At 40.2% G+C, this 144,179-nt stretch overlaps 1 protein-coding gene and 2 long non-coding RNA genes across 4 annotated transcripts; 1 reads left to right on the forward strand and 2 right to left on the reverse strand.

The window, feature by feature from the left end:
• Positions 1-40,348: 40,348 nt before the first annotated feature.
• LOC148126340 (uncharacterized) lies at positions 40,349-97,196 on the reverse strand. Of its 2 annotated transcripts, none has more exons than XR_015743121.1 (3): positions 97,122-97,196; positions 77,648-77,768; positions 40,349-40,422 (listed from the first exon to the last, which is right to left on the reverse strand). It is a non-coding gene; the product is annotated as an uncharacterized LOC148126340 (long non-coding RNA). The 2 variants fall into 2 exon arrangements; XR_015743120.1 differs by lacking the exon at positions 40,349-40,422 and adding an exon at positions 59,550-60,771.
• LOC148126341 (uncharacterized) lies at positions 81,321-97,078 on the reverse strand. The gene is made up of 3 exons (XR_015743119.1): positions 96,973-97,078; positions 83,167-83,377; positions 81,321-81,666 (listed from the first exon to the last, which is right to left on the reverse strand). It is a non-coding gene; the product is annotated as an uncharacterized LOC148126341 (long non-coding RNA).
• Positions 95,890-101,527, forward strand: ID4 (inhibitor of DNA binding 4). The gene is made up of 4 exons (XM_026699528.2): positions 95,890-95,965; positions 96,092-96,744; positions 98,650-98,708; positions 100,026-101,527. Exons 2-3 carry the CDS (start codon positions 96,292-96,294, stop codon positions 98,692-98,694), a joined length of 498 nt encoding a protein of 165 aa, XP_026555313.1. The 5' UTR covers positions 95,890-95,965; positions 96,092-96,291; the 3' UTR covers positions 98,695-98,708; positions 100,026-101,527.
• Positions 101,528-144,179: the final 42,652 nt, after the last annotated feature.

Here is a 144,179-nt window from a genome sequence, read left to right on the forward strand (position 1 = left end):
GAGCAAGGTGTATACCAAATCAAGATTTTTTTTTAAAGTGCTTTTTTTGTACAAGTGTTTTTATACTACATATATATATATATATATATATATATATGTGGATCTTTAGTTGTTCGGGTTTTCTCCCGCGTAAGATTCGAAGTATCTAGGCAACGTTTGATGAAGTCTCATTCATCATCTTCAGGCTTCTGTCTCCGGCTCTGTGCTTCTCAGAGTAATGGAGATTGCAGCTGCTTCCTCCTTTTAACTGCCAGTGGGGGTGGGACTTGATTGGGTGGGGGCTTGGCTGTGTTCTGATTGGGTGGGGGTGTGTTCTCATTGGTAGGGGTTTGGCTGTGTTCTGATTGGTTGGGGGTTAGCCATGTTCTGATTGGTTGGAGGCGTGTTCTGTTCAGGTGGGGGCTTGGTTGTGCTCAGGTTAGTCTTAGTTGCTGGGGGATTTGAGCTGGAGAGTTGTGATCTTGCTGTTTGGCTTCGAGTTCGTGGTCGTGATGCATCTTCATAGTGGGTGTCGCTTTGCTTCATGTATGGCTCGGAGGGGTTTGAAGTGGGTAGTGATGCAGCTGCAGTGCAGCTTCTGGTCCATGGTCGTTTCTCATTTTCTGAATGGGTGGGAGTCTGTTTTCTACATGGAAGTGTGGTGGTGGCATCTTGTGTGGCTCTCATGGGTGTGGGTCCGGTGTCCTTCTTCATGTTAGGTACTCGTCTGTTCATGAGGCGGGTTTCCAAATGGCTGGAAGGGGGAGGTGTCATCTCGTTTGTTCATGCTGTGTGGGCGTTTTTCTATCTCTATGGCTTCTCTGATTATTCTGCTGTTGAAGTGTTCGGTTTTGGCGATAGTTCTGGTATTTTTAAAATCAATTTCATGTCCTGTGGCTTTGAGGTGTTGGACCAGGGAAGAGGTCGTTTCTTCTTTTTTGATTGAGTTCTTATGTTCTTCAATGCGTGCACTTATTCTTCTGTTAGTTTGTCCAATGTATGTGGTAGGGCAGGCAGTGCAGGGGATTTCGTATACTCCTTGGTTTTCTAATTCGATTTTGTCTTTGGGGTTTCTTAGGATGGTGGATATTTTTCTGTTTGTGCAGAATGCTGTTTTGATGTTGTGTTTTTGGAGGATCTTGCTAATTTTGTCTGTAGTGCCTTTTATATATGGGAGGAGGGCTTTGCCGTTTTCTTGTTCTCTGTCTTGGATTTTGGTTGGGGTTTCTTTTTGGATTAGGTGGGTAATCTTCTTTCTTTGGAATCCATTGGCTGTAAGTACGTTGGTGAGAGTGTGTAGTTCGGTTTTTTGGTGTTGTTCATCAGCTAAGCATTTTGTTCTGGAGATGAGTGTCTTGGCTACGGAATTGATCTGTGCTGGGTGGTGGTGTGAGAGTGCATGTAGATAGCGGTTAGTATGTGTTTTCTTCTGGTAGATGGTGTGTCCTAGGGAGCCATTGGATCTTTTGTATACCAAGACATCTAGGAAGGGAAGTTGATTGTTGGCTTCTGTTTCCATGGTGAATTGTATTTTGGGGTGTAGGCTGTTGAGGTATGTGAGGAAATTGTTCAGTTTTTCTTTCCCGTGTGGCCAGATTATGAAGGTGTCATCTACGTATCTGAGCCAGAGTTTGGGTTTGTGGTCATATTTTTCTATGACATCGAAGCTTACTAGTAGGTCGCTAGGTTGTAAGTTTTGTTTCTTTATGATCTCGATGAACTGGAATGAGTTTCTTACGTGTGAGTTGATGGATTCTGCATAGGGTTGTAGTTGTTTGGCAAGAAATTTGGCCAGGTTTTGTAGAGGTGAGCCTACGGAGCTGACTATTGGTCTGAGTGGGGTTCCTTCTTTGTGTATTTTGGGCAAACCACCCAAAAGCAACTTATCCAAAGAAGAACAAACTGCACTACTTAACCTGAAAGAAGACACCAGCATAATAATCCTACCAGCAGACAAGGGCAACGCGACAGTGGTAATGAACACATCTGACTACCAAACCAAGTTAACCAACCTACTCCAAGACCCCACATACAAACCCCTAAAGACAGACCCCACCACCTACCTAGGAAAAACTACCAAATCCAAAATAAAAGCCTCCCCCATCAGTGAAGAAATCCAGCAAGGAATCATACCCAGAGAAAAATCATCCAGATGCCCCAAGCTTTATGGTCTCCCCAAAATACACAAAGAAGGAACCCCACTCAGACCAATAGTCAGCTCCGTAGGCTCACCTCTACAAAACCTGGCCAAATTTCTTGCCAAACAACTACAACCCTATGCAGAATCCATCAACTCACACGTAAGAAACTCATTCCAGTTCATCGAGATCATAAAGAAACAAAACTTACAACCTAGCGACCTACTAGTAAGCTTGATGTCATATCCCTCTTCACCCAAGTGCCAATAAAAGAAGCCTTGACAGCCATCCAAAACAAATACAACCCCCAAGCACATCCTAGATCTAACCAACCACTGCCTATCCAATACTTACTTCACCTACAATGGACAAAAATACAAACAAATAGAAGGAGCACCCATGGGATCACCCCTCTCACCTGTCATCGCAAACCTCTACATGGAACACTTTGAAACACAAGCTCTAGAAAAATACGACCACAAACCCAAACTCTGGCTCAGATACGTAGATGACACCTTCATAATCTGGCCACACGGGAAAGAAAAACTGAACAACTTCCTCACATACCTCAACAGCCTACACCCCCAAAATACAATTCACCATGGAAACAGAAGCCAACAATCAACTTCCCTTCCTAGATGTCTTGGTATACAAAAGATCCAATGGCTCCCTAGGACACACCATCTACCAGAAGAAAACACATACTAACCGCTATCTACATGCACTCTCACACCACCACCCAGCACAGATCAATTCCGTAGCCAAGACACTCATCTCCAGAACAAAATGCTTAGCTGATGAACAACACCAAAAAAACCGAACTACACACTCTCACCAACGTACTTACAGCCAATGGATTCCAAAGAAAGAAGATTACCCACCTAATCCAAAAAGAAACCCCAACCAAAATCCAAGACAGAGAACAAGAAAACGGCAAAGCCCTCCTCCCATATATAAAAGGCACTACAGACAAAATTAGCAAGATCCTCCAAAAACACAACATCAAAACAGCATTCTGCACAAACAGAAAAATATCCACCATCCTAAGAAACCCCAAAGACAAAATCGAATTAGAAAACCAAGGAGTATACGAAATCCCCTGCACTGCCTGCCCTACCACATACATTGGACAAACTAACAGAAGAATAAGTGCACGCATTGAAGAACATAAGAACTCAATCAAAAAAGAAGAAACGACCTCTTCCTGGTCCAACACCTCAAAGCCACAGGACATGAAATTGATTTTAAAAATACCAGAACTATCGCCAAAACCGAACACTTCAACAGCAGAATAATCAGAGAAGCCATAGAGATAGAAAAACGCCCACACAGCATGAACAAACGAGATGACACCTCCTGCCTTCCAGCCATTTGGAAACCCGCCCTCATGAACAGACGAGTACCTAACATGAAGAAGGACACCGGACCCACACCCATGAGAGCCACACAAGATGCCACCACCACACTTCCATGTAGAAAACAGACTCCCACCCATTCAGAAAATGAGAAACGACCATGGACCAGAAGCTGCACTGCAGCTGCATCACTACCCACTTCAAACCCCTCCGAGCCATACATGAAGCAAAGCGACACCCACTATGAAGATGCAGCACGACCACGAACTCGAAGCCAAACAGCAAGATCACAACTCTCCAGCTCAAATCCCCCAGCAACTAAGACTAACCTGAGCACAACCAAGCCCCCACCTGAACAGAACACGCCTCCAACCAATCAGAACACGGCTAACCCCCCAATCAATCAGAACACAGCCAAACCCCCTACCAATGAGAACACACCCCCACCCAATCAGAACACAGCCAAGCCCCCACCCAATCAAGTCCCACCCCCACTGGCAGTTAAAAGGAGGAAGCAGCTGCATATATATATATGTTTTCTGAGGTTCTCGCGGGTATTTGTATGTGGATCTTTGGTTGTTCGGGTTTTCTCCCGTGTAAGATTCGAAGTATCTAGGCAACGTTTTGATGAAGTCTCATTCATCATCTTCAGGCTTCTGTCTCCGGCTCTGTGCTTCTCAGAGTGATGTGAGATTGCAGCTGCTTCTTCCTTTTAATCAATCAGAACACAGCCAAACCCCTACCAATGAGAACACACCCCCACCCAATCAGAACACAGCCAAGCCCCCACCCAATCAAGTCCCACCCCTACTAAAAGGAAGAAGCAGCTGCAATCTCACATCACTCTGAGAAGCACAGAGCTGGAGACAGAAGCCTGAAGATGATGAATGAGACTTCATCGAAACGTTACCTAGATACTTGAATCTTACGCGGGAGAAAACCCGAACAACCAAAGATCCATATATATATATATATATATATATATATATATATATATATATATATATATATATATATATTCTTAAGTTTTCACATGTATTTATATGTATGGTATTCAGCTTTGTTCAGGTATTTTCCCACATCATTATAGGAATGCTATAATGCTTTTAAAGTTGTAGCAGCGGTTCGGCAGAATCTCATCTGCCATCATCAGGCTTCTGTATAGTGTTCGTCACATTATACAGAAGCCTGATGATGGCAGATGAGATTATGCCGAAACGTTGCTACAACTTTAAAAGCACAACTATAATGACGTGGGAAAATACCCGAACAAAGCTGAATACCATACATGTAAGTACCCATGAAAACTTAAGAAAACATATCTATATCTATATCTATATCTATATCTATATCTATATCTATATCTATATCCATATCCATATCCATATCCATATCCATATCTATCTATCTATCTATCTATCTATCTATCTATCTATCTCCCTCCCTCTTCCTTCCTCTCTCTCTCACTGTTGCATGCACACACACACACACACACACACACACACTAAACAGCTTATGGAAGCAGGATTCAATAAATGCTACAATCTATATAATAGGAATAAATAACATTGCAAAATCATGGTATAATGACAACCTCATTAGCAGGATCCAGGCAAACATCCTCAGTCAATACTTCTTCCATCCCTCCATCCCTCAATGCTGACTTAAATAGCCAAGTATTCCCTAATCTTCTTAGTGCCAAAAATAAGGATGCCAGTTATATTTCATGAGGCCCGAGGAGCAGATTGCATAGGAGGAGAACTTTAGCACAGGATGCTTGTTTCCAAGTCTTTTCTCATCACACCTCAATAAAAAGTCCTTTATACACGCTAAATAAAGCCTGCTGTCTGTTGGATGCCTTATGCCTGTCCATCAAATTGTTTCTTTAATACAAGGATCCTACTTTGGTGTCCTACTTTCCACCTCTATTCTGTTACTGATATGTGTATAAAGGGGCCTCTTATTCCCTTTCTCCTGTTTATTTATTTTATTTGATTTATTTGATTTGTCAATCACTTACAAGATAATAGGTATAAGAATAAACATAGTAAGAATACAGGAAATAGGTACAAATAAATGGGGACAATAGGACAGCGACGGGAGGCACGATGGTATACTTATGCACACCCCTTACAGACCTCTTAGGAATGAGGTGAGGTCAATAGTAGATAGTTTAAGGTTAAAGAAGTAGGGGTTTGAGGTATAACAACGGAGTCACGTAGTGCATTCCAGGCATTGACTACTCTGTTACCCGCCTCTTTTTTTGTTTCCCCTTTGGTTTATGATAAATAAATAATAAATAAACAAATAAACATCCAGCTACTGTATATTCTTGCTGGCTGAGCTCAGTGGTGTGTGTGTTTGTTCTGATCTGGATAAGAGGATTGACAAGGAGTGAGCTGGGTGCAAACCAAACTGGAAATTATCCACAGTAATTTTCCAGTTCTCTCAGATTTAATGTTAAGCCAAACTGGGAAAACAAAATACGTGCTTATCCAAGATACCCATGTTCCCTATTCAGGCCACCAAGAACAGAACATTAAAAAGCCAGAGGTAACAATCCAAAACACTTGTCACTCTGTTTTTCTGCTGTGAGAACTGAACATTTAATACAGGATCCCAATTTCTGGGGACAATGTGATGAGGTTTCAGGGGTTAAAAACCTTCTCTGGTTTGCAGATTTTCACATAAAGCATATGGAAAGCCTTGAGGTTTCAATCACCTAACTGTGGAAAGGCAAGATGGATAAGATCCATCCATCTAGGGTAAGGGCTATAAGAATTTAGCTCTTGAGCCTCCAGAGTATAATCTAGTCTAGAGTCCAGCACAGATGCAAGGCTCCACAGTGGGGATAGTTTTACAGAACAAAATCGCTCCACTTTACGGATAAAATTGCTTATATCCACTCTCAGCGGGACACAAGGTGGGCAGGATCTCACCCAAAGGGTGAAGTCATGATTTGCAATCTCATCTGCGATGTTTTCAAGCCTGTGATACCTGAAGGAGCTGACAGGATACTCTGTTGAATTAATGAAGCCACTTGTAAATTGGAGCCTTCCCCTTTTGGGTAGTACTAGTGGCTACAGAAGGTTCGATAGTATGGGTACAAGAGATTGTAAATCGATTCTTAGGGGAGGGAATAATGGCACCTTTGAGAGGAGGGGGGATGGCATGCCCCTCATTCCTCCAAAAGCCGTTTCTTGATCCAGCTAACTTAGATAACTATTGACCTAATGTTCTTTTGTATGGTTGTTTAGGTAAAGGGAAAAAGCTTCCCATTGCACATATGTGCTAGTCATTTCCGGCTCTAGGGGGCGGTGCTCATCTCCGTTACAAAGCTGAAGAGCCAGCGCTGTCCGAAGATGTCTCCGTGGTCATGTGGCCGGCGTGACTAAATGCCAAAGCCACATGGAACCAAAGTGATCCCCATTTTTCTACTTGCATTTTTACATGCTTTCGAACTGCTAGGTTGGCAGAAGCTGGGACAAGTAATGTGAGCTCACTCTGTTATGTGGTGCTAGGGATTCGAACTGCCGAACTGCCGACCTTTCTGATCGACAAACTGAGCATCTTAGCCACTGAGCCACCACATCCCCTGTATGGTTGTTTAGTAGGTTGTTAAACTTAGCTGCAGAGGATCAGCTGCCTACCCACCCTTTCTGTAAGGATTCAGGCTAGAGCAGGGGACTGAAACGCCAGAGTCACTCTTGTGGAGAACCTGTGGCTAATCTTGGAAGAAAGTAGCATGCTCCTCTCCTCCTCATTTAGATCTCTCAGCATTATTTGACACCCCCAACAGTAGCATCTTTTTGGGGGGCAGGGTGGAAATCTCTGAGATATGGGGAATTGTAAGCACTGTAATGCAGAGGTGCCACTTCTTCCTGAGTGAGTCTTTCCAATCAGTATTCCAGACCAGGGCTTAAAGTTGCCAAGGTTGGAGACCCCTGTTCTGATTTGCACATTCCAATGTGGAGTCTCCCAGAACCCAGTCCTGCTTCCCACCATATTTACAATCTACACGAAACCCCTGAGAGAGGCCCTCTATTAGTTCAGGGCCTAAGATATTGTTGATACCCATTTCTATATTTCAACACCAGTCATCAAAGCTGTGAGGGACAGCGTGGGGCAAAAGAGACTTAGAAATTGAATCCCAGCAAAATAAAGTTATTGTTGAGACACAATTCGTGACACCATGAAGCTTCCATCCAGTCCTGTTGACAGGGTTGCACTTCCTCTGAAAGTGTGGAAGCAATGAACAAGAGGACCTTTGGCCAACTCCAGCAGGTCTCCTAGTATTGCCCATTCCTGGACTGAGAGATCTTGAAGAAAGCAACCTCTGTCATGTGGCAGTTAGACTGCTGCAATTTCCTCTCAATGAGGCTTGAAGATGAACAGAATGCAACTGCTGGCCTACCAATTGGTGCTTGTTGGATTGACAGAACAGCACCTCTCTTGTATGAGCTTCATTGGTTATCAGTAGGCTTCAGGTTCAATTCAAGTGCCAGTTGGTACCTATAAAGCTTATTACCTGCTCAGCTTCCATGATCTGGCTGGGAGAAGATGCTGAAGTTCCTACCACTAAAAACATCAGAGAGGATACACGCTCTGCAAATGCCATTCTTCAAAGCAAATCTCTTGTTCTCTAGAAGTGTTTACACTCCTGTAGTTAGGATAAACCCATCCTTATATTCATTTAGAAGAAATGTTGAAGCTCCCTTTCCCCATGGCATGACTTTTTAGTGTCATATTTTAAAAACCAATAAATAAGGTGTGTTTATAAGGTTTATATTTTTTAAAAAAATTGTTTAATGTTTTACTGATTTTATTGATATTTAAATTAAGTAGTTCATAGATGATCTAGGCTTGGCCCCATACAAGCAATTATAATACATGATAATAAACAAACAATAAAACTGCAGGGTCCTAGGCTGTAAAAAGAGGATTTTGTATTCCCTCCGCTGGGAATTTATTTTTGGAAGATGCCAGAAAAACTTGACCTTATATTTCTTTCCCCCCCCTATGACAACAATGAAACCATCTCCAACACCAGTAAACAGTTAACCAGTTAAGTTGTTTCACACCTGGCAAAATAGCTAATGAAATTATCATCTGATCAAGAATGAAATAAAATTGAGTTGCTGGAATTTATGTTTTCAGCTATGCTGTTCCTGCTTCCTAGCATGCATTGGCAGAATCTCTGACATATCTTGATTTTACTGACTTTCTCCTTCACTTTTAGAATACAATCTGGTATGGGGCTTGAACACATCAAGTGAAAGTCAGGGACAATGTTTCCATCCCCTTTATTTAATTTGAATTAAATTTAAATATTAATTAAACTAGATTTTCTTTTTGTACAGGCTCCCATGCACAGTAATACACAGTAATACTTTTTTTCCCCTCGCATACCATTTCAAGACCGAATACCATCTTTGACCGATAATACTGTACATGCCTCATCACAATCCTGTTCACCTAACGTAACAGATTATCCCAGTCTTAAATAATCACATCTGTCACTGTGCAACTCTGTCTAGTATGTCTATGGACAATTGTATAAAGTGAACAGAAATGCAAAACCTTCTTCTGATCTGATAAAGTCTTTGTAGGAGTTTACCATTAGGTAATCAATCATCTGCAAATTCTGTTCAACATTGATCTGCCAGCAATTGATAAAGATACCATAAGCCTCCACTGTGATATATATTGACATCTGTCACCAATATGCTTATCCACAAATACACAAAAATGAGACTCAGAAGAGAGATCTATGTACCATCCATCAAAATAGAATAGAACAGAATAGAATTCTTTATTGGCCAAGAATGATTGGACACATAAGGAACTTGTCTTGGTGCAAATGCTCTCAGTGTACATAAAAGAAGCATTCGTCAAGAGTCAAGAATCATCAGGTACAACATTTAATAATAGTCACAGAGTACAATAAGCAATCAAATCATACTAGGAAACAGTCAATATAAATCATAAGGATACAAGTGACAAAGTTACAGTCATACAGTCACAAGTGGGAAGGGATGGGTCTAAGGAGTGATGAGATTAATAGTAATAGTAGTGCAGATTTTGTAAATAGTTGGACAGTATTGAGGGAATTATTTGTTTAGCAGAGTGATGGCATTCGGGAAAAAACTGTCCTTGTGTCTAGTTGTTCTGGTGTACAGTGCTCTATAGCATTGTTTTGAGGGTAGGAGTTGAAACAGTTTATGTCCGGGATGTGAGGGGTCTGTAAATATTTTCACAGCCCTCTTTTTGACTCGTGCAGTATACAGGTCCTCAATTGAAGGCAGGTGGATAGTAATTGTTTTTTCTACAGTACTAATTATCCTCTGAAGTCTGTGTCTGTCCTGTTGGGTTGCAGAACCAAACCAGATAGTAATAGAGGTGCAGATGACAGTCTCAATAATTCCTCTGTAGAACTGGATCAGCAGCTCTAATAGCCAATGCCAGTTAACTTCTTAGTATTTACTGCATGGGAAAAAAAAATCACTTTTTCCCTATATGGTGAAGAGACTCTTTTTAGTATATTATTGTTGTGAATCCCACCCACCCCCCCTTTTTTTTTGCAAATTTAGTTAAAATGACTGGGCTGGAGGCATGATAAAAATAATAAAAATAAAAATCTAGCATATCCATGATCTTTTACTAGATGATAAAACAAAAATGTAAACCGGTACAGCATAAGAGACATTACTTTGTTCTCATCTCCTCTCCATTAATTTAGAATTTAGAATTTATCATTTCTTTTGCCCACACAACATAACGTGATCTGCTCAAGGCTTCTAATTTTGACTCCTTATTGTCAAAGCCTTCAACATGTACTACGGACTTTAGCCTTGAAGCCAAGCACAAATTAGCTTTAAATCAGTGAAGCTGATTAAAGCCTCATTGTATCTGAGTCCTAATAGGAAGCATATAGACAAAAGAGAGAGTGAGAAAGGAAAGACCCACTTAAACGCAGCAAGAGTTGCCTCTTGTAACTAGGAATGTGTGCAATGCTTCTCAGCTTCATTTTTCTTGGATAAAACCATGCATGAAAGGCTTCAGTCTATTTACCTGCTGAGGGAATGGAGCCAAATTTCTCGTTTGATGAAAATAGCCAAGGAACAATCAAAGGCATTACTGTGCTTTGTTTGTCCTAAACAATGTGTGTGTGTGTGTGTAATATTAATATTGCTATAAAAATAAAATATATAAAATATATACTGTATATAAATTCTAAAATGAAAGAAAAGAGGAATGGAATGGAATCCTTTCAAAGTTACCTCACCTTAATATGACATTTTTATATTGACTTAAATGCATGCCCAGGACAAATATAAAATACAATATTTGGGAAATAGTAAACATTTTGTAAGAATTTGTTGTTGGGCTTTTTCCTTTTTGTTTATTTTAAGAAAAGATCAAAGGTCCTTTGAGCTAAGTTTGAGTCCGGGTGACTACATGAACATTGCCATGCAGTTTTCATAGCAACAGGACCAGTGGCTTTTCCCAATATTTCTTTTAAACTTTCATCACATTGAACTGCTGTCTAAGGTTTTGTTGGTCATCTCTAACACAAGGAAGAATCAAACCTGACTCTGCTCTTAAGCAGGGCACTTTTAAGATCTTTTCCAGAAATCAACCATCATCAGTTAACTGTGTTTGTGCTGCATCCCTTTTAAAAATACCTCTTCTAGCAAACCAGCATCAAAATTTCTTCTCTTCAAACAATGCAAGATTTTCAGCATAAGCCTGGGGTCGTTAGGAGGAAGCGATGTGGTAGCTCTTCCACTATAGTTGAAGTCCTCCTATCTCCCCAAGATGGAAGGAAGGCTGACAGTTTTCCTAGGCTTTCTAGCCTACCAACCTTTACACTTTCATGGAAAGTTTTTTTTTTTAAATAGGAAAGTAAAACTAAACTGCAGATATTCTAGGTTAGCATGCTGTACATAAGGAAGGGGGCTATACTGAGATCTGTTTGGATTCTTCCTCTTGAGCGAAATAAGTAGATTTATATCTTCCTGTTTCAGGACTTAGGTCTCCATGTTTGATACTGCTAATGGGACCTCGAGTAGTCTGAGCAATCAATAGGTAGATAGAAGGAAATTACTGTGAAAGATCTTGACCTCCTTAGCAAACCATGGATAAATACCTCTGTCGTTTTTTCTTACCTCCCCGCACAACAGAGCTGGTTTTTCTCTCTTTAAAAATATAACTAATTAGTTAACATCAAAGATTTCAGAGACTACACTGGGATCTTTGGAATTTATTTCAGAGTCACATATAACTAACTAGACCTCCAGTGGTATTCAGCAGGTTCTGACCAGTTCTGGAGAACCAGTAGTGGAAATTTTGAGTAGTTCAGAGAACCAGCAAATACCACCTCTGACTGGTCCTGCCCCCATCTATTTTCTGCCTCCTGAGTCCCAGCTGATTGGTTGGGTCTTCTTTTGTTGCCCTGCACAGGAGAACGGAGCTGGAAAGCAGATTAGTGGAGCGGGGAAGGAATAGGATTTTGCAGTAAACTTTCCCCAGGAGTGGGATGGGAATGGAGATTTTATGGTATCCTTCCCATGCCATGCCCACCAAGCCATGCCCACAGAACCGGTAGTAAAAATATTTGAATCCTACCACTGTTACCTCCCATATTTAGACTGCAAAAATCTGATGAATCAACAGGTGGCAGCAAAGAGGCATCAATTTGCTGCCATCTAGTGGTCATCCAAGTTGTTGAAGCTCAGAATGGATTAATATGATCTCAGGAATCTATGTGCCAGTAAAGAACACTTGTAGATAGCGGGCATAGCACACTAAGCTATGCTTAGCAATATATCTTCAAAGGATACCCAGACAGGACAATGCTATAATGGCCCAGTTTAACCTATGTAGAGAAGATAGACACATGATAGGTTACAATAATTCAAGCTGACAGGAGGGGGAAAAAATCAATACAGGCTAACAGTATCCTTCATGTTTTTGCGACATATGCGAGGGCACTTTTAAGAAAGAACTCTCACAGCTGCCTAGGATCACAAGAGAAATTCTGTGGTCGCCAAGCATATGAATAGAAAGCGCCGAGCTCCAAATTTTAATTTTTCGAAGAGGTGAATTTATTCTGGGTAGGCTCACCAAACCTTTAGTAATGCCTGCAATTACATGACAGAAAACAAGATAATCTAGTCCCATTGAACTTTTCAAAATAACTATTGATTGGGAGGCAGCAATTTTAGCAGCCCTTTATCCTGCCACTACTTTTTTTTCCATGAAAATCTCAAAAGAGCGTTTTGTAAGTGATTGTTCACACATACACAAATGCACACACCCATACAGAGAGAGAGAGAGAGAGAGAAACAGGCCTGAACAAACTACGAGTAATCCTGAATTTACAATCATTTTTTTACCAATATCAGTACAGATATTATTACCTTTTTATATACCTTAAGTTCTATTCTTGCAGTTACGCTTCTACTATCAGTGAATTCCCAACATCATGAAATCTATGAGAAGATCACAATACAGTCTAGATATTTTAATCTGTTAACTGTTCCTAATGAGTGTTGTTTTCCCTCATCTATATGTTACTAGTCTACTTTATTGTTCATAGCGTATTGTACTATCCTATATAAGATCTAATACACTGCTCAAAAAAATAAAGGGAACACTTAAACAACACAATGTAACTCCAAGTCAATCACACTTCTGTGAAATCAAACTGTCCACTTAGGTAGCAACACTGACTGACAATCAATTTCACATGCTGTTGTGCAAATGGAATAGACAACACAGGTGGAAAGCAGAGGCAGTTAGCAAGACATCCCCAATAAAGGAGTGGTTCTGCAGGTGGTGACCACAGACCACTTCTCAGTTCCTATGCTTTCTGGCTGATGGTTTGGTCACTTTTGAATGCTGGTGGTGCTTTCACTCTAGTGGTAGCATGAGACGGAGTCTACAACCCATACAAGTGGCTCAGGTAGTGCAGCTCATCCAGGATGGCACATCAATGTGAGCTGTGGCAAGAAGGTTTGCTGTGTCTGTCAGCATAGTGTCCAGAGCATGGAGGCGCTACCAGGAGACAGGCCAGTACATCAGGAGACATGGAGGAGGCTGTAGGAGGGCAACAACCCAGCATCAGGACCGCTACCTCCGCCTTTGTGCAAGGAGGGACAGGAGGAGCACTGCGAGAGTCCTGCAAAATGACCTCCAGCGAGTCACAAATGTGCATGTGGCTGCTCAGCCGGTCAGAAACAGACTCCATGAGGGTGGTATGAGGGCTCGATGTCCACAGGTGGGGGTTGTGCTTACAGCCCAACACCATGGAGGATGTTTGGCATTTGCCAAAGAACACCAAGATTGGCAAATTTGCTACTGGTGCCCTGTGCTCTTCACAGATGAAAGCAGGTTCACACTGAGCACATGTGACAGACGTGACAGGGTCTGGAGACGCCGTGGAGAACGTTCTGCTGCCTGCAACATCCTCCAGCATGACCGGTTTGGTAGTGGGCAGTAATGGTGTGGGGTGGCATTTCTTTAGGGGGCCCACAGCTTTCCATGTGCTCACCAGAGGTAGTCTGACTGCCATTAGGTACCAAGATGAGATCCTCAGACCCCTTGTGAGACCATATGCTGGTGTGGTTGGCCCTGGATTCCTCCTAATGCATGACAATGCTAGACCTCATGTGGCTGGAGTGTGTCAGCAGTTCCTGCAAGACGAAAGCATTGATGCTATGGACTGGCCCGCCCGTTCCCCAGACCTGAATCCAATTGAGCACATCTGGGACATCATGTCTCGCTCCATCCACCAACGCCACATTGCACCACAGACTGTCCAGGAGTTGGGGGATGCTTTAGTCCAGGTGTTGGAGGAGATCCCTCAGGAGACCATCTGCCACCTCATCAGGAGCATGCCCAGGCGTTGTAGGAAGGTCATACAGGCACATGGAGGCCACACACACTACTGAGCCTCATTTTGACTTGTTTTAAGGACATTACATCAAAGGTGGATTAGCCTGTAGCATTTTTTTCCACTTTAATTTTGAGTGTAACTCCAAATCCAGCTAAATTTGATTTCCATTAATAATTTTTGTGTGATTTTGTTGTCAGCACATTCAACTATATAATGAACAAAGTGTGTAAGAAGAATATTTCATTCATTCAGATCTAGAATGTCTTATTTTTGTGTTCCCTTTATTTTTTTGAACAGTGTATATAAACTAATCAAGAGAGAAGTAACCTAGAACTAAGGAGAAATTTCCTGACAGTTAGAACAATTAATCAGCGGAACAACTTGCCTCCAGATGTTGTGAATTCTCTGTCAGAGTATATTCATGAACTGGAATAGAGCTTGGTAACAAGGTCAGCCAATGAATAGGCATAGCAACTAAGTCAGCCAATGAGAACTGTTTGGAAACTGAAACTAGAAGTAGCTTAGGAAACTGAAACTAGAAGTAGCCTAGGCATGCAGCTATGTTAATCTCTGCAGCTAAATTGAGCTCAGAGTCTGTCTGTTGAAAATGAAACTGCTTCTCTCCTCTGCTGTGTATAATGCTTGCTACTGAAGTTACTTGCAATATGTTTCTGTCTGAATTTGCTCATGTTGGAGAAATCTACAACTGGTTTGTAAAATCTACCTATTATGTTTATAAAGATGTTAAATGAACCATCAGCCATCAGTGTTTATTTTTCTGGCACTGAACTAATGCTCCAAAACTCTGAATATTCTCCAACACTGGAAGTTTTTAAGAAGAGATTAGATAACGATTTGTCTGAAGCGATGTAGGGTTTCCTGCCTAAGCAGGGGGTTGGACTAGAAGACCTCTAAGGTCACTTCCAACTCTGTTATTCTATTCTATTCTATTCTATTCTATTCTATTCTATTCTATTCTATTCTATTCTATTCTACCTAATCCCTATAATTAGATCTAAATGGTATAATATTTTCTATTTTTTAGTAATCTTTATATTTAGATTATTAGTATATTATTCTATATATTAATTTTTATTCCTACTATGATTGTAATTCTATGTATTTGATATTGTTCTATGCCTGAAACAAAGACTGAGCAATTGCCTGGATTATAGACAGGAGACCCTGCTAACAATGACCACACAAACTGTTACTATCAAATCCCAGTTTTAGGCCTTACTTGGGCAGTTTGGCACTATCTGGAGGTGCTCTATGTGTTCAAAGCTCTTCTTTTTTCTTTAGTCCTATAAATCACACAAAAGAAAGAGGAAGAAGTACGTGTGGATTTGAATGCTGAAGCAGCAATTTTAGCAAATGCTAAAGGGTATCTCAGATGCTGACTTCTATAAAGTCAGAAATCTAATTATTTTTATGTGTTATAATGCCTTGAGCTCCTGGAGGCAAGGGGGGGGGGGATGTGAAAATGTGGCACCAAATAAAAACAGTAATACACTGTCAAGCACAAGCCCACAGATGACACAGCAAAATCCAATTGAGTTGTATCCTTTATTTGGTTATAGCTGATGGACGGAATCTTGCCAACTAAAGCTATAACTTGCTAACCTACTAGGGATATCCTGAGAGTTCTACGATATACTTTTTTCTTCCTCCCTCCCCAGTACAACTTGGGACTACACAGTCTCTTAGTCCAGATCTCTGTGAGAAAGCTCCATGTTGTCACAACTCTCCCTCCCTCCTCCAGATGCACATTCCACCACATACAGATAGTCCTTGAGTTGCGGGCACAACTGAGCCCAAAATGTCTATTGCTAAGTGAGACAGCTGTTAAGCAGGTTTTGCCCTATTTCTTTCTTGCCCACCATTGTTAAATGAATCACTGCAGTTGATAATTTAGGAACACGGTTGTTAAGTAACTCTGGCTTTCCCATTCACTTTGCTTGTTGGAAGATCGCAAAAAGGGGATTAACCCCCAGGACACTGCAACCGTCATAAATATGAGTCACTTGCCAAGTGTCTGAATTTTGATCACATGACTATGGGAATGAAAAATGGTCATACTTTTTTCAGTGCTGCTGTATTCCTCCTTTCAGTCACCCTAGGACTATTTATGCTATGAGTCAGAACAGTGAGTGCCATTCCACAGAACACGGCTTAAAGACTTAAACTGAGGAAGGAATTTGGAAGTCCAGGCCCAGCTGGGATTGCTAGATGTGGGGAAAGCGGGGAATACTTTTAAATTGTTTCCTCCTCCACTACGCCCAGATCTTCACAGTACAGATGGTCAAATACCAAAAATGGAGAATATTTATAGCTCAGGATTGACATGAAGGGACCTTGGTGCTTGTTTTATTATCCAAACTAGGTAACATCATCAGTGCTTGTCTAACACTGATGATGTTACCTAGTTTGGGTAATGAAATGTCTGTAAGAAAACAACCAAACTCAGAGAGCACACAGGACCTCTCAGATAGCCAAATATACAGGGCAGTTTGGCACGAGGTTTCAGCACATGCTCACTTCCAGGGGTGGGCTGCTGGCGGTTCACAGGAGAGCCCCTAGCTAAGATTCCATGCAGTTTGGAGATTCCCCAAATCCCAGTCCTGGCTGCCCCCGCCTGTCCCGCCCCTCCCAGGAGTCCCCACACGGCCCATTTTGGATGCAGGCAAGTGCAGGGCACGCACGGAAGCTTGGGGAGGGCAAAAAACGGGCCACCCGGAAGTTCAGGAAGTCTGGGTATGGGCCTGTTTCTGGCTTCCAGAGAGCATCCGGAGCCCCTGGAGGCTGTTTTCACCCTCCCTAGTCTTGAGCAAAGTCTCTGGAGCCCGAGAGGGCAAAAACACCCACACACACACACTGTGGTACAGTAGGCCAACTGGGCCACGTCCATCATGGCCACACCCACCCAGCAACCAAACAGAGAACCCTTTGCTTAAAAAATTTGAAGCTCATCCCTGTTCACTTCCCCTTCCTGGTATAATTCTGTAGGTTATTTTTACCTGAATTTGTAATTGCGGATAACGACACAGTTTTGACACTCTGCTAGAGAGAAGTTCCGTGAGGATGGACTCCAGCAGGAGTCCAAAAGCTCAGAAGATTAAACCTCTGGTCCTGGTAACTGACCCAGATTGGATCCTACCACATTATCCTGGCACATACATGTTCACCTTTGTTTGTGATAAGGTTTCTCTGCTAAAAACGGTAACGATTAAAAACAAAACTGGGAAAAGTAGGTGTTCCTTTTGTCTTTCAGGAAGCCTTTAATTAGAGCCCATACTTATTTATTCAAGACTTTCCAAAGACAGACTGTGGTGAAGAAGAAGCACTTGTTTTGTTTAATGTCCTATTTCAGTATGTGCACATTGCAGTAACTTCTAGCCTAGAGATAATAGTTGACCATCTTCTACAGATAGCAGTGTGGTTATCTATGAGAAGCACATACATCCTGGGTTTTTTTTTCTGTCCAAAGGTTTTTGCACCCTTTCAAAACCTGCAAACTGGGGTACAAATGAGGTGAGGTTTTATTATCATGGGAAATATTGCTTCCGTTGTGTCTATTGTTCTCTTAAAACTGTTTAAAATTTATTAAGATTTACGTGCCACCAATTCAGTTGGCAGGGTGGCAGCCTTAACCCATTCTGCATTTGTCTGATGCTTCCTCTCTCTAACCAGAGGTCTCAACCAGACTATCCATTTATAGTGTACGTATATTCATTAGATTCAAGGAAACTCTTTTCTGAAGGAAGCACTTCTATTACCACATTGTCTTAATCCTAAAACTGCATTTTCTGATCACTTAAAACATATTCCTTGCATATGTTAATTCTGTCCCTTTCCCCCTCACACACACACATCATCCACTTTACCAATAAATATCCATCAAGGAATAAATATCAATTGTCACAATCGTTGGCTCAGGCTTCCCCCAAGCTGGACTTTCCAGATGTGTGGAATTATAAATCCCAATGCCATTTTGCAGGGCCAATGTGTTATCCCAACATATCAAACATTTGCAATACTAGCTGGTAACTAGTCCCTGGTAACTAGCTTTTGCATAGGAAATGACATCATGTTGGTAATGAGATCATTAAACATTGTCATGATGGACAAGATGTCACAGAGCCTTTTATTGAGCACCTCAAATGAGTGGATTCACATAAGATGATAAACTATAATCTGCTAGGTTTGGCTTGGTACATTGTGTGATCTATTCCTAACCATTGTTGGAAGAAATATTCAGGTCCAGGTCCAAGCTGGAAGAAAGGCACTGGAGACAAAATGGAGGCTGACTGGAAAGAGGGTCCTTTTTTTGATGAAGCAGAACCAACAAGCACATGTGATTCTGGGCAGCTGACCATGTGGAGTTGAGTGGGGGGATACCTTCTCTTGGGCTTTGCACTGAACTTCCTGTTCCTGTGCGAGATCATGTATTCTATTGGCTGTTGTCAGACTCCCATGAGGCCATGTACAAATCCTTGCAGTTTGTCTGAGCTATGTTTGGTTGAAGTTTGAACTGTGGGGGTGGTGCAACTGAGATGATGCAATGAAGGGTAATTCCTGAGGGCTAAACCTACCTTTGTTGAATCTTGGGTGAGGGTATTTGCTTATGAATGGAGTTAGGTATCTCTTAAGTGCTGACATCTTCTGAGGGCTATTAAGAAAGGCGGAGGCTGCTTTCCAAGAGCATTTCTCATCCAGGGAAATATAATATTCTGCCTTTTTAATATCCTCAAAATATTTCATTCTTCTAGGAGAAGGGTGGTTGCTAACTTTCTACACCAGTATGGCTTGTAAGCTATGGGTTATGTATCAGCATGGTGCATGAACTTGGTTGCCAAACACCTAGTTTGCTCCCCTGTCCTCTTGCCAAAAACTTCTAGTACTCCATGAAACTCAAAAACAAAACCAAGCCTTTGACTCACCATAGTGGTATTCTGGCAAGCCCTGTGTTGTGTTTTACGTCCAACACGTCCTGATAGCCTATCAAACAAGCTCAAGGACTTTTCCCCAAGTCCGGCTAGGTGAAAAGGAATGGGGAGGCAAGCCATTGCAGACAATCTGTCTGATGAGAAAGAAAACAAACAAGAGATGATCTCACAGGAACATAAATTCCATCTGTGGCATAAGTGTGGGAGGGAATCCTTCATTTTCAGGGAGGGGAGGAAGGCAATGCTGCCAGTTTTGCGATCAACCTCATACAATAAGCAGAATCTTGTACAGCACCAGCGTGATGGTAAAATGGTTGTGTATCAAGATCTGTTTGCATTTATTTTTTGTTATTCAAACTGCCCAGGAACTTTGAGAAAACTTCTTGGTGATTAGTCCAAACTGTGGAATACTTCTCTTTAAAGACTTGCCAAAAACTTATGAAATGCTGCATATTTGGGGGTGGGGGGATTTGCTGTGAAGTTTGGCCGCTGTGGAAAGCTGAGTGGATCTAAATCAGACTGAGGATTTACCTGAGCATTTGTGGTATATCCATCAAATTCCAATAAACTCAAGGCCACAGATTACTTGTGTGGATGCAACCCCTCAAGAACAAAGTCATCGCTTAGAAGAGAATTAGGGGGGAAAGAATTTGTTTGTTCTTCTGGTTATTATCATACTTTAAAAGATAAATTGGCCCAATATCTTTTGAGGCTGGTTTATATCTCTAGAATGTGTTACACATTTGCATTGCAATGTTACGAGTGGAATTGTATCTTCATTTAATATAATTGCCAGACCTAAAACAATCCTAGCTCTCTGTTTTGGCTATCTGCATTCAAATTTTGCATATAGAGATTATCTGATTCCTCTTTGAACTAGCTGATGATGCATTCTCTCTATCTAAGCAGCCGTTATATTATTTCCCAATAAATGAAGATGCTACTAAAGACATTTTGTTCATGTTGGATCTCTGAAGGTTGTATGTATCCCACAGAAATTTGTTTCCAGAAACAAATATGCTTAATAGAGTTGTGCACGCTCCACAAGTTATTTATAAATAAGTCTTCCAGTCCCATGAAATGGTGGTATCCTCCTGCTATTCATTATTTTTCAGGCTTCCATGACAATCTGAAAAAGTGGCTGCTGTTTTAATAAGTCAAACTATTAAACCAATATTTCTTAAATACAACTCTTAAATATTTTTCTTAGGCTCACAATAGCCCAGGAAAAAAAATGTGGCTGGTACAGATATTTTGCATTTGTGTGGAAAAAAAAAATCTATGTAAAATTGCAGTAAGGAAAAACAAAATATGTGAACTAAAATTTCCCCTGCCTCTAAAATAAAATTAGCTTCCAGATGTTCAGCAAAGTTTTGTCATGCAAGGTTCAGAAGCGCATGTTTTCCCAATCTCAACTCAATGCAAGACAGAGGATGACAGTAGTTGTGGAGTCAGTTCAGAAGGATTCAAGAAGCCATAGTCAATTACCAAATGCTGATATAATGGGATGACGTGCATACATCCACCCCACTTATCAAAATCTGAGATACTAGAAATCAGATATATTAATACCTCAATTTAACCTACGTTAAAAATCTAGCCATCTTCCAGAAGATCTCAGTTGCTTTCTGCTCATCATTGATCTTCTTTATAAGGAGAACAAGGTGAAAACATGCCTTGAATAGAGGGTTTTCAGGTCCACTACCCAACTTCCTGAGCAAGTATCTCTGCAAACCATAGTCAGGGGAGAGGCAAGGGAAGGGCAAAACATCCAACACTCCAGGAGATACAAAAGAACTGTATTAATTAGTATCTGGGAAAGGAAAACATCATGCAATCAACTGGGATGCAAGATAAGAGGTATGGATGAATGAAGAGCAGGTTGTCAAAGTGAAAATTGTGAGATTATAGAAAGGACTCAGTATGGAAATGACATAGGCCTTCTTCTTACAACTCTCACAATTCTTTGTTCAATGGATGCATAAGGTGTAGGACCATGCTAACTAGACATGCCTAGGTTTACCAAACCTGGACAACAAACTTAGTCGCACAGACATACAGAAAAGACTCTAGTGTTTTCCCATCCAGTGAGCATTCAGAATTTTGCAACCCAGATGTGCTGCCCCTCAATGGCCACACATTTTTGTGCTTTTCCTCAATGATAAGATCCTGTAAGGCAACAGAGAAACTCTAAATAGTTTTTACTTGGGAAATGGGGTGGGGAAATCCTAATAGTACAAATGATTGAGCAATAAACAGACTGTTCTTGGGAGAGAAGGACATTCCTTTGATGAATAGCTCTCACTCAAGATCCAAACCAGAACAAAGCCATTAAGCCATAATAGGAATTGGCCAACACCCTTTCAGAACACAACCCTTTTCATTACATCATCACCCAGCAAGATTCAACCAAGCCTGGGACTCAAGACAACCTACAAAGTTACCCCTGCATGGCCCCATGGGAGTCCCACAATCAGAATACACGCCCTTGCCACAAGAACAGGAAGCAAGTTCAAAGCCCAAGAGGGTATAAATCTCTCTCTCTTTCTCACCCATATGCTCAATTGCCCAGGACCTCAAACCCTGTAGTTCTGTCCACCATTAAACCAACTTTCCAAACAGCGTCCGTGTTTCCAGTGTCTTTCTCCCCACTTGGAACCGAACCCAGAGGGATATTTCTTCTAACACCTACATTAACTCTCTTTGGTATAAGAGGAGGGCAGGGAAATATAACAGGCTTCTAAAATTCTTTATTGATATGAAGGCCCATAGCAACAAAGTAGGATTTTAATATTTCTTGTGTGTCTTTCTCCTGACCTGGCCTACCTCAAAGAACTGAGATCTTAGATATGTTGGAGTTGAATTCTGATTAGCTCCAGCTAGTGTGGACTGTTAGCATGCATTAAATCCTGTTTGAACCCCATTCCTGGTTTACACTGCTGTGTGTCCTGGACCGAATGGCGTTATACTTTCTAGCAAAAGGTTTACGATCCCTACACTTTCAGAAAATCGAATGATCTTCAACCATCAGGAAAGTTACCTACAAAATGCTGCATTTGTGGATAATAATAACTGCATAATTCAAGGTTGAGACCACACAGCACAAACCTCTATAGGGACATTTCCCATCCCCAGTGAATTTCCCTGACATAGATATAAGATTTATTATAGCCCATTTCACCATTACAGTGTTCACTAAAAGGGCTTTTTTTAAAAAAAAATATTAATTAACACACATAAAAAATGAGGAGGCAGCAAGTGAAGCAGAACATTGTATGGGGGCAGGGAATGAGGAAAGGTTTTTATAGAAATGCTTCTGAATTTGGATTCCCTCTTCGCGCTGCAATAATAATCCCATATATACCGAAACGTAAAGACCTTATTGAACATTCAGGAGACTCATTAAAACTAAAAATGCCATCTGAAAAAAAAAAGGAAAGAAAGAAAAAAAGAAATTAATACTTTTCTTCAGCAGCAGACACCTAAAAACATAAAAGAAAAACCTCATTTCTAATGTGGAAGTTCCTTCAAAAATTAGCTTCCTCCGTGATATAAATTAGTTTTCTTTGTGAACTAAAATTGACTTGCCTTTAACTACTTAGTCAAAAAAGAAAAAAAAGGCTGGTGAAAAGGCCCAGCCTTGGAGCTTTGGACTGTGGGTTCTTTTCATGCTGTAAACAAATGCTTCAGATTTAAAGCTTTCCCATAATTGTTATGCTAACGTTGGAGTGAAACCTCTCCATTTGCATTTGAAGGAGCTAAATATTAGGCAGGAAAGAAAAGTGCTCTTTTTAAAAGCATGAGAAAATGTTCCTTCTTTTTGGTCCTCAACCATCTGGGCCGGCTCTGTTTTTCTCTCTCTGGCAGAGGAAGGAGCGGAGGGAAAGGGACAGCAGTGGCGGTAATCTCACTTGCCTTCCCCCCTCCAGAAGAGAGGAGGAGAAAGTAATTTCTTCTGTACATGAATGGGAGCATGAATGAGCTTTACTATAGGGAAAAGCCAAGAAAATGCATTCCTGGAGGATATTAAGAAAAAGTAGATGAGAAAGGGGTGGGAATAGAAAGAAGAAGCCTTGACTGAAATCCTCAGTAGTTTAGCAACATAAAATACATTGCAAGAACTGAGAGATATGTGGGTGCGGGTGGGTGTCTGTATTCTTGATATATAACAGTTCATTTAGTCCAAAGTTACAACGGTACTGAAAAAAAAGTGACTTGTGACCATTTTTCACACTTAACAACTGTTGCAGCATCCCTATGGTCACGTGATCAAAATCCAGACACTTGGCAACTGACTTATATTTATGACAGTTGCAATGTCCCAGGGTCGTGTGATCATCTTTCTTGAGTTTCTGACAAGCAAAGTCAATGGGGAAGCCAGATTCACTTAACAACTGCGTTACTAGTTTAACAACTGCAGTTACTCACTGAACAACTGCATTAACAAAGGTTGTAAAATGGGGCAAAATATATTTGTTGTCTTGGTTAGCAACATAAATTTTGAGCTCAATTGTGGTTGTAAATTGAGAATTACCTGTATAGATAGATGGATAAATAGATGAAAAAGAGAGAGAGAGATAATAATGAATCTTTGAAACTTTAATCATAAAATTTTATCTTATGCTTTGTTTTCACTTGCTTGGGACAAAAATATCCAGTAGGATTTATTAAACAGCAAATTTGAAGAGAAAATTAAATGTGATGACCCAGGGTGAGCAAAAGCAACAAAGTCACAAAAATGGGTAAAGTCCCTTTAATTCCTTCAACTTGGTTTTAAAGGTCCAATTATCATTTACTGGAGAAAAAACTCCCCAACGAACAGTTGCGAAAAGGAAGAACTTCCGTTCAAATTCAAAATACACATAAATTATAAATAGGAAAAAAACAACAATACAAACCACACTGAAGATTTAATGAGACAAGGCAGGATAAGGCCTTGAAGATGTCCACAGATATCAAAATACATACATTGGGAAAGACAACAAACTTCAGATAAGAACTGACACCACAGACTAGAAATATTTTCACACTTTGCTTCCAGCACTGGCCCATGCGCAGTTTGTCCTTTTAAACAGTCCTCACAGCTGCAGCCCATGAAGGGGATCAAGGCCCTTTCCTCCCCCGTAGACCATGCCATTCACATTTCTCCCTTATCGGCTCCTTCCTGTGTGCCCTAAGATGAAGAGGGGATGGGCCTGGGTCTTCCTCTGAATGCCCAGCTAGCCTGTGCCCTTCCCCAGTTTCCTCCACAACCTCTGGAGCCACACTCCCACTCCCTGTCGGCTGCTCCTCTTCGCCCTCACAGTCAAATTCTAACAGGAGCATGATATTAAATGTGTTTGTGATCCTATACATCAGGGGTGTCAAACAGGCAGCCTGCAAGCCAGATGTGTCGTGCATTGGCCATGCCCACCCCAGCTCTGTGAAGAGAAAAAACACCGCAATATATCACGTGACGGCAATGTGATGCAGCGAGTTTTACACATGTGCTATACATGTATGGTCAAACATATTATAGAATGGCATAGTGTGTATCCTGAATATAGTTATAGAAAGCATGAAAAGAAAATTTGATTTGAAGGAGATTTGAGTGAGTCATCCCTTTGAATTGCATCTTCACATCTTCAAATCACTTTGTGCCATCGAATCATATCAGGGTCCTATAAACAGCTTCAAAGGAGTTGGGAAATGATTGGCTTTGCAAAGCTTTGCAGACAAAACATGGTAGAAGTTTTTCTCATATGAGTAGCTGGTCAATGAATTGTATGACTTCTACAAATTTTGCCTATGTTTCTGCTGTTTGGAGGGCTGCTTTGTTCTGTATGTCTCACCCTTCTGAAAGAATTTGCTTAGGCAGGTTCATTTGGAGGTAGAAAGAAACAAGATATATTATGCTGCTGTTTTTGCTCTGATTGTTCTTTCTTGGGTGGTTCTCTACCATTCCTCCAATCCATAGGGTTTTGTTTTTTTTGTCCTCCTTATCTCTCAAACCATTTGTCTGATGTCTAGCATACTCTCTGCTACTTTTTTGTGCCCAGTAATTGCAATTCTTCACTCTGTCATTTCATTCCTTCTCTTTCATTTCATTGTCATTCTCCATGCTTCCTGTTAAAAAGACTAAAATAGAAAGCACGCAGACATAAACACAGAAAAAATCCTGTTTACTTGTCTTATATTTTTAAAAATAAGTTATCCTCATTTCTGTTGGAAGGGAGCTGAGGTTTTGGCAAAGAGAAGATGGCTTCCTCAAATGCCTATAGATTGAATAGACTACTTCAGGTGAGTCAATTGGGTTGACAAGGCAAAACTTCTTCCTCCCTGATCAAATATACAACCAGCTGCTTCTTCTGCACAGCTGACAACTCCAGAAAATGTGGCCTGACAGCCATGTCATAAGAGAAAAGGGGGAAAGGGGGAAGATCCAAACAGTCAAGAAAGAATGAGGAAAAGGGAACTCAGCAATGGTAAATATATAAACACACACACACACACACACACACACACACACAATTCAAGGAGAAGACATCTGTCAGCCTTACAACGTGCACACAAATTCCAGTTTGTTCCTATGTGATGTCAGTCAGTTACACATTTTGTTAGGTTAAGACATATTAGAAGAGTTTCAGAATCTACAGGTATGTTTAAAAAAGGGTCACAAAATCACAGATGTAAAAAAATAATAATCTGCCATAATAACTCTGATTTCTCTTTTCCTGGTTTTCAGGGGGAAAAAATTGAAGATTACTTCAGGGAAATGGAAAACCTTCCTTTAAAAGAAATCCTTCATGCTCCTTCGGTGCAAATGGCAATAACAGATAATCTGGTAATTGACTGACCTGTCATAATTTTATTACTTGTCTTTCACATGGTGCAACTACATATTGCCTCTATAAAAATGGAATTTAGCCTCCATGCTACCATTTCTGTACTGTGCAACTCCTGGTCCTTACTCTGTAGTAAGTAACATCAGAAAATGCAAAGCAGAAAAACAGTGGGACCATCATATATGTGGTAGCCCTTCTAAATCTACATAAATTTACAAATTTCTCAAAATAGGCAGTTCTGCCCCATATATTTTTTAGACAAGCATCATTGGGCATGTGTTCCCCATTACCAGGTATTTTCACATGCCACTGACTTACCTCCCATAAACCCTGTCTGGTAAACTGTGAATGCTATTTGACTGAGATGGGTTTAGTTAGGTGGATTTTTCCCCCCTAAGTTGAAGAGCTGTGATGGTCCTCAGTAGATCATCCCTCAGTGAAAATCTTCAAGACAAAGCATCATGTCTCAGCAGTAGGTGTCCACTTCTAATCAAATGGTGTGTAAATTCAATATATAGCTATTAAGCAGAAGCTGGGGATTGCAGAAAAAAGAGATTAAATTGTAAATTGGGCTGTTAAAGAAGATGGGTTTAGAGCTAATTTCCATCACATTGTTTTCCATTTTTCTTCACTCTGAACCGATGCCGATTTATGCAGTTAGAATAAGAATCCTTAACACCTCAATGCTGAGGAACTGAGAGTTACTTAATTTATTTATTAAATTTATATGCTGCCCACCTGACCGTTAAGCGGCTCTGGGCAGCTTCCCTATACCTCTATACTAAGGAACAAACTGAAATCCTGAACTCAGAGAATGAGATTTTTTTCCCCAAACTGAACATATTCTACTATTTCTCAGGGCCTCTTACAGTAAGTCAGCCATGCCATTGTTTTCATTTAAGAGATGTGCACTTAACAACAAAATTCAAAACAAGCTAGTTCTCCTCTAGGAAGTATATTTTCATCTTTCCATAAAGGGAAACAGGATGCTGCCTAGATTCCAGAATTTCCTCACAGCAATAGCTTATATACTGCCCCATAGTGCTTTACAGAATTCTCTGGGCAGTTTACAATGTCAGTATTATTTGCATATTGCTCCTAGGTCTTCATTTTTCTCAACCTTGGAAGGATGGAAGGCTGAGTCAACCTTGAGCACCACCAGGATCGAACTCTAGGCTATGGGCAGAGTTTGCCTGCAATAGTGCAATTTAACAACTGCCACTACCAGGACAGTAGTGGGATTCAATCTTTTTTACTACCAGTTCTGTGGGTGTGGCTCGGTGGGCGTGGCAGGGGAAGAATACTGTAAAATCCAGTCAGAGGTGGTATTTGCCGGTTTTCTGAACCACTCAAAATTTCTGCTACCAGTTCTCCAGAACTGGTCAGAACCTGCTGAATACCACCTCTGCACCAGGGTTATTATTATAGTGATAGCATATTATGTAGCATAGATTTTTAATCTTCCATTATAAACAGATATCCATACATGAAGAAAAGCTTGAAACAGTTCAGTGGCCTTTTTTCTTTTTTAAAGGCATGGCATTTCTCCTCCTCAACAATGTGGCGAGAGAGAGAAATTGTTAGGCAAGACAAGTTAATGAAGAAGACTGCCATTGAACTAGAAAACAGGATATATTTTTTTCAGTGCATTCCAAGGTAAATATAAACATTTTCTCAAGTCAAGTGTGATTACTGACTTCATGGATGTTGACAGAGGTGGGAGGGGAATAAAAATATAGAATTGATCTTTCATTGGCTTCTTTCAGGACGTTCACTTCTCAATTTAGCCCACAGGCCTGGAATTTGCTAAGGGTCTCCCATCCTAATATTTACCAAGCCTAACCCTGCTTTTTTTTTTTTCCAAATCATCAAAATCAGGTAGGTGCATATTGTATCAGCAACTTCAAAATAGATTTTGATGCCTAACCTGTCCATGGTTGCCACTGCTGAGAATCAACAGCTAAATCTTATATAAGTTTACTGGGGGTTGAAAACCAGTCCTACTTACTATAGGATGAGATCAAATCACTGTCCTGGAATAAACAGGTCTTTATCCCACCCCCACCAGTGAGGCTGACACTGTGTTTACCTCCTGCAACACTCTTCACTGTGCCAAAAAGTGAATCTAAGCAATTCAATCCAATCCAGCACTGGGGGACAGAGACAGCCATCGTTTTTTTAAACCCCTACAGAAAAACAAAGAACTCCCTCTTAATTGCTGTTACTTCGGCAGCCAAGCCATTAACGCATGGGAGAAAAGTGACAGAAACTTTGGAAGAAAGTTGGGAAATTCCAGCAATTACAAGTGAAAGTGATTGTAATCAAAAAAACCACTGAGAACTGGAAGGGGATGTCAAAATAGGAATTGGGGGGGAATAGAATGTGCTGGAAGAGGATGGGGCTTGCTAGACTCCCGAACAGCCATTCTGCACGTTGCAACGATATATTCCAGGCTTGACTTGAAAGCTATAAGGCTGTTTTCATTTGTTTTGCACTCTGTATAAGAAATATGGGTCTTAGTCATTTGGGCCAGAGAAGCATTCAGGAGAGAGATCCTTTCAAGCCATTCCAAAAATTAAGAAGACAAAAGGCTGCTTGAGCAACAGGCTAAGAGAACAGACAAATGAAAGTTGATGGGAAGAATGCAGCAGGATCATGAGAATGTGCATTAAACTTGAGCATTCCCTAGTTTGAAGCCATCTGGATATTTGTAGGACACAGTTCTCAGAAATTCCCAGCCAGATCCTTTTTCTAATATTTTTAAGGCAGTGCTAATAGATACCAGTTCACCACTGTTGCTGAACTGGGACAAATATCAGGAATGGGCCAGAACAGGTCAAACAGCCAGCAAGCAAGAAACATGCAAGCAAATTCTTCCACCTTATACATGCAGAAAATAATAATAATAATAATCTGCACCTTTCAATTGTTCTACTAGCAAAATGCCTTTTACCACTGTAGCGCAGGCCAAGGCACAAATGCCTCATAGCAGATCATTTTATTTATCAAGGACTGATTTCTGCATCTAGGAAGAAACTGAGAGATCTATCTACCTCATCTTATGCTTGTTTGGGATGTGGGATGTTTGATACTGCACAATTGGGTCTATTTTAAACCACCGATTTTTCAGCAATGTGCAAATAAGATGAGAAGGCCTTGTTCTCTCCGAGGTGGGAAGCCCATACCTGAGGTGTGTTCTTTCACAACTTTGCCATTAAGGCTAGGGCAGAGATACTGCTAGGTTAAAAGGAGGTATGATAAAACAGGGATGAATTCAGGGAGCGGGTAAAAAGAAAAATCAAAATGGTGGCCATAATCATGAATGTAAAAAAAGGGTGGAGCTTAGATTGCGTGGTGGAGGCCCACATGTTGTCTTTTTGATCTTCCTTCCTATGGACATTCCTGCTTGCGGCAAAATACTGCCTAGAACAGGGTGTCCAAATTGGCAACTTTTAAAACTCGTGGCATGGCTGGCTGGGAAATGCTGGGAGCTGAAGTCCACAAATCTTAAAGTTGCGTTAAAGTTGGATATCCCTGCTCTAGAACTTTCTCAGGAAGCTTAACATGAGAGTCAGATTGCCCTTGTCCTTCCCTGAAGTCTCTGTGATGGCATTTCTGATAGTTAGGTTGCTATACCTGGCTCTGGGAAGGGAAGTAGGAGCAGGTTGATCCATCCCTGATCCCTGCTGCTTTAGGCACCTGCCAGAGGCAGAGGAGGCCAAATACTAGTACCTCTATGTGAAGCTGTTATCACACAAAGGCTGCCCCTGATGTCCTTGGGTCAGCATCAGAATGCAAGTGCATCTTCACAATGCTGGCCTAAGGACATCGCCCATGTGTCATGTGTCATCTTTCTGATTATGGTGTGATTTGTTACAGGGGCTGATCTGTGCTATGTCAATATGCAAAGACACTGGGAAGAATTTAGATAGCAGCAGCAAGGACTCTTATCTTGTGCTATGTTTCTCTAACCATGCCAGGTAAACTAAGCCATGACTTAAAAATAAAAGATGTCCCTTAGCAGCAGACATCACTAGAAGGAATCCTCTGATACAGGTTGCCTGGCATTTGCTTCTGTCATCCTGGGCTGGGTATCAGAATGAAATCCATCACTCTGCATGCATTTTAAAACAACCCCCAAATTTTCACAAACAGAAGAACAGGTAGTCCTCAACTTAACAATAGTTCATTTATTTCCCACAGTACTGTCTTAGGCCTAAAGATATTTACCCATGTAGTAAGGCTGTATTACTATTATCCTTTTTATCTTACTTATCTTCTCATCTTCCCTACTACCTTCTCCTATTGTTGTCTATGATTATCACTTCTTGTCACTTGTGATGAATGATTGCAATGATGATCTATGACCTATCACTTTGTTGTTTGCATGTACACTGAGAGCTTATGCACTGGAGACAAATTCCTTGTGTGTCCAATCACACTCGGCTCATAAAGAGTTCTATCTATCTTTGAAATTAGAGAACAAGAGGATAAACAATTTTATAAAATTTGGGACCTTTTCTATCAATGGTTAGATAATAAAATAGAGTAATGAAATACGTAGATTTTTAGAAAATAATAAATATATAAAGATGTACTTCTTTTTTATTATATCTACAAAATGTTTTTAGGATAGATTTGGGAGGATAATATGAATTGTTATAAAATAAACCAAGTAAATTGTGGTTATCTCGTAAAATATGAATGAATAAAACTATAGTCAAATGATTGATTATTAATGATACTAGGGTATTTAATTTTTGATAATATGAGCTTTTATGTAATGTAACTGTAATTGAAGACTACGAAATGGATGCACAAAATAATTTGTAAACCAACTGGCACACTGTTTGTATACCTATGGAAGAAAGTTTGATGTTTTTATGTTTTGTTTGTTTATGTTTGTTTTTAAAAACCAATAAAATTTACAAAAAAAAAAAAGAGTTCTATCTATCTGCTATCTTCTGTTTAGTGACCGTTCAAATTTGCAACAGTACTGAAAAAAGTGACATGACCAATTTTTCAGTTACAACTTTTGGAGCATCCCCAAGGTCTTGTGATCGAAATTCAAATGCTTGGCAACTGGTTCATATTTATGATGGTTGCAATGTCCCAGGGTCTTTTGTGACCTTCTGACAAGCAGAGTCAATGGGGAAAACTAACTGTTGTTTAGTTTCGTTTACTTTATTGTCATTGCACCTCGTACAACGAAATCAAACACCATCTTCAGTGCACATCATGACCATGAAAATAAACACAAACACACATCCTTCACCCTCCACACATTGAACCGAAAACTCCAGACACCGCACCAACACTGCACTATACAGCAGAATTCAAAAGAGCTACCGCCCTGGGATAGAAGCTGTTTTTCCTCCTATTTCTCCTTGTTTTTATTATTCTGTACTGTCTGCCAGATGGTAATAGTTTAAAAAAAAGGGTTCTCAGGATGAGATGGATCTTTGAGAATGTTTTGAACTTTCTTAAGGCAGCGGGAGCTATAAAGCTCTTCCAAAGAGGGGAGAGGGCAACCAATGATCTTCTGGGCAATGACATTAATTCTCTGGAGTGCTTTCCTATCTGCCACTGTGCAATTGGCAAACCATACAGAAGTGCAGTACATTAAGATACTCTCTATGGTGCAGTGGTAGAAGATCACTGTTAGTTGTTACTAACTGCAATGGTTCATTTAACAACTGTGGCAAGAAATGGACAAAAAAAATCACTTAACTAATGTCTCACTTAACAAGAAATTTTGGGGCTCAGTTGTGATTGTCAGTTGAGGACTACCTATACTTGAGTTATTCATTTGGAAAGCTGCCATATGGGCAAGTAATATTTCAAGGTATATTAATCTGAAGACAAACATAGCAATGTATTCAAAAATCATGCTACAAGGAAGCTAAAAAAACAGCTTTTTTTTCTTCCTAACACACACGCAAGCAATTTTTGATGAACCTAGTGTTAAAATCAAAATAATCTCACCATTGTTTTGCATCCTTTTGTTGAAGAGGATGAAAAGTCCACAAGCATAAAATAATTGATTGTAGATCTGGGCACATCTAGGCTTGTGGATTAATGTGCCAGTTTGAAAAGTATTTGTTTTATAGCAGGGAATTTTTATATTGTGAGTGGTTGCACTAAGCATATATTTACACGTATCATACAATTTATAGCTGGTTTTGCATCATCATCATATATTCTAGAGTGACCCAAACTTTTGTGATGTTATGGCTTGCTGTCTTTGTAATTACATTAGTTATATTTATGGTACCATAAAGCAAATTATAGTTTGCATTCTACATACAAGGCCAGCCCAGTAATACAGTAAAATATGTTTAATAACCAGATGGAAATGGATTAATACAATAGGAAGGTTGTTTGTTCAATGTGATGAATGCCTTCTATCACAGTGTGGAGATACTTGGCAAGCACCAGATGAAGGGGAAAATATATATTAACAATAGCAAGAATCCATCAAAAAAATGTCCCTCTACATTTAGGGAATGTGCATGATCTTTGAAGAAATACACTGATTCTTCAATGTCTGTGTTAATTCTTTGACAAGCCAATCTACTTGCTTGAGAAATATATCTGTATTAACAGTCCTTTGAAATGGGTTATAAAAAGTGCATAACCCAGGGAGGACAATATTTCAGACAACAATGCCAAGAACTTTTGGCATCCTACAATTTTCATATCATCGAAACTTTTCCACACTTTTTGGATGTACAGCCCTGGTCTCTAATGAAGTAACAGCATTAGCTATTTACACAAGGAGAGAACTAAAAAGCATGGGATAGGGGAAAAAATATCCAGTAACAAAAATAAGTAATAATTCAACAGCAAGCACTGTTGACAGAACACACACAAAATTAGCTCTCTTGCATTTCTCCATTGTGGCTTCTTGCCTGGGGAACTTTGTTCCAATTGATATCTGCCAGGTCCTATGATTAGAGGCCTTCAGGGAACCCTGAAAACTGGTCTCTTTGCCTTGGCCTAGAATTCCAGTTGACACAATGGTAGACATGGCCCTGTCTGAATGTTAACTATTGGCTTCACATGCAGATAGACATAGATACAGACATAAAATTGCTATTTTTCTGGTTTTTAATTTTGAGCGATAATCATGCTCTCTTGGACCAGATAATGCCAGTAAAAAGGAGTGGGGGGGCTTCAATTGCCTGGCTGTAGCCACCATCAGGTTTCCCAGGCAGGAAACAGATCAGATGAGTTAATTCTATTTTACGGTAAGGCTTCCATTAACAGAATCTTGTAAATCAGAGAGTACAAAACTCCTGCTGTCTCTTTTACATTCCGATAGCTTAGAACAAGGGTGCCTAGATCTGGCCCATGGGTAGGGGTGGGATTCAAATTTTTTAACAACCGGTTCTGTGGGCATGGCTTAGTTGGTGGGCGTGGCTTGGTGGTCATGTTATTGGATGGGTGTGGCCAACTCAATATCACTCACATCGAGGCACGTATCTCCTCACCTGGCTTCTCATGACTGTGGGGATGCTGCAACAGTCGTAAATGTAAAAAATGGTCATAGGACACTTTTTTTCAGTGCCATTGTAACTTTGAATGGTCACTCCACACGAGCAAAGTACCAGCAAAGGAGGGGGAAAAAACTCCAGAGAAGTTCCTGAGACAGGAAGTCTAGTCTTGACAAGAATGTAATAAGGGTTAATGGAGATGCAGTTTCTGTAAGCAACACTAGAATGTTTCCTTCCTGCCTTCCTTACAGGATTAGGCCAGTAATTTCTTCTAACAACCGGTTCTCCGAACTGCTTAGATATTAACAACCGGTTTTAGCGAATAGATGCGAATTGGTAGAATCCCACCCCTGCCCGCGGGGCCACCCTGGAAACAGTGAAGGACTGGGTGCAGTGCCTCTGCCAGCAGAAAACTGAACTCGGGAGGGCTGTGTGTGGCCCTCCCAGGCTCCATTTCAGCCAGACCACATGCAGCTGCCCCCCCATTCCATTTTTGCTGGCAAAGGGCTGCAGGAGATCATTGGGGCTGAAAACGGGGCCCCGGATTTGTTTTGCCTGCGCCCCCCTAGGCTCCATTTTCTCTGGCAGAGGATTAGCAAAACAAACTAAAAGCAAAACGAAACAAAAAGAGGAATGTTTCCCCTGTTTTATTTGAGCATCCAAGACGGGACAGGAAAAGAGAGAGGGAAAGAAAAAGATGGGAAGATGGGAAGAGAGCAAGGAAGGAAAAAGAAGGAAAGAGGGTAAGGAAGAAGAAGAGTGAAGAGGGAAGAAGAAAAGGAAGGAAGGAAGGAAGGAAGGAAGGAAGGAAGGAAGGAAGGAAGGAAGGAAGGAAGGAAGGAAGGAAGGAAGGAAGTCCTGCCTTTGTACTTAGCCACCAGCAGCCCTGCTGCCCTTTCGCCATCACCTTGTCTCCACATCCTGACTTCTTCTGGTGCCCACAAGTGCCCCCGATACGAGTGATGTCAAGCTAGCCACGCCTACCCCAGCCACACCCATTTTGGCCATGCCCACTCGGCCTCTTGAGGTCAAACACAGCCCTGATGCAGCCCCCAGTGAAACTGACACTTACGGAGATTCCTTTCTAAGCTTCTTTCTCTATTCATTATGTAGTTGTGGGCTTCTTACCACTTATCTAATTGTTCCTAGCTGCAACATGCTCCAGCTGATTCCCACCTACCATTACACATATTGGCAGCTTTGACCTCCCCCCACCCTCCAGACACCCATTTCTAGGCCCCCAAGCTAAAGTGAAGCTTTTACAAATTATTTGGCCAGCGTCGCCTTTTGCATTTTTAACCAAGGATCTAGCATTGGATATCCTATTCTGCTATATGAGATGGCAACAGATGATTTAGGTATCTCTGGAAGAATGGTTGAGCAGTTACAGCAGGGATCACCTCAGCCATGGCTGAGGGATTCTGGGAGTTGAAGTCCACTACTCTTAAAGTTGCCAAGTTTGGAGACCCCAAGGAAAGCTGGTATCCCATACAGCCACAATTACAGCCTACATTTATTTAATAGATGCCCTAATAGTTTATTTTGTAAATGAAGCCAACAGTATATGAGCTGTGGAACAATCAGCTGGACAGATTGCAGTATTAATGAGAATGTGAGGATTCATTTAAATAACCATGAGCAGAGATGCCAATCAAGAAATATACCATAGAAAAAGATATCTTAGTCTAAGAGTTCACCCATATTTTGCATATAAAGGGTGGTAGCAATGCTCGATATCTTCATTTAAGAAGGTAGAACCTGATGTTGAGGTTGCTACCTGAGATTGGTGAAGCTACTGATATTTAAATAGTGAGTAAGTAGTTCCAGGGTAGATCAAGGATGCCATACGTAACAGAACCACATCATCCATAGACCTTTCCCATGTAACAAGGAAATGCTTTGCCAAGGAAGCTCAGGAGAAGACATGTTCCCTGTTGTCTTCTTTACATGCAATCCTAAACAAAATTTTAGTCTTTGGGATCTTCACATGAAGAATCGCTTGTGAGATTATAATCCTTACATTGAGTCATAAAATAGTGTGGATGAGCTCAATATATGGGACTCCCCAGTTCAGATTGCTGAATACAAGAGTCAAAAAAAGCCATTTATGGGCATATCTTGCTCCTGTTAAGACTGCATACTTAAGTGAGTCAGGGTAGAAGAAAGTCATTATTTTCTGAGCACATAAGCCAATACCAAACAGATTTAATGTAGCAGATGGTGGTGAGACTGGCAGTCAACATATTTAATAAAATAAAAACATAAATGAATGTACCTTCAAAAAGAGCCAATCATGAACAGGTTAAATGAATTCCATCCAGGCTTTTGGGCTGTGGGAACACTTATAGCCAACCAACTGATTCATTTTGCATCAGTTGTCCTCCCAGAAACTGCGCCCAAGAGATGGAGCAACCAAAATCGCAAACCCTTCTGTTATAAAAAGAACTCTGGCAGCATAGAATAGCATTGCAAATACTAATTGACTTTACTGGCCAAGCCATGGTCTCTTCTGCTTGACCAACCAAAGGGGAAAATATAAATAATGTTCTGAAGCTTTGAGGCCCTGGGATACTAAGTACTTTCTGAACAAAATGGGGGGGAGGAATCTCTGTTTCAGAACCATATTGTTTGTTTATTCATTAAATTAAGATTAATGGCCCTGGTTAGGCTGCAATTATAAAAGGTGAGAAAAAGAAAAAACAAAGGAAGGAAATCACAAGTATCCAGAAGGCAAACATATAAACAAAAATAAAACCATCCCACAAGCACTCAACCATTTACCCTGTCCCAAAGCTTGAGAACAGAGGTCCCAATAGCTTCCTGAACATCTCCAGGTGGGAAACATCTGAATCTCTGAGCCAATTAGTGTGACCGCATTATTAGAACCACCATCATTGAGTTTTGATTTTTAGCGACTAACCAGGTTGAGCATATTAGTTAAGTAATATGTTCAGAGCTTGTGTTCACTAATTAGTTCTTTTTAATTATGCACCAGAGACAAATTCCTTGTGTGTCCAATCACACTTGGCCCATAAAGAATATCCTACCCTACCCTACCCTAGTCTAACTTACACTTTGCTCTGCTCTGCTCTATTCTACTCTGAGCAAGGCTGCCATCTCCCACATATTAATGTCTATGGAGATTCTGAATTATCCTGGTCACGGTTGTCCCAAAAGTGTTTGTTTTTTTTTCAAAAGATAATTGGACTTTCTTGATTTTTTTTTTCCTTTGAAAACATTCAATTTTTCATCCAAGAACTTAACCGAAGAAGCTTCTTGGATGAGAAGCTAAATGTTTTCAAAGGAAAAACCCAAGAAGTCCAGCTGCCTTTTGGAAAAAGCACCTTTGGGGCTCACTTCTTAAAGACACCACTGCATATAACTTCTTAATATCTGTATATTTCATCCCTTCAAAAAGCCGTCTTATGTAAAAGCAAAAACAAAATATTCATCTCAGAATCCCCACACACAAACAGAAATTGAACTGGGTGTTCATTTAAGTTTATTTGCACGTAAAGATCAAAATAATAGGCACATTCAATGCAATCTAGCTCAATAAAGCTAGATTGCAAGAAGAGGAAAAAAACAGGAAATTAAAGAATGATTAAAATTACAATTGTTTTGAAAAGAGGAAAAAAGAGGAAAGAGAGAAATAATGAACAATGTAAATGCTTAAAGAGACTTGATGTTTCTTTAGACATTCTGAAAAAAGAACATATGGAGGGAGATGGAAATCTCTGGTTTCGTTGTGACCCTCTTTCCACCCCCATATCACACTAAATTAATAGGGAGAGTGTGAAAAGAGGTTAAAAATATAATTGGCAGAGCAGAGTTACATGATCAATAGGCATTTGCATCACCAAAATGATATTTGTATCCATATATAACAGAGGAGTTCAATTCCAACCATGATGATGAAAAAGCTGGTGCCTTTAATCCAGTCCCTGTCATCTCATACTTGTTTCCCAATTCCAAAGGCAAGCAAGTAAACCCAGAGGATTATAAGATGACATCATAATGTACAAAGAGATACAATCAAGATCAAGTGAGGTACTAACTCCACTCTATAAAGCCTTAGTAAGACCACACCTAGAGTACCGCATCCTGTTCTGGTCACCACACTACAAAAAAGATGTTGAGACTCTAGAAAGAGTGCAGAGAAGAGCAACCAGGATGATTAGGGAACAGGAGACCAAAACATATGAGGGCATGGCTAGTCTAGTGAAGAGAAGGACCAGGGGAGACCATGAGAGCAGTCTTCCAATATTTGAGGGGATGCCACAGAGAGGAGGGGGAAGGTCAATCTATTTTCCAAAGCACCCAAAGGCCAGACAAGGAAAAATGGATGAAAACTTGATCAAGGAGAGATTCAACCTAGAAATAAGGATAAATTTTCTGACAGTGAGACCAATCAACCAGTGGAACAGAAGTCGCTTTCAGAAGTTGTGGGAGCTTCATTACTGGAAGCTTTCAAGAAGAGACTGGACTGCCATCTGTCAGAAATGGTGCAGGGTCTCCTGCTTTGCGGGGGGGCGGGGGGCGGGTTTGGACTAGATGACCTACAAGATTCCTTCCAACTCTGTTAATCTGTGTACCTTGTCATCCATTCCTTTCCCTCCTATGGATGCCTACAGTCATATCATCGCTAGTGGCAACACAGGGACTTTAAGGGGAATGGAAGGAACATACCACAGCTCGTTCCATGTCTTGAGAGGCTAAAGTAATTCATACATTCATTGGCTGAAATGGAAAGAATGCAGTGTGCATCCCTATTATCAATTTAGAGTGATGTGCCAGCCAAACCAAATCTAGACAAGTTGGATACCCAGCATAGCTGGCTGGAGAATTCTGGGAGTTGAAGTCCACAAGCCTTAAAGTTGCCAAGTTTGGAGAGCTCTGCATTAGACAAACATAATGCTTTATCACAGTTAGATAGCCAGCTGCTGTCAAGGATTCCCCCCCCGCCCCCGCGTCCCCTCAAATCTAAGCAGCTAATATCAGGAGGAGTTTCTAGGCTGGAAAGACACCATTCCTCTTGCATTCAAAACCCTGTCAGGAGCTGTGGTGCTAACACAATGCAATTGCACAACTGCGTTTTGCAATCAGACATTTCCCTCAGGGGTGGCTGCATGGATGGCATGTTGCGGCAGCCGATTGCAGATGCTGTAATGGAGGGGGCCAGGAGGCAGAGAGAAAATGTTTAGAGGAACAGTGAGACAGGGTGAAAAAAAAAGTGACTTACAACTGGTCCATGGGGAACTGGATTCACTTAACAACTGCAAGATTCACTTAACCTGCAGTGATTTGCTTAACAACTATGACTATCAAGGTTATAAAATCGGACATGACTCACTAAAGCTTGCTTAGCAATGGAAGTTCTGATACCCAATTGTGGTTGCAGTGAGAACTACTTATATCAGGGGCGGGATGCTGGAAATATTTTATTGTGGCTTATAGTGTGTTTGTGGGTGTGTTTGTGTATAGTAGATAGCGTGCCATTTCTCTTTTCCTTCTTCTTAACTCCCACCTTGTCTCTTATCTTGCTTTCTAGTGACTTTTGAATTTCCAGCAGCTGGAAAAATAATTTCCACAAATAATGTAAATGCGCCATTTTGGTACTGCTGGGATGGACAAACAAAATAAAAGCAAAAGATGTATTTGCAATGCACCTATCTTCCTAGTGGGCAGATATATAAAAGAATAGATTTTGAACTCCTGGGCAAAGAATAAGGCCAAAACAAGGATATTGCATTTTTGCTTGCTTGCTTGATTCATATTCTGCTTTTCATTCAAGAATGGTTTCCTCTCAACATTTTCTTTATGACAACAATCTTATTGTCATGTTGCTATCAATTATCCACTGATAGTCCATAACTGTGGATAGATTTGAATCTTGAGCTCATCAATGCTAGTCTAATACCTTCACCACAAATTCCTTTTGTCAGTACAAAGCTGCAACTCTTTGTACTGAGATAACCCTATTATCTCTTGATTAATTAATCCTTGCTAAGGATTAGTAGTTGAAGTTAGTTGTTTGAATTTCAAGTTTAGTTTTATATTTTGCATTGGTTTTAATTTTAACCAATAAAAACACCTTTTAATGATGATAATAGTATGTTAGTAACTTACTTATACTGTTTTTTTTTCTTTGTTGAATGGCATCACTGACTTTATATATACATGAAATGTCTCATTTAATAGTGTTCTGATAATTGTGGAAATCTCCTTTTTTTTAGGAAATCACTTATATCGTGTAATTTTTTGTGCTGTTTTAATTGGACTATGTTTGCAAGGGGAAATATGATATCTTAATTATATTGAGCTGAGAGGTGTTTTTTTAAATTCCACCTTTATTATTTTATAAATAACTCCAGGCAGCAAAGATATTTAAGGCTCTTCCCCTCCTCCTATTTTCTCCACAACAACCACCCTGTGAGGTGGCTGGGCTGCCAGAGAGCAACTGGCTCACAGTCCCCACATCTCGCACAGCCCGTTTTTCAGGCTGATAAAAGAACTCAGTATACTAGTTTCTAGCCTGGTGCTCTAACCATTAGACCAAACCTACTAGAGTGTCTGCTTGACGGGCAGCTTTAAACAGGAAAGATGCTTTCAAAGTTTATTTTTGCATTTTTCTTTAGTTTTAATTTTAATCAATAAAAACACCTTTTAATGATGATAATAGTATGTTACTTAGTAAGTTACTTATACTGGGTTGTTGTTTTTTTTTACCAACTTGCAAGCAGGCTCAGGTTGTTTCTTTGGAGCGAAGGCAGAGCACAAATATCTAAAAAAAATAAAATAAAAATGACAGGCCATATGTGAACTCCGTATAATGAATATTTCATGCATTAGTCATTTGTCGTGAGTGATCGGCTGCAAAAGCTTTAAAATCCATTTCTGTAGGTGTATGCCGCAGAACAGTCCACTCAGCTTGGAGAAAAGCGAGACCTATTCAATGTGTCACCTCTTCAATCGAGGAACAAGGTTGGGATACAGAAGTCTCAAAGGCAAGGAGAGAACTCGGGGAACACAATAAGGCTAGAAGATGCTTTGAGTTTCTTTCCCGCCTCCTGCCTCCTTCGCTATCTGCCCCTCCTCCCCTCCAATTTTATGGTCTAAAAGCCGGCAGCAATGGGTGTGTTCTTTCAGGTTTACAGCCTTGACTAATGGAATTGCTCTACATAACATTTTGATCTTGTAAGGTCACAAAGAGTGCTCTACCTTTCCTTTCATGATGCAGGTCTGGATGAGGCATTTCCCAGAATTGAGATGGTAATGAAGTCATTAGTTTCTCCCTACTTGAAGCTCCCCCCCTTAGAAAAGGGAATTCTATGGGTATGGGCTGATGAGTGGCCCTTTTTAATGCAGCTCCTACCCAGCTAAGTTAAAGCACCTGTTACATTTTCCCAGAACTGCAGCTCCAGGCTTCCCCAAATCAATTTGTTCTTCGTGGCTCATGGACAAAAGCAGAGAGGGCAACTGTTTTAAAGGCAGTGTTAATTGAAAAATTCTGACCAGTGCCATTGCTAGAGTCCCTAATCAGTAAAGCCTCGTTGATTATTTCTTCTCTTTCAGGAACAAACATCATGCAAAATTCTCATTCTCTCCCTCTCTCTCTCTCCCTCCCTCCCTCCCCCTCCCTCTCCCTCATCTAGCTAGCTAGCTATATCTATCAATCATCTGTTTATCTATCAATCATCTCTATCTAGCTCTATCTAGCTCTATCATGTCTGTCTATCTATCTATCTGTCTATCTATCTATCTATATCATTTGTCTATCTGTCAATCTTTCTATTTATCTATCATCTCTCACTTTCTCTCTCTCTCTATCATCTGTCTATCTATCAATCAATCAATTAATCATCTCTCTCTTGCTCATTCTATCTATCATCTCTCTCTCACTCTACATCATGTCTCTATCTGTCTATCTAGCTATATTTATCTATCATCTCTCTCTCTCTATCATCTATCAATCAATCATCTCTCACTCGCTCGCTCATTCTATATGTTTACCTCTATCATTATCATCTAGCTAGCTAGCTATCATCTGTCTATCTATCTATCTATCTATCTATCTATCTATCTATCTATCTATCTATCTATCTATCCATCCATCCATCCATCCATCTATCTATCTATCTATCTATCTATCTATCTATCTATCTATCTATCTATCTTCTATGGGCTTCAATTCTAAAAAGAAGAAAGAATTTAGGGGATCATACTCAGCAATTATTTACAGTAGATTTAAATCTTTTTTTGTTTTTAAATCTCAAAGTATACCATACTATACTATACACACTTGGAAATTTAAAAATTAAAAAAAAAACTTTTAAGAAAAAAAATAATTGAAGACTTTGGAAGTATGTAAAAATGGCTTTTCCTTCCAATGATAGGAGTAAATATTTAATTCTAAATAACAGCCAAATGTCTCCTATCCAAATGTTTTGCTAGTAGGAATAAGTATTTGATTGAGAAATCAATTTAAAACTTTGATAGTCAGCCAGAACATTATTTAATTGATCAATAATCTTAAGAATCCATTTGAATATTAATCTGAGATATCCAAGTGCAGGAGCTTATGTATTAAGAATATCATTTTCCACACAGGTTCAGATTTTTAGGGAGAAAAGGAATTTTAAAAATCCTAAGACAGGCAACTTTAAAGCAGTTCAATATCTGGTGACAGACTGTTGATGGGGACAGGAAAAGTAGACGACTAAAGGGGAATAAGGGGAACAGAATGGAGTCACCTTATTGACACCGTAACAGATTATATATATATATATAGATATAGATATATATATAGATATAGATATAGATATAGATATAGATATAGATATAGATATAGATATATATATATATATATATATATATATATATATATATATATAGAGAGAGAGAGAGAGAGAGAGAGAGAGAGAGAGAGAGAGAGAGAGAGAGAGAGATAAAAATGAAAATGAAAATGAAAATGAAAATGAAAATGAAAATGAAAATAAAATTATAACTGGAAGTGAGGCAGGGAATGGTCTTGGGAGAAAAGACAAAAGATATAGGGAAGACAAAAGATACAGGGAAGAGAATTAAGGTAAGTTGTGTACACCTCCTTGATTGTGTGTGTTTAATCATCGCTCTTCATTTTGCATCATTACTCTGTATGGATTTATTAAGCGCTAATTTGACATTAACCTTTTAAAATGATCAGTGAGCAGAGAGGTCGGATCTTTCCAGCATTTATCAAGATTATTATGCAAATACACTGACTCTGCTTATTATGGGAATTGTATTCAGCCTGGTGAATACAAAATGCAAAGGTAGCGAAATGATAAGGGCGAAAAAGCAGAAAGTATATGATTGTCACATTGGCTAATGCAGAAGAGCAGCATAAATAATTGTGTATCTGAATTAGTAGTATTGGAAAGGACAGTACATCCAAATTAGTGCCTCTTGCAAATGGCAAGACTTGCAATATTGCAATCTATTCCTGTGCAGAGAGGCTTGCAGGTGATTGCTTGGAAATGCAACTTACTGCTAACTGCTTGTTCAACTGGCATCCATAGCAACACAGCAGCAAAACAACTCCTCCAATAGGTTCAACAGCCTGAAACCAGTAAGGTTTGAAAGCTACAGCCAAGAAAAGGGATGATAGAGTCCATTATTCACAAGTTGAAAGGGGCTAACTTGTAAGTCAATCCTTGGACAGATCTGAGAGACTGGAGAATCCTGCTATAGGGCAGCCTCACCCTCGTAAAGATAAAATTAGGGTCCACTGAGTTCAGTGAGATGCATTTCTAGGCAGGTGAATATACATCAGTTATGGGACCCATTGCTATTTCTCAGAAACCTAATTTAAGGTTGCTTTTTGTGGAGCAACTGCAGAAAGGCAGGGTTGTGTAAAATGCCTTAAGTTGCTGAAGGAAGCATGGAATATAAATCTAATGGGTAATTATATGAAGTAGGGTCCTGTAAGCAGCTTTTTGAATAAGACACAAATGGGCACTGTTATCTCATTGGCAAAACTGCTGTACCTGTTTAGCTATTTTTCCACATCTGAGTAAGACAGGATGAAGCTTGTTTTTTGTTCAAGCAGACATGAATCCAGATACTGCATCTCCAGGTAGTTGTTGGGTCTCAACTGAAATATTCTCTAAGTCCCTCTGAATTGATATTTTGAACCAATTGGATGCCATCACATTAATTTTCATCAACAATCCTGGCCTAGAATTGTTAGGAATGTAAGTCACCTAACAGTTAGTTGGGTTGGAAAATATATAAACCAGGATAGACATTTTAATACTGTCTCTTTAAGGAAATACTAAAAGTGTAATTGGGTGTGGTTCCTCAAACAGCCATAAGATGGAGCCAGAAACCTGGGTTGTCTGTTCCTGTTCTGGTGTTTCTGGAGAGTGTTGCTGTTCCTCCATTTTTCTTTATTGACTGTTATTCTTGGATTTGATGTAAGTCCGTTACTGAACTGTTTATGGTACCGGACTTTGTTATTTGGATTATCCCTGGACTGAAAACTGACTGCTTTAACCGTGAATGACTTGGACTGTTTTGTTGAACTTTGCTTAAACGTTTATTGGAAGTAAAAACCTATATTTTACTATACAGTGTATCTGTGTGCTAGTTGTATGTTATTCTTCATCACTCTCACTACGTCTCCCTGTGTGCGCTCATTCTCCTAATGGGGAATTACCTCAACAAGGATCATTCTAAACGTTGTGCAACACATGATCAAAACATCAACACTCCTATTTGCTATTTTACCATCCATTATTAAGCCCATTGTACTAGTGTGGGGCAGGCAGAAAAACGATAGATGTAGTAAGAGTCTACCAAAGGCTTGTTCCAAGAATACCTGTCAAACTGCTAGGTACAATTCAAGATGCTGGTTATTACCTTTAAAAGCCCTACATGTTTTGGGGCCAAGTTATTTGAATGATGGGACACAGTGGCCTCACAGTTAAGATGCTGGGCTTGGTGACTGGAAAGTGGGCAATTCAAGCACTGTTGGGATGGGGTGAATTCCCATTCTTGCCTCAGGTCCTGCTTATGTAGCAGTTCAAAAGCATGCAAATGCAAGTAGATAAATGGGTACCACTTCAGTGTGAAAGTAACAGCATTCCATATGCCTCGGTATATAGTCATACTGGCCACATGGCCATGAAAATATCTTTGGACAACTCTGGCTCCTTGGGATAAAAAAAAAACAGATATGTGGACCACACCCTAGAGTCAGAAATGATTAGAGAGGGAAAATTTTTACCTATTTGAAGAACTGCCTCTCCTTTGTTATATCCTCCTGGCCCACCATGATGGGAAGGCAGGACAGGCAATGAGTCTCTTGGATTAGGGATTGTTATCTGGTGAGACCATGAAAATGGGCTTCTTGGTGATTTCCCATTCTTTATGAAGAATTATTCCTCACAAAGTACAGTTGTCTTCACCATCTTCTTGCTTTTTTTGAGAGGCCCTAAAAACATGAGGACCATGAATACGACAAAGCCAATCAAGTGGCTGATTCAATTGGGTTGCTGCTGGGGACGGGGGAGGATGTGTGTGTTTTTTAGTTAGATAGTGGATTCTTAAATTTTGTAAGCCACCTGGAATCACCTGTGTGTGAGTTGGGGCAGTTGTATAAATGTGTTTAATACATAAATAAGCTTTGTGTCAGCTTCTTTTGCAAATGAAATAATGAACGAAGAACCTTTCTCTATCACCTTTCTCCATCATGGAGTGAAAGTGTTCTAAGCCCATCCTTGAGTCAACAGAAAACTATTTTTTTGCTGTCTTTGTTGCTTCGGTTGTGACTCATTGCTTAATGGGCTGTTCTGATCATGCACTTGCAAAATGCATAAAGAAAAGTGACTAGCATGAATTTCTGGCTCTACTTTCTTGATAGTTGGGGAGGAGGAGGAGAGACAGAAGAGGAAGGGAGCAAGGATTCTTAAGGGATATACCAGTGCCTAAGCCTATGGCAGCTGGAAGTAGGTGTTTTTTGGTTTTGGTTTTTTTTTTTAATCAAGATGACTGCTACAATCTCCTATATGGAAAGGGCATGAAAGGAAAGTAGAACCGAGTGAAGAAATAGCTGTATCAACTGTTCTTCCCTTGCCACTCCTGAATTAGCTGTTGCCTCAAAAACAACAGGTGCTGGTAACAACAGGTGCTAGTAATGGAGTCATTGGAACAGGAACATCCACAGATCCAAGATGGCGTCCATGATTGAAACCCAACCTCTATTATGTATGCATGTGGCATAATCTTGACCTTTTTGAAAGACAATTGTGAGACAGTTACAAAAGTGAGATGATTGTGCCTGGGATTAAACAGACTCTCAGGTACATCTATATACACAGTATACGTTGCATCTTAAAGTGCTCTTTAAAAACCCACAGAAATATCATTCAGTTTGAAGGTGAAATATTTCATACCCTCCAAACAGGAGCATAACTTAGATTTGGAAACCATGTGGTCTATCAGCATCCTTTGGTTTGGGAAAATATTTAAATTATAAGGGAGTATTGGAATGAAGATAATTTAGCAATGAAACATATGCTGTTGGAGGAACAAGCAACTTCTGAGTGTGTTTGTTATCCCTACTACTATGGTTGGACCATTAATTCCAGTTCCACCACCTTGAAGCTTAGAAAGCTCTTCTAAAACAAATCCCACACTAGGTGATGCAGTACCGTCACCCTTTTTGGGGGGGAAATTGCAAGCAATGGATATGGGATTACAGCTTTGAAAGAATGGGATATGACTCATCCTCAAAACATTTGACAGCTTCCATTTTACCCAATAGATGGGCTTAAAGGACTGGAAAACAGAAAGGTATCAAACTCAACTTCCCTCCCATCCACCCCCCACCCCAAAGAAATTAACCTATCTGTATTCTAAACCTGAACAGAAAAAAAGGAAACCCATCAATACACCTCTGAATCCACGACAAAATCAGAACTACTGCTGTTGGATGAAAAAGCCAATCAGTTTTAGATGATTCCTAGTATTATTCCTGCAACATATGATCTGCCACACTAGTTCTGCCTTACTAGAATGAAGTCACAGCTGGTTCACGTTGAAGTAAAAGTCATAAATCATAGCTTACAAACTCCAGCAACGGAGTTCCCACATGTTGCCAAGAAAGAGTAAACAAGCCACATTCTAACTAGGGAAAGATATGTAACAGTCAAAATGTGTGAGTCTTATCACTACATACCTATCATTTGGCTGTATTTGGCTTTACATTTTTTTAAAAAATTGAAACATTGAAATAAGCTTGCCCATCCTCAGTAAATAAATATTCTGTAAACAATTCCTATTTGCAATGTTTGTTCTTTTATATTTTACTTTTTTTCAAGTTAGGGAAAATGAGGAAGGATCTCCAATAGAAACCCCTTGCTTTTGCAGTGTGTTCCGTCCTTCCCTCTCTTTCTGTCTCTGTCTCTTCCTTTTAAAAGTGAAAGAAAGAAAAACCAAATTCCTCATTTGTTGAGCTTGAAATCCTCTGCACATTCCCACAAACTATTTCCTTTTCTCTTCCTCCCCCGCCCACCCCCCAATCCTCAGGCTCCCTCCCTCCCTTCCTTGCTCCTCTTTCAATGAAGAGAAGTTCAGAAAGGGTTTTTTTTTTCCCTCTCTTTCTCTCTCTCTCTCTCTCTCCTCTCCCCCCTCCCTCCCCATGAATAGATGGTTGGCACCTGGGAGTTATGAATTTTAAAGTGATCATTTTCTTTCAGCGGTCTGGGGACAATGGGGATCTCCTTTTGACTCAGTTTCACAGCTTTGAGAGGCTCTCAGATCAGCCACATTCCAATCAGATTGGAGTCAGATCAGAGCCGCCTTCGACCGCATCAAGGTCTCTCACAGAAAGACAAGGAGCAGATGGCCCACACTAACCTCGCCTCCTCTTTTCAGACGGGAAGGGAAGGCAATGTGGGAAAAGCGTTTCCCTCAGCATTGCCTATTGAGGGCTGAATAGGACCACCACAGGCCACCAGCCTGTAGGTATGAACCTCTGTTAACAGATGGTGAGATCATTATGAGCAATTAATTCCTTTAATGTATCAGTGGGAACATGCTGGAAAGGATGAGGCAGGCAGAGAGTGAATAGGGAGTGCCTCACTCCTCCGGGAGCTTGGCCGGCCCAAGTGCTAAAGGATGGGAATTGGCTTTCAGGGGCTCTGATGTACCCACTGAGAACCACTGGGAGCTCTTGGGAATGCAGGACCAAACCATGGTTTCTCATTTCCTAATAGGTCCTTAGAAGCTGATTTGCATGATTAATCACAGAATTTTACATGCACACATGCACACGCACACACACGGAAAGAGAAAGAGAGACAGAGAGAGACAGAGAGAGAAAAAGAGAGAGAGAAAGAGGGAAAGAAAGAGAGACAGAGAGAAAGAGAGATAGAGAGACAGAGAAAGAGAGAGAGCTCCCAGAAGTCATTTTTACCCACACAAACCATTCAAAAGCTGAGGTTTTGTTCTTGTTTTTTAAAGTTACCCATCTGCAGCAGGGTTATAAAGAGAGAACTCAAACAAAATCCAATATTCTCAATTGGATTGGATTCTCAAAATCCAATGTTCTCAAACAAAAGCAGAAGGGGAGGTCCTGAATTATCTGTGTCTCCCACCCTAGCATTAAAATGTGTCAGGGCTGTTTAGATTCTACTGGAGAATTCAACCAGCTTCATGTAGCTACAGCACGCTCTGCAACAAGCCAGTGTCATTTTTAATTATTATGTGCCATCGAATCATTGTTGACTCTTAGCAACTAGGTAGATAGATGTCTTTCCATGACATTGTCCCTAACCTAGTCCTTCAGCTCTTCCAAGAGTAATGCATTCATTACTACCGCATCTGAGTCCATCCACCTGGCTGTTGGTTCATCCTTTTTTTCCCCTCCACCATAGTATCATTAGCTGCTAGGTATTATATATAGGAGCAAGGTAAAGCCTGAATCCTGCTCAATGAACCTTGTGAATAAGCCCACAAATGGTGCTAGCTGAGCGTGTGAGAACTTGTAGCTTGTGTGCTAGGAATGGAGGCCAAGTTTCCTTTTTCTATCAGATATCTGAGTGCAGAAGAAGACAGCGTACACCCTTCCTACCAGCCTGATAGCCTTTTGACTTAATTGCATGCACTTCCAAGCATGCAGCAAGTCTACCCCAAATATTTGGGTCAATGTATTAATTATAGCTCAAGTAAATTATCCATGAAGCATCAACACTGCCCGAATAGCATCCAATTAAATCTATTCTCTGCAACTGAAAAAAAAATACAGTTTCCAGGCAAGGGGAAGGCATTTCATTTGTGCGACCTGCTGCATCCTAAATATTCAGATAGGTGGGCATTATCCACCTAGTTCTCCATGCAACTCTTCTTTGTCCTTTGTCCCTGGCTCTGCTGGCCAGGACTGGATCATCAGAGGATATTCTGGCCAGCTCTTTCCATCTTTTGCTCTGTAACTTAACTTGACAAGAGTGTCTCTTTCTTTGGTTCACTTACATTTCAACTTGAATAACCTTTACTTCCACTAATGTACTTGCTATCTTAGGCAAAGCAAAAGGAGGTATATATAAGTGATAGTTTCTAGTCTATAAAACTTTCTGAACAGCAGCTGAATTGCTGTGGCTCTGTCCTAATTGTGGCTTTCCCCAAAATCCAGTTTTTCATTTTCATCTAGTTTTTCATTGCTACACTTTATTTATTTTACTTTTGAAATCCAGGGCTACAGTTAATAGCTCTTCCGTGTGATCTAACAAGCTGCTTTTTAAATCCTTCTATTTTTAAATCCTTCTTGAAATATAAGTATTTACTCAGGGAATGGCTAGTGAAATTACACAGCCAGTTTGCTGCTGAGGTTTAAAGCACTGGGAAATAATGTGCTAGAAATGCCACAATTCATATTAAAATGACACACTTTTTTTTCTTTTTGCCTATAATTAAGGCATTTCAGTTGTGTTCTATTCCTAAAATTTACATAATTGTACACTAGGTTACATAAGTAACAGCAAATGATTGTTAACCTTGAAATCTGTTATCTTAATTGGGTAAATCTGGCTTTAGTTAAAAAAAAAATTAAAACAGAATAGATTTTTTTTATAAAAAAAACCATTGCAAAAAAATAATTCCTGCCGCAGCTGAATCTGTGGGGGAAGGGGAGTTGTTCATTAGGGTTTTTTATTTGTTTGATTTTCTTTTCTTTTTCTTCCCATTGTGGAGATGGGGGAACATTTCTACGCAGCTATGAAGACCCTGATACACATTTGCCCATTTTCTTCTCGTGCAAAAGGCGTTCGTGCCACATTCTGGAAAGCCTTGATAAGAATATCAGCATGTGGAATCCAAATGTCTAACTTGCTGGAGATATCTTTTCCCTTTTATCCTCCACCCTCCCATGTTGCTCAGCCCCTTTTGAATTTTCCAGTCCCTGTTATAACACACCAGCAACACAACTTCCAAAAACTCTGCAGATATTTGGCGGGGGGGAGGCAGGGGGGAAATGCAGTATTTTTTTGCAGAGAAGCAGTTAGACAAATTCCAATGCCCTCTTATTGAAAAGAATTACGGCTGAATCCTCTTCTAGAATGGAACCCATTACTAAGGAATCTGGTGAAATCTACTCTTTCCAGCACCACCAGTGGCGGGATTCAAAGTATTTTACTACCGGTTCTGTGGGCGTGGCTTGGTGGGCGTGGCAGGGGAAGGATACTATAAAATCTCCAGTCAGTATTAGCCGGTTCTCTGAACTACTCAAAATTTCCACTACCAGTTCTCCAGAACTGGTCAGAACTTGCTGAATAGCACCTCTGCATCAAACCGTTGTCAGACCTGCTTGTGACACCAAAGGAAAATTATGGGGATGTACACATTATTTTTCTATCAAACAGACACCGGCACTCTTGAATTTGATTCCCAAGACTAACATCGGGAGAGGGGGGAATGCAGGTGTCCTCATATAATTCATCTTTGGCTATTCCTGAAGATTGGCAATGTCAACCACTTCCAGCACACCCTACCTTAGGAAGTCACAGTTGTGGGTATGTTTGGCTGCACTTTAGAAAAAAAAAAAGAAAGAGAAAAGGCAGTGATTACTTGGCTATTGGAGAACACAAAGGGAAAGGGAGAGGGAGCTGCAATTTCTGCTTCGCTCACAATGTACACCATTGTGTTTCAGCAGTATAAACGGCAGGGGCTCAGCTTTAACCCATATCAGTGGAAAAGGAGAATTCACACTGTGAATTACCATTTTTTCCCAGCAGCTCACCCTCGTCCAGGACAGCACAATAATAAACGAGACGCTCCTTTGTCTGTAAAAACATTGTTCTTCCTTACAACACGAAAAGCATGGAGGCTTTCTAACGAGGAACTGCCGCTGCTGGAGGAGGCGAGGAAGGATGGAGGGATCATTCTGGATCATCAGTACACCTGGCAGTAAGATCAGTACACCTGCCAGGTACCAATTCTACTCCTTAGCCATCTATTTGATGCCAATCCTGTTAAGTTAGGCTCTGCGAGGTTCAGAAGTTCAGGAGAAACCCAGATTTGGAAGAGACCACACGGAAGATGATCCAATTGCCACCCACTAAAAGGCTCACATAAATCACCTGTGTGTGTGTGTGTGTGTGTGTGTGTGTGTGCACTACCTGGATAAAATGGAGCAAATCAGCAGGATTATCCTACTAAGAGGATTGATTTTGGTAAGCGCAGGCCATTCAGGCTGGCAATTTAGAATGCAAATGAAAGAATCACATTTTTGTCTGATAGAAACGGCTAATCAATCACAATTCAGGATTTCTATTTGTCTAGGCTGGCTTTTCTTCACTATTGTTCAAAGCAAGGTTGAAGGTGTTCTGTCTCTCCAGAACTTTTGTTTGTGATTCCACCATTCTTTCGCTTCTTTCTTCCTAAACACTTAAAGCTGAAGAACCCCAAACTTGAAAGAATTAAGGGGGGTAAAAAAATCTGCAAAAATCAAGATGAGCAGTTTCCCTCCTTGGGCCAGTTTCTCATTTTGGATGCAAATTCAGTTTTTCTTTGCTGCTTCTCTAGAGCAAGAACATCCTTTTCTTACGCACCCTTCCTTTAAAAGGCACTTTACATGCCCTTTTCCCACTATACGTACAGATAGTCCTCAACTTATGACTGCAATCGAGCTCAACATTTTTGTCGCTAAGTGAGACAGTTGTTACGTACATTTTGACCCATTTTACGACCTTTCTTGCCTCTGTTTTAAATGAAATACTGCATTTGTTAAGTGAGTAACCTGGTTGTTAAGTGAATCTGGCTTCCCCATTGACTTTGCTTGTCAGAGGGTCACAAAAGGGGATCACATGACCCCAGGACATTGCAACCATCATAAATAGAAACCACTTGCTATGCATCCAAACATGGACCATGTGCCAATGGGGGATGCTGCAGCAATCGTTAAGTGTGAAAAACTATCATAAGTCACTTTTTTTTTTCAGTGTGGTGATAGCTTTGAACAGTCACTAAACCAATAGTTGCCCATTGTACTTAACCTGTACTTAATGCCTGTGTTTTCCAAATACGAAGCATGCAACTCCATCCTGTGAAACAAAGGTTTGGTGCCTACCGCTGATCTCCCAAACCGTGCTTTTCAAGCACGTTTGAGCTTCGAGGCCACAGGGGGTTGGTTACATAGAACGTGGTGAGAAAGATGGGGCCAGAATTTCACCTTGGCCTCCTTCCCCAAGGTTTGAGAAACGGAACATGTGACAAGGAAATGTGAAAGAATAAAAAAGTCACTCAGTCTTCTGATAAGTGTAGGATTCATAATGCATTATGAATCCTATACTTAACAGATTAACAGAGTTGGAAGGGACCTTGTAGGTCATCTAGTCCAGGTGTCCCCAACCACTGGGCCACGGACCAGTACCGGTCCGTGGAACATTTCCTACTGGGCCGCCGGTTTGCTGGGCACCGCCATCTTGTTTGATGAGAAAGTGTTTCCAGGTGAGCTTTTCCGGTTGGAAAGCGGCATTTGGGTCCTGAAGAAATCCTCGTGCCTTAGTTTCATCGAAGGGGGGGGGGGGCTTCGAACGAAACTAAGGCGTGAGGATTCTTTCAGCACCCAAGGCAAGGCAAGCTGAGCGACTGTCCCAAAGCCATCCTGAAGCGAAGCCCATCAACAAAGGTACAAAGGAGGAGTTGAAGGTGGCGGGAAGAAGCGGGGGACGGCTGGCTGGCCGGTCGATCGGCTCACCTTGCCTTGTCATGCATGCTGATGCCGGTACCGGGCCGTGGATCATTTTGTAATGCCGGTACCGGACCATGGCACAAAAAAGGTTGGGGGCCACTGATCTAGTCCACCACCACCCCAAGCAGGAGACCATGTACCTTTTCTGACAGATGGCTGTCCAGGCTCTTCTTGAAAGCTTCCAGTGATGAAACTCCCACAATTTCCGAAGGCAACTTCTGTTCCATTGGTTGATTGGTCTCACTGTCAGAAAATGTCTCCTTATTTCCAGGTTGAATCTCTTCTTGTTCAGTTTCCATCCATTATTCCTTGCCTGGTCTTTGGGTGCCCTGGAAAATAGCGTGACTCTTTCCTCTCTGTGGCGTATATTTTCTCAAATATTGGAACACTGCTATTGTCAGGATTCCGGCAGTTACTTCAATTAAATCATGAGCCTCAAGCCACATTCAAAGGATTTATTAGAAGTTAACATGCCGTCATTAGCCTGGGTGCAGCCAACTCTGAGATAAATAATTCACTGTCACCCTTGATCCTGCTTTTTCCTCCACCCCTCTGGGTGTATCATCCAACTAAACACGTCTATAGCCAAGAGTCATCAATCATGCTCTCCAATTAGATTTTTGCGTGGCAGAAGCTTCAGTCATCTAATCAGTCTCTGAAGAAAATATGAATGGAATGTACTTTCGATTCCACACTGCTGCCTGCTCTTGAAACTCCCCACCCACTTCTTTCTGTTGACAACTATGAAATGTGTATACAAAATGTTTTATGAGTTGACAGCTATCATGTCTCCCCTGGTCCTTCTCTTTACTGGACTAGTCATGCCCAGTTCCTGCAACTGCTCAACGTATGTTTTAGCCTCCAGTCCCATCATCTTAGTTGCTCTTCTCTGCACTCTTTCTAGAGTCTCAATTTATCAGAAGGCTAAGAGGCTTATTTTATTCTTTCACATGGAGAGGCAGAACATTTCTCCATCCAGTTGTTTGCTGCTAAATTTGGCCAAGGTAAAATGTTCCAGGTCTGAAAAAAAATGTAAAGGGAAGCTCTATGCAGCACACACTACCAATAATCTCATCCGTTCCAACTCATTTTTACTATATTTTCCCTAACAATATACATTTTGTGGGCATTTTTTGAGATGTGAAACACTGCAAAATTCTGTGAAATGCATGTGCGATTTTGTTCCTTCTATAATTATTCCAAAATTGGAATAAAAAAATAATAATTGTGCAGCAGATTTTCCATCTAACATATTTTCCACTTTTCCAAGCTATCTTTTAGTTTGCATTAAATCAGTCAAACGTCCATAGGTATTATTTATAAATGGTGATAGGTCTTCAGAAAGAATACTAGTGAATTATTTCCCTATCACAATTTTCCAAGTAAGGCAGAAGACTTAAAAATCACTTGTGGATTTCCAAAACTGCAAAGATTTTTGATGTTTTTTTAAACAATCCTTGGGAAAATTTGGTTTATACTTTGTAGAGAATCTGAACATGAAGTTTAGAACAATATATCAATGCTTCTCTCTCTATTTTTTTCCTCATGCACTTGTTTTCCTTCTTTTTAAATTAGGAAGCTGTTTTATTTACCAAGAGCTGAGGCTAATTAAGGTAAAAGTGATAGTCTTCTTGTCATTGTCAAAGTCAATGACCCAATGCATTAGTAATTAAAGCACATTTAAAGTTAGGTTGATTGAAAAGCCCTCCAAAAACATGCTGTGTTTACCTTTTTCCAGGCCCTTTTGCTCCTTAATGGTAAATTCAGTATGAGTAGCCCTTTGACTTATGACCACAATTGAGCCAACATTTATATTGTTAAGTGAGACATTCAATTAAATGTGTTTTGCCCCCATTTTATGACCTCTCTAGCCTCAGTTGTTAAACAAATCACTGCAGTTGATAAGTTAGGAACCCGATTGTGAAGTGAATCTGGCTTCCTCATTGACTTTGCCTCTAAGAAGGTCACAAAAGGGAATCCCATGACTTTGGGACACAGCAGTGGCCATAAATAGGAACCAGTTGCCAAGCATCTGAATTTTGATCACGTGATGATGTTGCACAGGTCGTAACTGTGGGAAACAGTCATGTCTTCTTTTTCAGTGCTGTTGTTCAACAGTCACTAAATCAACTGTTGTAAGTTGAGGTATAAGAAATTCTTCGTGGATTAGTTATTCCTCTGTTGATGCTATTCTTTTCTTCACCAAACTTTATAGCTAGAAAGATGGTGTTGCTTTTGGTATTACAGATAATGCAAAACAAAGCTAAGAGAGAGGAAGGAAAGGAGGGAGGGAGGGAAGGAAGGAAGGAAGGAATTTCTGAATATGTGTGAAAAAAATGCAAGAGTTGAATTCAGTTTTACTCATACTTCAGTGTTCTTGGTTCCAGTGCAATTACTTTAAATATGCCTTGATCCATCCAAATCTATTTCCCACCACATTTCCTCATTTGCCTTTCAGGAAATGATGGAATTCATTTGTCTTCATCAACCCATTTGATCTGGGATGTGTTTTACACTACTTCATGGATGAGAAGATGCCTCATTTCCTACTTTGTTCAGGGGTATAAACATTTCTCTTTCTTCTTGAATTCTACCTTGCTAGAAGTCACTGTTCCAATGGGGGTGGGGGGAGGAGCCAGAAGATGGACAATGAACTATGAATCCAGAGTCTATACGGTTTTTAATCAAACATCTTAAATATTAAGTTTTTTCAAACTGAGGAAGGGAATTAAAATTACTGAAGGACTTCAGCATAATGCTTAAGATAAAAATGGATTGGTGCACTAACAGTTATTTTTGAAACATATAACCCCAGCTAAGAATATTTTGGATTTTGCATAGCTTAATGTTCTATGAATTATCCTTTTGTGTACCAGAAATAAAATATTGAAATGGCAAATGTGGAGCGAAACTACTCTTGCTTGATACAGATTAGGATTATGTATATATATTTTATTAATAAAGTTACTCCCTGTTAATAAACACATTAATGTACACAAACGTTTCCTTCCGTATGTATGCCTTACCTACTTTTTGTGAAGGATACTATTTGTAAAGAATTACTTGTCTACAAAAACAACAGCTCTTTCTCAAAGTTTGCTCATGTTTGACAGATGAGTTCATATAGTTTGTACAGCATTCATAAACTTTGTACACAAAAATCCCAGAGAGATTTTTGAGACAGGCAGCCATATAAAAATGATAAATAAATAAAATAAAGTTTTGTGTGATACACAAGCATCAGATTTGCATGTATCACAGACTTTTAGAAGTCTAAACTTGTCTTCTAGTTTGCAATGTGGTATGCTAGCAAAAGAGTAGCGGCCATTGACAGCTTAAGTAAATCTATTACTCCTCATTTGGACAAAACTTGGGGAATTTGGTCAGAAATATAAAATAGATTTTGACTTTCTGGGAACATCGAATTTCTGGTCTTTTCTGGGCAGGTATTCTAGTAATCATGAGAAATGAACTTTCACATCTTTGTTATAGTATAGCATGGCAGTATGTTGTTGTTTACATATTTTGTTTTTCTGAAAATAAAAATTTAAAAACTACTGCCAAAAATGGAGATGATTATATTTTGCACATGGAAAAAAAAAAAGTCCTCTCTAGATCTCTAGATGTTCATGATATATAACAGGGGTGGAGAACGGTGGCCCCTTTATGACTTGTCGACTTTAACTGCCATAATTCCTGAGCCAATGCCTGGGAATTGAAGTCGATAAATGGTCCATAGTTCCCCACCTCTGATATATAAGAAACTTCTATAATTCCAGCTAACCAACAATTAACTCTTCTTAAGCAATTAATTATGTTGTCAATCACCATGGGACTAATAAACATGGGTCTCCTTGGGAATTAGATATAAACATTGGGGATTCCCCTTTTCTTATCTAACTCCCAACCAAAAATAACCTGAACATCTGCCATCAATGGAAAAGGGCCATAATCACATTGAAGATGGGTATGGAAAAATAAAGAATCACTGAGACAATAAAAATGGTAATGTTTAATGTTATAAGCCATTCAGAGTCACCTTGCAGCGAGATGAGAGGCAAAGATAGATGATAGGTAGGTAGCTAGGTAGATAGATAGATAGATAGATAGATAGATAGATAGATAGATAGATAGATAGATAGATAGATAGATAGGGAGGGAGGGAGGGAGGGAGGGAGAGAGAGAATAAAAAAGATTTCTTAACAGAATTAAGTGGAAAAGGCAACTCATCACATGGTTTGCATTTTTTCATTCTCTCTATATGTAATAGGAAAATACGTTTTGGGGGTATTCTCTTCCCTCTCTCGCTTATTATCCCAGTCTGCACAGAAGCTGCCATTCACTTAGTCTTAGATAGTGGGGAAACCACTAGATAGCAATCCCCAAGTCTGAATTTCTCTACTGTCATGGAGGGCATGAGTTTGGCAGCATTATTCTTCTGTAATTTCATAAATTACCATTTATATCCAATTCTATACCTTCCAGGTATCTAATCTTCAACATGCAACAGCTTTAACTTGCAAGGCCAGTGGTAGTGGATATTACAGGTAGTTCTTAAGTTACTATCAGTCACGTAAAGTTACTACAGATCCCCTCTCAAAAGGAGAAAACAGGGTTTCAGCATGGTCAGAATAACAAAGTTGGAAGAGACCTTGAAGGTCTTCTAGTCCAACCCCCTACACAAACAGAGGACCCTATACCATTTCAGACAAATGAGTTGTCCAATCTCTTCTTAAAAACCTTCCATGTTGGAGCACCAACAACTTCTGAAGGCAATCTGCCTGGTTAATTGTGCTCACTGTTAAAAATTTTCTCCTTAGTTCTAGATTGCTTCCTTCCTTGATTACTTTCCATCCATTGCTTCTTGTCCTGCCTTCAGGTATTCAGCTGTCAGGTGCAGTGGTGGGATTCAAAAATTTTTACTATCGGTTCTGTGGGCATGGCTTGGTGGGCATGGTGTGGCGTGGCTTGGTGGACGTGGCAGGGGAAGGATACTGTAAAATCTCTATTCTCTCCCCACCCCACTAACCTGCTTTCCAGCTCCATTCTCCTGTGCAGGGCAACAAAAGGAAACCCAGCCAATCAGCTGGGACTCGGGAGGCAGAAAATAGATGGGGGCAGGGCCAGTCAGAGGTGGTATTTGCCGGTTCTCCAAACTACTCAAAATTTCCACTACCAGTTCTCCAGAATTGCTAAATACCACCTCTGGTCAGGTGTTTCTATAAGTTGAGGAAAAACGAGTGAAAACATAACAGTATTCTTGAAGAATGGCTAGTATCAACCACAAATGTTGCTATCCTTTGTTAAAAGAAAAGCAACTATATTTGTCTTGCTAGCCCATATTCTTTCATAAAATAATGATTTCATCTTTAATTTTTTTTTTTAAAAAAAACCACCCCAATCTGCCCATGGTCATTTTATTTCTCGGTTTAGGTAAGCAAATGAAGTACATGATGTCAAATGAAAATTTCATAGTTGCCTAGTCCAAGAAATAGAGTGCAAAACATTTCCTAATAAGGGATATCTATCATCCCAGTAAAGTCCAATAAGGGAAAAAGCTTTTATTCAAATAAAATCTGTCTAACCCCTCCATGTAAAAAAATTTTTTCAAAGAGAACTATTGTAATTCATACCATTTTTGAAACTGCAATCTATAATCTGGAGCAAACATGAAGAGGCAAACCATGGCACTGAAAAAAAAAAACAACAACCTCTTTTCAGGATCCCAAGAGAAGAGGCAGGAGATAGAAGTAGGCAATAGTTGAGCACTAAGATCTTGAAAATTAACGTTAAAATAAAGTCTGCAGTATCTTTACACAGATGTTAAAATTTTCACTGGGCGAGCAAAAGACGCCAAGGGAGAAGGGTAGAGCCCTGTTGCTCTCAAACAGCAGAGTTCTTTCCAGCCTTGGCCAACATTTTGTAACCCCACGTTGCTAAAGAATAAACTGGTTGAAAAAAAAATTGCTGGGTCTGCAAAGTTTCATGCTTGGTGTTGTAGTCAGCCTTGGTCACGTGAACCATTTATTTCACACAGCCTGAACAATGCTTCTGGGGAGGAAGGGGAGTTACAGCAGTGGACTTGCACGAGTTGCCAATCTGTCTGAAATACCGAAAGGATTTCGACACTTGCTTTCTGGCACCGGAGATCGGAGGGCAAAAGACAATGTTGGTTCATGCCCTTTCTCACAATTTCCACCCATTCCATTCCTCCTTGTTTTTCTCCCTCTCTCCTTCCCCTCCTTCCTGCTTCTGCAAATTCCAGGTTCCTATGGAGAGCATGATAAAGGTGAACCTTGACTTACGACCACGACTGAGCCCAAAATGTCCGCTGTTAAGTGAGACAGTTACTGTGAGTTTTGCTCCATTTTACAACCTTTCTTGCCATAGTCTTAGCCTAGTTGTTCAGAGAATCATTGCAGCTGTTATGTTAGTAACACAGTTGTTAAGTGGCTTCCCCAGGACTTTGCTTGTCAGGAGGACTAAGAAGCATCTGGATTTTGAGCACCTGGTCATAGAGATGCTGCAATAGACATTAAGTGAGAAAAACAGCCATAAACTATTTTTTTCAATGCTGTTGTAACTGCGAATGGCCACTAAATGAACTGTTGGAAGAATTCTCCTTCTGGGTTCAGTTCCAAGTGGGGAAGACAGACACCGGAAACATGGAAGCTGTTTTTAAAGATGGTTTAATGGTGGACAGGACCACATGGCTTGGAGCTCCAAAGTGAAAAGGACAATCACATGTTTCAAGATGCTGAGTGAAAGAAAAGAAGGGCCAAGATGCTGAGAGACCCTTAATTTTATACCCTCTGTTGGGCCTCACCTTTGTGTTTCCTGTTCCTGTGTAAGAAATGTATCCCATTGGCTGTCAAACTCCCGGGAGCGGGGGTTGTAGCTGCACCACACGGCTTCACCTGAGTGCTGGCTGATGCAATCTTCCCAGGCCAGGTGGTGAGATGGGTAGAGGCCTTTGTTATGTAGAATATTCGGGCCCAGGCCTTAATGGCCCGTCCACTAACAAAGGGATGGTGGGATGAGCTTCTGCCTCTCTGAGTTTCTACTTTCCTTTTAGGGGAAATATTCTGCCTTTTTAATATTCCCTAGGATATTTCATTTTTCTAGAAGAGGGGTGGGTGCTAACTTCCTACAGAACTGCTCTTGTAAGTATAGGACTGCCTTTTCAGTAGTTGACTTAGTGTGGCATAGTTAGCTGAAGCTTGAAATGATTCCTTGAGCTCAGTTTCATTGGTTCTGAGGCCTGTTGGGGCCTGTTGGGGCCTGTTAACATGCTGTCTTAACCAAAGTGACTCTCTGCCATCTACGCTATGGGTGGGGGGCAGAGAACAGGAAAACATGGCCTTCTGCCTTCAGAAGAGGGAATTCTTGTGAAATCAGACCAGTTCTTGCAGTTTATGATATTCACTCTAATCCAGTCACCCCTATCAAATACAAGACGACTAGAAACTGCACACATCTGGAAGGCCAAAAACTGACACCAATGTTCAAAGGTTATTTGGCGTATACAATAGAGCTGTTGTACATCATTCACTGAACTAACTAAATGTGAATCATATGCTAGCAATGATTGTCAAGCACAACACCCCATTGTGCAAAAGAGAGTTTGAGACTTTGAAAAGGCCTTTGACACGAAGGAATGAAAAGTAGCTTCAGAAGGCTGTAGAAGGAAGTTCTAGAAGTTGGGGATACTTATAATAATCCCAGGACATATTTTATATGGATTTGGAGAAGACATTTAAGGCCGCCTGTTCGACCAACTTTTCGCTTCGATGCCATGAGCCAAGAGACACTGGCTTTCGTTCATCAGTTAATGGTGGAGATGGATTTCAAAGAGATTCCTCAACTGCCAATTCAGCTACCGTACATGGATGCCAAGGCAATCTGGAAGAAAAATCAAAGCTATTGTTTGCAGCACTCCAACTAATGATTCATTGCCTCATTGAAAGACGGTAGGATACACAAAAAGGAAAAAGAGGCATCTGAAAACATCGGGATATAACAAACAACATGACCATGTGCAAATTGTGGAAGAAATACCTTATCACCAGCAATTGTGCCTTGTTGAAGTTATTCTCCTGCCCCATCTATGTCCTGGCTGCTTAAGAGTCTTGTATACTATGGCAGTAGCATTGGGAGCTCTGTGTGTGTGAGACAGAGAGAGAGAGAGAGGGAGGGAGAGGGAAAGAGAGACTCGGGTGTGGGAAAGTCAAAAGTTAAAATAGCAGCTGAAACTGCTAAGGGGCCAATAAAGCCCCTTCCGTTTTTTACACACAACAGGATCCCAAAAAGAGCTGAAGAAACAAGTTCCAGAAGACTAACTATTCAGGAGGTGTGTTTTTTTAAACTCATGAGTTCTACCAACTTGCAAGACTTTGAAAGTTTATTACTCGGTCTGCCAGAAGTCATCTAAGATTTATCTGGCAGTTTTGGTGACGTTTCCATTCTACAGACTTCTGTAAATATTCCCTTACCTCTTCATGGCTGAATCACTAATACTAATATAGTGTTTTAATCATGGTTTGCTGAACAAGTCATGAGGGCCTGATTTATTCATTAAGAGCTAATAAAATTTGGTATTTACAGGTATTCATCACTTATCAACTGCAATAGGCACTGGCAACTCCATCACTAAATGGCAATGGGTGTTAAATGCAACATCACCTGCCTGTACCAACTTACAATGTCACTTCCGATTGTGGTCAGTAAACAAATTGCCACGGGTCCTTAAGCATGATGTCATGTACCTGCAACTGTTTCCTACCAGCTTCTTCACTGAAGTTGAAAATGATTATTGTGTGACTGCAGGACATTGCAGGCTTCATAAATGCAAGCCAGTTGCCAAGTGCCCAATTCACAATTGTGCGACCACAAGAATACTGCGATAGTCACAACTTCAAGGACCAGTTGTAAGTCTCATTTTTCAATGCTGTTGTAACTTTGAACTGTCACTGAACAAGTGTCAGTAAGCACAAAGTTATATCTGTATGTCATCTGCATATATCTGTATCAGCGGTGGTATTCAGCAGGTTCTGACCAATTTTGGAGAACCGGTACTGGAAATTTTGAGTAGTTCAGAGAACCAGCAAATCCCACCTCTGACTGGAGCTTTTACAGTATCCTTCCGCTGCCACGCCCACCAAGCTACGCCCATAGAACTAGTGGTAAAAAAAATTGAATCCCACCACTGACCTATATATCATTTAGAGCAAGGGTCTTCAAATTTGGCAAGTTTAAGACTTGTGGATTTCAACTCCCAGAATTCCTGAGCTAACATGACTGGAGGAGGAATTCTGGAAATTGAAGTCCACAAGTCTCATTTTTTATGTTTTATGAAAACACGTATTCATAGCTATGTTTTTACTTATACCTATTATCTTGTAAGCAAGTGACAAATAAAATAAATAAATAAAGTCTTAAAGCTGTCAACTTTGAAGACCCCTGATTTAGAGGGATGTGCAAATCCAGTTATTCCAATTTTTAAATTGCCTTTTTTAGCATTATCTGTGAATTATACCACTGTAGCTGGAACAAGTCATGATTAAAACAAATTACATGTTAATATGCTGTCAACTATCAACTATATCAACTATATAAGTACAACAGACACAGCTGAATCTCACAAAACATCTACACTAAACTGGGAACAACTGATTCTCACATAAAACAACTGGGGAGGGAAAGTAGAATTAGTTATTTTTCCACTGTTATTACACCATAAGGAAAAAATGTACTCCATTTTGAAAAGCAGCAACATCCACAGTATAAAACAGAATAGTTTTCTGCTTGACTGATTTCATAATTAGAATGGCATTTTTTCTCCACAGTAAAAAAGGAAAGTTGCTTATTTCATGATAGAAAAATGGATGTGTTACAACACACTATTCCAAGGATGGTATTTCACAATTAAACTCAAATTATTTATTCATAGAGAAAATTCATGGAGAGAATTAGCTCTGTCCCATTCAGATATCTTTTCCCCTTTATTTTACGGCATTTAATTGCAATGAATTCTATCAACCCAAATGTTACTGATAATGGAATTCCTACCAAAGCAAAGTAAAACTATCAAATGTCAAAAATACATTTACAGTAAAATGAAAACTATAATAACTGCCAGGATCATAGGAATTATAGGAATATTATAGGAATTATAATACACCTCTTAGGTAACTGAATCATCACCCAACACTCAGTAATAAGCATGGTTAAGTCTACAAGATGTTGAGCTAAGCCATGGTTTGTTTCACAATGTGCCATTTTAGGCTAAACCATAAACCATGAGTAATAAATCACAAAGATTGGATTTACACATCACTTTCAGCCTAACCCATAATGTTATAGTTCACTGACTATTACCATATTTAGGATTTATGTGTTAATGTATACAGTGTAATTAATAGTTTCATAAATGGCAATAGATGGCAATACCTAGACAATCAATCTCAAGAAAAGTTAAGCAATTTGGATCTGGTTAGAAGCCACTAAGAAATTCATTCATTCATTTTTTAAATTTTATTTTAAGGCTGCCCAGCAACAAAATATTTTACAGAAAGGTTCACAGCATTATTTTGCAACCTTGGAACTTGCCTGCCGGCTGAGGAATTCTGGGAGTTAAGGGCCACACATTTTTAAGTTGCTAAGGTTGAGAAACACATATTTAAAATACACAGTTTAAACATCATGACTACCCAGAGAAAGCAACATTCAGAAACAGCCAAGCCTGAAATGTAAAGGCAGGGTAGGCCTTGTAGAATATACATTTGAGGGGCTAGACAAATCTCTGTGCAGGGATGGGCAACTGTGGCCCCTTTACGAGCTGTGGACTTCTGGAATTCTGGGAGTTGAAGTCCACAGGTCATAAAGGGGCCATTGTTGCCCACTCCTGCTCCAGGAGGATGTTGCTCCAAAAGACCAGGAAGGGAGAGAGGGGAAGATATTTGTAAAAAAACAGATCCTCAAAATAAGGCAATGGTAAACTTCTATAATGTTGACAAAAAAACCCTCAATGAGTGGATATGTATGTGGTTCCATCCAAGTCATGATTTATTTTTAAACATAATTTGTTGAGTAAGCTACAAATATCTCCAAATCATACAAACCACAAATTATCCAAGCTTTTCACATGATGGCATAAGATACCCAGGAACAAGCCACTGCAGGCACAAAGCCTAGCTTGGCCTTTAAATTCCTGCTTTCCACTGGCTCAAAGGGCAGCACGAGGAGTCAGAAATTCACAAAAAAGGAATTTATACACAATTCCTTGTATAAAGTCAGTCCAAGCGGAGAGTCTTCCTGGTACTCACACTGTTAAAATAAAGGATTGAAATATGTAAGATGCCCCGCTAATTGAGAAACTAGCCTCATGCCATTTTAAATTGCTCAGGGCAACGATTCTTGAATTTGCCCTTACGCTATTAGTAAGCTATACTGCACAGCTTTATTATAAGGGAGGTTGGAATAAAGTGAAGAAAATGTGGTTTGTCCTTCACTGGGACTGACGAGCCAAGAGGCACTAATATATAATGAGAATTAATGGCAAACTGTGGTTAATGACCCTCTGTCTATACCTCAGGCCATTAACTCCTCCCTCCCTGTTATTAATCCTTAGGCAATGCCTTGCACGGCCATCTTTATTGCTAGCTCATAAACTCAACACTACAAAATCACCAAGTCCATTCTTAGTCTCCCTTTCTATATTTACTTATGTATGAAAACACTTTGTACTGTAAAAACCAGTTTCTGTTGCTTATGAAATAAAGGTGTCCTTTTTGGAAGCCAACAAGCATTTTTTCCCTGGGCAATATTTGTAGCTTATTCAAAAAAATAACGATTTTAAAATAAATCATGATTTAGCATGTAAACACATATATACGCTCATTGAGTTGCTGTATCAACATTATATATTGCCCTTGTTTTTGAGGATCTGGGTTTTTTTAACCAACAAAACTTCTATTTCTAAACATTATTACTTTTAAAAGAACAGGTTCTTCCCACAGCTAACTTTCACAAAATGTACAAAAACATATTGCTTGTTAAGTCTGACTTCTGATGCCATGTGAATTTAGCCATTCTGCACCATTTCTGCTTCTTGTGTTAACCTAGTAATACAGTACTGGTTAACTCAGCAAGCCATGCTTTAAACAATTCAGCTATTCTCTCTCATAACCTTTTAAGGCACTTTGCCAAGTTCCTAAACAATTAGGAACTAAATACAGCTGTGTGAAAAAGTCCTGCAGGCTTTCAATTTTAAGCTGTATTTATATGTTTAATCAACTTTTCACTCATAGAAACCACACAAAATTAGTACTTCGATGAAAATTTCTGTAGTCGGGTTGAGATGCATAATTTTTATTAATATAACCAAAATCTTTTAAAGGTTTTGAATGAGTTTATGTGCCAAAACAAACACAACTTACATTTCCGACAATGTTAGGATTGAAAGGAGCCAATCAGCAGTGAGCTTTGGCTGACCAATCAAAATGCACAGAGGCTAAATTTATGGGCCAATCAACGTTGTCATTTTTCCATGGCTTCCCCAGAAAAGGGACTCTCAAGCTCTCCCATGAGTTGACTGTGGAAGCATTGTTCATGAAACAGACTTCAGATGTCCAACTTCAACCCTAGTTGTCCAGACTTCAGATCATCAGCCTCCAGCAAAATCCTATTGCCAAACTTAGACTCCAATTTTCAGGCTTCTGTTACAACCACGTTAGACTCATTCATCTCATCTTCCTTTGGCTAGAATCTTAAAGTGGGGTGTCCTAGCATCATGTGAGAGTTCATTCTGACCTATAAGAATTATATAAATAAATAGGGGGAGGGGAGGAGGATGCAACTATGCCAATAATGTTGGGAGATAAAACTATTCATATCTGAATGAGAAAGACCAGATTGTTCTACTGACCAACATCATCAAAGGTATATCTTTTAACAGACATTTTCTCCATTATTCAGCCCTTTATAATCCCATATTCATCTAGCTTTGTCTGTTTCAGCAAGGGGTACAAATTACAATTTTAAATGGTTGCGTTTATTTATAACATTTTAAAAGGTGGAAGCTGTGCTGTTCTCAACAATTTTATGTGTAGCTTTATCAACACTAATTTATCTTGTCTTCCTTACTCCTTGGGAAAAGAAATCTAATCAAATTCTTTGGAGTATTTTTCTCTGCTGTAATTCTGCAGTAAAGTTGGCACAGTGCCTAACCATGTCAAAAAAACCAACCAACCAAGAGACAGGCCAAAAAAAAAAAAAGAACATTTGAAGTGCTGCTATATAAAATAACAAGGAAGCTTTTAGCCACATTCATGTGGAGAAGACGATGAAAATGTTTACTTGCAATGTCGTTAGCACATGAAAAGATTAATCCAATAGGATAATACATCTCAGAATTGCAAAATTGTCTTGTAATTTCAACATTTTATGTAAATAGAGCTTGATGGAATACTCGTAACATTTAGATACTCTTTAAAACAAAAAGTCATGGTCCAACAGTGAGTTACTCAAAGTACTTCTTAGTCTTACTCTTGTCTTTCCCTGGTAATTAATCCAGTTATTTATTTACTCTAAACTTTACTTCGTGACAGTGGCGCCAGTGGTTGGGTCTGAGAAAGCCACTGGAAGCACCACCATCACCTTCACGTAAAAGGCTGCGTCCAGTGACAGCTGAAGTTGTGTTTCTCGGTGGCTGTTGGGAAATCAGCCAAGATTGCTACTGGCAGTGTTCCTCTTGCCAACTGAGTAGGCTAGAGGGCCCTGCTGTATGTTATTCAGCCATCTCACAAACAAGATGCCATTGATAGCTTCTCTTATTAAAAACATCTACTTTTCTCACTGGCCTCACCAGAAGGTCTTCCACTTGTCATTGATAGTTGAACACAGGGACTTTTGATATGTGCTGAATTAAGTGAGAAAAGCACCTTTCAAAAGCACGGAGTATGGCATATGCTTCCCTGAAATTCAGATCCTCAGTCCATTTAAATATTTTGTGTATTTCAATCTGGTTCAACATCATCATTCAAGGCCACTTATGTGAAGGATTGTCTAAGCCGCATTAGGACACTGCCATTTTAGAAATGCCTTATCATTTTCCAAGGAAAGCTTCCAACATTTCCATTTAATTCAAGAATATAGTGCTTTAGCAGCACACATGTTACATTCTCCCATGGTTTGTCACAACTATGGATTGTTAAACAAAATGTCATGCTGAGGTCAATACATCAAACTGAGTCAAAAGGAAACAAACATCATTTGGGCAGCCATTTTTTGCAACCCACAGAAGTATTTATAAATTACAAAAATCATGTATAATCCATGACTTGCTTAACCATGAGTTACTTCATAAGCTGCAACTCTCCAAGTTCACATCGCAGACTAAGGTAAAATAAGGCAAACCATATTATGGCATATTATGTGAATGTGACCTATTGTTAACAATAAAGCCTCAATTCAAACCATGGTTTAGAGCAGTGGTCGTCAATCTGGTCCCTACCGCCCACTAGTGGGCGTTCCAGCTTTCATGGTGGGCGGTAGGGGTTTTGTCCCCTACTTTATAAATCACCATTACTGTGGAACCGGTGGGCAGTTAGAGAAAATTTTACTACTAACAGAAATACAAAATTGGGCAGTAGGTATAAAAAGGTTGACTACCCCTGGTTTAGAGGGAGAGGGTGTGCCCATTAAAACCAAATGTCTGTTAAATCCGAAGTGATGTCATCTCCCTCAAGTACAGTAATTTCATAATTGAAATAAATGTCATTTGGAGTAAAACCTCAATTTAATCTACAACTCTTAATTTAATGGACATTAGTCCATTCAGTTGGGTCAAAGTCTGAATGAAAAAGTGTCTTTATTTCATTGGAAATCTGTTAAACCAAAGTCCATAAAATTATGAGTTTACTGATTACACAGTAGTTAGTAAACTTATAATTTCTGAGGAGCATCAGTGAATGCATACTGTATAGGGCAGACACAGGCAGGCCACCTGAAATAATAACCAGACCTGTAGTGATGTATTATTAGTAACTGCCCCATTTCACCATAGCTTATTTATTTATTAATCGTATTTATAACCTATCCAACTCAGAACTTGGGGGATGGGTGTACAATTAATTTTTAATACAATACAATATAATGTTTTTAAAAGAGTCAATAAATCAGAAACTAACATTGTGAATGCCTCAGTAATAAATTCCCAAAGGCACAGAATCCTAACCTAGCAACTGGCGGGGGAAGCTAGGTTAAAACTCATCTAAAGGATAGCAAAGTTGGCTCAACTGAAACTTCATGGTGTTACCATTCTACAGTGCAGGCACAATAATAGACAGGACCATATTGAGTGCCATTATGTCAAATAGGGGACCTGAAGAATCTATCAGATCTTACTGGACGGGAGAAATAGTGGGAGAAAGGCAATCCCCAAAACAACCAGGAAGTATAATGAAAGGTTTTATGAGTCATAATCTGCACTTTGAATTACATTCAGAAGCTTATTGGTAACCAGTGTAGGTCTGCTAGCAGAGGTGTGCCCATTACTGCCCATGCACTAATGGGCACACCTCTGGCCTATATGAACAACCCCAAATAGACTGTATTGCAATGCAAGAGCTGATTAAGGCATTAGTGACTGTAAGAAAGGACTCTTTAAACAGGAACTGTGAGTCCAGCATCACCTGCAAAGTGGGTATCATTTGTATCTAGGGAAATAATATAGAACTGAAGATGGAAAATTGGGTACCAGACAAATTCAGCCTTATTCATTCCTCCCCATCCAGGCTCTTGCCAGCATCACTGGCAACTCACGGTTGAGTTACACAATAAGATAACATCAGCATATGGATGATGTCTAACCTACCCCCACATGTCATCAACAACTTCCCCAAACAACTTCGTGAGATTAAACAGGAAGAGGGAGTGTGTTGAACCTGGTGCAATTGAATTCCAGGGCCTTCAGGCTTCACCTTTCCACCCTCACATCAACACTGACCATCATTCATGTCCTCATAATCTCCAGCAATCAATCCAGAAGGATATCATGACCAACTGGGTGGAAAGTAACTAAGAGATCAAGCAGAAATAGAACAATTGAATCAACACTGTTCCAGTTCTATCAGAGATTGTGGACAAGTTTGGTTGGTGTGCTCTCTACACTATGATATCTTGACCGGAAAGGGTACAGATAATACAATTTCCTCAAGGGTCCTCTGAAGATGAAATACAACCACTTTCAAGATGGTTGGAAACTGGGCAAAAATTGTTCATTATTATCCTTGATGATGAACCTTCTGGACTAATTCCTCTTGGACAAGAAAAAAAAGGAGTCTACTGTAAGTAGATTTTCTGATTCAAAAGTCATGTTTGGGAACACTTGGAAAAGGAAAAGAAAATAATGCGATGCCTTTATTCAATGTTTGGTATTCAGATCTGCAATACAGTTTGCACTGTTGGCTGCTCAACTCCAGAACAAAATTGTGGGCCTTTAAATAAATTATTAGAAATAGAAAACAAAGCAGTCAAGGGATTGATCATCTCTTCTACAAGAAAAGCTTTATGGCCTTTCAATGTACAACAAAATATGAATAAAGGGAGTACATGGCAAAGATTTATGTATGGCTGTGTGGAGAAAAGATTCAGATTCAGGGGCAGAATATTATTTTAAGGGATGTGTGGATGTGCATATAATGCCTTCCAGGAAAACTTCAACCACTTTGTCCATCAAATTCAGACCTCTGTACAGTCTTAAAACTATGCATGAGTGAAGAAATGTTAGGGGGGCTTTCTTTAGCTATTAAAACACTTAGGGTTGTCCTACAAAAAAAAAAGGGTTTTTGGAATTCACTATGCAGGGGTGTCAAACTGGATTTCTTCAAGGGTCTGATCAGCATTGTAGTTCTCCTCCATGAGTCAGGGGGGAGACAGGATAGATGCCTCCTGCAGCACCCTGCTAGTCAAACTGGGGCCGCGTGGCCCATTTTCGGCTTCCCCAGTCTCCAGCAGCACTTTGCCAGCCAAAAACGGGCTATGAGGAGGCCCTATTTATGGCCGTAGAATGTTGCTGGAGGCTGGGGAAGCCAAAAACAAGCCACGTAGGGGTCTCATGAGGCCTCTGCGTGGCCCATTTTTGGCCAGCAGAGTGCTTCAGGAGGCTGTGGAGGCTGAAAACGGGCCACGGGGAGATCCCCCAGTGGCCTGCTTTGGCCAGCAGAGGCACTGCAGGCCAATTTAATATTGGCCATCCCCGCAGGCCAGATTTAAGCACACTATGGGCCAAATCTGGCTCATGGGCCTTGTTAGGTATAACATAGGTCACCTAACGTAGTTTGGGTAAAATAATATATATAAGCTATGATTGTTAGCTTAAGTGTGTGTCACTTTAACTGCAAAGCATGTATTTTGGGTGTGGTGTGAAACCACCATAAAAGGGAGCAAGACAACTTGATTGATTGCTGACGATTCCCTGACGCTTTGCTGGCAATTACTGACAATTACTGGATTGGATTACGTTGCATGGTTTGTTAGAAGAGTTGCTGAAGGAAGAGAGGAGTTTTGAGTTCTTTATATCTCTCTACTGCGAGGAGATATATCACCGGACTGACATTTGTAAGTTTACTGACCTCTCTTTTTCGACACTGGAATTTGCAACTGAATACTCCCTGGACGGACTGAATTAAGTGAATGATATATGGACTGTTTTGACTATGCTTTAACTCTTGCTGGAATAAAACTATTTAATTAGCACTTGTGCCTCTGTTTACTGAGTGTAAGCTACACAACGTTTATCTCACACATATTTTGCCTGCCTGCCTGACTGCCCTGCAGATCTTGCTAGGGTATATCCCTAACAGGCCTTGAGTTGACCCCCCTGCACAGTGGTGGGATTCAAAAAGTTTTACCACTGTTCGGTGGGCGTGGCTTGGTGGGCACACTTTGCGTGTGTGCACACACCAAATGCGCATTTTGCGCAGGCACAGAGGCATTTGCACAGTGGCAGAGGCGTTCCAACTCACGTCCTGCAAGCCTGCACTCTCCCAGTCACTTCAGCAGCGGCTGCAGGGCAGTCTGCTGTGCAGCGCAAAGAAGCTGTGCTTCAAAGACAGAGGATAAGGGTGAATATGGGAGCCTGAGCGGGCGGGGTGGGCCTAACAGAAGAGTGGCTGAGAGAACTGGTTGTCTCTGCTGCTCATCACCACGACCAGCTCAGCAGAACCGGGCCAAACCAATAGAATACTACCACTGCCCCTACACTATGCCAAGATGTAATAATGGCCAGCAACTTGGATTACTTTGAGAGGATGTTAGATAACTTCACAGAAGATAAAATTGTGAACAGCTACTTGTTAAAATAGCCATTTGCTGCCTCCAATGACTAAAGCAGTGGATCGCCTGATAACAGTTGCTGATGAGTTTGAGAGGGCAATTGTTCAGCCCAAAGGCCTTCCCACTGTCATCCGATTGGCCATTGTGAGAACAGAATGTTGGAATAGAGCAGGGGTGGGGAATCATGGCTGGCTCAGGAATTCTGGGAGTTGAAGTCCACAAGTCATAAAAGGGCCATGGTTCCCCACCTCTGGAATAGAAGGACCAGTTTTTAATCACCTGGCACAATTTTTCTTAGGTCTTAAGAAACAAACTCATAAAACCATACTTGCCAAAAATGGCAGAAAACCCCAATTGCACGATTCTACAAGCATAACAATGACCTTGTTTATCTGTGATGTGTCTTCCCACACCATAGTCCACTTATGCAAACTACCACAGTAAGATGTTTTGATTTGGACAGCTTTAAATGGCAATAATAAGCACATTTACAGCAAGTAAGTCCGTCAATGCCTTATATTCAGTCTAATTTTGGAAACAGCAAGTTTCAGAATTTGTTACTTTTGAATTCCAGTTCTGCAAAATAAAAGACAATTGCATTTATAAACTACTTTTGGACTTTCCTTAACATCTGGATGGCTACCGTGGAATAGAATGCAAGAATAAATAGAGCTTAAATTGGTTCCAAAAAGTCATTTTTAAGATCAGTATAACAATGGTTAACACATTTCTTTGCCCACCTGCAAGTATTTGAGACACCAAAGTCCTGTAACAATAGATCTGATAGATTTTGGAGTAGGGAGACTAGAATCTATAGTCCCAGAAAAAAATTAAGGATCCAAAATCAAATGGCTATCAGATTAAGGTTCTTTTATTATGCCTTTAAAACTTGAAACAGCTAGCAGCAAAATAGATCTTTCCCCCAGATAACGCAAACGATAACTGTAGCAATCATTTCATATTATGTTTTTTTATTATTTTTGATCACAATTTGACATCAGCAATTCCAAAATGCAGCAATCTCAAAACATAACCATTAGGGTAGTTGTTACATATTTAATTTCATGCTTCATTCAGCATAAAGCAGTTGCAAAATGGCCAAGCAGAGCAAATTAAGTAATCGGTTAGATAATTTCCTGTTTAATTGAAAGCAGGTAGGGTTCCCCCCCCAAAAAAAAGTAATAATTGATTTTGCTACTAATGAAATGTGTACCATTTTCTCTCTCAATCCTGTTACTGAACAAAATACCTTCCATTATTAGAAGCAGACAAAAAAAAGGAAATGAGAAACATGGAGAGAAGGGAAAACTAAAATCTTATGGTATCTCTGGACACCTGCATAACTGGATAGAAGAATTCCTGTCAAACAGACAACAAATGGTCAAAATTGGGAGTGTCCTATCAAATTCTGTACCTGTCAACAGTGGTGTCTCCCAAGGCAGTGTTCTAGGACCAACTTCATACTCTACAAAAATGACCTATGTGATCATATTAAGAGCAACTGTATTCTCTTCGCTGATGATATAAAGCTATTCAACACTACCGACAATACTGCTACCCTTCAAAAAGACCTCGACTATCTATCAGAATGGTCAAACAAATGGCAACTTCAAATCTCAACAAATAAATGTTCTATCTTACATATTGGCAAAAACAATCAGAAAATAAAATACAGGCTGAATAGTCAAGACCTTGTTGATGATCCAAACTCTGTCAAGGATCTTGGAGTACTCATCTCTAATGATTTAAGTGCTAGAGCCCACTGTAACTACATAGCCCAAAAGGCATTAAGAGTTGTTAACCTAATCTTACGTAGCTTTTTCTCTGGTAATATCATACTGCTAACTAGAGCATATAAAACATTTGCTAGACCAATACTCGAATACAGCTCATCAGTCTGGAACCCACATTACGTATCTGATATTAGCAAAATTGAGAAAGTCCAGAAATATTTCACAAGAAGAGTTCTCCATTCCTTTACTCATTGCAGAATACCTTATGCCACTAGACTTGAAATTCTAGACCTAGAAAACCTAGAACTATGCCGCCTTAGGTCCAATCTAAGTATAGTATATAAAATCATACATTGCAATGTCCTACCTGCAAATGAATACTTCAGCTTCAATCATTACAATACAAGAGCACACAATAGATACAAACTCAAGGTTAACCGCACCAAACTTGACTGCAGGAAATACGACTTCAGCAACAGAGTGGTCAATGTCTGGAAGACTCTACCTGACTCTGTGATTTCTTCCCCAAACCCCAAAAACTTCAACCTTAGACTGTCTACTATTGACCTCACCCCTTTCCTAAGAGGTCTGTAGGGGGCGTGCATAAGCGCAACAACGTGCCTACTATCCCTGTCCTATTGTTTCTTTTATTTTTCTTATATGTATCCACGTATTCATAACTATGTTTTTACTTACACCTATTATCTTGTAAGCAACTGACAAACCAAATAAAATAAAATAAATAATGTAGCAAAAATGTTGGATTCCTTACAGGATGTAGGCACCGATATTTGGTGCTCTCTCTTTTGATTTCTCCACTATATTACCTGCTCAATTTTTATTCACATAAACCCAGGAGAAACATGCTATGTATATGCCATTAATGCCAGTGTAGATCAAAGGCTGTAAACATTTTTCCAAAACAAGTTCTCCCTCTCATTTATAGTTTTCCTCCTAGTATAGCCATAAAGTTGCACCATGCTAACTAACCCCAATAAACATGATTCATTTACAGGCTGGGATCACATACCATGATTTATTTAACCATAGTTTAAGTGAATCTTAGCAGGTTGGATTCACACAAGCCAAAAAAGAAATTGCATATCAGTTTAGCACAATGCTTACTCAAGCCTGAAGCAGTATTTGAATCCAGGGTTTGAACATGATTAACTACTGGTATGATTAATATAGATGGCCTGATATACCATAAATAAATGACAAGGGAAGAAAGGGGTGATTTATGCTGGATGATGAAGTAGTATGCTGTGCTTCTGAGTGATTAACTATAGTTAAAAGATTAATAGAATTCTGCAATGGGTTTATTAAATAGTTGGTTATTAATAGGACTCATTCTGAATCGTCAAAAGAACACCTTTTACAAATGTCAGATTCACTTGAGAAATGTACTGCATCCATAAAATAAAAATATTTTGTTTATATTATCTCAATACAACTTCACTGAATTTGAAAGAAACTAAGATAATTTCATCCATCATTTATCTTATTCAAAAATTATCAAGAAAATCACATCTTGCAAGTTTTAAAATTGAACTATGAAAGTACAATATTATCAACTCAAATATTTTGACAATCCAATTCTTCCTTTCCTTGGTTTTAAAATTCCTTGGAGAAGCTCTTTTCTGTAAAAAAAAATCTTTATTGCAGTCAATGATCAGCACATAATAAAGCCCTGTAATATAACACAGGCTACAAGAATAGGGATAATTGCAGATCATAAAATTAAGTGGATGTATCATTTGGTCAGCTCCACATTTTACATATAACAAAATTTAGCTATGCTTAAAATATCAGAATTGTATGTATCTGAACCTAAAAACAGTATGTTGGACTGATTGAAATGGTCAGGAAATGTGTTTATATGTGGGGTTATCAATTCTGAGTGTATTCCAGCACAAAATACACAATATTATTAAATTTATTTTATGGTTTTGATAGTCTCTTCAAAGCATGGACAGAGACTTCATCCAAAAGGGATGCCTTAGCATCTCCCAAAAGTGCTTTTTCAAAAGCCAATTGGACTTTGTTTTTCAAAAAAACAAAACAGTAAAACCAAAACCCAGTTACCTTTTGAAAAAGTACTTTTGGGACAACCATGACCTGGATGACTGAGAATATCTATAGACACTTTGCATCTCCTATTTAAGACTTCTGTAGGAAGGGCATTAAACCAAGCCAGGCCAAATGCCTTCCTATGATTTGACTTAAGACATCTAGCAGATTAAAAGATGAAGAAGGATCTCTATTTAGAAATATATCCTTGGAAGGAGATGGCATGTCTAATATGATATTGAAATCCTTTAATATCTTTATTGGCAACTTGCCTGAGAGTGCAGAGTTAAGGAGAGTCAAAGGAGCTCCCATTTTTTTATTCACTGCTTTTCACTAGGATGAGACAAATTATCTGTAAAGATGTGAGGTGTCAGACCTATGAAGCAAAGTTTATTTTGGCCTAGTATGTAAAAATATGAGAGAGTCAGTTTGGGGTAGTGGTTAAGGCACCAGACTAGAATCAAAAAGATCTTGAATTCTAATCCTACTTGAAGTACAAACCTAACTAGATGACCTTGGGTTGATCACTCTTTCTCAGTCCTAGGAAGTAGTCCATGGGAAGCTGAAATCTCCCGAAATCTTACCAAGAAAACTTCAGGATCTAATCCAGGCAATCACTAGGCATCAACAATGACTTGAAAGTATACACACAGATGCAAACACACACAATATATAATATACTTTGGTCTCTATTTTACTAATGCCAACCTCATGGTGTTAGAGTCACATCTGAGACATAACAAGGAGTTGTAGATATATTCCTTAGAAAATTAATGTGAGCTTTTTTTAACAGAACAAAAGAATTCCAGATGCCTAATTGGGAACCAAACAATACCTGTGCTCTAACTTTTGCTGAGTACCCTTGGAGTGCACTACAAACAATGTTTATTTAATGTAAAAAAAACAACAATTGCAATCCTATATCAGATCTCTAGGCTATTTGCACTAGGCCTTCTCCATGCAATCTACATGAGATTGTGGCATGAAATCTATGCCTTACATTATTTAACCTGTTCCATAGAGTGATTTTTAGCATCCAAATAAGCCTTTGGGGCCATTTGGCAAAGACTCCCACTTTGGTCTTGCAATTAATTTCCAAGCTTTTGAGGCACAATAATTGGCCAGTTCCCAAGATTGCCTTCCTTAGACCAATCAGAGCCTGGGAAAGTAAAATTGCAACTTCTGCATATAGAAAAATTGTTTTGTGTTTCATCAATGTCCATTGCAAGTATAATACATAGTATTCTCCAGAATTGTCTCCATAATCTAGAACTCTGTCAAGTCTTTCTGGCAGACTAAACTCTTCTTTCCTCAGGCTTTAATTCATATGGTAATTTGTAAATATGTGATGACATTTGTTTTCATTTATTATCTCTCTTTTACTACTATTCCATGTGTTTTGTGGTTTTAGTGCTTCTGTTGTCAGCTATCTTGCCTATTGTCTACTAGAAAAGTGTGTGTGTGTGTGTAGTTCAGTTTGGCAAAATCAAGGAAAACCTCACTGCCGTATTTTTCAAAAAAGCTCAATAAACTACTAAGCTATTCAATCATTTCAGAAACTTTCTTAATCAGACATTAATATCAAGGGAAAATATTCTCATACATTTCAAGTAAGGCATCACTTTAAAAACTTATAAATTAATCATGTTATTAAATATGTATTTTTCATCTCTTTACGGAATTCTTTGATTTTTATTTTGTTCTACTTATTGCAGCTCCTTTTATTTTCCTTATACTGCAAATAATACAGTACAAATATTTCCAGGCAACTCATCAGAGTGAACTAAGTCAGCATCAACCAAATATCATAATATGCTTTCCTAAAAGATTTGGGAATAACTGAAAATTAAACATGTAATTCTGTATTAGTTCTTGAAATTCATGAACGGGACACTGGAATTGGTATTCAAAACATGCTCATAATTACTAGGAAAAGGCTGGTAGATGAAAACACGGCCTGGATGAGCAGAATGATTTGACACTTTGAATTATGGACAATAGCATTTAACTGAAAGGACATATCCGACATTGGGAAGGAAGGGAATTGTAGGTAAGATTTTTAAAGCAGACATCTTTCAGTAAAAATCTCACATCATCATCTGGGAATTGGGCTTCCAATTTCAGGAACAAATTGAACTTCAGATACTCTCCCTATTTAATGCTCTACACAGAATAGCCTCAAAGGGGAGAGGAGAGAAATAGCATTGCTATGGTGAATACAAAGATCCAGTCGCAGAGGAAGTTTCGTGTCATGCTTCATTTTTAAAATCAAAGCCATTTGAAGAGATTTTCTTAGACAGGAGGACAAAAACAATATCTTCAGAAAGAAACTAATTAAAAACCTTTCAGAGAGAGAGAGAGAGAGAGATGACATATTGGGAGATGAATAGAAAAACAAAAAGAAAAGAAGGAAGGAAGGAAGAACTGAAAGATTATTCAGAGAAAATTTAATCAAATATCCAAGAAAAAAAAGGCTGTTGCAAAAGATGGAAACAGGAAAAAAGAATGGCACATTTCTTTTTGGTTATATTGACTTTACAGTCTGTTCAAAGTATACATGAAATGACATTAGCAGAAGGCCAACTTAAGTTGGTGAGTAAATGTAAATCAAATTACTTCAAGTTACCAGGCATATATACCTGATTAAAAGTCTTGCAGCCCCAAAGGTTGACTCATCTCAGGTCCTGATTGTCATCTTTAAACAACAGTATGCTGCTCATCAAAAGCTAATACTGGTATGAGGAAACTTCATGGTGCTTCCTGAGGGAATAGATATTAAACTGTTGTAAATATTATTTCATCTTCCATGTTCTATGAACCCCTGAACCTTTTTATTTTTCTGGCAGATGAAACTATTGCCAGTCCTAGGTTTTTTTCTAGAATAGAATTGAATAGGAATAGAATAGAATAGGAATAGAAAAGGAATAGAATAGGAATAGGAATAGAATAGGAATAGAATAATAAAGGCCAACATGCCCAATGGTAAAGATTTTCATTTTGCAATGGAAACTAAGAACAATTGACCCACACTCAATTTTAAAGACAAAGCACCATCAGTTTGAGTCAAAACCGTATTATTTATATGTGACTCGGAAGGCATCCCATGAGACTGACAACCGAGGATGCCGCTGTGGCGGGATTATTAAGTCATTGTTCATTTCATTCCCTTTTTAAAATTTCATTTCATTTCAGGCAGGACAGCGCTTTTCTTCTTTCGTTTCTGAATTGTCCTTTCCTAGCGGGGAATATTTCCGAGATTCGCCCCCGCCCGTACAACTGTTGCTTTATATCGCTTAACTACGATTAAAATCTGCACATGTTGTTAACCCAAATAATTTGGCAGGCAGTTGAGCGCATCTCCCGTTTTCTCTTTAATTTAGTCCTATTCTTTCACGGTCGCCCACAATCAAGCATGCTTTGCAGGAAACCCCGCCACTTTCCCCAAATTGCCTGCCAATCCGCCGCCCAGGATGTTCAAAGGCAGCAAAAATAAATAAATAAATAAATAAATAAATAAATAGCCCCTCCCGATTCGTTCTTCTCTACAGTGGTGAAGCGAGAATTCGAGGGAAGCAGCCTCGCACATGCGCACTTGCCAAAGCCGGCTCCCTCCGCTCCCGTACCAGCTGGAAATCATTGCTCCTCTGAGCGCGGCGTCCCTGTTGCCACGGCGACCGCCCGGGCGGCGCCAGCTGGGCCAAAGTGTGAATGGGTGATGTCACGAGCCAGGCGCCGGCCCGTCTGAGTAGCTTCAGCCAATGAATCAGCTGAGAACTGGAGCCCGGAAGCCGCCCGGCGAAAGTGCGGAGCTGGGCGCGAGAAGAGAAAGCGCTGCGAATTAAGCCGCTGCAGCGGTGAACTTTCCGTGACTTTCGCTGCCCTGGACCACGCTTGCCTTAACGCTTAGGCATTTGATGGGCATTTGGCCATGGGCCCCACGAACATAGGGGCCCCGTACTAACCTTCAATGCAGCTTATAGCATGTAAATACTGCAGCATCTTTATTTGTTGGAAGTGCCAATAAAATAAATTCATGTTTAATTTCATCCACCAATTACATCTTTATTCCTGTGAGTAGTTGTCGTAGGGGCCCCAGTACACTGCTTTGCCCGGGGCCCATAAAACTGTTAAGACACCCCTGCCCTGGACTGGGAAGTTTGCTATAAAGCTTTTCCCAGTTGGAAGAGTCTTTAACGTTTGAATATCCCAGCTTGGCAACATGGAATTTGCCATTGAATGCCAGTAATTTATCCAGGAAATAATCCTTCAAATTGTTTAAATCCAATTTCCTTTTTCTGTAAAACATTGAGATTTCACATTTCCTCCACATGTGCGGAGAGTGAGCCGGAGACAAGAACTTTTGTGTGTTTTCTGACAGTTACTGCTGTGTTTTTTTAAAGCAGGTAGCAGGCATGCAATAAAAGCATTTTAGAGATTATTCTGACATGACACACCCAGCATACAGAAAGCCAGAGTTAAGAAGGGGGGGAAATGACTGGCTTCCTTTATAAAATCTGCTCATTTTGTCATTGATGGTTCAAGTTAGCAGCTGTGATCTATATGCTTTAACCATTGTTCCTTTTTTAGATGCGTTGCCCTGGATGTTAAGCAGGGTGCACTGTGTAGAATTGCCAGTTACGTAATTCATTTGCCTTTTATTTACAATCACACATGGATCTTATATTTACAGGCACATATCACACAATTTCTTAAAGGGGGCAACATGGCACCCTTCTCCAGAAACATTATATCTCAAGTTCCAAACCTAATTTTATGCAATGCATGTTTAGTTACGAGAATGTTGTTCAACTGCATCATGTGAGTATAATTGTATCCATGTGCTTCTTGTTTAGATTTATTGCCCATATTTTCTCTTGTGATTTCCCTGGATTCTACCTGCAGCCCATCAGAATAAACCATTTTCAGGCACTAACATATAATTATCTTTTCCCCAGAGCTTAGTTTCCAGTACCATCATCGCCACTGCTACTTTCTTCTTGTTGCAAAGAAATCCTATTTAAAATCCTGCTACTGAAATAAAGGGTCACAGTTGACCATGAGATATATTCTGTTGCAGATTCACTTTACTGCAGTTTTCTGATGTAAAGCTCACCAGAACAATTGGACTAACTACCCAAAATTCCCAGTCAACCTCTAATCCAATACACCAACATTCCCATCTTCCGCATCCAGCAAAAATGTTTTGCCTTTTTCATCATTCTGTTTTTTAAATCTTTTTTCTCATGTTATGACTGGGCCTCTCAGTCCTCCAACTTAACTGGATTTCAGATTTGTTTGGTTTTCTGAATGCAATAATTGTGGTTTGCACTTTACCTTTAACCCTTACTCTCAAGACTTACTCAAACCTTAGTGGCATATACAAAGCAGATATTCAGGCTTTCTAGTGTGATTCTGCCTTTTGCTAATCCATGTGGGTTACACCTAGCAGTAGGTTTGCCAGGGAAAACATTTCTGCTTGTGAAGGGGAGTACCTCCTCTATGCCCCTGTACCCCCAGCCCATCTATTGCTGTCTACTCCTGCCCTGGCAATTGGGAAATCCTTCTCAACTATGGAAGGAAAGTAAGTAACTAGAGTTAAATTCATATGCATGAATGTAATTTCTCTTTGTGCAAAATCCCATTGTCATCATGTTGAAAGAGAAATCCCACTGCAGACTCAAAATTGTTGCTGCCCAAGATGGAAACCATAAGGTGCTCCTAATCCCAGCTCCTAAGCTAAAACCACGTGCTGTTTTCTGCACATTGAGATGCCAATTCGTGCCAACATCTATTCCTCAGCCCTCGGTGCAATCTGAAGAATTTTGATGCAAGGCATGTCTACCTTTGACTTTTTTTTTAAATTGGTGAATCATGTCACTCTCCCTTTCTTAAAATCTCTTCTCAGTATTAAGTGGTAGGGGTATTCTCTTAACTCTTAAATCCTTGTTAATAACAATAAGTAAAAGTGATGAAGCATAATAAAAGAACAAAGGGCGCTAATATTCTGAGGCTTCCTATAAGCTCAAGTTCTTTGTAACTTTGCAACTGAAATATCAGACTAGCAAACTGGATTCTGACTCAGCCATCAGTTTTTCCCACAATCATACTTTAAGCAATTCTTTAAAAAAAAAATTAAAAAAATCACAATGGAAGAGATCAAGATCCAAAATATTTATCACAATACACATTTCTGCCAGTAACTTTTTCATTTAAAAAATGCAAACTTATAGAACTTTGGGGTATTCATTGCTTCTCTCTGCAATCTTCAACCTTACAGGATCCTTTTAGTGTTCAGCCGTGAAGACGAGGTGCTTCATTGGGCTATGACTATTATTTCCATCTTCATACTTGCAACTGTGTGCACATTCTAGTCCTTGGTTTTCTTTCCCTCTGGCTATTTTATGTTAATTAGAGGTCTTGAGGTGAGGAGCCCAACACCACAATGCATCAGGTTGATGAAATAGTCTATGTAACTGACAGGTCTCATATAAGTTAGGCGAACCATTATATATGAAATATGTCAAGTGCATAACAAAGTATTTCAAGCAATATATTCTACCACCCTGCTTCTTCTGAAGGGTAACCTATATATTGCATCGCACAAGTGGGAGCTAGAAATTCATTTCTGTTGTAAAAGCCATGGCTGTTAACGTGTATTCTAAAGAGAGCAAAAAAGAACAGAATTGTAAAATCACCAAAATCCCCCCACAATAGCTAAATATAATATAAAGAGAAATAGTGATGTAGTTTTTATCATAAAAGTCCATGCAAAGGCCTTCACTCAGGACAGTATAATAATGAAACCATACCTGTACACCCAGACTCACACAGTCCTGTGGATTGTATAATATTGTGAATGGGAGGGCTTGCATTTGTGAGCAATTTAAACAGCAGGGTAGCATTTGTGGCTGGGGCAATGTCACTTCAAAGAAACCCAAACTGTTTCAGAAAGAGCAAGTCCCACTACTTGAAGGGTTCCCCCCACCCCCCACCCCCATTTCTTGGGATCCAAATTGCAGAACTCGCTGGAGTGCCTTGGAGAAGGTATCCAAATGCAGAATTGGAAGTCTGCCAGCATCAGAAGTCAGGAAAGCAACAGAGGTTTGCTGTCATGGTGAGTTTTGAGGGCTGTTAATTAATTGATTTAAAACCTAGCTTTCCTCCCATAGCTTCCTTTCAAACTGGCTTAGACGTGTTGCCTCAAAAACAGAGACAAATGTACACAAGTGCATGCACAGAAACACATAGCAAAGAAATACATCTCAGTAGCTGTTTATTTGCTTCTTTTGTTTATTAAGAGGGAAAGCTATAATTTTAATTGTGGTCCTGATGAATTCCGAGGAGATGGGATGACATAGTCAATTATCGGCCAACTTGGAAGAAAAGAGTCTTGCTTAGTTAACAATTCTCTGTGCTCACAGGTTTGTCCATAGGGCAACTGATGATGGTTGATGGTTTTCTAAAAGGTCTGGACTCTATATATTAAATGTGACTGCATTTATTATATGTGAATATCCAAGTAGAACCACCTTTTAGTCAGATAAGTTCAGATCAGTCTCAAAGGATTTCAAACTGTTTTGATCCGAAGTGTATTTTAAACAGGATTGGGAGACAGGCTGGTTGCCTCGAAGAATCTTCAATCTACTGATTCTATTTTGAGACTAAGTTTGAAAGGCAGGTTTATGCCAATTATGGTAATCTTTTTATATTGCTCTTTCTTCCCATTTGCCATTTGTTGAAACATCTTGCCTGATTAAAAGCTCCACACACGTCAATAGCTGGCATATCTTTCATGCCATTTTCTCTGATCCTAAAGGGGGAAAACAGCTCTAGCAATGGATTTGCTGGGGAGGTTGGAATTGGGTTTTTTTTTTGTTTTTTTTTTGCCCCTTTAAGGGAAATATTGCCATAGTGCCCATCATGACTCTTGTTACACAAGGAACAACTGTCTCCTTATTCAGGCAGGCAATCCAAGTTTCCATAACTGGTTGCGGGTTAATTATACATAGCAATCTCTGCACATGGATCTTATTCACATAAGTTTTTACTTGTCCAATATTAGCAATCTTTCCTCAGTAGAAAAAATTCCATTTGAAATTAGTGCGATGACATGTCTGCATAAATGAATGAGGGATTGAATGCCTGTGCTAGATTTTACCTGTTTGAATGCCAATTGGTGGAGTTTGCTGTCAGCCAAAACCATCCGATGCCTCATGTCAGTGCAGAACAAGCGGATTTGTAAATTCCAATGGCAATATTTTGTCATCCAAATAATGTTTTTCTTCTTGCCCTTTTCTATCCAGTTGTCATTTGGGTGACAATACAAAGTAATGCAGTGCCAACTGGCCAATTTCCAAGTTGTGACTTTGCTGGTAATGGACAATATAACACCTTTTAGAAAACAACCGAGTAGGCAGCGATCCACTACTAAGGAATTCCTTCCCCCCTGCAACTGTACAAAAAACCACATTGTGAAACCATTTATTTTTCAGATTTAGTGCTGATTTGTTTTCCCTTTGCAGGCTAAGCATTTTTTCGATCCTACAATTGGAGTGCTGAAGTCCCAATTATTTTTAAGTAGTAACCTCCCTCTCTCCCAGCCAGAGGACTTCTCCCATGCGTTACTTGAAAAGGGGTATGTTTTATGGATTGCAACTAAGGTTGCCACTGTTTGGGGTTATTAAGGTACTCTAACTAAATTGCATTGGATACCATCCAGGCAAATCAGGCACTGTTAATTCTCATTGATGAAACTTAACCATGTCCTTAATTCTTCTATGAAAATCAGTGGAATTTAGAAGTGCTTAATTTGCTAGATTGTGAGGTTTTCTTTTCCTCAACATCTGAAAAGGCTCTTAAGACATTTAACAAGTTGACCATGGCACAAGTTTGCCTACCTAAGAGCCGACTAAGCTAAACATTAGAAAGCACTTTGTGAATAGTGCATAATAAATGTATTTATTAGGTAACAAATGAGATACCTTCTTTGATGTTTTGTTGCTGAGCTTTTGAGATTCATTTGAAGAAAAATTCATAGAATATTTTACTCTAGGAGATACCATTTTTCACAGAATCCTTCTAATGTTCAAATAATTTAAACTAAACATTTTTTTAAAAAAAACTTGCTTTTCACAACTGCGTAACAGTTGATAAGTATAAAGTCAAGTTCTGCCATAAAAAATAAAAAAAGGAAAAATCATGGAATTTTTAAAAAGATTGTTCTTGGTTAAAAATTAAGCATAGAATGGATATGCAATTATCCTAATTCCCCAAAAATAGTAAAATGATTTAAACTCTCCCCCCACTCTCTCTCACACACACATACACATATATCACAAAGGATACATCTAGCATATAGACTCGCTATCTTAAGAATTATATTTTTAAGGAAGAAGAAAATGTCTCTTTAATAAAAAGCTTGATCTCTCTATAAATAGACTCAAAGTATAATTACATTCATTAAAGTTCTGCAGCATTTATTATTTAATTAACTGGTTTAAGCAGGGAAGGTCATTCTAAGGACTGAAATCTCCATTGGAGCCAGGGGTAAATCAATCAGCAGGGAATCAATGAAGAAATCCATTGTTTAATTACATTTTAACCGGAACTGTATCAAGTTCACAAGCATTAGAGTAACTATTTCAGAGCTTGCGGCATGGGTGAAAATGATCCATAAGGATTTTATTGGGTTTGGTAATGGGTTCAAATCTGTGTGTTCATTTGTAGTAAGGGCTCTATTGATTTCTCTTAAACCTGGACTATAATGATTAATTTGATAAATTAAGGGATCATTTCTCATTTTAAGATGTTTTAAAACAGCTTTAAACACTGTACTGTACTATACTTTGTATTTACGGGAGGGGGGGAAATCTTAAATAGAAATCTATCCATTCTTCTTTATGATTTTCAAGATTTAAAGGGCAACAAATTAAGTAATTTTGAACCACCTGGACCTTATATATATAATATATGGTTGTTTCTTAATTCAGAATGTCCTTTTTTTTTGCTTTGCCTTACTTTATTTAAAATTTTCACAAGGTACTGTAAGCTGTTTACGCATCCACTGAAGGACAATAACTGGTTTTATCTCCCCTGCCTCCACCCTTTATCTTACTAGACCAGCCGAGATGTCATGTGATAGCAGCCCGTGGAAATATCCTGGAAATATCCCGAGAGCCTCTTTCCTCTTTTCCCATTGATCCATCACCTGCAGTGGACTTCTTACAGCAGTTTAATCCTATTCTGTCTGTCAAAGATTTCAAGCCTCCCCAAGCTCCTGACTGCTTGGGAACAAAGCTTGGTATGTAGTCCCTGGAAAGGTCAATCATTAACCTGCCCTCACAACAGTTTTAGTTAGATCAAGGCAAGGAGGAAAACTAAGGGAAAAGCACTTTCACTTAGGAATGAATTGTTTGAAATGCCTCTTGTACATTCAGTACCATTCTCTTTCAGCTCAGCACTTCTGAGTTCCTGCATGTATTCATTTCCCGTCAGGCATAATGGCATGATTGGTCTCCCAGAGATCTGACCTTAAGTTTATTCTAGACACAACACTATAGGCCAGTCCATTAATTATGAATACACTTGTGTGTATAGAAAAGCATGGATAGGACGGCCTGGTAATTTTACCTTGTTCTTCAGGCTTACCTTAATAAATAAATTAGGGACATATCTTTGTGAAATGCCTTTGGAAGAATAGAAGGAGGAACCCTTTGAGTCTTTAAAAGCCTCGATGTTCAAAGATAAGAGGATTGGTGACATCAAATGCTTTTATTCCTTCTCTCCTCTGGTTTGCATTATATATGACGGAGTATATTTTTATATACGTGTGTGCGAGTTCGAGAAGGAAGACAAAGCATTGGATATATAACAAGCTATCAATAAGACATTTATTTCCATGAGTTATTGATAACCTCATAGCTCATAAGTGACAAGGTAAAGTAGACCCACGAGCAAAGTATGAAAGGCCATCAATAACAATTGGAAATAAATGATGTCTCAAGAGCCTACCCATTGTTTGCTGTATTTCTATAGTATCAGGTTAAGTTTCAGTTTCAGGCCGATGTTGTAGCAACCTGAAGCTCGTCTAGCTGAAGTAAATGGCTTGAGGGGAGAGGGGGAGGCTAATGGGAGATGGAGTCTTAGGGACTGTATTTTCAGTTTGGGGAATCATGGGAGATGGTGAGCCTGCAAATTAGAGGAAGGCAAAGAGAGATGACTTCTTTTTCTATAAATTAAATATAAAAAGGAACATCTCTGGGTGGCTATTCTCTGTCAAGAAGGCATCTAAATCATGGCCCTTAGAAAGATGAAATCGATCTCAAGCTCTCTTTTGGCATTCCCACAAGGCTGGCAAATCTCATGGGCTTTGATAAATCTGTGGGAACTCATTCATGTGAGTTAGTTTTGCATAATTTCTTGGCTGCTGAACAGTCTAGAAAAGACTGTTGAAGGCCTTTCCTTGAAGGCCCCCAACATGGCTGGGGAACTTATAAATCTGTGCTCTTCTTACTAGCCATGCAGAGTCACTCGATACTGAGACGGGCGGTATATAAAATTAATAAATAAATTAGCCGCATAGGGATGGAGAACTTTAACATCCTCCACTGAGACACATTTTGGATGCTACAGCTCAGCCAATCTTAGAAGACCACCAGGTCACCTCAAATAATACATTTGAGTAGGTCATCCTAACTATTGCTGATCCTGGGGAGTTGCTTGTATTTAAGAGATCTTATTGGCTCATATTGTAAAACAGTAAATTTGTTTATATCTCCACTTAGGTGATTCGATACACTATCAAAACTAAGATGCAGTGCAAAGGTACTATTAATTTGGACTTTTATATGGACATAAATAAAGCCATAAAAAGCCCAGCCAATCTCCAAAAATTGATACTGCCAAACCACTAATCCTATTTAATTTCCTACACCAATTTGGGGATTATTGGCCCTCTCCAAACTAGCAAGCCCAAACTTGTTCCCTCCAAATATTTTTATATTTCAGCCCCTCCAATGTTCACTCTTCAGCTCTCCTAGCTGGAGATTATGAGTGCAAAAGTCCCACTCAAAACATTTACGAGGGCATCTGTTTAGCTGAGTAACTCTGCTCCCCAAATAACAAGTCACTCACTTAACTGATTCTGATCCAAATTCAGTAAGGAAAGGAATGATTTTTTTAAAAAAAAAATATCAGCATATCAGTCTGTAGTTAGAATCAAGGTATCTCATTTTGAAACCAAAAAATGAAGGGAGTGATGTGCCCAGTTTTTCCTCTTTTATTTCCTTTCTGGCCTGTATGAATGGGAATGAGTTCTGTTAAGACTTCAGTCAACAGCAACTATTCCCGAGACCTCCCTCCCTTAGCCTTCCAGCTAAGGACAGAAGAGAAGAGAGTCAGAAGCCTCTCCATTGTTCCCCAATCCACTTTCCTTATCTGCTAAATTACCACCTGTCATGCCCATGCGAAGGGCTTGAAAGAAAAGGCCAAGACAGTCCCAGGGCTGAGGTTCACTTGCAATTTGTAACACCTTAATAGCCCGGCAACACCAGTTTTATTCCTTTTTGGTGCCACTAATTCTCTGTTCTCCAAAGGCTGACCATTTAAACAGTTTTATTTCCACTGGTTTATGTTCTGCCAAGACTGCCTTTCCTCAATAAGCAACCGTAGCACTATGGTGTGAATGCCATAGCACTTTCCCCCATTTTTTTTTTTAAGGGGGAAGGATCTTCACGGGGCTGCTAATAATACATCCTTGCCATGAGGAGGCACCTGTGTCATAGAAGAGAAGGTAGGACACATATATGCGATCCACACTCTTAAAAGTTTTCTCCGCCCACCCTTGGGGACATTGTTTACTCAGATAAGACTCTTAGGAGATCAGGAGATTGTACTATTATCCTGTCCTCCTATAGCAAGAAGGATGGGGAGGATCGTTTGTGGGGAAAGGTTCTATGACGTTCCCAGAGTTCCCCAAATCATTACAAACGTGTTTCAAAGATAGTAACCCGAACAAGAACTGTGGAACGTTGCCTAATGGCTGAAATGGAGACAGGAGGACGATGCTGTTAGTAAATAGAAAATGGACTTGGGAATTGTTGTACCACCTATAGAAGGAGCAACTGTGGAGACCGCAGAGTGCTCCACACAGTTACTGTTCAGATTGCAGGTGGCAGCTGGGTAGCAAGAAGTATCTTTACATAATTACTTCTGATGCGACAGCTGCATTCTTTCTTGGGTATGGTAATAGTTATCCATTCCCTGATTGATTTCTATCTTAATTATTGTAACACATGTAAGAATGTCCTTGACAAATACCTGGAAGTTGTGAAACACAATAGCTAGACTACTATCCAAGTAAACTTCAGGGATCGTGATAGCAGAACTGAAGGATCCTCCCTGGGGCCAGTTGCCTAGGGCAGAATTGAAAGTATTGACATGGACCATTAAACTGTTGAACATCCAGGGGGATACATCTCTTTTTACAAACTTGTTTGGTTGTTAAGACTTGCAGGAGAGACCTCTTGAAGATGCCGCACTCTTCTTTCTGGCACAGAAGGCAGTCTTTTGTGGGGCTGCACCGGTTGCCTGGATGCCTCCAGATCCAATTCAAGGTGCTGGTTATTACCTATAAAGACTACGTTATGGCATGGGTCAAGGTTACCTGAGGAATCATCTTGGGCCACCTCCTTAAGCCAGCTCCTACAGTGGTACTGACATCTGTATACAATCAAGTAATTGTAGCCCTAGGAGGGATCTGTCTCTCAAGAAAGTGCTAATTACACTTGGATTGGGAGGTTTTCTAGATATGAATGGGATCCAGAGGGAATCTTCACCTGTGTACCGCATTAGTCAAAAAGAGGGCTGTGAAAATATCTACAGACCCTCACATCCTGGACATAAATTGTTTCAACTCCTACCCTCAAACGACACTATAAGGCACACCAGAATAACTGGACACAAGGACAGCTTTTCCGCAAATGCCATTGCTCTGCAAAACAACTAATTCCCACAACACTGTCAAACTATTTACTGTACTACTATCCTTCTTCTCATCCTTCCTATTACCTATCTCCTCCCACTTATGACTATAACCTTGTTGCTTGCCTTGTATCTCTACAGCTATATTGTTTATTTGTTTCCTAATATGATTTGATTGCTTATTTAGTATCCTATGACTATCACTAAGTGTTGTTGTCAGAGTCTTATGATCCTCTTATGATTCTTGATTAATGTATTTTTTTCTTTTTATGTACACTGAGAGCATATGCACCAAAGACAAATTCCTTGTATGTCCAATCACACTTGGCCATAAAGAATTCAATTCTGTTCTGTTCTGTTCTGTCCCATCCCATCCCATCCTATCCTATTCTATGTAAGATTGCATCCTCCTATTCAATGAGGACGAGTGGTTGTGGATGATCTTGTGAAGGTTTAGTGCACTGGAGATGGTAAAAGGAATTGAGAGATGGGTGGGCCAACATGAGTAGCACTTTGGGACTGATGCCTCCAAAAGGGAGATGATTGGATAAATATATAGATAGCTGTGTGGATTTTACTTGGTGGCCTCCTCTAAGTGGAGTTGTACTACTGTAATGGGAAGGCTAAACTGATCCCAGTTGTGATAGGTCATGGGATATTACAATAAAGGAATTCCGGGTGAAGGGGGACTGAAACATGGGTGAGGATCTCCACTTCTATTTTAGCCATCCCACTTCTATGTCCTTATAACCACCCCATGATTTTGCTCTCAAGTTGCTTATTGTAAAAACCATGTCCATTTACAATAAGATCTTGCTTATCTCCAAGTGTTAGAGTGTTAACACTTGGAGATGTTAATGAGCAGAGATGCCATACCTATAATCAAGACTTCTGCTTCAGAGGTGACAGAATGTGAATACTGGTGCATTAAGGTTAGTCATAGGTGTGCCAGCCGCACTGTCTCTGACAGGATCTTTATCCAAAATTTTGGATCTATTTTTGAAGCGAGAGTTGGGGTATGCTGCCAAGAACCTTTTCATTGGGGTAGGATAGAAATCTCATAAAAAGAATTAATTAACCACAAAAGGCATGAAAAATGAAATGGTTAATTACGCTTAAATCTTCTAGCTTAGAGTGGAACTAAAAAAAATAACAACCATTATTTCAAATAGTAATATTCCAGGAGGATCTACTTGACTGCCAGAATTAAATCTAATAAATATTAATTCCGTTTGCACTCAAATCCTGGTGATCACATGGGCACAGCCATTTAGAATATTCTTCGTTTAGGAAGATTTTGACTTCCCGATTTGAAAAGGCAACAAACAAGTGAGTAATTGCTATTAATAATCACGTTTAGAACCCAGTTTCAAACAAACTTATTCCAGATCAGTGCTGATCAAAGATTATTAAATGAGTTGGAATAGCTGAAATAGCTTCTGCATCTAACAGTCAAAAGCATCAGCAAGCATGTGATAAAGATAATCCAACTCAAAAACTGGCATACACTTTTTCAGCCAGGAAAGTTCTCTTATAAACAGACTGAAACATAGCCGAACATAAATTAAACAGGCACTTGAAGTCTTTTTTTTTAAAATAGAATTTAAACATTTTCAGTGCATCAGAACAGATGGCTTATTTGTTTAAGCTAGATGTTGATACAGGTAGTCCTTGACTTACAATAGTTCATTTAGAGACCATTGAAAGTTACAACAGCATTGAAAAAAGTAACTTGTGACCATATTTTCACACTTACAACCTTCATAGCATCCCCGTGATCAAAATTCAGACGCTTGGCAACGGACTTGTACTTATGACCTTTGCTGTGTCCCAAGGTCATCCAATCCCCTTTTGCAATCTTCTGACGAGCAAAATCAATGGAAAAGCCAGATTCACTTAACAACCATGTTACTTACTTATCAACTGCAGTGATTCACTTAACAACTGTGGCAAAGAAGGTCGTAAAATGGGGCAAAACTCACTTCACAAAGGTCTCACTTAACAACAGAAATGTTGGGTTCAATTGTGATCGTACGTCGAGGACTTACATAGGACTTACACAGCCACTGTGTAGGACAGACAGGCTGAAGACTGGCAGAGGGCATCCATGAAGACCAACTAGCAGTCAAAAGACACCCCAAAAACTGCTTTAGCCAATCCCACAACACATGGAAAGAGTTGAACACATGGGAGTGTGGGAACAGTACAGTGTGAGAAATTGTTAGACCAAGCCAAATTAAACAAAAAACAAAAAACCATTAGGGAATTCTGGAAGCTTGACATTCAGACAAATCAGCCATCAGTGGACAAATAGAGATAAAGCATACTCACATGCCTTTCAAAAAGATAATAGAAAAGCTAAGAAGGAAACAAAAAGACCAAACGTGTCTTTTCCAGCAGCCAGATAAGCAGGATTGACACCAGAAAAAGAATCAAGCCGAAAACAACACCCTAATCCAGCAGTCTTCAAACGTGGCCACTTTAAGACTTGTGGACTTCAACTCCCAGAATTCCCCAGCCAGTGTTGCTGGCTGGGGAATCCTGGGAGTTGAAGTCCACAAGTCTTAAAATGCCTAAGTTTGGAGGCTCCTGCCCTAATCAATAAGCTACCAGGCTGAAAACCACACCCCAAAACTGGCAGGGCAACTACTATATATAAACAAGGATCAAAATCCATTCTCAATGACACTGATGTTGTTATCTATTTGGGTGATGAAACATCTGCAAGCAAACATTCAGGCCCAGAGAGCACCAAGGATTCCCAATTCAATCCTAAGCTGCGGATACCCCCGTCTATTGATACTTACAGTGTGTATTTTTTTTAAATTAGTCACGTCTCTTCAACGTTCTCAGAAAATTTAAAAAATTATGGATTCTCCTTATAGGCTCTCCTAGGCAGAATGCTTGGTGCTAATGCAGATGGTAAACGTGTTAGTTATCGTCTGCACAGATTGCTTGATATTTATTTACACAGTGCTAAACATAAACACGGGCTGTATTTATCTTATCCTTCCTCCAAGAAATACAACAGAGCAGTTTAGCCTAGCAAGACACATGGAAAAGGTAAGTTGTACCTGAAAAATAGATGCACCCTGGCCCAGAAATTACTTTAGGTATATAGAGATGTAAAATCCCTGAAATTTTTATCCCTTAGCAACTTTGCTAGATAGGCCTTTATTTTTTTGCCTATAATAACCTATATATCTATTTAACACTGAACCATTGTCCCTTTGAATAAAAATGATTTAAAAGACAAGGCTGAAACATCTATCAGTTTAAAAAAAAGAAGGGTGACTTTCACAATACTATTGTACATAGATGGCTCTGAAAGCAAGAGAATGGGATCACAGATAAAACAGAATGTGAATAATACTGACATCCTGCATACCTGCTTGTCACTGGATAACTGTACAGTATGAAATGTTTTCTCCTCTTCAGTGCTTCCTTCATGAGATTCTATTGAAGTGTGCTTCCCACCTCACCTAGTCAATCTTTATGTATGCTAAGCATGCTTAGTCAATGGAGAAGGACGCCCCACACATGCATACACTGGGGAAAAAACACCCTCCTCTTTAGGCCCAGATACTGCATAAACCTACATGCTCCATTATGGAGATTGGAAATAGCAGAAATTATAGGTACGGTAGGTGGTCCTCGTTTAGTGGCCACAATTGGGACCTGCAGCTCAATTGTTTTAAGTGAAGCAGTCAGTAAGTGAAACCGCAGCTGTGCTTATGATTCAGCTTTCCTTTGTTTTACCGTTACTGTGAAGGTCATAAATGGAGGCATTGGACACAAAATTATTTTTCATCACCATTGTAACTGCAAACAGTTCTTAAATGAGGCAGTTGCTAAAGGAGAAGTATCTGTAAGTATTTTAATTGTAGGTATACCATGTTCACATACCTTTTTTTACATACTATAGTGTGCTATTGTTCATTTAATCATGGTTTGATGATTAAATCCTAATTGCCTGGCTCTGCACATTAAGCCAAAACCTAACATAATTAATATATGTGAACCAGACTGTTAATGCAAACATAAACTCTGAAAACTAGAACACAATTTGGCATCTTGAAATGCTTGCTTCATTTTAAAGCCCAACACACCTAAAACCCACTGGGGATTTACACAAAATTGAAAAGAGAATGAACAAAGAATGAATTAAAAAAAATTTTTTTACATCTTTGCTTGCTCGCTTGCTCACTGCATCTACAATATTGTCTTTGTAGTACCTATGTTTTGAACAATGCCTTACACTTAAATTAAGAAGAATGAACAAAAAGGAGATGCAACAGGTAAATAGCAACTTGTCACAAGTTTGACACATCTTCAAGAAGTAATAGTATAGATTTCTATACCAGAATTTCTCTAGCAAATATATCCTGTGTATATCCTGCTAATGAAAGTATGTTTGACTTACAATATAAATTGAGTATTGGAAGTTGGGTACTTTATTTTTAATTCAATATGAAAGTAGTGTGGTTAATCAACAAATACTGTATATACACTCAAAGCATTTCAAATTAAGTATACGAATACAATTTTTTCTACTTACTATAGATTGAATATGAGGAAAATAAATTTCCTAGGCCAAACAATTTAGAAACATTAGAGTTCATGAATGCTCAAAGATTTTGTTCTTGCATGTTTGTTGCACAATTTCAAGAACGGCTGAACATTAAGATGCCTCAAAATATGGGCATATCTGTTCAGTCAAGATTGGCATCAAGGAAGAAGGATCCATACAAGGATTTCTGATCAATATCCTGAGATGGAAACAGATTAGCTCTAAGAACCTATTCCATATAATCAAAACAATTAAGCTCAGCAATAGATCTAGTTTCATACATATTCTAACTAGGATGGGAATAGTGAGAAGTGGTCCATCTATTCAATCCAACAATCATATTTATTTAGCATGGAATATCCTTCATACAATCACGATTCAGTGGGAAAGTTATAGCTGCAAAGAATGTATTAAAAGCTACTATTCCAAAGAAGTCATTTTAAAACACAAGAAGTACTGAATCACATCCAATTCTATATCTAAGTTCACTGATAAATTCATTTGCTCTTTGAATACTAATGCTGCTGTCTTTAGACATGTTCTACTGAAGTATACTTCATTAATCACCAGTCATTTTGGATAAGAATAACCAGTTCCTATATAAGTTGGAATCCGGTGACTAAAATTCTAAAAGTATTTTGCTTTAGCTGATTTCTTTGTCTCTTCTATCATAGTTTTGCATGCTGATTTTACTACATCTCTTTATCAAATGTGGATTCCAACATGTCCTTTTCAAGACAAGCTAATTGTACATTTTTGATACTGGGTTCTTGTATGTGGCTTACCCATGTAGCATCCTATTTCAGAATTCGAGAGTTCTGAGCATTGCAGAATCAAGAAATAGAGTGAAAAGGGCATATATGACTTCCATTAAAACAAACTAAATTCTTTGCATAGCATCTGATAAATCAGACCACGTGGGCTTTTTAAACTGGAGCCCATTTGGATGAGTGGCTTTTCTGAGTTCAACATCAGTAGACTATACAAGAAGCTCTAAGGCATTTTATTTATGTATTTCAGTAATCTTGCAGAATTCCATGATTCCATGGGTATAAAATTCTCAGATGGCTAAAAACAGGGCAGCATTTTATTTATTACAGTGAAGTTTTTGCTCATTAGTCAACAATTCAGTGGTTTGCATCTAGAATCTCACAAGATGCGGCTTCAAAGCAAGTTGCACCAAAAGGCATTATTACATTAAGAGATAGCGGTCCACACTACAATATTTCCTTAATCATTTTAACCATACCGATTCAAAGCCGAGAAAAGTCAGGCATTCCCAGCATCACGTTTAATAATGGCACATGGAGCCAATATGTGATCGGGAAACTAATGAGGCAAATTAAGTTACAGGTATAAATTTTACATCAAATGGATTAATATTATATGGCACTGAGGAATTTTAAACACCCCGCATGGTCATGAATTTTTAATCGTTGATGCGCTTTAATTCAATGTACCAAGGCCATCAATTCTCTAAAGCACAACAACAACAAAATTAAAAAAAAAACTCCCTCCTGCCTCCTCCCCCCGCAAATTCTCACCAACTTTCCGGAGTTTAGAAGCGATTGTTTCGAAGGAAAATATTCTGTGTGTCAATAATATAGCCGCGGAGGTGGGGGGGTGTTTGAAAAATATTTTAAAAAGACCCGTGGAATGAAGCCTGAAAATGCATGTCTCCTTGGGGACCCGGGTGGAAGCGATAATTAGGCGGTCTGAAGAATAAATGTGGAGAACAAAAAGAGAGGGAGGGGAAAAAGAGGGGGAGAGAGAGAGAGAGAGGTGATCGCCTCGGCCATTGCTTTCTCTTCGGATTGAGCGCCGGGTGTCAGGAGGTATTTTCAAGGGCTCCCCGAGCCGCCGGGGATCCCCAAAAGCCAGGCAAGCCAGCCCGGCTTGAATTCCATTCGCATTCCCGCACTTCCCTCGCAAGGAACTTCTTCTCTCCCCCCCCCTCCCTCCGTCCCGCTCTCCTCCCTCGGGTTCGACAGGCCTCCCCCTTTTTCAACGAGAACCTAGTACATGAGAAGCGTTTGACAGAACGGAGAGACCGTCGCCATTGGCTAACGCGACGTTCCAGGGAGAAAACTTCGCCGCTTCCGATTGGCTAAAGCGCAACGCCGTGTTTTTTTTTTTTTCTCTCTCATGCCGCGTTTTTTTTTTTTTTAATGTCCAACATTCTCCCTCCCTTCTTGCCCTGCGCGCGTCTCACCCGCTCACTTGTTTCTCCTTCTCTCTCTCCCTCCCTTTGGACTCGGGCAGCGTGCGCGCCCCGCCCAACCTGTACCCCGTGCTCTCTCTATATATAGATCGAGCCCGGCAGAGCCAAGCGGGCAGAGGCAGAGGCGGTTTGGGAGCTAAGTGAGAGCTAGGGAAGGGAAACTGAGCAGACAGACAAATTGATCGGGTAGGTAGGGGGCGGCTGGATTTTTTTTAAAAATATTTTTATTTCCATCCCACCTCCACGCTTTTTAATTTTCTGCTCTCGCTCTCTCTTTCTCTCTCTTTCTCTCTCTCTCTGCAAAATCCGAAGATTGCCAGCGGTCCGAGCCACGCTCTTCATCCCCCTCGGTTTGTCCAGCAAAGAGAAAAAAGAAAGAGCATCGCTGCATCGCCTCTTGTCTTGTCATCCTGCGGGCGGGAGAGGGTGGTTCTTTCTCTCTCTCTCTCTCTCTTTTTTTTTTGGCGGGGCGGCTCTTGTTGGCCGGCTCTTTTGCGTCTCTCTTTTGCATCATGAAAGCGGTGAGTCCCGTCCGACACCCCAGCAGGAAAGCCCCGACGAGCGGCTGCTGTTGCGGCGACGGAGGAGGTGGCGGCGGTGGCGGCGGCGAGCTGGCTCTGCGCTGCCTGGCCGAGCACGGCTGCTACAAGGGGAGCCCCGCGCTGGGCGAGGAGGAGCCCCCCTCCGCCGCCGCCGCCTCCTCTCTGTGCCTTCAGTGCGACATGAATGACTGTTACAGCCGCCTTCGGAAGCTGGTGCCCACCATTCCGCCCAACAAGCGGGTCAGCAAAGTGGAGATCCTGCAGCATGTGATCGACTACATCCTGGATCTGCAGCTGGCCTTGGAGACCCACCCGGCTTTGCTCCGGCCGTCGCCGCCCCCGCCGCCCCCGCCCCCGTTGCACCCGGCAAGTTACCCGGGGGGGACTCCCCGGACCCCGCTCACAACCCTCAACGCCGACCCGGTAAGAGATGCCCGGCGCCGCTGAGCGCAGCCCTCGGCGGGGAAGGGAAGCGGGAAGAGAGCTTGGGACGGGGGGGGGGTCTTTCCTCGCGGACGCCTCCCCCCCACCCCACCCCACCCCGAGAAGCAGCGGACCAGCCCCGCTTCTTAGTTGCTGTCCCAGCTCTGCGCCCACCGGGGCAAAACACATACACACACACACACACACAGACAAAACAGCCCCACCAACCTGCCGCGATCTTAGCCTTCACTCCATCCTAAGGACGATTCCCACGCGCGATCCACAAGCCCGGGAAAGAGGAGGGGGGTGTTCCTAACAGCTGGCTCCCTGCCCCGTCACGCCTCTCTCTCTCTCTCTCTCTCTTCGCCTTGCCTTACCTTATTTTGATATCCGTCTCTTGGAATTCATTGCGTTTCTCTCTCTCTCTCTCTCTGTCTGTCTGTCTGTCTGTCTATCTATCTCTCTATCTCGCCTGTTTCTCCCAGGACCTCCCAAGGAGAGAGGTCCCTATTTCCCAGGGCTTTGAACCTGGATCCTCCTCCCGGTCCAGCTTCCAAATCTGAACCGATCGCACCTCGCCAGATTTGCGAGGTTTATTTATTTTATTTATTTTATTTTTTTATTTGATTGATTGATTGATTGGTCAGTCGCTGACAAAACAATAGGTATAAGTCTAAACATGACTAAGAATACAGAAAATAGATTAAATGGCGACAATAGGACAGGGACGGGGAGGCATGATGGTGCACTTATGCACGCCCCTATGGTGTGCAAAAGTTGGTGGGACGGGAGCCATCTCTGCTTGGTTTGAAATACCTACCGGCTTTAGCCAAAGCAAATGCCGGTCCTTTAACAAGACAGAAAGTCTTGTTAGAGGAAAATATGGGTTAATTAGGCTGTGAATTGCAAGCCGGTATATTGATATTGCCTTTAAATTGCATAGCAGAATGGATGGCGGAGTGGGGGGGTGAGTAGAGGTGTGTGTGTGTGTGCGCGCTTGCCAGCTCTTAACAACAAATAAGATGCAATTGCACATGCTTATTGAATTGCATGCATTCCCACACTAGGTATTGCCAGTCATTGTCATTTAGGAATTATAGATAACATTCAATAATATAGCTTTGGCGTGCGTACATAGAGCACAATTTATTTATATGTATGGAATCAAATATGTAAGTCATCTATAGAGGCAACTTTCTGCTTGATTCTAATGGGTGTCACTTCTTTTAGAGTTTTCCTGATCTAACTAGCCACACAAATACTCTTTTCCTTTACTTAGTTGTAGTACAGTTCATATCAACACCTGCCCTCTTGACTGAATATAGCCCTGGAAGCAAACGGAGATACTGTACTCATCTCATCAGCATGTGCTAGTTATGGCATTTGTGATTTGCAGGATTGGAGTCAATGTGCTTAGAAGTAGAAGGACTGTTGGAAAGAATAGGAGCATGCACCAAATAAATAAATGTTTAGTAAAGGGCCGAAAGAACACCACCGTCATAATCCATTTATTGCCAGACATCAAAAATATGCTTCCAGAAAAAAAGAAGTCATATGCCAGAGATTAAGATTCCAATCTTGCAAACCAATGAGTTATGCAAGGAAGGGTTCTTTTTGCTTGGTTGTGTTGCACTGGGAAAAAAATACATAAGCCCTCAGTTGCAGTTGGCTATTCCTCTATCAAGCAAAAGGTTGTCATCCTTGTCAGCTTTTAGTCTGACCCTAATTGCTGGCCTGGGTGTGGGGAAACTACAGCCCTCTGAGGCTGACAAATTCTTCCAGCCCCCTCCGCCTCTGTGTGAAATTGTCTTCGCAACCAGCCTGCCGGGGAAAGAGGGCTGTTTATGATTAAACTTGGTATTTGCATTTGCTGTAATGTTCAACTCTTGTTTTGTTCTTGTGCAGGCGGGTGCTGTTAATAAGCAAGGAGATAGTATTTTGTGCCGCTGAACTGCACTTCCAAGGTGAGTATGTCTTTTAAGACATGGCACGGTGGAGGGGCTGAGAGCATTTATCACTCCCGAGTAGTGACTTTGTAGTTTAATCAAAGGCAGGAGCCCTTAGACACACTCACCTGGAAGCAAGGTGCCCTGAAATCTGTGGAACGTGCCCGTGTGCAAATATAAGAAGGGTTAGGTTTCAGTTCTTCTCACTTAGCGGCAAGGCACACACCAGACTTAGACATGTTTATAAGAACCTCAAAGCAGCAGCGCAATAAAATACCCTGTTTCAAACTAGGGCATGGGATTCCAGTCCACCAACTAGTTCAACTTGGGTACTTAGGTTTTAACAACATAATCCTTTGGTTGAGTTAAAAGTTATTATAGTTTTATATAGTCAGAGCAGGAGACAAGCTTCTTCCCTTATCTTTTCTTTTTAATTCTAGACGCATATTTTAGGGTAGGTAGGGTCGGCCTGCATTTGTTCAACATATTGTACATTTGTTCTAAAAGGCTGTGTATTAAAGAGGTAGCGCGTGTTAATTAGTCCAGACTTGGACTAGGTGTGTTCTAAGCATATACAATGGACAAAACATAAGAAAAAGAAACCGTAAGAACATAAGAAAAAGAAACTGCTTTTTACATGCTTAGAAAAAGAAAACTGCTTTTGGTCTTAACTGCAAAGTCTTTTGACTGAGAAAGCTTAGGAATTCCCTTCCTTTCTTTTCTGCAAAAGCCATGAATAATACATTATGGAAATGCTTTTGAGTGAGGGGTCCTTGACGTTCTCTGAGCTTGGCGATTTTCTTGCACTACCCGAACTAGGTAACAAAACATCTGCAAGAAAACCACCAAGCTCAGAGCACCAAAGATCTCTCTCACTCCAACCCCCTGATCTGCAAATATTCTCCTTTATCGGTGGCTGTTGAATGTCTCATGTGTATTTTGCTTTGGCACATCGATTGCCACCCCCCCCCCCCACAGGTCTTGGATGCAAATCCTATTTAACTCCATACAACTTAATTTCCAAGTAAAATACGCATCAGGGGTTCCTGTCGCCCCGTGTGCTTCTTCATCTGTGCAAACAGAAATGGAGGAGTGACTTGGAGAGGGCCCTTTTCTCTAACTCCTTCCCTCTCTTCTACTCTCCGGCAAGCTTCTTCTCGCTGGGACTTGCAGCTGTGTATTCCTCTGCTTGGCCGAGCCTGGGAGCTGCCCTTGTTGTTTGACCTGGTTTGTTTTGGGTTGTTGATCAAGCATGTCTTCTGTTTTGTTGGTGGCGCCAGTCAGTCTGGAGCAGATTGGTTCACACCCCCTCCTCTATTCATTCCTCTTCCACAGGTGTGCAGCAAGCAGATCCTGAGCCACAGAAGCAGAAAGACACATTAGAGGAGGGAAGGGGAAAACAAGAGAGATGAAAAACAAAACAAAACAAAACAAAAAAAATCAGCCACTGGGCTAAAGAAAAAAGAAACCTCAACTACTCCAGAATTCTTTCCATACTTCCTTTAGAGTGAGAGAAAGAGGGTGGGGGGAATCACAACTTTGTAGTTCATAGCATTTTTCACATGACTCTTAAAACTTTTTTTTTAGATCAGATGTGAATTGTGTACATGTCTAGGAGGGAGGGGGCTTTTAAATCTTCAGTATTGTGTGGTTTTCTGTTGGATTGAAGATCAAGGGCAAAAACTGGAGTTTAGAAATATAATTTTAATGCGTCGAGCAGTTAAAATCTGAAGCTTTACTAATCTACCGGAGGCGTTGTAGATAACTTTTGTTTCGGCATCTATTGTTTAAAATAGATGGTTTTATTGTTTCCTTGGGGATTTTCTTCTCCCTGCAGGAATGTTACATATTGTATAGATTAAAATGAGTGACATTTCATACTATGTATATAGAGAGAGCTTCTATAAGTGTAAGTGAGAAAAGTTTATGCTTTAATAGACCGACTGTAATTATGAAATATTTTTAATTAAATATTTTTTGTAAATATTATCAAGATGTGTATGTTTTTTTAAAAAATATGTGAGAACGTTTCTTTAGGAAAACAATATTTCTGGCTCAAGTGCAGAACTGCTGACAAAGACAATATATTGGATGTTGCCCCCAATCCCCCCCTCCCCCCTCCGTCCCCTGTAGACTCTGAATCTATAGGTGTAGGTAGCTTGGTCCTGCATGAATGCATGAGCTGTCTAACCACAAATAAAATGTGTTCTGAAACCATACAGATGTGCTTTTCTTCAATCCAATTAAGAGGTGTTTGTATCATACAGTTTTGAAACTTGCATTTTGTCTGTTTGGCACTGAGGTTGATATGGCAGTGTACGAGGAGAAGTTATCAATATTTAGGAATGGGTTCTTTTTACCCAAGACAGCTTGGCTTTTTTTTCAGTCTGGATATGGTGCTGAGGTATATTCAGCATTTATTTAACCTTTTGTTGTCACAGACATTTTTAATACCAAGTGGGGTGATGTTACCCCATCATTTTAAGCCCTGTGGCATTTTACTTGGAGAGAGAGTTTTGAAAAGTTTTCTGCTTCTGACCAAAAGGGCACATGCTGTCAACAATTGTAAAGTTGCTGTTTCTTTCATCCAAAGACTAGAAACGTGGAGAGTAGGATGGGTAATAGGGAAAAAAAAATCAGTTTTAATTACTGGTATAAATCAATTTCAAAGAACTTATGTAGACCAAAAAAAATCACAACCAGATGACTGTATTAAGATTATTTTTTTAATATATAGCAGCATTAATTTTATTGCAGCTCTGTTAACATCTGAAATTCCTGTTTAGTGTCTGTTATGTGTAACTTCTACATATAAACATTAAACTAGATTGATTGTGGCTGATGCTGTGATCTGCTTCTTTCTTTCTTTGCCATTTCCATGACTATATCTGTTTCCCTTTGCTTATCCATGATAAGTATTTTTAAGGCAAAAACTGGATTTGCTACTAATCAGAATTGGGAAAGACTGATAAATCTATTTTCTACCCAGGTTCTGAGAAAGTTACATATATCATATGATCAAGAGTCTTCCACATACCAACATGGAGGGATTTTCACAGAGTGTGTGAATTAAGTAGAATTTAATTGGGTCCTTTGTCAAGAGTTATCCAACTGTGTATGAAGCATGGTCTGCTTGATTTTCTAAAAAAAAAAGTGGGAGGATTTGTTGCAGATGATGACAAGTGTCAAAGTAAGTTGGCCTGGGAAATCCTCTTTTTACTAAAATAAATATTTATGAGGTAATGGATACTTGGAAGTAAATAAGATATTGATAAGTGTGGTAAAATGTCAGCAGGATCAATGTTCTATTCAAAATGCTTGATATTAATATTAAGCTAACCAAAACCGTAGCTTGTTTTGTCGGGAAGGACAAACACATCAAACATTGTACATTCAGAATAATTAAAATTAAATGTAAAACTGTTAAAAAGAAGGGGGTTTATTTGTGTAAAGTTATCAGTAAGCCCCCTAATCCGAAGAAATGTAGCTTAGCTTGAAATTGAATAATTCAAACCAGCAACACTTTTATAAAAGCTACCTTTCTTTGAACAGAACAAAATTCTTGTTCGTTCATTCACATTCGTTTTGATTTTAACTGCCAAAGAAAAATATTTGACACAGATAAATACACTTTTGGCTTGAAGATAGCTCCTATCTTGAGTTGCATGAAAGTTAAAACATAGCACTTAAAGAGTTCTTACGTGAGGTGATTTTTCCACAACACATAAATTCAGGCATTAATTTAACTTGGTTTATACATGAGGGGTAAAAGGAAAATTCAATCTAGTGTATAGAATGTCAGGTCAGATTTAATCTCTTTTTTTTAAATTCATTGTTGTGGTGGCTCTCTGTACATGGTTTTTAATGCACACCAGTTCAAATTCGTTTAAATCTGGAAAATCATGGGTTATAGATTGTATAAGTGCAGCATAATTAAATGAAGGATGGGTTTTAAGGATGGGCATGGATGTATTTCAGTTGCTTCTTTTCCATTGATTCACTGATTAAGTGCAACTTAAAAAAATAAATAAGCCACATTTCATGTGCCTCTTTGGAATGACCTTGTTTCATCGAAACCTCAAACCTTTTTCCACTCTCATTAACTTCAATTAGAAGGACTCCTTCTGAAGGGCTACTGCCTATGACCTAGTACTGTCATGGATTAAAATCTACCTCCTGTGCGCCTGACTGCTCAGTTCAATGCTTACCATCCCCAGCATAGTGACACTGAAGCAAGTGGATCTTTGTGAAGGGGTTACACTTCTAAAGCATTTGTAGTTCGGCATGCCAAATTGGAGTTCACGTTGTACAGAGAAGAAGGAGCAAAATGAGCACAGGCATCTGAAACGTGGTAGAAAAGCCAGTTTCAAATGATGATCTCCAGTAAGGTTGACAACACAATTGACAAGAATAGATGTTACCAACACTTTGCAGGAATTATCTACACCCATTTAAGAAATGAGCCAAAATTATGTTTGTAAAGTTCATTTCCCACTTTTCAAAAGTGTTTTGAAACCAGTTCTATAAACTACTAAACAACTGCAGGCGGTGCGGGTGGCAATAACAACTAAGTCATAATAATGCAATTATAGGATAATAAAGTTAGATTATTGCATGAGATGTAAGGGAAACTTACCTTGACTATAGTTCATACTTATCTTTGCATCGACAGTTTATTGTGATTTGGAGAATTTGATATTAAAGCTGACATGCAATTACACTTTAAAAAACTAACACATGTCCATCAAAAAAATGATTTGAGTGAAAGGAAGCAAACGTTCCTGAATGACATTTACATCCATTAGCATCTTGTGGATGAGGAAACACGCACTTTAGGAAACCAGGCACACCTAATCCCAACCACAGTTTTTCTCAGTGGAGTACAGAACTATTACGCAATAGCTCTTGCCCCAATACCAGTTCTTCTATCTAATCACTCTACAGGAAATTTGGACATTGGTTTACACTATTTTACATATACAACAAGGCATATCAATAAATGCAGGACATTCTGTTTGTGCCTTCGCAATTGTTAACAATTGCAACTAAAAGTAGAGAATCCCTTGTGCTTTCATTGAATCGCTAACAAGAATCAATAGATATTGACTTTACTACAATTTTTAATCAGATACTTTTAGATTTATCTGGGACTCCATTCATGCTGATCTCTTCAACTGTTGATTGACTTGTGTGCTGCCAAGACTTACATTGATATGTCTTGGTTTGGATTGATGGGCAAAAATGTCACTGAATTTTATAGAAAATAACACGAAAGTATAAGTATGTGTTTTCATACTCTGAAGTAATTCTGCTTACAGTGGGATTTACTCTTCAAGGAATGTGTGCAAAGGATTGCAGCCATGGCTTGGTAATTAGTTGATGGATTGCAAAGGAATGTTGACTCAGAATTTCATTATTACATGCTTTTCCTTCCCTTTTTTTTAGTATAATATAGGAGACTGGTAGCTAAGCGTGATCATATCTCAGTGATGTTTTTGTTCACTGTTTCTTATGGCACGAGTAAGGAAAATATGTTAGAATAATGGGGTTCTGCAATCCATCTTAAGTTAAACATATGTAGGCATGCTCAATTTTAATTTCAGGAAATGCTGTTTAAATGTAGTTGTCAGAAATTATTTTGACACAGATTTACAGTGCAGGTAAACACATTTCACTGCAGTACAGTTGAAAAATGATAGGATACAACCCCAATTATATCCAGGAGTATAGAACACCATCCATCCATAGAAAATTAAGTGTTCTTCTGAAGATAATGTACTGTAGAATTATAAAAAGTATGCATTTTATATTAAATAGTATTTATTATATGAATGGAAAAGAAATCCGCATAAGCCTAAGCACTAATGTGAGTTGCAATACTCTTCCGGGCCTGTAATGTATATCCAAAAGATATAGGTTATATCTATTTTCTGATAGTTTAGGAACAAAACTCCTATACTTCTTGAACATACATTTAAAGGCACACATATTTATGTGTACTGTAGGTTTTTATTTGTTCAGTTCTGACACACATCCAAAGACAAAATGCTTTCTTGTCATAAGCTGTTTTCCTAATATGGAAAATGCATTCTCGTCTCAATATTAAAAATAATATCAATATAAAAATTAATATATGTAAATATACTGACTCTGTAAACTGCTTAGAGAACACTGTCAATCTGTATATAAATCTAAGTCTAAGCTTATTTCATCATTTGCAGCAAAGATTTCATTAATGCAATTCCTGTATCTTGGCTGATTGTTAGCCAATAAAAAGGTTTGACTTTCTTCAACTTCATGTGAAAATGTTTCTAAATCAGTGAGCGAAAACAGTAGCCATGTTTTTTGTTTGAGTGTGTTTGTGTTTGTGTAGAAGAATGTTATTTGCCACTTGGCTGGATTTGCTACAACATCACATTTACTGTGAATTGGGATTCCATACAGATTGGATTCTTTATTCTCAGTTTATGATTTCTCAGTTTAAGAAGTTTTTTTTCTCCCTTATTCTGTTGCGGGAAAGTAGAAATCTTGTTTCCCAATGCACCCTTCGATTACTCTTCATGCGGACTGACATTCTATGTTTTATTTTGAAAGAAGTGTTAAATTTATAAAAAGTATAAATGTCAGAATTCACATTATTCTTGTATAAAATATTCTCATCCAGAGAAGTTGTCTAATAGTTCTGCATTATGGGAAAAGACGGACTTTTGGGATAAATTATGGAAGCCACCACTTCTGCTGTAGTAAAGTACATTCCGCCCCCCCATTCTGTCTTCGCCGCAATTCAGTGCTGTTCAATACGGAATGTTGTCCAATGCACCACAATTCTAGGAAAAAATTAAAATACGTTTCCTTTGGCTTTGGAGTTATATTCATGTAGTATATGGTAGTAGAGTCAAATGCCTTCTGATATTTATAAGACTTTCATTTCAATTTGAACCTTTGTAATAGTTATCAAAAAGTATAAGATACATGCACAGCAACACAATAAGAGATTTCATAGCTGGATGCGGAGCAACAGAATAATAACAAAGATACCATAAGAGGTAGATTGGAGAAGTAATTTATTCAAATAAGGAACGATAGAAAAGATACCAAAGTCTGCTGCTTGCTCAGAAATTCTGCTTCCCGAGTCCCAACAAGTTTATATGGCAATAGCATACATATATTTAAGAACTGCAATTTCCTTAGTGTTCCTCATTAGAAATTTCATTAGACATTACTCTGGAAATAGGGATCAATATAGCTGGTACAAGAAATCCTCAACTTACAACAGTTTGTTTAGTGGCCAAAGTTACAAAGGCACTGAAAAAGTGACTTATGATTGTTTTCACACTTAAGGACCAATGCATCATCCCCATGGTCATGTGATTAAAATACAGATGTTTGGCGACTGGTACAGATAGCAATAGAAATAAGACGTATATACCGCTTCACAGTACTTTCCAACCCTCTCAAAAGAGTTTACGAAGTCAGCTTCTTGCTCCCAACAATTTGGGTCCTCATTTTACTCACCTCGGAAGGATGGAAGGCGAAGTTAACCTTGAGGCGGTGAGACTTGAATTGCCAGACTGCTGGCAGTCAAGAGTCAGCAGAATTAGCCTGCAGTACTGCATTCTAACCACTGCGCTACCACGATTTTTAATAAATAGAATGATGATTGCAGAGTCCCAGGGTCTTGTGCTCACCTTTTGAGACCTTCTGACAGGCAAACTACTATATTTTTCCGTGTATAAGATGATACTTTTTCTTCAAAATATTTACCTAAAATGGAGAGGCGTCTTATACATGGGGGGGCGAGAGGAAAACCGTGGTTGTGAAACTGCCGATACTTGTATCTCTACAAACTAGCCTTACAAGCAAAACTTCCAATTGCTTAAAATATTGAGTTCTGAATTTTGGATATGAGAAGTGGGGGGAGGCCTCCTATCCATGGGGTGTCTTATAGATGGAAAAATACAGGTAAATTGGGAAGCCAGATTCACTTGATAACAATCTTACCAATTTAACAAATGCAACAATTTGCTTAACAGTTGTGGCAAGAAAAATGGGCAAAATAAATTCACTTAACAACTGTCTCACAGCAACAGAAATTAACAATCTCAATTGTGATTATAAGTCAAGAATTACCTACAGTTAATGTTCAATAAAACTGATTAAAATACTTCGATTTTAATATATGTTCTGGTGTTCATGTAAAATATTTTTATGCCACCCTTCAAAGCCATATTCCTTGGATTGCATAGAAAACAATGAAATCCTTTCCTATAAAAAAATGGAAGGAGAGCCCCTTGGTGTAATGGGTAAGGCGTCAAGTGGCTGTGAGTTCTAATCCTGCCTTGGGCATGAAGTCAGCTGAGTGCCCCGAGCCAGTCACTTTCTTCCAGGAAATTATCTCAAGCCAACACTGACTTGAAAGTACAAAAATAAAAATATAAACAGTGCAATAGATGAACTGAAAAGATTTGTCTAAAATGTTTTAATTCTACAATATCAAAATATTAAAATGTGAATCCTTTAAAATACAAATAATTTAACTTACAATTCTGTGGGGACAAAATGAAATCTTTTTTAAAAAAATAAAATAAAAAGTATACCCATCACTTTGGTGTGAAAAACTTTAGTTATGTCTGGGATTCTTAATTTTTTTTTCCTTAAGATATAGGAAAATGCCATTTAGAATGCAAATCTATGTTTACTGTAAAACCACGGATCAAAAATGAATATTGTATGTAGGATGGAAAAGATGAACAATGAGCTTTAATTCCTTAAGCGTGATTTGAGTCCCATGTTTCTGCTTCTGCTTTAAACATCTTAATTTTCCAGTACAGAACGTACCAATTGATAAAAGAAACACTTAGAGACCATTTATGCAATGCATTTACTTACTCATTTACTTCAAGGGTGTAAGAGCTTCTTCAGAGCCATATGTCATGTAAATAAGTGTTTCAAAAAAATTTTTTAACATGCCTATGATGCACTCTATAGATCAATAGCTCTTTTGAAGCTTTGGCACTTTATCTTGTAAAGTCTCATTTAGACTTTAAAAAGATGTATTATTTATTCAATAGGCTATCACTCCTTTCAGGGATTTTTCATTCTATCATCTAAATAACTATTTAAGCGCATTTAAAGATAAATATCTCTTCAGTTTAGAAGAGTTCTTCTGGAAATATTAATATTAATCAGGAGGAACATCCCAAACTCTGCTTGCGGCATAAGCTAATGTGGCTTGTTATAGAATTTATTTTTTATTTTCATATTTTTTGCTTAACGTTCTCTTACCCCCTCCCCCCAATTTTTCTCTGCACAACTGATTTGGCTTGGTAATCCAATTATTAGGCTAAACTGGAAACAACTCCTCAAAATAGTCTGATATGATAAATGCACAAGGAAAAATGCAGAAAATTCATTCCTATGTTCTAGATTTCACATGATCCAGTGCCAAGCCATCTGGAACACGAAATCCTGGTTTCATCCATAGAAGTAACTGTTCTGCCTCACCTTTCTTCTTTCCAAAAGATGAAAGAGTACAAACTCACACAAACACAGGCAGGCAGGCTGGCTCGAACTTCACAGAGTTAATTCTTTGGAACTGATAACATCCTTGGCATTCCAACACGCTCTGTTTGCCAAGTCCAAACTGATAACAAGTAAAAATCTACTTACAGAAAATTACAAGGCAGATCGCAAAAATCATTCACAAAGAAAACCCGAAGTAAGATCAAACTTTGTCCCGTACAAAGTTCCAGCCAACAACACACCCTGTGGGGTGTGGCTCAATGACTCAGATCACTCTCTGACCCTCCCACACCTCCTATGTTGCTGCTCACGTTTCTCCCTACGATGCTGCCTAGGATCAAGCCAACATTCTTCCTCTTGACTCCCTGTCAGGGGCTGCTCCAATATGCCTTCCTCCTGATTAATCTCAGGCTGTTCCTCTCGGTTGTCTGATGAAACCTGAGGCATTATCAGGGAGGAAGGCATTGCCAGAGAGAAAGGTCCTGGGGAGGAAGGCATTCCCTGTTCCTCCTCCTCATCTTCCGAGTCCTCTTCCTCTAACAGCACAGGCTCGGCAATCGGAGCCACAATATTATCCCTCACCGCAGGGCCCTTCCCCTGAGTCTGATGGTCAGGATGTGGTCATGGAACATCCGTATAAGGTCCGGGGCATGGATCGTGGAAGCATCCACCCAGGAAAGGGCCTCTGGCCCATCCCCCTGCCTCTTGATCAAATACTGGAACTGCCCTTTCAGCCAGCTGGAATCCCTAATGCTGACCACATTGCCGTCTACTGCGTCATCTTCACCAGGCACAGGTGGTGGATCATCAGTTGCGGGATGTCGAAGATTACATGAAGGGGCATCTCTGCGTTCGCTCCTGACCCGTCAGGCGAGGTCTGACTGCTCCTAACTCCATTGGTTCCTCGGCCATGTCCACCACACGTTGGGTGACCCGGGGCGCTGTTAGCACAGGGCGCTGCGGTATAGATGCGGATGGCTGCTCCTGGATGGTGTGACGGTTCTTTCGCCGTTGGAGACATGCGTTGATGTGCAAGCATTGCACCACCAGAGCGTCAAGGGTTGGGGCCGGTTACACTCGAACTAACTCATCCTGCAGCTCATCTGACAGGCCATCCTGGAAGGTGTCCATTAACGCTGCATCATTCCAGTTGGAGTCCAGACATAAAAGCCAAAATTCAGAAATAAATTCTTGCAGGGGGTGCTTCCCTTGTCAAAGATCCTTAAGATGCCTGGCTGCCATCTGCACTCATATGGGGTCTTCATACATGTGTCGCATGTGTTGCCCAAAACCCTGGTAATAATGGACTGTTCATGAGCAACAAAGGTGTGGCCCATCTGGCGGCTGAGCCAGAAAGGAGGCTTATCACAAACCCCACCCGACCCTGGTCATCTGGGAAATCCTCTGGCCTCATAGCCTCCTTTCATGGCACTGTCCCATGAAAGCCGGGAACATCTCAGGCTGCCCAGAAAACTTATCTGGCACAGCCACCGGGCATTTCTGATGGGGAGGGGAAGGAGGAGCTGCATGAGCCTGCAGCAAAGCAAGTTGGGCTGTTAATTGAGCCACTTGCTGTTGTAGAGTTTGATTTTCATCTTGCAGCTGTTGTTGAAACTGCTGGTGGTGGTCCATCTTAGGTAAAAGACGGTTTAAGTCAGGTACGGGACAAAAATGTTCTGTCTCACCTTTCTTCTTTCCAAAAGATGAAAGAGTACAAACTCACACAAACACAGGCAGGCAGGCTGGCTCGAACTTCACAGAGTTAATTCTTTGGAACTGATAACATCCTTGGCATTCCAACATGCTCTGCCTGCCGAGTCCGAACTGATAACAAGTAAAAAGCTACTTACAGAAAATTATAAGGCAGACCACAAAAATCATTCACAAAGAAAACCTGAAGTAAGATCAAACTTTGTCCCGTACAAAGTTCCAGCTGACAACACACCCACTTTTATCCCCTGTGGGGTGTGGCTCAATGACTCAGCTTACTCTCTGACCCTCTCACGCCTCCTACGTTGCTGCTCACGTTTCTCCCTGTGATGCTGCCTAGGATCAAGCCAACATTCTTCCTCTTGACTCCTTCTTCCTGATTAATCTCAGGCTGTTCCTCTCGGTTGTCTGATGAAACCTGAGGCATTATCAGGGAGGAAGGCATTGCTAGAGAGGAAGGTCCTGGGGAGGAAGGCATTCCCTGTTCCTCCTCCTCATCTTCTGAGTCCTCTTCCTCTAACAGCACAGGCTCGGGAATCGGAGCCACAACAAGTAACTATGCAAGTAACATTTCCCTATGGAAAATTGAAAGATTTCTAATGAGAGGATGGAATATTTTGGATGTAGCTGTTGTAGATTACATTGGTTAGAGAGCGTTGTAAGAGGGTCGGGGTGGAAGGGGGAAATCTCAAAATGAAGTCTCTGATGGAAAAAGAACTTCAAACTGGTGCCGCTAAAAATACCTTACTGCAAAAAGGATCAAACTATAAGGAAGGAAGCAATTCCCACTCAGTGCTGATAGCCAAGGAATCAGATTGCCTTTGCAAAGGTCAGATAATTTTAGAGCAGGGTTCCCCAATTCCTGGGCTGCAGACCACTACTGGGCCGTGGCCTATTCAGAACTGGGCTGTGTGAGAGGCAGACCAATGAGCACGCAGCTCAACTTGCACAAGCAGCGGGGCGGTGCACGCACACATGCACCTTCAGCTCAACTTGCAGTCCAGCTGCCTCTGCATGCCTGTGTGCGTCGGCCGCCACTTGTGCATATTGAGCTGTGCAAACATGCATGTCAGTTCCCCTCTCCCCCCGCCATCTGGACCGCCAAGCCACAAAGGTTGAGGACTGCTGTTCTAGGGGACAGTAATACCTCCGCTAGTTTTCTAAACTTCTGAATCTCTTCAAACAGAGCAACTTAACTCATGCAAAGACTATTGTTCCTACCAGATAAATGACAGCATGTACTCTTAAGGATTTGCCGTCTTTGGAGAACCATTAATTCTTGCCTTGTATCCCTTTGTCCATCCTTTGTACTTGCAGGTAAGTGAGCATTGCAGAAAGATACCAAGAATGCATACATGGCAGAATAATAGGTGGGAAAGTTCATAAAAAGCAGTCTAGCTGTCAATCACATATCATCTCAGCCATCCTCATCAGCCTGTCAATAATGGTAGCTTTCTTACCATTACTGACGAATATCCAGCTGAGAGGAATCACACCACAGAGAGCTATTTTCCATGGATATTCTGATGGACATCAGCTTGCTCAGAAGAAATAAGCATATCTCCTGATCAAAATGTAACTATTCAATGAGCAGTTTCAAAACTTTACCTGCACAGGCATAGATACACGGTAATCACAGAGTAAGCTTAGTATTTATTTAAGACAAGGAGGGAGGGGAGAGAGATGCCACCTGTTAGGCAAGTTTCCTATTCAAGGTGACTTCTGCAGAAAAGTCACCTTAGTTCACACCACAACTACAGTATTTATTTGTTATTTGTATTTATTTATTTAAATTATATGCCTCCCATCTCATTGTCCAAAGCGACTTATTATCTAACCTCTTTTTCTCAATAGACACACTGGTAACACAATATTTGTTTCAGAAGTACTGAAGTCCTTCAACCAAGTCTCTCCAGTGTCGGACAGAGGTCTATAATAATCAGGAAGAGATGGAAAGTGCCCTGGCTAGCAGAGAGTTGATGTTTTGGCCAGAAATCGAGAGTTTAAAGTTTTCAGTCCATCTGATGACCGTATAGACTATAGTGAATGTTTTGATCCCCATGAGATATTATTGTAAATGAGGGATAGCAGCTAAAAATTTCCACCTAGATATAGTAGAACCTCTGGTCATGAACACTTCTGACCACGACCAAATCGGGTTCCAACCAAAAAAATCACAACATTTTTGAATCTGGTCACAAACACCTGGTGGCAATCAAACATGGCCGTGGCCGATTTCCCTTTCCACACCGATTTCCCCTTCCTCACCAGTTTTTTTGTAAGCGCATGCTCAGTCAGTCTCACTTCCCGTCACAACCAAATCAGGCTGTGACCGAAGCTACAGAACGAATTACAGTTGTGATCAGAGGTTCTACTTTATTGAATCAATTCCAAATTGTCTTGGCTAGAAGTCCACTTTGCTTTTTATAATGGAATGACCTCTCCTAACATTTTTTAAAGTTTTTTTTTAATCTTGCCTTTATTACTTTACAAGTAACTTAAGTAGCAAACATACATAATGCTCCTTCCTCCTCCTATTTTCCTTACAACTCTAAGAAGTGAGCAGGGCTGAGAGAGGAAGACTGGTCTAAAATCACCCAGCCAGCTTTCATGCCTAAGAAACTAGAAATCACAGTCTCCTGTTTTCTAGGCCAGTACCTTAACCACTGTACTCAAACAGGCTCTTTACTTAAACACCAAACTTAGGTTCACGTCCTTAACTTTAATCGAAGTATTTGCACTTCTCAGATTATACTCCCCCCAAATATTCCTTAAACGTTTCTCTATTTCAGGGGTAGGAGTTTGCAATCTTCCAGATTTCTGTATTTCAGTTCATAGAATTCTTCGTCACAGGTGGACCTGATCGGGATTTTACAGGGTTGTATTTCAGCAGTTCATATAGTCCTTGAGTTTCCACACAGGTTCCAGGGCTACTGGGTAGCCAGTGAGTATGGTATATACAGAAACAACCCCGGAGGATTTCAGGGGTTTTACCCACAGATAAAATTTCCAGATGCAAAGGTATAATCTGGCAGGATTGCTTGGATAAAGAGGAAGAGAATTAAATTCCTTTTATTTAAAATCTAAACTTTACTTTTAACATTGAAACCATGGATCATAAAAGGACAATAGGAAATAAAGGAATTCTCATTTAATTCATTTGTTCTTTCAACCCATTCTCCCTCCTCTTTCAACAACAGCATTTCTTGGCAGAAAATCTGTCTCTTGAATTAAAAAAAACAAAACTAAAATGATTTTCAACATAGCTTACTTTTAGAATGAAAACAGTATACAAAATAGAATCCGCTGTTTAGACACCCATCTTAAATTTAATTCTATGTTTATTTTATTACTGTTAACATATCCACAGAGACCTTGTTATTTGTTATAGAAACATAATAAAAATAAAGCTCTGAGTGTGGGCACATATCTGCAAATGTTCAAGAATGTTGAAGATATTTATCTGAAGTCTTCTTACATTTGCAAATGCATTTTGGAAATACTGTTCTGTTAACACATCTTAAGGGGAAAAAAAATTCTGCAACCAGTTGTACTGCGAGTGTTTACCTGTGTCCTTAATGTCTGTTAGTACCAGCTGTGAAAGCCACCTGCTAATTTCATCCACATTGTGTGTGTTCCATACTTACCAAGAATCTAATGTGTCTCATTTTTGAACTCTGACCAGAATGGGGAGACAAGTCGCATATGCTTGAAGATACAAGTATTTTTAAGTAAAAAATCTATTTGCAGGAATGATTGTACAGTATGTGAAAGTTGTACAGTATGTGAAAGCAAAAGGGTGCCTAATAGTAATTTGAAAATCAGAAACAGTGATTAAGGGAAGAAGCAATTTCTTCCTTAGAAAACCGAGGCCTGAGGAATTCTTGAAACTATAATCGAAGATTACCGGGTTAGGAAAGCCATCTAGAAGAATTTTTTCCCAGGCACAAGTATTTCAAATCCAATCCAACCCAATCTTTTATTACAGGTCAACAACTCAAACAGGTATGGGAATTTAAGAATGATGGGTTGGAGGATTGAAAAATAAAATTTGGAAGCAGCAGTAGGAGGAAAGGGTAATTGTGCAGTGGAAGAAAAGGACTTGAGAACTTCTCAGTGGATAGAGAAGAAGGTCAGTGTGGGAACACCACAGAAGTAATCTCAAGAGGATAAGCTGCAAGCAGTGCCATCATTAGCTTCTGACTCCAAACTCCATTTGCTCCCACACACCGAGGTCACATACTCCAGGTAGCAGCTGGATGCCAAAATAACTCAGTGTCATGATCTACTCACTGCCTTCACATGTCTAAAGAGATAGACTCCCAGGCCTGAGGGTTCTAAGATATCACCTCTTTAACATAAAGGGTTTGAAGTAATGATATAATTCTGTTTGCTTGCATTGCAGCAAATAGGAACTAGGCCACTGTCTTCTACAGGAAGAAGATTAGGCATTTTTTAATCGTTTGGATTTAATCTTTCACTCTGTTAAATATGAGTACTAAGTATGAACCACACCATTATATTCTGTTTGCTTGGATTGCCAGAAACCTTAAAACAAATACTTAATTCCAGGTAAGTCTGAGGTTATTAACAAACCCTACACTGTTCTCTGTCAAACAGGTGTGAGAGAACACCTGTGTGCAATTCTATGCAATCACCAGTTTTGGGGGTGGGGCAGTGTTAGGGGTGGGGGCAAATCCTGCTGAACAAGGATGTCAATCCAATCTTTGTTCAGTTCTTGGCTGCCAGTATCTGTGGTAACAAACTGGATATGGGTAAACAAACAATATATACCTACCCATCTCGCTGTCAGTTTGCAACTCACCATTGGTGCTTATTATGTGAAGCAAAAGTATGGCGTCAGTGTCAACAGAAGGTAATGAGGATGATTATTGTTTGAACAGGTGTGTGAGGTGTTGCTACACCAGGAGTATTTAAGCATTGCTAGAATGAGCAGTTAGGACGGAACTGTGCATGTAATTACCAGAGTTCACTGGCACTTATTGTCATAACAAGTGCACAGAACATAAGATTTCACCAAGGGCTACCGTATTGATAAAGCCAACATCATTGAACTAGTCCTTCAGGTTATCATTCTTTACTAACAACAAGAAAAATAAGGAGTAATAAAATGGCAAAAGGCCTACTGTACACCTTGCTTTAAAGCTATCATTAATGACAAACAAGAACCCCCAAAAGAAACACACACACACACAACTTAGCAAGGGGATAAAAAACTCATGGTCGGCTAAATTTCCATTCTTGAACTGAAGCTTTTTTCCACCATTATTTCTGTAGAAAAAATGAAACACGTTTCCTCCTGTTTATTGTGATTTTTTTCATACTGCCTATCAGCAGCTAATATCCTCCATAATAATATAAATATGGACATCTTTTCTGTCATTCATAGGGACCACCTTTATAGAAGACTGTGTAGATCAGGGGTGTCAAACTCGCAGAGTCACAGCAGCGTCACATGATATATCATGACATTTTTTTCCCCTTCGCTAAATCAGGTGTGGGTGTGGCCAGCATGTGACACATCCGACCCATGGGCCAGGAGTTTGACAGCCCTGTTGTAGACAATTGCTGATGAGTGTTTTTCCAACTTGGCAACTTTAAGATGTGTGGACTCCAGATTCCAGAATTACTCAGCTGGGAATTGATGTCCACACATCAGTGTGGCCAAGTTGGAAAAACACTGCTGTAGATCAGCCCCTAAGTACTAAGTATGTTGAAAACCCAGTAAACTGCTTAAGAAAAATGAAGTTTAAAAAAGATTATTTTATAGAACCCTCACTCTTCAACTTACTTGGTCAGTTTAATGCATTTTTTAACCAAATCTCCATTCTCTCAGTCTTTGTTTACATGGCATAGAAAAAGCTTGGGGGAATCAATCAAAGTTCCTCTTAGTCCAGTAGTGGCAGACCCAATGAAATATGTCCATCCCTTAAACATGATGATATCTAAGTAATTAAAATGTACATTGTGATGTCATACCATAATATATGTCCTTTCGTACTTCCGGTATAATGAACAACATGTACAAAAGAAGAGGCATTTGCATTGTGACACATATCTTGTCACTTTTCTCCCATGAACGCCTATGATGTTTATGGAGTTGTTGCGCACACTTTTTTTCAATATAAATTTTATTTGGGTTTTCACAAAATACAAATAAAACATCTTTTTTTGAGAATAGCATGATCCTGGATTATCACTTCTTCATGCAGACACAAACTCAATTTCATATTCATCTTTGTCTTATTACTATTTTAACATTTTCTCCATAATTTTTCCCCTCCCTTGGTTTTCTCAACTTTATTTTTAATTATCTCATATCTAAATTCAATTATATTATCTTTTTCTAAATTTCAATGTCTTTCTAATCTTTATATTTATACCTTTGTCTGTCCTGCTTCAATTTCATATTATCTTTTCTCATTAAACAAATTTTCCCCTGTAGTTACTAATTGGATTATGACATCTTTATATCTTTTAATTTTATCCATTCAACTCTTAAACTTCAATTTATGCCTTTAGAATTATAACATTCAATACAGTACATAACTTCCAATCAAGTTCTGCTTGGTACATTCTTAAAAATACACACTGTTCTTATATATATATATATATATATATATATATATATATATATATATATATATATATATATGTATAACAATACTAAATAAAACACTCATTCCATTCCAATTCAATTCTATCATTAATATTAGTTACAATCTTAACGTCTTTAACATTTCTTTTCAACTGAACATCATACTTCCTTGGGAACACTTATAAATTTTCCATAATGAATTCTTTTTTTCCATATTTCTCTTCACTTATATTTTTATAAATCATTAATAATAATTAAAATGTTCCCATCCTTTCCTAATGTCATTCTCTTTATTTCATTTATTTATTAACAAACATTCCATTGCATTACCATAAGTATTTTATCCATCATTTTAATCATACATTGTTTCATATTTTCTAAAATTATCTCTATTTCTAATATAACAATACTATCTTATGTACCTTTGCAGAATCCCTTTTTCAATTACATTTTCACCCATTATCTCTAAATAGGCTTATACTTTCAATCCTTATACATTTTCCCTGTTTCTCTATATCTTGTTTCTGTCTTTTATAACTTCTTTTCCTTTCCTTCTTCCTCCTCTTCTTCTCCCTCCCCTTTTTGCTCTCTTATCTCTCTACTTCTAATTCTCTCTTCTGTAATCCTCTCTTTTGTTGCTTCCTAATATTGTAATTATTTTTCAAACTATTCTTTTCTTTGGTTGTTTTTTTTAAGTCTTAAATTCTCCATTCTTTTTCCCCCCTTTCCCTTTTCCCCCACATAAAATTACTTGATCATTAAAGATGGCTTCTTCTTTGTCCCAACCTTCTTGTTCTACAAGCGTTTCTTGTTGTTTCTCATAGTTCTATATTTCCATTTCTAAAAATTGAAATATGAAACCAAAAGAACATCTTCCTTCTTGAGCATCTTCTTTCTGTTTTTTAAGTTCCATTTTCAGTTCTTCCAAAAGTGATGCCATTTTAAACACTTTCAAACAACCACACGATTGATTTTAGTCATTCAAAACAATAGCCAAAAATCCAAAAATCACCAAGTAATCCAAATAATCCAAAGCTTCTTGCTTCTTTTTTCCACTTTCTCTTCCTGGGGTTCTATTATTTTGTTACAAAGTTTCAGTTAGAATATATATTTTAGGAATCTTGTTAAAGTTTCACTGTAAGTTCCTTTTAGTTCCAGGCAGTCTCCTCCATTTTTCCAGATATCGCCCTTTTATTCTTTCCTTTTCTCTCCTTTCCTTCTTTTAAAGGTTTTTGAGTATCCAAAAGTCTTTATTATCCCTTTGACATTTTATTTTCAGCTTAAATGCTTATTAATGTCAAAGTGGATTTTTGTCAATTTCTTACTTAAATCTCTTAGCTGTCAGTATAAGGAAGGGAAGAAAAAAAAAGCCAAATCCTTTCCCTTCCCTTTCTCCTCCACTGCTTCAAAATCATCTTTGGGAACAATGTTATTTTTTATAGTTCAAATTCCAGGGTACCTTACGTTGTTGCTTTTTCAGTTCAACCCGGTCAACCAAAACTTTCTCTTCTTATTTTCCTCCTGCATATTCTTTTCTGGTCGAGTTCTTCTTTGAGGTGGCCATTTCTGACCACCGCTGCAACCACCTTCAGGAAAGGGAGTAATGGCCAGCTGAGGGAGGAGAGATGAGGCTCTCCTTGACCCTTCTGGCAGTCTCCCCCCTCTTCACCACCTCTACAGGATGGCTTAGCCCCTAATCCAGCTGGCTCAGGGTGCTCTGGCGGCGAGCACAGATTGAAACCACGCACAATTGCGGATTTTGGTCCGTCGCCGAAGAAGCTCAAACCAAAAGTCCTAAGTCCTTGCACACTCTGTCCCACCATTGCTCCCCTGCAAATTATATTTAGAAGCATGGAGACAATAAAATCTTTAAAAAAACCTATGACCTGTGTTCTTTATTAATTTAAAGCCATCCACTTTAGTGCCGTCACTGCTTTGTGTGGTTGTGAATTCTACAAGTTCAATATTTACTGTGGTGGTGGGGAAACATAGTTTCTTGTGCACGTTTAGATCTTTCTCTAGTATTTTAGGTAGGGAGAAAGCATTCATGTTCACTTTCTCTGTGCTATGCATGATTTTATATACTTCAACCTTTCCTGTCCCCACCCCTTTGTCTTTTCTTCTGAACTAAATACTCTGAAATATTCTAAACTTTTTATCATAGCAAAGGGTGTTCCAGCTCGACTTTGATAATTTTGGTGACCCATTTCTGTACACTAAAAGCAGTGTATGAACCTAAGATTAAAAAATCTAGGACAATTAAAGGATCTCCAGCTGGTTTTTTTAAAGATCACCACGCAAGATAGGGCAAGGGTTGTGATGCAACATTCCCTGTATTGAGAATCATCACAAAGAAATTCTTTGATTAGTAGCCTTTCCTGAGGCTGTCCAGACTAGGACATAACAAAATAAAAGAATAACAGAATTGGAAGATACCTGCTGAAGGAGGATAACTTATACTATTTCAGACAAATGACTGTCTACTCTCCTGTTAAAAACCTCCAGTGATGGAGCATCTACAACTTCTGGAGGCAAGTTGTTCCACTGAATAATTTTTCTAGCTGTCTGGAAATTTCTCCTGAGCTCCAGTTTGGTTCCCTCCTTGATTAATTTCCATTTGCTGCTACTTGTTCTGCCTTCAGATGCTTTGAAGAATAGATTGATCTCCTCTTCTTGTGTGGCAGCCCCGTAGATATTGGAACACTGCTATCATGTCACTCCTAGTCCTTCTTTTCATTAAATTAGAAATACCCATTCTGACCATTTTCTTCATAAGTTTTAGTCTCCAATCCCCTAATCCTCTTTGATGCTCTTTTCTGCACTCTTTCTGCTGGCTCATATTTAAGTGAATGGCTGTTAGGAGTCCAACGCCTCTCTCAAAGTTACTACTATTGAGCCAGGTACCACCTATTCTATACCTGTGTATTTGGTTTTTCTTGTCTAAATGTAGAATCTTACTTTTCTCATATCCTCAGATTATTTTATCATAATTTCCTCACACTTGAAGATAGCAATAGCGCTTAGACTTTTACTGCTTCAAAGTGCTTTACAGCCCTCTAAGCAGTTGACAGAGTCAGCATATTGCCCTCCAATGATCTGGGTCCTCACCTCACTGGGTCCTGATTTTACCGACCTCGGAAAGATGGAAGGTTGAGTCAACCTTGAGACAATCAGAATCAAACTCCTGGAGCGAGCAGTGAATTAGCCTGTAGTACTGCATTCTAACCACCGTGCCACCACCAACATGCTTTTAATATCTGACATATATATTGATTGTAACTAATAACTAGCAATAACTGTATATTATATACATCTAATGAAGCAGAGACAAAGCTCTCCTACATTTTGACATGCTTTGAAAAGTGCATAGTCTCACGCTATTTTTTTTAAAGCTTTCCTTTTAAAAAAAGTATGAACAAGTGCCAATGACAACAACCACCCACAGTTGAAAAACCCACTGTAGACCTGCTCTAGATCCAGAGAAAAGGTAGGGAAGCAGTAAAGGTATGGATGCTACTCAGATGACACCAAAGATCTATTACAGTCATTCTGAGCATGCTTTTGGGAGTTCATTCCCATTTTTTCCCTACCCAAGTTAGAAGTTAGAGCAGTACCTTATTTTGCAAAACCAGCTTAACCTGAGAGCCCAATGGGGGATGTGAAGAATAGTGTGTTGAGGTGAGAGCAGCTGTACAATGTCACCTCCAAATCTTGGAGAGCTATTTCTGTATGCAGCTGAGAAAAAGAGTGGAGGGAAGAAGAGTGTGAAACTCCTGGGTATTAAAATGCTTAAAAAATAAATAGGATTTTGTTGAAATTTAGTTCGACATATGTATGAGTTTAAAAAAATGAAAGAAATGGGAAAATCCGTGCGTTTGCTTCCCATATTCAGTTGTAAGATTAGCATCTCTCATAGGTTATACTTCAACACATGTTATCAACCCTTTTCTGCTATGATTGTGTACGTACCCACCTGCTTATAAAATGCCCCAAACTGAGTTTTAGGATTCCCAGAGAAGGTGCTGAAAGATCTAACATCCTTTTCCTGGTCTTTTGAATCCAATTCTTCCAGCTGATTTTTGATTGGACTAGAATGATCCTAGATCCCACAAGATGATCCTAAAGATCTGAGTTCCACCATCACATCAAAGTTTACCATCTACAAAACTGAATGAAAATTGGCTTCCTTCTGCATCAGAAAATAAACTGAAATATTTGTGCTATAACTTCAAAGTAAAGGTATAGGTAAAGGTTCCCCTGACATATACGTGCTAGTCATTTCTGGTTCTAGGTGCTCATCTCTGTTACAAAGCCGAAGAGCCAGCGCTGTCCAAAAACATCTCTGTGGTCATGTGTCTGGCATGACTAAATGGCGAAGGCACAGAGAACACTGTTACCTTCCCACCAAAATGGTCCCTATTTTTCTACTTGCATTTCTACATGCTTTTGAACTGCTAGGTTGGCAGAAGCCGGAACAAGTAACTTGAGCTCACTCCGTTATGTGGTGCCAGGGATTTGAACCGCCAAATTGCCAACCTTTCTGATTGACAAGCTCAGCGTCTTAACCACAGAGCCACCATGTCCCTTTTAACTTCAAACTGAGGGACAAATATAGATTAACTGAAGATATTTCCATACAAAAATAAAAACAGTCCTCATAAACAGATATTAGGAAAAACAGTCATTATTGCTTCACAGTTTAGATTTCTATATGCAAGGATAGGTTTTTAATACATCTAAACATTGCTTAATTGTGTGATCTCTCAATCTGAAAGGACAAGAACTTTGAAGTGTCAATCTTAAAACACCTTCTCACTAGGGGTGGGATTCTACCAGTTCAGACCGGTTCTATAGAACTGGTTGTAATGATTCTGCGCAGTTCGGAGAACTGGCAAATCGTAACCCTGGCTGGCCCCGCCCCTCTCCGCCTGCCCCTCCACTCCCCGCCTAGTCAGTCCTTATCATGCATGCGTGACATCACATGCATGCCCGACATTGCTGACTGCATTCGCCCCCGCCCCCCATGCTCTATTTTTGGCCTCCTGGGCCTCAGGGAAGCTTCCTGGGATCAACCCCCCACCCCAAGGAGGCAAAGAAAATGGAGCACGGGGGGAGTGCTGCAAAAAAAAAGAAGCCATGCCCACCCAGTCACATGGCCACTCCCACCTAGCCACACCCACAGAACTGGTAGTAACGATATTTGCATCCCATCCCTGCTTATCACTTTTGTCTTTTAATGTTAACTATCGATAATTTTACAGATTTTGCTTGCTTTTACACAGAAGAGTAGGGGATAGGTTTCCTACTGGCCTCTCTTCACTTTAGCTATTTTTACACAACACTTACAAAGTGCAATCCTCTACGTGTCCTTAGAATTGAGCAACTTCAACAACCCACTTCCCAGGTAAGTGCGAAAAGCTTCAACCTGGGGCTTTTCAGATATCTCAGAATTTGCATCACATCCAACTAGAAAGTCTAGGAACCCTAAAAATCATTGCTGAACTGAGGAACATAATGAGGGTTGCAGGGCAGATGCCTCCATCAGCTCCACTGTGAACTCATTCACTGAACATCTTTAAGCAGAGGCTGGATAGTTCTTTGGGAACAACACACTCATCAAGTGTATTTAGGTTAAACAAGTGGGTGGATTAATGGCTTGCTAAGCCCAGCACAATGTTACGATTTTATATTTTTATACAAATAAAGATTTGAATATTTATATGATTTTTGCATGAGAAACTGTCACAGTATTTCACAACTGACACTGATACACCCATGTTAAATATAGTAATGTTGGTATCATCAGTGCTGCATGGTCCTTTGAACTATTCCCCAAATTATGCATGGAGAAACTTGGCTTTTCAACTAAATGTAACCTTAGCAAAAACTAGAGTTGAATATCATCCTAACCTCTATATCTTTTGCAAATTTCCCATAATGCATGGTTGTGTTCATTCCCTCCCACTTTCTCTCTACTCTAAATATATGATTCCAGAAACAAGTTTTATTTAAAAGTGAGATAGTTGTTAGGTGATTTTATTACCCTTCTTGCCACAATTGTTAAGTGAGTCACTTTTTTTCTGCCTTTTAATGACCCCGTAACCCCTTACATCAGAGTGGAGTTGGGGCAACTGAATGAAGCAGAGTGTTTACTGACCAGATGCCTTTCCTGTCACCAATGCAGGGATCACAGCAGATAATTACTCATTGTGCCCAGAGAGAGAAATATTGGCCCCTACCTAGGAATTGTTAAGTGAGCCATTGCAGTTTTAAATTGGTAACATGGTTGTTAAGTGAATCTGGCTTCCCCATTGATTTTGATGGTCAGTAGGTTACTCCTGGGACATGGCAACCATCATAAATATGAATCCGTTGCCAAACATCTGAGTTTTGGTCAGAAGTGTGAAACATGGTCATAAGTCGCTTTTTTCAGGGCCATTATAACTTCAAACTGTGACTAAATGAACGATTGTTAAGTCAAGGACTACCTATATAACACTGAATTAGATCCAAAATTTTAGAGGTTGATCCTTGGAAATGATTGGGACAAGTTAAATCTATTCTGAGCATGACTTAGTCTGGATTCAGTCCTGTGTATGAGATGATGGTCAGAAAAATCTCAAACTGAATGTTTCACTGCGACAGCTCTAAAAATATTGTAGCCTCAGGCAACCTGATAGGCTGAGCGAGATAGGTATGTTAGGTGAAAAATAATAAAAGAAGTTTCATAATAGAGCTCAGTTTCATTACAGACAGGATATTGTGCATGGATATTATTTTTGCCATCATTAACAATATATTTCTGCCACATTCCCTTCCCCTACATTCTCTTGCAAACTTCGCCAAACACATAAAATTTCTACAGTATTACATATCAGCCAAGGAAAACTCTTCCATAAGGTTACAGCAATAATAATAATAATTTTTAAAACACATGTAAACCTGAAGATCACCAGATGTTTTATGCTCTCTATTCACTGGTTCACTATTCACTGTTCACCTAATTGGCTTGCTTATTGTGTAAATCCAGCTATGTTTGTAGAACGTGGCTTATGGCTTGGTATGCTATGTGGACCCAGCTAATTGTGGCTTATACAACAAAACTGATTAACTAAACCAACCATGACTTAAAGTAATGTGTGAACTTTGTAATTTCATTACTAAAAGCCTATCCTCAGACTCTAAACTATTATTGATAAACTCTGCAATCCTGTGATCAACTCATTTTTTAAAAAAATGTGGAATCTTGTATACCAAGAAGAAGTTATACAAAAGGCTTTTAGTTACCAACTGGATGTTTTGGGAAATCTACAAACAGGGACTGTTATGTCCCCGGGACTGACACAAGTTCCCCATCAGGTCTGTTCCTTCCGCGGCGGCGTCAGCAGCCCCCATTGGCTGGCTCCCTTCGACAGCCGGTTATAAAAGCCGGCTGCGAGGTCGAGCCAGCCGCTGTTCGCTGGTAGGTCTGCCTGGTTAGAAGCAGACGCGACAGCCCCCTTTATTCCCCTGAATAAAGTGTGTTATTGGAATGCTCTGGTGTGGCCTCCCCTTCTTTCCGATTTATAACATTGGCGACGAAGGTGGGATCTGGCCAACCAGCAGCAATAGCAAAGAGCTGAAATCACACACCAAACGCTGAACCGTAGCCGCGCCGTGAGAGCTCGGTCAGTTGTGGATTGCAGAAGTGAAAGCGGAGCGTGTAGCCGCTCCGTGTAAAAAAAAAAAAAAAAAAGAAAGCTACATGAAGAGCAGGGCGCTGAGAGCCTCAGCCGCCGACACTGAGCGCAGAATTCAACTGCTGTGTTTGAATTCTGCTGTTAGCAAGCTTGGTGCTGTACTCGCAGCCGCCAGAACGCATTGGGCGCGCGATTTGAATAGCTGTCAGCACGACGCTACAGCTATAGCCGCCTACGCCTTTGGGAAGGCGCGGAATTCAAACGGAAGTCAGTTACAGGCTACAGCCATAGCCGACAGAGTCACATAGAGCGTGAAACACAGAGAGAACCTCTAAGAGCTGAAACACTAAGCTGGGGCAGATCTGCAAGCTACTGCTGCCACGCTTATCAGGGCCATTGTATTCCCAGTGAGATTGGCCAGTCTACCAACAGACTGAAAGCCACACTTATCAGGGCCATTGTATTCCCAGTGAGATTGGTCAGTCTACCAACAGACTGAAAACCCAATATGAATTCAAATCCGGCGTTCCCGCCATTTAAGCCAGATGAAGACAAGTGGGACTCTTACAGAAACCGCTTCAATCACTACATTGATGCCATTGGTCTGGCCGATGCTACAGAGAACAGGAAGAAATCGTACTTCCTGAGTTACTGCGGGCCGCAGTGTTCGATACCGCCACAGCGCTATTTGCACCCAGGAGTTAAAGAGCGTCCCTGGCCCGAGCTGTTAGAGACACTCTCTAACCACTATTTCCCAAAACCATCGCAGATCGCGAGACGTTTTGCCTTTCGCATAAGGAAGCAAGCAGATGGGGAATCTATCAATCAGTATTTGGCCGCCTGAGAACCGCAGCTCTCCACTGCGAATTCAAAAATTACCTAGACAACATGCTCCTTGACCAACTCGTCTGTGGAGTCAAAGACTTAAGATTGCAGAGGCGTTTGCTGGCTAGAAAAGACCTCAACCTCACTCAAGCGATCGAGGAAGCCTTGGCAGCAGAGCTAGTGACCCAATCAGCCACCGAAATACAAGGGAGCGCAGCCAAATCCAGTCCAGTCACCATCCACTCAGAGGAGGTGGTGCGTGAAGAAGACCCATCGAGCACCTAGAAGTTCATCGACTCAAGCCATCCAAGCAGCCACAGGTAGGAACTAGGCCTGGGAACAGCAACACGTCCAAACACATCCTGTTGTGCCTCGCCTGCGGGGGTTCCCATGCCAGAACGACTTGCAGGTTCAGGAATGTCACCTGCAACAATTGCGGCAAGAAAGGCCACATCGCCAGGGCCTGCCAGGCAACACACGTGGCTCCACAAAAGGCAGCATCCTTTTACTCCCCTCCGGGGCCACCCAGGCAAGTAGAAAATTGTTACACGTGCTACCAAGCTAACCATACTTTTCTGACACCTAATAAAATCACGCTTTCTATCCATTTAGAAGGTAAACCCTGTCTTATGGAAGTCGATACCGGGTCAGCACTCTCGATCATCTCATGGAGCACGCTCAAGAAACTACGACCCAACCTGTCCAGAAACCAGCTCCAGAAGAGTCGTCTCACCTTGAGGGACTACCAGGGGAAGAACATCCCAGTACTCGGAACAGGCAAGTTCCTTGTTAAATTCAAATCCTTTAAAGGCCATCTGCCTTTAGTGGTGGTAGATGGTACCCTCCCTAGCCTTTTGGGGTTGGATTGGTTCCCCTATCTCGGCCTTAGCTTAATGGGAGTTCATGCTGTCTCACCTTCCGATATCGACTCGCTATTTTCAGACTATGCTGATGTGTTCAGCGATGAATTGGGTTGTTATAAGGGTACGCCCATCTCCTTTTCAGTGGACCCCCAAGCAGTTCCCGTCCGTTTAAAGCCACGCAGAGTACCATTTGCTCTATGCTCTAAACTGGACGCGGAACTGGACAAATTGCTCAAACAAGGGGTGATCGAGCCCATGGATTTTGCTAAGTGGGAGACCTCAATTGTCACACCCCTAAAAAAAGATGGCAGTATAAGAATGTGTTCTGACTACAAGACCACAATTAACCGCTATCTGCAGACTAGCGCGTACCCAGTTCCGGTGATCCAACACTTACTACACACATTTGAACCAGGAACCATATTCGCCAAATTGGATATGTCACAGGCTTATCAACAGTTTCCTGTAGACAACCAAACGGCCGAATTGCAAACAATTGTCACCCACAGAGGGGCATTCCGATGCAAACGTCTCCAATTTGGCGTTAGCGTCGCCCCAGGTATATTTCAGTCATTAATGGAACGGATACTGCAAGGCCTCCCTGGCGTGGTTCCGTATTTTGATGATATTTTGGTATCAGCCAGGGACAGACCCCAGCTTCTCCTCAGAGTCAGAGCGGTATTGGATAGGTTCAGGCAGCATGGCCTCAAACTAAAAAGGGAGAAGTGTGCCATCGCCACTAAGCAGGTGGACTTTCTTGGGTATAAAATAGACGCCTTAGGCATCCACCCGGTGGAATCCAAAGTCAAAGCCATTCATGAGGCACCCACTCCTTCTTCCAAGTCAGAGTTACAGGCTTTCCTGGGGTTGCTAAACTTCTATGCATCGTTCCTACCCCACAAAGCATCAGTAGCAGAACCGCTGCATAGACTTCTAGACAAAAACACTCCATGGTATTGGGGACCCAAAGAGGATTACGCTTTTAAGGCAGTTAAGTCGCTGCTCACCTCGGACACTGTCCTAATACAGTTTGACCAACACCTTCCTCTAGTCTTAGCAGCAGACGCCTCACCTTTCGGGATCGGGGCTGTCTTGAGTCACAGACTGCCCAATGGCTCTGAAGCCCCAATCGCCTTCTTTTCGAGAACCTTTTCAGCAACTGAACGTAACTACAGCCAAATTGACAAAGAGGCCCTAGCCGCCGTAGCTGCGGTCAAAAAATTCCATGAATTTCTTTTTGGTCACAATTTCGAACTTGTCACAGACCACAAACCACTATTGGGGCTTCTCTCAGGTGAAAAGCAGACACTGCAAGTCTTGTCACCTAGGATGACTAGGTGGACCTTATTCCTGGCGGCTTACTCGTACAAACTAGTTCACCGTCCAGGAAAACACCTTAGCCACGCTGACGCCCTCAGCCGCTGCCCGTTGCCAGCACCCGTGGAGGACCCGGCCCCGGTACATGCCATTTTCGATGCCAGTGAGTTCAACCTTCCAGTCACTGCCGGCGACATCGCCCTCCACTCCAAAAAAGACAAACTTATCGCCCAGGTTCTGGACTGGGAACGGAGGGGGTGGCCGGGCAGCGATCTCTCACCTGAATTCTCACCGTTTAATACCCGCCAGCAAGAGCTTTCCAGTTTGCAGGGCTGCCTGTTATGGGGGACCAGAGTTGTCATTCCAGAACCACTGCGCACACCCGTCCTGAAGGCGCTGCACGAGGGACATCCCGGCATCGTCCGGATGAAAGCGTTGGCTCGGAGTTACGTCTGGTGGCCGGGCATGGACGACGAAATAGCAAAATGGGTAAGCTCCTGCCGTCCCTGTCAGGAATCCAGGCCAGCACCGCCAATCACCACCCCAACCAAATGGGAAAGTGCCAACGCACCGTGGTCACGTTTGCACATTGACTTGGCCGGGCCATTCCACGGCAAGACTTTCCTGGTGGTCGTTGATTCATTCTCAAAATGGATCGATGTGGCCCTCCTACTCGCGACCACCACCCAAGCAATTGCCCAGGCTCTGACCCGCCTATTTGTTACACACGGTCTGCCTGACACCATAATCTCAGACAATGGGTCCCAATTTACGTCCACAGAATTCAGTCGGTATGTCACCAACCTGGGCATCCGACATATCCTGACGGCTCCCTTTCACCCCGCTAGCAATGGGTTGGCGGAGAGAGCCGTTAGGACAGCAAAAGAGGCGTTGGCAAGATTCACTCAAGACGACTGGCACTCCAGACTCTCTCGTTTTCTTTTGAGCCAACACTCAACCCCATGCACTGTCACAAATAAGTCTCCAGCCGAGCTACTGATGGGCAGACGTTTGAGGACGGTGTTAGATAGACTGCACCCCCACTATTGCCCTGACACACCAATTGGTTCTAACAGTAGAGTCAGGAGTTTTGTATTACAGGACCGAGTGTTTGCCCGGAACTACGCGGGCGATCCGTTGTGGGTACCCGGAAGGATCGTGGCCATCACCGGTCCGAGATCATACCGCATCCAGCTGGAGGACGGGCACATCTGGCGGAGACATCTGGACCAGATAAGAAGTCACCAGAGCGAATTCGCCAACTCTGGCCCAGGGACTCCAGGGACACTCCAGTCGCCGCTCCTGAATCTGAGTTGGGACCACCAGAGTGACCAGCCTCCGCCGGCCGAACCGAGGGAACGGACGGTAGACCGGGACCATCCACCAGAGTCGCCAGCCTTACCATCCAATGACACTACCAGGTTACGTGACGATGACAGTTCAACAATCCAACCTGAAGACTGTGGTCATTCCCAGACTCCAGACCGAGTTCCGGATTGACCCTGTGCTCCCGCAAGCCCCGTTCCTGACTCACCAAACTCTGTGCCACTTTGTGTCTCACCAGAATTGCGCCGGTCAGGGCGCTCGCACAGGCCACCCGTTTACTTAAAAGACTATTCGTGTTCGTATCTGGGGGGAAGGGGTGTTATGTCCCCGGGACTGACACAAGTTCCCCATCAGGTCCGTTCCTTCCGCGGGGCGTCAGCAGCCCCATTGGCTGGCTCCTTCGACAGCCGGTTATAAAAGCCGGCTGCGAGGTCGAGCCAGCCGCTGTTCGCTGGTAGGTCTGCCTGGTTAGAAGCAGACGCGACAGCCCCCTTTATTCCCCTGAATAAAGTGTGTTATTGGAATGCTCTGGTGTGGCCTCCCCTTCTTTCCGATTTATAACAGGGACAAAGTACAATACCATATTTCCCCAACAGTATTCCAAAAAACAGATATTCAGAAGTATGATATCCCCTCTGACACTGAAGTCATATCCAAAGAGTTGTTAGTTGGTAGCCTTCTCTTAAGTCTCATCTCTTTTTATGGCATTCCAAGTTGGTAGCCATGACACTTTTTATAAAAGCGAAGCTGGCTGAGGAATTCTGGGAGTTGAAATTCACAAGTCTTAAAATGGCCAAGGTTGGAGACCTCTGCTTTATATGAAGCATAGCTTCCTATACCATATTTGTATCAAACCCTTGGTTATCAATTTATTCCAAATGGCAAAAGCTAAAATGTTTAAAACACATATCACATTATATGAATTGGCTAGATTAGAAAAATTTAACAGGTCTGTATACTGTGATTAAGAAGAAATATTTCCTAATCATCTTGAAGATTAGGGAGAAAAATAAAACATATTTCAGCAGCTAACCACCCACTGTTTGCTAGCAAACTAATTAATGCAACAGCTTTTCTCCACAATATCCTCAATGGTTGAACAGACTTATGAGTATTAACTTTAGTTATTACATCAACTGAGCTGGCTTAAGGAACCTGTTAGGTTTAAGTGGCTATTGTCTCCCCTGCAAAAGACTCTTAGAAACTCACTCCATTGGCCAGTAAGTGAGAGATGAGTGAATTCATCACAGTGTGATATAATTTATCCCGGGTGAAAGTTAATAACATTTCAAAAAGAAAAAAGAAAAATGAAAAAAAATGAAATGCCATCAAAATCCAAAGTCAAATGTATATGTCATATAATCCACAACAATGGCCTATGAACAAAGAAAAATGAACGAAGGAAGTTGGGAGCTTCAATATTGCCTGGAAAAAACTTGGGAAACTTCATAATGGCTGGGGGAGTTTGGAAAGTTACATGCTGGCTGGAAGAAGTTGAGAAGGTGTATGTAATCGGTGTGTGTGTCTCTCTGTGTGTGCGTTTGTGTGTACTCATGCAGGTGCTTTCAAGTCAGTGTTGACTCCTGTTGATTACCTGGTCATGTCCTTATAGTTTTCTTGGCAATATTTCAGAAGTGTTTCACTTGCTTTCTTCCTAAAATGGCTCAAGGTCACCCATATGGCTTTGTGCCTAAGGTTGGCTTACAACTCATAGTCTCCTGGTTTCTAATCGTGTGCCTTAACCACTACACCAGCATGTATAATCATTTGCAATTGGAGGTTGACGCCAGAATGACTGAGGCTACAGTAGCAATTCAGCTATGAAACTCACCTTTTGGTCTTTCAGCCAAATCTGACTCTGAGGGTTGTTGTGAAGATTGAAATGAGGGAGCAAACAACAACAACAACCTCTTTGTGGAGGAAAAAATAGAGAGCAAATCTGGGGCGGTCCGGATGCACAGTCTTTGATTGTGAATCTTCTCTGCCCACTTAGAGATTGGACTCCATTTCAATCGCATTTAATTTCAAGCATTGGAAAACACTGTAAGTGGCCACTTTTTACTGCTGGTGAGAGTGGTAGTAGCAGCAACACAAGAGGAAGAAGACTAGTAGATCTGTTGCAAAGAACAGGCCAAAGTTTGGGAACACTTGGATGCACAGGGATTGTAAAAAAAATATATATCAAGATGACAACTCGACCCACGCAATGAAAGCTGCTTTCACTTTTTTGGGGGGGTCACATACACCTCACATGCACCCCTACATAAAGCAGTCATTCTATTTTTTTAGCTTTTCATGTTGCCCTAACCTCACCGTTGACATTGGCCTAAATTCTGCAGTACTGTAAGAAATAACTCCTTGGGACTGAAGGAGGAGTTGAGGAGTGAAGCCAAGGCAAGGTGGTCTGAAGGTTACCCTCATTGTTATCTGCATCTTGTGAGGGTATGACAGCCAGCCAGTGGAAAAACTGCCCTGCCTATTCTGTAAAAGCAAAGAGAAGAAATAGCTTTGTCCTTGCTTTTTTGGCAACCCACTTACAAGCAAAGAAACCTGTCCGACACCCAAAATTCTTTATGGAAAAGAACCAATGTTCGCCCTGCTTCCCATATCGGTAAGACAACATAGATTTAATTAGGGGAAAATAACTGCTGGCTTTCACATTATAAAAACACCCTCACTCTCTCCAGAAAGCAGCCATCTCAGTCAAGTGAGCTTTTAACATGGGTTTCTATTTGCCGAAGAATTCTTCTTTTCTGGATCTATTGCATTAGAACATTGCTCGTTGAGATGTTGATGCACGAATCTTATCCTGACAATCACCAGTGTGCAACAAGGAGTGATTGTAAGAAATGCCAAATGAATTCGCTAATAACCGCAATCAATTAAAAGCACTTCTGTGTAGGTATTCAGTCCCAAGAACATAAATTCATTGTGCATTAAAATTAATCTTTCAGAACATGTGTGCTTTTCACACACATGCACACACACCCACACACACACACACACACACACACACTTCTTTGCTTAAGACATTCTTCCCACTGTGAAATTCCTTGTCTTCCTGGAAGTGGAGGTAAACTGATGCCCTCTTTTGAATAAAGATGGGCACTGCACCTTTTACAAGTCAGATTGCCTGGAGTACCAAAACGCCACCAGCTACAATATTGTAGTTTTAGGAGGAAGAGTTCCATGGCTTTTTGATCACATGCCCTGTTTAACCACCTTCAGTAAAATAGTTACCCACTTTAAAAATCCTATATTAATGAGTTTTGTATTATTTTCTTCCACACCATTTTTTTGTAAATACAGCTGGGTGCTATGGCAACCTAAGACAAGAGTCAGGGAAGGGTAGCAGATTTACTCCAAGTTTGGTGAAAATTATCGTCTAGAAGTTCCACATATATTGAGGCACCCTGACAACCATTGTGAGCAGGTAGAAAGCTACCTTTTAAAATGATCCGAGAAAGTCAGTGTGGTGTAGTGGCTAAAGGCACCACAGCAGAAACTGGAGGATCATGAATTCTAGTTTTGCCTTAGGCACAAAATCAGCTCTCTGATTTTGAACCAGTCATTCTCTTTCAGACAACTTCTGGACCACTTCTGAAAATCCTGCCAAGAAAATGGCAGGGTCTAGTCCAGGAAGCAGGAACATCAAAAGTCAACACCAATATATTAATCCTCATCATCATCCAGAGTATTGCTGCTCTAGAAGGCAATCTGTGACTTTCTACATGTTGCTGAACTACGACTCCAAGCAGTCCAACCAGCACTACTATTAATGACAGAGGCTGGAAGCTGTAGTTGTAATATTGGGAAAAATCAGAGATCCCTGCAATACCATGCCTAGCATTTCAGGGCTAATAGAAACAATATAGCGATAGTATTTAGGCTTATATACCATTCTATAGCGCTTTACAGCTTCTCTAAGCCAGTCAGAATTGAACTGCTGGCAGTCAGCAGAATTGTGCTGGAGAAGACTCCTGCGAGTCCCTTGGATTTCAAGGCGATCAAACTGGTCAGTCCTAGAGGAGATCAACTCTGACTTCTCTTTAGAAGGCTAGATAACTGGATAGAAGCATTCCTGTCAAACAGACAACAAATGGTCAAAATTGGAAGCGTCCTATCAAATTCTGTGCCTGTCAATAGTGGTGTCCCCCAAGGCAGTGTTCTAGGACCAACTCTCTTCATACTCTACATAAATGACCTCTGTGATCATATTAAGAGCAACTGCGTTCTTTTCGTTGATGATGTAAAGCTGTTCAATACCACAGACAATACTGCTACCCTTCAAAAAGATCTTGACTATGTATCAGAATGGTCAAACAAATGGCAACTTCAAATCTCAACAAATAAATGCTCTGTCTTACATATTGGCAAAAAAAATCCGAAAATAAAATACAAGCTGAATAGTCAAGATCTTGTTGATGATCCAAGCTCTGTAAAGGACCTTGGAATACTCATCTCTAATGATCTAAGTGCAAGAGAGCCCACTGCAATTACATAGCCAAAAAGGCATTAAGTGTGGTTAACCTAATCCTACGTAGCTTTTTCTCTGGTGATATCACACTACTAACTAGAGCATACAAAACATTTGCTAGACCAATACTTGAATACAGCTCATCAGTCTGGAACCCACATTATGTATCTGATATTAGCAAAATTGAGAAAGTCCAGAAATATTTCACAAGAAGAGTTCTCCACTCCTCTACTCGTTGCAGAATACCTTATGCCACCAGACTTGAAATTCTAGAACTAGAAAACCTTGAATTACGCTGTCTTCGGTCTGATTTAAGCATGGTATATAAAATCATATATTGTAATGTCCTACCTGTCAATGAATACTTCAGCTTCAACCATAACAACACAAGAGCACACAATAGATACAAACTCAAGGTTAACCACACCAAACTTGACTGCAGGAAATACGACTTCAGCAACAGAGTGGTCAATGTCTGGAATACTCTACCCGACTCTGTAGTTTCTTCCCCAAATCCCAAAAACTTTAACCTTAGACTGTCTACTATTGACCTTATCCCTTTCCTAAGAGGTCTCTAGGGGGCGTGCATAAGCGCACCAACGTGCCTACCATCCCTGTCCTATTGTTTCTTTTATTTTTCTTTTATTTTTCTTATATGTACCCATTTCATGTATTCATAACTATGTATACACTTATACGTATTATCTTATAAACAATTGACAAATCAAATAAATAAATAAATAAAATAAATAGATCCTGGAGATGAAAGTCAAATACTTTTGGCCACCTAATGAGAAGGAAAGACTCACTGGAGAAGACCCTAATGCTGGGAACGATTGAGAGGAATAGAAGAAGAAGGGGACAACAGAGAATGAGGTGGCTGGATGGAGTCACTGAAGCAGTTGATGTGAACTTAAATGGACTCTGGGGGATGGTAGAGGACGGGAAGGCCAGAAGGAACATTGTCACATGGGGTTGCGATGGATCAGACACAACTTGGCAACTAACAGCAACACTGAATTCTAACCATTACAACACCATATCAGTGCTAGTAGACTAACCTAGTCTCCACTAAACTAACCTTCCCACAGATGCTAATTATTGACCAAAAACTGAGTAGAGAAAAACATACAAAAGTGTACTTAGGAGCTGTATGGGGCATAACCATAAAAGTGTCGTGTCTATGAATCATTATCTCTACCTTTTTCACAGTAATTATTCAATGTTAAGCATCAGTTGACTGTCTCCCCAAAGCCAAACGGTGAGTATAAGACAAACATGAAAACAGCCCCTCCAAAGAATTGTATTTGATGAGTGTCATACTGCTTCTTTGGACTGCAAGAAGATCAAACCAGTCAATCCGGTCAATCCTAAAGGAAATCAACCCCGACTGTTCTTTGGAAGGACAGATACTGAAACTGACGCTTAAATACTTTGGCCACCAAATGAGAAGAGAGGACTCGTTGGAAAAGACCCTTGTCATTGGGAAAGGTTGAAGGCAAAAAGAGAAGGGGACGGCAAGAGGATTAGATAGTGGCATCCATGTAATGAACATGAGTTTGGGCAGACTCCAGGAGACAGTGGAAGACAGGGAGGTCTGGCATGTTGTAGTCCATGGGGTCGAGAAGACTCAAACTTGACTTAGAAATTGAACAACATAATGTTCTGCATGCCTATGGTTACTTGCCATAATTTTTGATAAATCTTATGAATATCTAACCTCAATCTTAGGAAACCTCCCTGTTAAGTTTGAGCAATGAGAGGCTGAACCAGAGCATGAGTGCAACAGTACTTTATTTTACAAATAAAGGGCTGACCGTGCTTGCCAAGCCTGGAACTGGCTCGCAGCAATCAGCAGCCAGTTGGACCCCGCAGCCTGCTTTTATAGCTGGCTGCTGGGGAGAACCAACCAATGGGGAATGGGGGAATAACGCCCACACAAAGTGAGTGGACCTGAGTGAGAACTCCTTGAGTCCTCAGGACATAACACTCCCCAAATGCAGGATGAGTGTGTAAGCAGAATAGAATAGTGCCAGGCAAAGATATAATAATACATACAGTATATATGCATTATTGTAGAATATGTATATATGTGCATACATTATACATCTCCATAGGCTGTTGCTCCCACCTAACCTACATGAAGATCCATTTATATTAGGAAAGCCCTGTTGCAACCCAGATGTCTTTCAAATTCCAAGCAGAGAAGAAAAGGAAGGATGCATTTTTATCAGGGCCCAGGACATTAAGGGAAGCTGGGACCAGGAGGCTGTATACTCATTTCCATATGAAAAAAAAAATGAGTTAAATTATAGATTAGCCTGGAGGGTTCATGAAATGTTATTTCCCTTTAGCTAGAAACCTTTCGTCACAAAATCTTGTGAGATCTGCTTGAGTTTAAAAGAAGCCAAGGTGAAACAAAGTTTTGCAGATCTTCAAAGGGGCATTTCACTGGAGAGTCAAATCCTTCATAGAGAAACACTGATCTGGTTCTAATCCCTGGGAGGAAAGGGAGTTTGTACCAGTGGTGGGATTCAAAATTTTTTTGAAATCCTTACACATACACAGAGACACAAGGAAAGGGCACTTAGTAATGGGTAATATAAGGCCCTTTCATATAGACAGACTATTCCCCAGGACAGGGGGAATCTACCACTGTATTTTATATACCAATAAGATTTGAAAATGTCCTAAATGCAATCACTATTTGGGGTGTTACTGCAAACTTGCAGGTGAAAACTAGCTTTAGCAAATAACTCATGATTCATTGAAAAAGTCCAAGAAAGAATCCAGTTATAAAAATTTAGAACCACTTGGTTTTTTTAAAAAAAACATTACAGAACAATGCCTTAATTAGGATCAAACTATCCCACCTCCCTCCTGGAACTATACATCTATCTTGGTAAGTTGGTTGATACGATAAGCCAAAATATGGGGATGAATAAATCTTGGAAGTATAGCTTTAGTAAGGATCGTAAGGACAGTTTCAGAAATAGCAGAAAGACCAATCGCAGATTTTAAAAGGCTTTTGTTTTATGATTTATGCAACCGTATGCTATGAGAGTGTGGATTCATAAGGGTATGTTTGTCCCCCCCACCCCAGCCCCCCAAAAATATGTAGTGGATCAAAATTGTGATAAAATGCAGTAAGGAAATGGATTTCCAGAAGGGAAAAGGTACATTCTAGAGGAGTAAGAGGCAACTCAATCTAGATTTTGGGTGTGAGAGAAAGAGGCTGAAGACAGGCCCACCCTAACAGTTCACAGAATATATTGTAGATGCAGATAGTGGAGTGTGGCAAGATTTTGTCTTTAGATGTTAATCAGTAAAGAACTCCGTTTCGAAAAATCACATTTATGGGTTATGGGTTGCGGGTGCTCCATCAGTGGACATTTTTAAGAAGAGATTGGATAGCCATTTGTCCAGAATGGAATAGGGTCCCCTGATTATGCAAGGATTGAAGACCTCCAAGGTCCCTTTCAACTACATTATTCTGTTAATCTCGTGTCACTCTTGGCTTTGGACCCAACAAAAATGAACAAATAGATGAAGATATGCTGCCAGATTCTGGGATATTGTAATGCAGCTCCAGATCCACTAACAGCTACTAGAACATCTGTAAAGAGTAGAGGTGGGGGGCTTCCCCATCTGATTTGAGTGCTGCTGAACTGAATTAACTTGTATCCTGACCCTATGAGTTGATGGATTCTGACTGAGATAGCTGACGTTTCTACACCATCCTTGAGATGCCCCAGAATCCCTGCATTAACAGAATCCTTTCATCTTCACTCTGTGTAAAAGGAAAGAGGCATTTGGTATAAGCAAAACAAGGCAGCAATTCCTACAAAGAAAGTTGAGTGGGTTCCCCTTATACAGTGGTGGGATTCAAATAAATTTACTACCAGTTCTGTGGGCATGGCTTAGTGGGCGTGGTATGGCTTGGTGGGCGTGGCTTGGTGGACGTGGTAGGGGAAGAATACTGTAAAATCTCCATTCAAACCCCACTTCAGGGGAAGGATACTGAAAAATCTCCATTCCCTCCCCATCCCACTAACCTGCTTTCCATCTCCGTTCTCCTGTACAGGGCAACAAAAGAAGACCCAACTGATCAGATGGGACTGGGGAGGCAGAGAATAGATGGGGGTGGAGCCAGTCAGAGGTGGTATTTGCCGGTTCTCCAAACTATTCAAAATTTCCGCTACTGATTCTCCAGAACTGGTCAGAACCTGCTGAATACCACCTCTGCCCTTGGAAGATCAGAAGGAAGCAAGGGTAGCAAGGCAGAAATGGCAGGAAATGGCAGGAAATGGCGCAACAGATTTCCCACATGCTGCACAGCGCCATGTGGTTTGTTTGTTTTTTTAAAAAAGAAGTTTTACTGGCATTTCAAATCTGCTCATACCCCAAGTTCATGGGATTGGAGAGATTCAGAACCGCTTTCACACTGATGATCTTAAGATTCTTCCCCTCCAATTGTTTGGCAGAGACAAAGAAGGAAGGCATTCTCTGGAATCGACTGGACACCTGACTTCTGCATGATAATTTCGTGGAATGAAACAATGCACCTCGGCTGCTGTTGCAACTGATTGTAGAACAAAAGACGGCAAGGTGTGTGTGTGTGTGTGTGTGTGTGTGTGTGTAAAGTCTCCTGTAATATTTTCTTTTCAAAGGCAAGCTGTGTGGTGTCTAGAAAGACCTCAACTCCAGACAAAGGTCTAATAATCTTCCTTCCTTTTCCCCAGAGAATAATGGATCAGTTAGTGCCCTGATGCTGTTTTAATAATGTACAATTTACAATTCATTGGTTACTAAGCACGTGGAGTATAATTAATTTCCACGGGCCCTTCCTGTGAATGCACATAGTCTTGAATATAATATGAAGAGAAGGTAGGAAAAGCAATATTCCTCTCTCTCTCTCTTTCCCTCTCCATCCCCCCCCCATCCTTCCTAACAAAATGAATCCTGGATTCCAGGCCATCTGTGTGATTTTGACAGGCAGTTGCTGTGTGCTACTGAGTGGGAAGTGGGGGTTGATTTCCCGTCACTCATTACATGTATGTTTCTGGGAAGCAACAGAATGAGGCACAGCCGACACTGTTGACAATGTCACGGGAAGAGATCTGATCAAACCACATTAATCGAGTTGCCAAATCACCCAGCCACATTAGCATCGTTCTTTGAAGGCACAGCTGCTCTGCTCCTCCTGGATGAGAAATGCGTGTGGCCCATCCGGTCGGTCCCAGGATGTGTGTGGCAAACACTGCGGCATAAACTGGAGCGAGGGAGGTAGACATTCTGAGAGATAAAAGGCAAGAGTAGATCTTTTAGTTTTCACCCCGACCGGCTCTTCTCTTTTCAGGGGCTTTTTCTCTGCGACTTCAACAGCAGCTACAAATGTAGGAAACTGAATATTTTGCGGAGCAGCTATTTATGCTAGGGAGGCAATGCAGAGTGGGAGGCAGAAAAGTCTTGGCATGGATTGAGCAATGGGTGGCTTTCTGTAAATGCGATGAATTAATGATCAGCACAATTTCTTTTCTTTTTTAAAATAATTTTTATTGTACTTTTCCACATTTAAAAACTCATATACAATTGTTTCAACACTGTGACATCAACATTTCTATTTAGGTCAACATACATAAATACATTAATTTTTATTTCTACTGTCTAACCAGTTATACCACTTATCCCAGACCGTATAATATTCCATAACTTCTCTATCTTGCTGTTCCAATGTGAGCTTGACCATCTCTGTGCAATCCATCACTTTCTTGATTATCACACTTTCAAAGGGGGTACTATCTAGTTTCCAACTCCGTGAATAAGCAATTCTTGCCACAGTCAGTATATGTACTATGATATATTTAGTTTCTTTATTAAAATCTCCTCTAATTATTCTTAATTGAAACATTTCAGGTTTAAACTCATTTTGGAGACCAATAATATTCTGTAACCAGTTCCTTAATTTTTGTCCGGTATTTTCGTGCTTTGGGGCACGGCCACCACATATGAAAGAAGGTACCCTGTTTGTGCTTACATTTCCAGCATTCTGGACTCATGTTTGGATATATTTTTTGCCAATCTTGGCAGTGCTAGATGCCAACGATAAAACATTTTATAAAGATTTTCCTTAGAGGCAGCAGAAATTGCTAATTTTTAATCAGCACAATTTCTAATGATGCCTTCATGTCTTCTCAACTATTCAGATAAAGTCCTGTTCCAGGTGCCACTTGATCATGATGCCCAGCAGATATGAGAGTCATATAGGTACTCCTTGATTTACAATCATTCATTTAGTGACCCTTTGAAGTTACAATAGCACTGGGGGGGGGGGGGGGGAAGTGACTTATGACTGTTTTTGTTAGATCTGGGAGGATGGTTCAAGAACGGAGGCAAGACTCAGATAACACAACAGCTCTTTATTAGTGACTTCAGATCTGAGCAAACTATCCCAGCCGCAGCAGCCCCTAGGCAGCCAATGAAGGCGATTTGAGTTTGCCGCTCTTGGCAGGGCCAATCGCGGCAGCCCGTTTACTGGCCAATCACATCAGTCTATGGCGACCAATCACGATCGGCTATTCGCGGGCCAATCAGAGTTGCAGGCTTTCGAGCCTGCTAGTCCAGAACAGTTTTCACACTTCTTTAATTCAGCACTCCCGTGGTCATGTGATCAAAATTCAGACGCTTGGCAGCTGACATGTATTTAGGGCAGTTGCAGTGTCCTGGAGTCATGTCATCACACTTTGCAATCTTCTAACAAGCAAAATTAACAGGAAAACCAGATTCCCTTAACAACCATGTTAGTAAATTAACAGCAGCAGTGATTCACTTAACAGTGGTGGCAAGGAAAGTCGTAACATGAACCAAAACTGACTTAATAACTGTCTTGCTTAGTGAACGTAAATTTTAAGCTCAATTGCAGACATAAGTCAAGGACTACTTGTAGTCCAGAGGTGGTATTCAGCAGATTCTGACCAGTTCTGGAGAACTGGTAGCAGAAATTTGGAGTAGTTTGAAGAACTGGCAAATACCACCTCTGACTGGCCCCACCCCCATCTATTCTCTGCCTCCCAAGTCCCAGCTGATTGGCTAGGTCTTCTTTTGTTGCCTGCACTGGACAACGGAGCTGGCAAGCAGGTTAGTGGGGTGGGGAGGGAATGGAGATTTTGCAGTATCCTTCCCCTGCCATGCACCCCCAGGGCCATGCCCTCCAAGCCATGCCACCCCCCAAGCCATGCCCACAGAACCAGTAGTAAAAAAATTTGAATCCCACCACTGTGGTAGTCTAGCATATTTGAAAGGGCATCACTTTAGAGGAGACTGTCATATAGTACTTAGCTGTAAATCTGCAAATAACCTGGTATGGTGAGTCATTACCTTATATGTGGCAGATATAAGGAGCAGAAGATAAACTCCAACTAAATTTTAATGAGTTTATATCAGAGGCAAAAATGAACTGGAGATCTGATTAGTTTGGCATCCATGCTACAGCTACTCAGTTATTGAAATTTATGTGATGTACATGCACCTACAATAACAAGAACACCGGTTGCAGCAGTCCGGGGGTGGGTGGGTGGGTTTCCTGGCCATTTTTTCATAGGGGCACAGATGGTGCCACTTTTTCCTTGGCAAGGTGAGACAGCATATCTTTCATGAGAGGGAGGGGGTATAGGTTGTATACACACACATGGCATTTAGACACACCTGCTTTCGAGTTGCCAGTTACAGGATCCTGTTTTCAACCTGAAGGTGAGGAGGAAAGATTGCAGGGTGTTGAATCAAGGGGCTCCCCCACCGTGCCATTTGTATTTTATCTAAAAGTTCTTCAAGATGCAGCTGTTACACTGAAAGGCCTGCAGAAGCTGCGGTTGAATTTCCTCCATGACACTGTCTGGAATAGCAGTTCCATTATCAAAAATCTCAGTATCCTAGCTCTCAGAGAAAGACATCAATTCCTGATCCATTATTTCTGACCCGATTCAAAATCGAGTAAAACCTGCTGGATGAACTGTTTGAAACGGGCTATCAATATATCTTGAAGTTGAACTATAGCCGTTATCATGTGATGAGTGCCACAGGTTCCTAGTGTTGATATGACACAACAGGCATTGTAAGGCCCTCTCCTGCAGATCTTCCTCAAATCTTTTCCTTTCGTTTATCAATGTGGAGGATCTGTATTGCTCCTTGAAAGCTCTGGCTGCATGGCTCTCCCTGTTTTTAGAAGCTGTTTACCAACTCTGACAAGGCAACTGTAATTGCCAATATAAATGGGATAGAGGTGCAGATGGTGTCTCTTCAGCAACAGCCATTTGCAGCATTTCCAATATGGGAGAAGACTTCCATTTGAATAAAAAAAGTTTTTCAGACAAGGCTTTTATTGCGCAATGATCCTGCCTCATTGATGGAACTTTATAAGGCACTTCGATGCATTGGTGTACACTTTGGAGGAGGCGACAAGGGGCGCATGTCCCCAGAGGGACATGGATCTCCAGGCGAAGCCATTATAGTCTGGCATCATCAGATATCAGCCCTTAATGGGAAGACATCACTGGTGTTCTCAGACTTCTGCAACTAGGAAAGCAGCAGTTCCAAGAATGGAAAACATCTTGTAAAGAATGGAATGGAATAGAATAGAATAGAATAGAATAGAATAGAATAGAATAGAATAGAATAGAATAGAATAGAATAGAATAGAATAGAATAGAATAGATTGGCCAAGCATGAGTAGACAAACAAGGAATTTGTCACGGGTGTATAAGTTCTCGGTGTACACTCAAAACAACAAAGTAATAAAAATAAAAATATCAAAGTAATAAATCAATGCATTTTTATATTTGTGCATGCTGCTTTCCATCTATATTAATAACTTGGTCTGTACTTTCTTTGAATAGTCATGACATATGACCTGATAGAACAGACTAGGTGGCTGTCATCCCACCTTCATTAAATCAAGTTGTTGTAGTTAATGCAACCTCTATGGCTTATTTTCAACATGTGCACGTTGCTTTCTTTTTACTGTTCATTTAAAAAATAAAAAAGAAGGGGATGTGTGGGCTGAGCTGACCAACTCTAAATCCAAAAGGGGCCATGTTTATTAAAGTTTATTTTGGTAATTTGTATTAACAACCAAAATACACAGTTAAAATGTAAATTAAAAATACATCAATCTCATGTGGGGAAGGGGTGAAGCTATCAAGTGGGCAGATTACTAACTAAAAACAACATTGTCAAAGAGAGAAGCACCCTCTTTTTCAACTCTTCTACTCACATTTATCCTATTTTGACCTTGGCTTTATTTTCTGCTGACCTGACTAATCTTAGCAAAGTGTGTACTAAATCAAGCAGGCAAACACTCATTAAAGCAAATAACCTTAATAAGCCATCAAGCAATCAACTCTACAAGGTCAACAGTAGAGCTCAAGAGTGCAGCAACATAAGATGGCTCTGAAGAACAGGGTCTGCGTTTAATAAGGTCTCTCCAAATGTCCCAGACAATGAGTCATCCATATTGGAAGACATAGCAGGTGAGTTTATGAATCTTCCAACAAACATAATTGGCAGCTCCGGTGAACACACGAACCACAGCTGTATTCTACCGTGATCTGGAATATATTCACTGATCACAGCTGGGTAATTTCAGGTACCATGCTTGTGTTGTTTAGCTTTGTTTAACATTGTTAAATATATAGACAGACCATCTGCACGGTATTTTTTTAAATTGGAAATTACAGCCATAACTTCCTTTTTATATATCAATAAACTAAACAGCAAAATTTCAAAGGGATCCTTCTCCACCAAACTCTGAGGCAGAATGTTTGTCCCACGCCACACCATTGCCTAATTGCCCACTAATTGGACAAACGTAATTAAATATTTCAAGATCTTTCCTAATTGCCTCTATTTTAGCTTTCAAATTTGCTTGCCACCAACAAATTTAATGACATTGGTGTCTAGTCATCAGCAAAAAGCCCAAGAGTTGCTCTTTAAAATGTACATAGTCAGAATATTTACTGATTGCACATTGTTGTTTCCAATGTAGCTTAATTAGAAATCCAATCAGTTCTCTAAGTCCAATTATACTTGATTTGTAGATTCAGAGGATGATACATAATGAAGCTAAGCAGCTAATGGTAAACGTGCTTGAGATGAAACAAAAAAGAAGTATTTTAATATGCCTCTTGTTTTAGAAACTTGAAGTAACATGTGATGAAACACACCGGGATATATAGATATTTATGAGTCCCTAAATATTTTTGTTAAATCTACTTCAGCTGTTTGATTAATGAACAAACACACTTAAGTGAGTCTGATAGTAAACATTTTCTTTCCAATGAGAAGTAATAGAACGGAATGGAATTATATTCCTTGTCATTGGAATTCTATATTCAATTTTATATTCAATTCTATAAGGAGTAGAATGAAATTCCAAAATATTTAGAAGTGAAATAGGGATCATCACTGTGGTTGAAAATTCACTTTCTATCAAAAAGTTACTTTCTTCATGTTCTGAAGAAATCAATCTTCAAAATTGCCATACTAAAGAAAAACTCCCATTCACTGGTGTACTGTATCGCCGTAAAAAAAAATCTAGGTACAACGGAACAGTTTGAGGAAAAGATGCGAGTCAACGGGAGATAATTTAAACAAGATTGTTGACAGACATTCTGGGATACTCTAAAACCTGAAATAACATTGAGAGGTGAGCATATAGCTGAAGGGTGCTTGCAGGTGAACTTGGTCTGCAAATAAAGTTAGGGGGGGGAAAGATAAATTTCTAAATTTTTTAGAATTTCACTCTCCTGATTTACGTGAGCAGTGAAAAAGTCCTGGGGCAATATTGTATTTCTTGGAATGAGTGAAAGAGAGAAACGAAAAAACAGGCACGATGCAATAGAAGCCACAAGTAAACAGATTCTGACAGTGTACAACACAATACACAACAACTTCTGACTTCAGATACTCAAGGAGCAGATGCGTTTCAAAGAACCTTCTGTTTAAACTAGTCTGAGCTTCAATTCAGAGCCTTCTAAGTTTCACGGATCCAAATACAGTCACTTCTTTTCTTATCAGTCTATACTTTGGGCCTTGCCTTAATTTTTCCCTGCAGACATTGTACATTGAAAGAAGGGCGAGATTTATTGTTTCTTTCTT

The sequence above is a fragment of the Pseudonaja textilis genome, chromosome 3 (assembly GCF_049901715.1).
Source record: "Pseudonaja textilis isolate UNSWEBS1 chromosome 3, rPseTex1.2, whole genome shotgun sequence".
Lineage (NCBI taxonomy): Eukaryota > Metazoa > Chordata > Lepidosauria > Squamata > Elapidae > Pseudonaja > Pseudonaja textilis.

Coding starts and splice junctions, on each gene's coding strand:
- ID4 (XM_026699528.2), top strand. CDS start 96,292: ATGAAAGCGGTGAGTCCCGTCCGACACCCCAGCAGGAAAGCCCCGACG. Junction 96,745..98,649: donor CAACCCTCAACGCCGACCCG/GTAAGAGATGCC, acceptor GTTCTTGTGCAG/GCGGGTGCTGTTAATAAGCA.